This window comes from Perognathus longimembris, chromosome 1, assembly GCF_023159225.1.
Source record: "Perognathus longimembris pacificus isolate PPM17 chromosome 1, ASM2315922v1, whole genome shotgun sequence".
In the NCBI taxonomy this organism is placed as follows: domain Eukaryota; kingdom Metazoa; phylum Chordata; class Mammalia; order Rodentia; family Heteromyidae; genus Perognathus; species Perognathus longimembris.
The window spans coordinates 62,932,824-63,077,002 of record NC_063161.1 but is presented as its reverse complement, the minus strand read 5'-3'; positions in this window follow the sequence as shown (position 1 = coordinate 63,077,002).

The following is a 144,179-nucleotide window of genomic DNA, read 5'->3' as shown; positions in this document are numbered from 1 at the left end:
TGGAGCCAGCCCAGGCAGGATAGTCCGTGAAACTCTTATCTCCAATTAATCACCAAAAAGCTGGAAGTGGAGCTATGGTTCAAATGGTAGAACAACAGTCTTAAGTGAAAAAACTAAGCAATAGTGGCCAAGGTCCTGAGTTAAAGCCCCAGTACTGGGTAGGGAAAGATTAATACCTCACAATCCTTAGTCAGATAAGAATGAAGAGCTCAATGATGGTAAATATGGATTTATTTTGTCTCCCTGACTCCTCTGTCTTGGTTGGAAACAGCTACTTCTTAGATACTAGGTGACCAAAAGTCTGACACAGAAAAAGTGTTCTAAAAATTCCAACTCAGAGTTTAGGTCAAGATCTCCATAAGTAGACTGAGACCAGTGACACATACCTGCATGTGGAGGCAGAAATGGGAGGGACAGTGGCTCAAGACCACCCTCTGACAAAAAAAAATGAGCTTCTCTCTCCTGGAAATATAAAAGAAAGACAGGCACTGGTAGCTCATGCCCGCAATTCTAGCCACTCAGGAAACTGAGATGTGAAGATCACAGGTTGGAGCCAGTCTTGGCAAGAAAGTCCAAGAGACACCTATCGCCAATTAAACAGAGAGAAAAAAAAAGAAGGCCAGAAGTGGTGCTGTGGCTCTGGTGGTAAAGTGCTAGTCTTGAGCAACAGAAGCTCAGGGACAAGGCCCAAGTCCTGATTTCAAGCAGAGAATCTTATACACTAGTTTTTTAAACCAGTTTATTATACTTATATTTAAAACACTTAAATCTGTTACTATAGATCCTGTGAATTGAGACACAGGGAAAATGAATGAGAGAAATGAGAAGAGAATGAAATAGCAAGGGACAGTAAGCTTCTGGCTCCCTGGATCCCAGGAAAGTGGGGAAGAGTCACAGTAGACATTCACAAGTTTAATCTCATGCCCTAGACAGACTATACCTCATTCATTCTCTGTGATGATTCTCTAAAATATATGTTCAGAGAAAAAATAATTCATTAACCTTCTTTACTCCTTTGTACCAAGCCATGAGGAACTAACGATTTGGATATTTTTACAAGTAGCAACCAAGTCTGTCCTTATAAATGATAAGGATTACCTATTTTTAGATGTTTTCAAACATTTACTAAATGTTTTGGTTAAGAAAAGTGGGAATTGATAGCTCAGGGATAAGTGGTAATTCAAGTCATTTTTCAGGCATAGGAGTGTAGCATGTGTAGACATAAGGGAAATCAGAAATGGAAAGGTAAATAGGAAGACATTTCAGCTCTCATGCAGCCTATTTGCGCTCTCTCTCTCTTTTTTTGGGGGGGTGTCTTTTCATCCCTGGGGCTTGAATCCCTGGGCACTGTCCCTGAGCTTTTGTGCTCAAGGCTAGGGCTCTAGCACTTGAACCACAGCTCTACTCTCAGCTTTTTGGTGGCTAACTAGAGATAACAGTCTCATGGACTTTTGTACCTGAGGTGACTTCACACCAGGATTCTCAGATCTCAGCCTCCTGAATAGCTAGGATTACAGTTGTGAGCCACTGGCATCTGGCTTCCATCTCAGCTTTGACAGTAATAATTTGATCTATGAACAGACTCTACATTTCCCCACACTCCAAGAGAATTTCTGGCAGGTTCCTCTACCAGCAAATAGAGGAGCTTGATTGAGAGATATTTATCTGGGATATTGGCAGTGATTTAGCTGGGGGTATCTATCCATCTTCTGCTTTCTGTTATGTCTGTGGCTTCAAGCCTGTAAGATTTGATCAAGGTGAATGACATAATACACCTTTTAACAAACAAGTGACTCAAGGGTTAGAATATATGGAGAATTATCTTCTGCTCTCCCACCCTATCTGATAGATTATCCACAATGAATCACACACAATTCAGTATTATCTGTGCAAGTAATACAGTCTTTTGCAATTAAGAACTGGGTACTTTGCCACTTGACATCAATCTCTTCCTTTTGGGATGGCTCAGCTTCTCTGTAAGCAGTAGAATCTTGTCTCATGAAGACTGTTGCTGGCTTCTATCAAGACTGGAAGTAATTCCAAGGACTGGTGTCATTCAGAGAAAGAGGGAAATAAACAAACACTTCCCCACAGGAGAAACCTACTTATCCTTACAAGAAGAATCCTGCTTGTGTTTGTTGCAATGAACTTCACCAAAGACTGACTTGAATATTTTGTGAGTTGTCAGTTCTGCTGTGTCTTGAGTCTCACAATACATGTATCTCCTTGAAAATAAGTCTCATGGTATGACCTTTAAAATTACCCTGAATAGAAGATTGAATTATTTTAAATGTCAATCTCCATGTTAGTTGTAGTCTCATATTTAAGAAGGAATATGTACGACATACCTAAATGAAAAAAAAATGGTTTTACCAGGTGCCAGTGGGTCATGCCTGTAATCCTAGCCACTCAGGAGGCTGAGATCTAAGGATCACAGTTAAAAGCCAGCCTGGGCAGGAAAGTCTATGAGATTCTATTCTCCAATTAACTACTCAAAAGCTAGAAGTAGACCTGTGGTTCAAGTGGTAGAGCACTAACCTTGATCAATAAATCTCAGGGATAGCACCCAGGTCTTGAGTTCAAACCTAGGACTGGCACAAAAATAAATAAATAAATTTCTGGCATTTGTGTTTCTATAAAAAGTAATGAGTCAAAGTCTTGGGGCTGGGAATATGGCCTATTAGTAACATACTCGCCTCGTATACATGAAGCCCTGGGTTTGATTCCTCAGCACCACATATATAGAAAAGGCCGGAAGTGGCACTGTGGCTTGAGTGGCAGAGAGCTAGCCTTGAGAAAAAAGAAGCCAGGGACAGTGCTCAGGCTCTGAGTCCAAGGCCGAGGACTGGCAAAAGAGAGAGAGAGAGAGAGAGAGAGAGAGAGAGAGAGAGAGAGAGAGAGAGAGAGAGAGAGAGAGAGAGAGAGAGAGAGGCAAAGTCCTACTTAATGTTTCCAGCAAATAGCAATGGCAGCCAGTTTTGACAGACTATAATTTATATAAGCAGTGAAGTAATAAGAGATAAGAAAAGAGAAGTGTCAAGAAGGTTAAATTACATGGAACTGTGAAAGATAAAGAAATATGCTTTTATTCTAGCAATGCAAGCTCTTAAATGATTTTATTTTTTACTAGATTTTGAAGTCAATCTTTTGCATTGTCATTCTGCTTGCTTGCTCATGGCTGGTGCTCTATCATTTTAGCTACACCTCCAGCTCAGATTTTGTTCTCGTGAATTGGAGATGGAATCTTGAGTTCTTTTCTGTCTGGGTTGGCTTTGAACCTAAGTCCACCAGCTCTTAGCCCCTGAATAGTTAGTATTACAGGCATGAGCCACTGGTGGCTGGCTAAGGGGTTTTACTCATAGAAGTAAATTATTTGATTTGTGTTTAGAAATTATTTACTAGCTAGAGTGTTAAGTATACATAGTAAGGAGAGACAAATGCTTATACGGAGGCTAGTCATGGGGCTATTGCAATAATCTAGGCAAGAGGTGCTGGGAAATCTAATGATTCCTTGCTAATTTTCTACTAGAGACAATGAGAATAAGAGATGTCAGATATATACCCAAGGTCCTTAGAACAAACACCCAGAAGTGGATACAGTTTGCTACCTGTGTGCCTAAATTCAGCATACCACAGATTGAAAGACTATGTACCAAACATAGACTATTTCACTACCATCTAGAGATCATGTAAAGAAGGTGTGTGGTCTATATGTATGTCAGGGATGTGAGCCTTCCTGGATTTATGGTATCTACAGGAAGTCTTAGAACTAGTCCTTCAAGGATACCCAAGGGTGCTCTGAGATGGGAAAGACATCACTCATCTGAGATGGAATGGAGAAGTACCAGGCAGTACCAGGCAGTTTGGGAAGAGTTAAATGTATGCTGCCCAAATGTCCAGGTGAAAAAGAAAAGGTCAGGATTCTGACAGTCAGGAGAGAGATGGTGGAGATGTAAATTTGGGAGGAAGGGCATCAGTATATAGTTTTTAGAAGACACATGAGTTAGCACGCAGGTGCTGGTGGCTCAGGAGGCTAAGATCTGAAGACTGCAATTCAAAGCCAGCCAGAGCAGGAAAGTCCATGAGTCCATTGTCTCCAAATAGTCAGAAAAAATCCAGAAGTGGAGATATGGTATACACCAGTGCTCAGGCCCTGAGCCAAGCCCTAGTACCAGTGCCCACACACATGTGTTCACACACACATTAAAAAAAAATATGAGAGTCATTTATATTTCTAAGTATCAACAAAGAAGTCCTTACTTTGTTAATTAGAAAAGTACAGAGATGCAGTTTGTGTTGGCCGTATGTGGCTATACAAACTAAAGTTTAAATCATGGAGTGGGGGTGATACTATCAAGATAAACTTACTTATAACTTGACATCTTGAAACTCCTTTTTGCAATGACTAAAAGGTAATAAAATAAATAAATAACAAAAGGATATAAAACTTAACTAAAATAGTATGGCATTTTAATTCCTGTGTTGGAATTGTCACTTTTTTGTCAAGTACTCAAGTGACATTTGTTCCTTGGCCACTGGACCAGAGAGTTCAGTAAGGGAACATTTTCTTCATATCCAAGATAACAGATTGGGAACTCTGTGTGTGTGTGCGCGCACATACATGTGCATGCGTGTGTGTGTGTGTGTGTGTGTGTGTGAATCCTGGGATTTGAACTCAGGTCCCAAGACCAGTTCCTAAGATTTTTTTTGGATCAAGTCCACCACTCTATCACACTTGAGCCACAATGCCAATTCCATCTGTTGAAATTAACTGAAGATGAGAGTTTCACAGACTCGCCTTTCCCAGCTGGATTAAAACTGCATTCCTTTGATCTTAGTCTCCTGAGTAGATAAGATTATAAATGTGAGCCACCAGCTCTCAGCAAGCATTGGGTGGCTCTTATAAAAGCTGAGAAAATGAGAAGACAGCTAAAAAGGAGTCAGTATATGATCCTCAAGCTAAATTAAAGAGTGTACCAGAAATAATGAAGCAATGGAGTGCTGATTGGTCATGTGGAAGAAAATTGAAGAAGATCATCGGAGTAATTAATCACAAAGTCACTGGAAGTTTCTGTGTCTCCTGGGAGCAAAAAGCAAATGAAAGGGGTTTTAAAAAAAGAATGGAAGAAAGAAAACAGGTGTGTGTGTGTGAATATCAGCTATTTTGGGGGATTTTTTTTTATTTTACTGGAAAAGAGAAAAGAGGATTATAGTTATTAATAGAATATGGAATAGTAAGAATGTTTTTCTTATAAGTGAGGATTAAGCACATTAATATGTGAATTGTGACAGATTATGTCTAGAATGAAGGAGAAAAATCTGATGGCATGGAAGAAGAAGAGAAAGAGAGGTAAAGGATTAAGTGTATAACCCCAGCAATGTTTGTGAGTAGGCGGAAGTGGCCACTAGCATGTGGTGAATTGGATAAAACACATACAAAATCAGAGGACATGATGCCAATAAAAGTTAAAATGGAGCAGGTGCTGGGGGCTCAGACCTGTAAGCCTAGATGCTCAGGAGCTGAGATCTGAGATTTGAAGCCAGCCAGGGCAGGAAAATTCATGAGTTTCTTATCTCTACTTTAGCAGCAGAAAGTTGGAAGTAGAGCTGTGGCTCAAGTGGTAGTGCATCCACCTTGAGCACAAAAGACAAGCAAGAGTATGAGGACTTGAGTTCAAGCCTCACTACTGGGAAAGAAAGGAAGGAGGAAGGCAGGGAAGGAGAATAGAAAGAAAGAGAGAGAAGGAAGGAAGGAAGGAAGGAAGGAAGGAAGGAAGGAAGGAAGGAAGGAAGGAAGGAAGGAAGGAAAGGGAAGAGAGAAGAAGAGAGAACAGAAAGTAGGAAGCTGAGAAAGAAAATGAAATGAACAATGGTGGGACTTCTCTGATTGTTTTTATTTTCTCAGAAAAACAGGATGCAGGTCACCAGTGTAGAATAAAGACAGGGAGGGGAAATGTTGGTTTCAGAAAGATGATGTCAGGAAGAATGTAGGAGGAGAGTAAGCAGGTGGAGGTAAACTGATTGCTGGGGACCAATGTACCAGGTAGATTTCATTCCAGACACACACAGCTGCCTTTTGGAGAAAGTATAATTTAGCCAGCAAGGGGGTGAGATTGTACAATAAGGGGAATGTTGCATTAGTAGGTTGTGAATTGTAGGCTGTGTTTCACACAGCAAGTGAGAACAGAGGCTAAGATCAAGACAGTGATGATGGAGTGATTCCATGGTCAACTCAGGGCCTGGGTGCTGGCCCTCAGCGTTTTGACTCAAGGCTAATGCTCTCCCTTCTTTTTGAAGGCTGGATGGTACTTCCTTGTGGATATGTATTAAGTTTCTTGGTTCATAGCTGCCTGGGGAGGCTGAGAATTAGTAGCCAGTGGAGTTCTTGAGTTATGAAACGTAGGTCAGAAGCTTAAACCACTGACTGCAGTGACTGTGCTTATAGGCCATGGCACACTCCGGAGTTGGACTGTGGAAAGCTGAGGTCTGGTGGCAATTAGCATCACTAGGGGCAAAGATGATCAAGGTACTAACGAGCCAGGGTTCTGGGAGAGTTATTTTGGAACATAATCCTTGTAGCCCCCAAAAGGACAGAAATCCTAAGGAGAAGATGAATGATTGGGAAGGCAATATTTAAAATTGATCAGGCTTAACCATCTCATTTATTAAATGTTCTCTCTCTCTCTCTCTCTCTCTCTCTCTCTCTCTCTCTCTCTCTCTCTCCCTCTCTCTCTCTCCCTCCCTCCCTCCCTTCCTCCTACCCTACCTCCCACCCCTCCCCACTTCTCTCCAGTCCTGGGTTTAAACTCTGGGCCTGGGCACAGTCCCTGAGTTCCTTTAGCTCAAAGGTAGTACTCTACCACTTGAGCCACCACTCCACTTCTGGCTTTTTCTGTGGTTAATTGGAGTTAAAAGAGTCTCATGGAGTTTCCTGCTCAGGCTGGCTTTAATTACCATCCTCAGATCTCAGCCTCCCAAGTAGATAGGATTATAGGCGTGAGCCACCTGGCTCTAGTAAATGTTTCTTGAGTGCTTTCAATAGAGTACCCTTGTAGATCCTTTAATATAAAGCATGACAAATAACCCATTTATATTATTGTATTTATACTATTATGATTTGTGATAATTATAGTCATATTCATATTATTATATAGGATAATAAAAATATGATTTATTCCCAAATGAAGTTTTTAACCTGAAAAGAATAAAGTGATATTGAAAGAAAGAAATTAAATCTCAATTGTTTTATTTTCATCACTGCTTGAGAGATCGGAATGGATCCTTGATGAGCTGGTTAATTTATCTGCAAGAAGTTCCTATTATTCTACATGAATAATCGGCCTTTCATGTTTTGTTTTGAATTTTATTATAGTAATCCTAATAATCTAAGGATGTGCCTTTGAGACTTGATAATTGTGTGTGTGTGTGTGTGTGTGTGTGTGTGTATGTGCATGCGTGCACACACATGCATGTGCTAGTTCTGGGACTGGAACACAGGGCCTGGGTGCTGTCCTTAAGGTTTTTGCTCAAGGCTGGCACTCTACCACTCTAGCCACACCTCTACTTTGGGCTTTTTGGTGATTAATTGGAGACATAAAAGTCCCATGGAATTTTCTGGTGGAGCTGGCTTTGAATCATGATTCTTAGATCTTAGCTCCTAAGTATGCTAGATTATAGATGTGAGCCCCTAGCACCTGGCTAGGATATTTTGACATATGTATACATTGTGAAAATATTAAATCTAGGGAGTTAACCTATCTATCACTTAAAATACTTGCCCTTTTCTGTTGTGACAAAAGGATTGATCTTCTGTAGCATATATCTAAATGCCCAATATAATGATATAGTCACTGCTTTATACGACAGATTTCTAGAATTTACTAACATCTAAGAACTGTACTCTTTGGCCCACATTTCCTCAGTCCACCATCATCTCTAGCCTTGAGCTTCATATCTTGGAAACCACCTTTCATCCATGTTTCTGTAAGTTCAACTTTCATTTACATTGCACACTTGGGACTCTGCTTTCCTCATGTGTGCCTTGCTTGTTTGGCTGGGCCTGCTGTCCTGGTTCATCTTTATCGTAACAGGTGACAGGGGCTTCGCTTCTGTCTCTGCAGTGGGATGGTATGTCTTTGCTCATGTCTGCTGATGTGCATTTAGGTAGAGTCTCTCTTTGCTATTGTGAGAATAGCTACAATAAACAAAACTAGAGATCTCTATAATGTAAGATTCTCATTTCTGTATTATTGGTGATTGCTTTGAGTAACTAACTCAGATAAAAGCACATGGGTCTGAAGATTTGTTCTGCCTAGAGTGCATGGTAAAGGCCTGTTCTCATCCTAAATAGTTACCTTAAATTTAAGTAAGGTCCATGGATTTAGAAATCTTTCAGTGAGGTAACTAGGGAGATGAGCTTGTTATACAGCTTGCTCTGCATCCACTTCAACTGGCAATGAGAGAGCAAGGATGGGAGGAAGAGGAGTCAAGAGGCCAATTTTTGCCAGGCATGGTTACACATATCCATAATCCTAGCACTTGAGAAACTTAGGCAGGAATAGTTGAAGTTAGATGCCATCTTGGGCTGCAAAATGAAACCCTACCTCCAAACAAATTGAAATTAAAAATCCAGTTTTTTTCTCTCCATTAAGGAACTGGTTACAGTGGTAGTAAGATGGTACTCAGTATAAACATTTCAGCTTTACTTCATCTGTTCTTGTTAACTTAGTACAAGTTACACATAAATATATCCCAGGAATAAAAATATTTTTTGTTTTGTTTGAAGTTAAGTACACTAATGCAAAATACTGTCTCTTTGGAGTCCTTCCCTTGAGCATTTCATGTTCCTGGAGGAGGAGTTTCTTCCCTAAGCTGCAACTGGCAAAGCTTGGGAGACAGAGGATTCATGCATCTAATATCACCTGGGTGTTTATCTTTAGACTTAAGGAATGGTCAGAGTAATTTACAACCAACACTGGATATTTAAATCTACTAAAAGGCAGAATTTAAAGAAATCAAGGAATTATTTCAATCATATAAGCTCTTTCTTATCATGCAGAGAGGTAAATGAACATCTATCTATCATCTTTCTACCTACCATCTACTTATTCTTCCTTGAACCATTTATCTACCTATCATTATCATTTATCTCTAACATCTATCTTCTATGTATTTTATTTTTTAATTTTAAACATTTCTTTTAAGTAGTTGTATAAAAGGATTTTCATTCAACATAGCAATTTACAATCAATGAACATCTACTTGAACCACATATTTTCTTCCTGTTTCATGGTCTTTTGCATAATATGTATCTCTGTAGGTTGGTCTCCATGTAAATTGCTGCCTTAAGGCTACAAAAATACCTCATTGACAGTTGAGATATGCACAATAAGTTTTCCTTTGCCACGATCAGCCAGTGGAGTGATGTTTTATTTTTTACCTTATGTTTTCTTTGAAAGCTGCAAATATGATCAGCACAGCTGGCCAGTGAGGTGAATGGGGGATGCTGCCACACTTATTTCTCCCTATATCTTGCAGCTTATGCATTATTTTAGGAAAAAAAGCAGAAGGAAAGCAAATCAATCCCTAATGTGGGTGTGCGTGGACCAATCCTGGGGCTTGAGCCCAGGGCCTGGGTACTATGTCTGAAGCTTCTTATTGCTCAAGGCTAGCACTCTACTACACAAGCCACAGCTCCACTCCTAGTTTTTTGGTGGTTAATTGGAGATGAGTTTCAAGGACTTTCCTAACTGGGCTGTCTTTGAACTGTGATTCTCAGATCTCAGCCTCCTAACTAGCTAGGATTATAGGTGTGAACCCCTGGCTTTTGGCTAATATGAATTTTTGAGAGTGTGGGATTTAAGCCACAGTCCTTGACTTTATAGAGATTGGAAGACATGAATGGATGACTGACATTACCACCCATAGGAAGTTTTTGTGTGGGTTTCTAGTAGGTTTCTGTTCTCACATGTAGCTGCTGTGGTTTCTCTGCAGTCTGTGGGTATTTCTCAAAGCTTCAGTAGAAATTTGCACACTCTGGGTGGGTGAGACAGCACGGCTGCAGTCTGCTGAGGTGGGTACTTTCCTTCTCCCATTAATCCCACCTAGTAATACTCTGAGTAAATAGGCTTTCATAAAGGAAGAGCTTATAAAAAAGAACTGATTCCTCAGTATTGGGAAGAGGTTCCAAGAAACATTTTCTATACATTTCCATCATTGTGTGGATATTGCAAACTATACTTACATAGATCAAGTTGGCAATGGTCAGTCACTTCATAGCCTCTCTGTGCAACTAAGAGATACAACACAATGTATATGTCACTGTACATCATTCACCTTAAGTTTTTCTTTCTTCCTTTCTATCTAGCTAACTTTATCACTGGCTTGCTTGCTTCCCTCTTTCTTTTGTTATTTCTTTTTTCCTTCTTTCATTTCTTTCCTTTATTTCCTTCCATCCTTCCCTCCTTCCTTATCCTTCTTTTCCTTTTTTCTTCCTTCTTTCCTTCCTTCCTTCCTTCCTTCCTTCCTTCCTTCCTTCCTTCCTTCCTTTCTTTCTTTCTTTCTTTCTTTCTTTCTTTCTTTCTTTCTTTCTTTCTTTCTTTCTTTCTTTCTTTCTTTCTTTCTTTCTTTCCTTCTGTCTTTCTCTCCCCCTCCCTCCCTTCCTTTCTTTCTAGCTAGCTCACTTGCTTGCTTGCTTTCCTCTTTCTTTTGTCCTTCCTTCATTTCCTTCATTTTCTTCTTTTCCTCCCTTTCTTCTTTCTGTCCTTCCTACAAATGGAAGAAGTATGCTACAGTAATGATAAGCAGTACATGTTAAATATATAAAACAGCATAGTAATTGTTTTATTTGTTGTGTGCAGAATTATCTAGCTATACTCTTACACAAAGACCAAGAATATGTGTCACACTGCAACATTAAAGAGATAAAAATGCCACTGATTTTTTTCCGCCTTAATTATTATCTTAAAGGAAGATTAACCAAAACCTCATCGTGTAACATATATGGCTAAATTATCAAAATGGTTTCTTTCTGTGTGTGTGTGTGCACATGTGCATATGCATGCATGCACAACAGTTCTGCTGTGCCTGAGCTTCTTTGCTCTAGGCTGGGATCCTATCACTTTGAGCCACATGTCTACTTCCAGCCCTTTGGTGGTTAACTGGAGTTAAGAATTTCATGGACTTTCCTGCCGAGGGTGGCTTGAGCCTCAATCCTCAGATCTCAGCCTCTTGAGTAGCTAGGATTACAGGTGTGAGCCAACAGTGCCAGGCTCTCAAAATGGTTTCTTTTCTCCTTCTACTTTTGCAAGCAGAAGGGATACAGCAGGCAAGTCTCAGAAAAAATATGGAGTGTCCCTGAGCGTCCTTTATGTGTGTGTGTGTGTGTGTGTGTGTGTGTGTGTGTGTGTGTGTGTGTGTGTACAGGCTTGGAATTAGTTAAGGTTTTTGGTTGGGCCCTTAGGCCCCAATGACACACTTATTCTAAAGAATTATATGTATCTTTTGGAGTCCAAGGAGGGACAGGGAGCTCTAATTGAATAAGGAACTGGAATAAGAAATTAAAAAAAAAAGACAATTACTAGAACTGTATATTTCATCAGGGCTTATCTTTTCAAGTCTGTGTTATCTCTTCTCCTGTAGGCTGCCTTGCTCTGCTTTTCCAGCTACTCTGCAGAAACAGCCTGCCAATGGTGGCAGTTGGAGGGTGGTAATTAATCACACTTCTACCCCCCTCAATGGGGAACCAATTTTAGAGATACAGGAATGAGATAGATGAAGATTAAAAAAGAATATCAGCTGTGTTCCTGGGGAGAGTGGATTAGAGAATGTGGGTTGGATTTAAGGCAACATTGAATTTCTACTACTTCCTCTCCAGAATTAAACCTTCTCACCACCTGCAGGGAAAACCTTCCCAGGAAGCCTAAATAACCAAGAAAAAGGCACAGTAGGCAGACCCTGGGGAGAAGAGCTGCATAGACATGAGTCTTAACTTGGTTCAATAGAAAAGCAAAGAACAACAAAAGCCAGAGACTCTCTAGCCTGTCCAATAAACAATTATGAGTCATGCAGAGAGAAACATGACAGCAAAATGGCAGGCATTTCTTCTCAAAGCAATTGTTTGGTTTAACTCTTTAAAAGTTGAGTGAGGCAGGCATCATCGGTTCAGTTTGTATGAGAGAGCTTTGATTAATGATCATTGGAAGTAGATGTATTGGACAGGACAAATATTTACAGAAACTCTATTAGACTTGTGGAGAAGATCTCTTCTTGGTAGATAGCTTAAAAATCTGCACATGAGCCAGGAAGCAGTGCATTTTTTAGCTACTCAAGAGGCTGAGATCTGAAGATTGTAGTTCAAAGTCAGCACATAAAGTCCATGAGACTCTCACTTTCATCTTGAACTAACCACCAAAAAGTCAGAAGTAGAGCTGTGGCTCAAGTGGTAGAGCACTAGCTTTGAACAAAACACACATACACACACACACACACACACACACACACACACACAGCACCCAGGCCCTGAGTTCAAGCCCCAGAACCAACACAAAAATAAACAAATAAATAAATAAATTTGTAAATGACTAAAGCACTTCTTTGGTATTTTCTGATGTACAGAATTACTAATGTATACTTTAGTCACTAATTTTAATTTAATGTAGAATTCCATTACTAATTAGAATTACTAATGTATAAATTTCTAACATCCAGAATAGCAATAAGAAGAATCTGAATATTTCCAGGTTTACTAGTAATTTATAAATTTTTCTAGTTGCTTTATTACTCTCTACATATTTCTCTTTCATTTAGAACATCATTTTTGTCTGACTCAAGAGTAAAATGGAGAGATTATGAATCTTTATTTAGATCAGTATTTTGTTCCTATGAAAAATAGCATACAACAACAAAATAGTTATCAAGTGCAATAAATTTAACATCAATATGATGCTATTATTTAATTTGGAGTACATACTGAAATTTTTTTTTGTCTCAACAATTTTTTTAATGGCAGTTCTTTTCACCAGAATACAAATCAGGATTACACAACACATTCAGCTTTCAAATCTTGTAGAACAGTTACTCAATCTTTCTTTGTCATTCATTTTTATTGCTGTTGTCATCTTTGTTTTCTGTGCCTGTGGTGGGCCTAGAACTCAGAGCTTTGCACTCTCCCTTAGCTTTTCACTCAAGGCTGGTACTCTACCACTTGAGCCATGCCTTTATTCTTGGTACTGTGCTAGTGAATTGAATCTAAGAGTCTCTTGGAGTTTTCTGCCTGGGCTGGCTTTGAATGTAGATCCTCAGATTTCAGCTTCCTGAATAGCTAGGATTGCAGGCATGAGCCACCAACACCCAGATTCTTTGTCATTCTCGATCTTGCATTTTGGTATACAGGCAATTATTTATTGAGTGCCTTCTTTTAGTATTTGATAAAGGGATAGACTCATACTAACACTGAAGGACCATTGCATTATTTACTCTATCTGTACTTACATAAAATACAATTGTGAACATAAAATTTTCAATTGAATTTACTTGTCTACCTTTTTTAGGACACACTATATATATGGTAAAATGTACAATCTTCTGTGCCTATTTGGTATTTAATTTTTTTGCCAGTCCTAGAGCTTGAACTCAGGGCCTGAGCACTGTCCCTGGCTTCTTTTCTGCTCAAGGCTAGTGGCTTTACCAACTTGAGCCACAGCACCATTTCTGGCCTCTTTTATATATGTGGTGCTGAGGAATTGAACCCAGGGCTTCATGTATTTGAGGCAAGCACTTTACCACTAGGCCATATTCCCAGCCCCTATTTGGTACATTTTGACAAATAAGTGTACATTTGTAACACATACCTTGTCAGGACATAATATTTTCTTTACATTAAAGTATTTTCTTACTTTGTTTTCTGATTTTTTTCTCAAACATTAATTTGCAGAGGTGAAATTATGTTTCATAGTATTTGTGTTTGGTTTCTTTTCATTCTACATGTCTACAAATTTCAAATGTGATTGTATAGTAGGACTATCAGAATTCATTTTTTAGAGCACTGTATTTTCCATTTACATTGCATTTTCAAAATACATCCAATAGTTAAAATAAAACACAGTATTTTAATCAATGGACCACATAGTGACCTCATAGGTTATAATAGCTCTGAAAAGTTCCTGTTGCCTAATGAATGGATAGGTGGCCAAGAGGCAAAAAGAAAACCAATCTAAGAAGACATAGAAAAAAAAAACACAAGAAAATTCACAGTGAAAAATTTATTGCAGAAGTACTTGAAGAACATAACAAGCTTTTTTTTAAGTTTAAAAGCCTGAATGACCCCCTAACACAAAAATAAATATTTTTGTTAGTAGACAAGAGGCTGAGAGAATCCCAGTTTGAAGCCAGCTCAGCAAGAAATTCTTTGAGATTCTTATTTCCAATTAACCACCCAAAAGCCAGAAGTGGAACCATGGCTCAATTGGTCAAGCAAGCACCAACTCTAAGTAAAAAAAACTAGAGGATAGTGCCCAGGCTCTGACTTCAAGCCCCATTACAAACAGATACACACACACACACACACACACACACACACACACACACACTTATGTGTGCACAAACTGAACCAAAGTTCCATAGTAGATTTCAAAACCAGCTAGAGTCTAAATTTGAACTTATTTCAACCTTGCATAACACACTACTTTCTCTTTATTTTGCTGTATTTTTTACCTCTTGAATATAACTTATAAACCTTATAAATCAACTTTTACTTTGGATCAAAACCAAGTAACAGGAAATACATTGATTCCATTAAAAAGTACAGCAAACCATTTCAAAAGTCTAAAAATCTAGGAAACAAGGTTGTCCAACATATACCATTTAAACAATATTCACCAAGAAAGAAGAGAAATCCCTGAGGATGAGCCATTTTCTTTCTGGAACTTTACTTCTAGAGCTATCGCTAGCTGTAGTGCCAATTAGTAACACCTAAGGAAATAATTGAATGTCCTAAGTTGATGAGCTACAGTTGTGTGTCCAGGAATATCCCCACATGACACAGTACTCCAAAGGGAAGAGGTTCATAGAATGGGAGCTTGAGCTGTAAAGGTCACCTTTCAAATCTTCTCAGATCAGTATGAGCCAGGGAAGAACTTCCCAAGCTTAGAGAAATAATAGTCTAGAAGGACTGTACTCCAGGGGCCTCAGGCTCACATGTGCAATCCTAGTTACTCAGGATGCTGAAATCTGAGGATCATGGTTTGAAGCCAGCCAGAGCAGGGAAGTCCGTAAGACGCTTATCCCCAGGCTTCCCTTTTGAAATGATCATAACTACCTTTCTTCTTTCTGAATCAACTGAGGTTATGTTTTGAAAATAGTGACTCTATCAGAAAGCTTTCCGAATATTAGCTGAGTTAACTTTGCAAGTTGCCCAACTGGCTTGGATACTTAGCAAGTGGTGCTCATACCTCGGGTGCTCATACCTTGTATGGCAGGAGAATATTTTTAAGTAAAATATTTGTGTAGAAGAATTGGAAAGCAAATTACAATTTTAAGAAAATATCTATTGAGGTTTTCTTTTTGATGTAGATAAAATTAGAAGCAAATACCAACAGTTCACATGCCCCAAGGAAAGCTTGTCCTCACCTCCATATTCCTTTTTGTAGTGATATTGGAAGAGTCAGAAAAAGTGAAAGAAATAAAACCCCCACAAATGCTAATTCCTAAATTGAACAGGATACTGAAATGCCTTTCATCATACTTTTATTAACTTAGGTTTTCCTGACACCCATCTGGGGCCATGCCAGAATCCTTTAAGACAGCCGTTGTAAATATTAAAGACAGAAAAGAACATTTTAGATACAAATGGGATTTTGCAGGTATTTTTTTTCTTTTTCTTTTCTTTTTTCTTTCTTTCTTTCTTTCTTTCTTTTTTTTTTTTTTTTTTTACAAATTTTTGAATCAGAATAGTACATGAGAGTGAATACTGAATAAATCTGAGTGCATGCCCAGATGTTGTTTAGCAGAAAGGAAAAATGAACATCTCTGTGTGTGTGTGTGTGTGTGTGTGTGTGTGTATGCGCACACGTGCACACACGTGTCAGTACTGGGGATTAAACTCAGAACTCAGGACCTGGCGCTGCTCAAGAACTTTTTCACTCAAAGCTGTTTCTCTACCAAATGAGCTACAGTTCCATTTCTGGCTTTTAGGTGGTCAATTGGGTAAGAATCTCAGACTTTCCTGCCTGGGCTGGCTTTGAACGGTGACCTTCAGCTCTCAGCCTCCTGAGTAGCTAGGATTACAAGTGTGAGCCACCAGCCTCTGGCTCATAATGCAGAACTTGGATCACATTGCACACTTTGGAAATGCCTTCTTTGGTTACACAGGCAGAATTGGAACAGCCTTGGGCTTGAATCCAGTTAGGAAGAATGTTCCTTGTCAGTTGGAATGATATTTCCCTTAAGAATTTCTTTCATGCCTTAGAAAGTGGAACCACACTGAGTAAGCAACACTCTTCCATCCTATTAGCAGAAGCAGAAGTCAGCTTTGCACTTTTTATCCCACGGAATCTGTTTTACTATCATCATTTTTTAAAGGGTTGAATTTTGCTAGAATTTATAATATGAACAGAGCAATATGCTAATACATACTTTGGCCAATATGAATAAAACCTTTTCTTAGGGCTAGGAATATGGCCTAGTACTTTCCCTGCATGCATGAATTCCTGAGTTCCATTTCTTAGCACCATATAAACAGAAAAAAGCCAGAAGTGGCGCTGTGGCTCAAGTGTAGAATGCTAGCTATAAGCAAAAAGAAGCCAGTGACAGTGCTCAGGGCCTGATTCAAAGCCCCAGGACTGGCAAAAAAAAAGCCCTATTCTTAGCAAGATGCTAGTAGCCCACACCTATAATCCTATCCTCTCAGAAGGCTACAATCTGAGGATTTCGGTTTGAAGCCAGTTCAGTCAGGAAAGATTCTTATTCCCAATTAATCAGCAAAAAGCCAGAAATGGAGTTGTGGCTCAAGTGGTATAGCACCATACTCAAGCAAAAAATGCTTAGGGACAGGGTTGAGGCCCTGAGTTCAAGTCCTAGAACCCAAACCAATAAAACCAGACAACAACATATTCTTGAAGACACTGTTTGCATACACTTCAAAAGTGGATGCTGGCCCAGGCTGGGCACAGTGACCCAAGTCTGGAATCCTAGCTATTTGGGAGGCAGGGGTTGGGAGGATTATAGTTGGAGGCCAGCAGAGGTATAAAAACTTCATAAGACTCCATATCAACAATCAGTGATTGGGTACAAGATGTACACCTGTCATCCCAGCTACAGATGAAGCACCATGACTGGATACAGTGGCTCATACACATTATCTCCGGGACTTGCAGAAGCACCAGTATGAGTCCCCATCAGCTTGAGAACAACCAGGGCAAAATAGGGACTGGAGCTGTGGCTTATGTAGTAAAGTATCCATGTAGCAAGTTCAAGGCCATGAACTCACATCCCACAAGCAGAAAAAAGGTCTCTTGGAGTTGTGAAGTGAGATGGGCCATGTCCATCATAGGCCTGCTTAAACACCGAGCCACAGAGCTGAATTCTAACCCTGCCACCATTCCTTGTGGCTGTGCACCTTTGTGTCTGCCTCTGTGAGATACTCTTTACCTCTCATGTCTCCAGTGCTTAGCATATGTAAAGGCTGAGTTAACATTTTAATTCATCTCAAACAAAAATAAGTGTATCGCTATTTTATGAAGTAATTTCCAAAGTGTGTACTGGGTTTGAAGAAAGTCAAACTTACCAAGATCTAATGTGCCTTCTTGCTATTTAAGCAATTATTATTGTGAGAAAACAAGTAAGACAACAAGTATTAAAGAATGTCTCATTATTTATGTATTTATTTGGTAGTACTGGGATCTTTGCTTCCTAAGGAATGGCTCTACCCTTTGAGCAATGCCCAGAGTCAATTTTTTTCTCTTTCACTTATTTTTCATATATCATTCTGTGACTTTTTGCTTGGGGGCCTGCCTCTCATGATGATGTTCCTATCTATACCTCCTGTGTATCTGGGATTATAAGTATGCCACATCACTCCTGGCTTGGTGTTGAGATACAGTCTACCTAACTTTTCCCAAGCTAGCTGCCAAATGTAGTCCTTCAGATCTCTGCCTCCTTGAACAGCTGTGATTATAGGAGTGATCCACGATGCCTGTCAGTACTTTTGAAGTACATTGGGGGAAAAAAGGAAAATACATTTTTCTCTGTTTTGTGATTATTTAAACTAAGTTTCTTCTCTAACTATCACGATATTTTCACTGGTCAAATAAAATCAAAGAGAAACTGAAAAGTGAAATCTAAGAGCTTAACTGGAAATATTTAAGAAAATTTAAATGTGTCTCACTAGTATTCAAAACATGAGAGATTTTTCATGAAAAGGAACTGTTTCCATTATTTAAAAGGCAAATCAAACCCTAGTTGCATTGTCTAGAATTGAAAATTTTAAAGAAACAGAGTAGAGAGCCATGTAAAATCTCATATGGCAAAACTTCAGTATATCTTGAAAAACAACATTCTTGCCCTTGACAATGTCAAACATCTTGTTATTAGTGTTGTATTAGTAGCATGTCACATTTATGTTGTGTCTACTAGTTGATGATTCCTACTCTATGCCTTTAGCATGTTTGATTCCTTGGTTTTGAGACAGGATCTCACTATATAGCTCAGGCTGACCTGAAGCTCACTCAAGAGCTCAGGCTGGTCCCAAAAGTTTCAAGCCAGTTTGGCTTCCACATGTATGATTTCAACTCTGGGCCACACTGTCCTGTTCCTCAGTGTTCTCAAGACTTGAACCTGTTACAAAGTGAAGTAAGTCATGCTCAGAGAGACAAATGGCACATGCTTTTTCTTGTGTGGAAGTTAAATCTAAAAGAACAGACATACACGATGTGTCTATGTGGATATGCACACAAACTGATTAAAGGATGGTACACTCAGGGGACCAGGCCAATGGTATAACTCCTGTGAACAACTAAGAATCATTCAACAAAGTGAATATCAGAAAGTTGAAACATGCTTTGTCATGGGGGGGGGGGAATACAAGGTAAGGGAGGACAAACAAATGGACATTATAGTCAATGCACATTATGTAAAAATTGAACTGCATAACTTGAGGGAGGAATGGGATGGGTAAGATGAGGGGAGGCCAATGGAAGGGGTGACATTGTACTCATAATCTGACTGGTAAATAAGTAAGTAAACTCATGCTTCCTACTCAATCACCACCTCCTTTCCCTGCAGTCCACTCCTTCAGCATGCCCTCCCTGGTGACTTGTTTCAGATCATGGAGGTATTTCTCTCATAGCTTCTCCACCCACTTCACTCAAAAAAGAACCAAGCACCCAGAGAAACATCCCTATCTCTGAGAGCTGAACATGGATGGGACCCAGTTCCTGGGGCTGACAAAGAGCAATGTAATTGTCTATAGAAGTATGCAGTCATCTGTTGGTTTAGTGAAGTGGTAGTGGGAGATCAATTCTAATCCAAATCCTCCCTGTAGAGAAAAAGTTGCAGCTGCTTCTCAGGGCATTGGCTTCTGTCTCTCCAGTCTCCCAGCCAGAAGGGGAATTGACATCCTGATCTTCTGTGGGCCCTGAAGAACAAGGATGGTGGTGTCAGCAAGCACAAAATTTAAGAAGCACATAGAATCTCTGATTGCTGATTGGGAAGATCCTTCTCCTCAGATAAGGATAGTCAAACAAATCTAAGAGTCATAGATGTCTTACCTGATGCACAGAAAACAGCACAGAGTTAAAAAAGAATTCTATTCCAAATAAAGGAAACTGACCCTTACTGAAATAGAGATAACTGATTTCTATGAGAAAGAATTTTCACATAATTCTCTCATTCCTAATTATGTTTACTAAGTGGTTTGTATAGGTTGGAAAAGCATTTCATAAACCAAAAGTTTCAATAGAGATAAAAAAAAATACTTAAGCTTGAAAGACCCTCAGAGACCCGCACCCAAGGACACAAACACGGACCACTGGATGCAAGACGCAAGAGGATACAAGGTCCAAGGGTCAGTATTAATAATTGGATGACGAGGGGGCCCATGATGGTTGACAATAAGGTAGTAAGCCAGGGTGATCTGTTAAACCAGTTCTCGAACCACCCTTGCTGGGACTCAAAATCCCCCTTTTTTTTTTTTTGAGCAAGTCTTTCTCTAAGTTTATCCATAGTTTCCCTGACTATTCCGGTTTGATCTGCATAAAAGTAACATTCTTCTTTTAGTGCGGCGCACAACCCCCCCTCCTGCAAAAAGAGTAGATCTAACCCCCTTCTATTTTGTAAAACTACTTCGGATAGGGATGTCAAGGATTTTTTTAAGGCAGTTCCATTTTGGATCCTGGTGGGAGTCGATTGAGTCCTCTCGATGGGCGGCTTTTACATGAGAAGCGTGGATCCAGGCGGCGATCCCATCTACCTTTAGTGCGGTGGGGGTGGTCAGTAGGACGGTGTGAGGTCCTTTCCAACGTGGTTCCAGGTTCCCTTGTCGGTGGCACTTTACTCAGTTCGTAGCGGGTGTGGCTCAGAAGGAGGTCCAGTCTTATAAAGGGCCTTTTAGTTTGGGCCAGATCACTTGGTGGGCCTGTTATAGGGCTCTGAGGGGGGATAAAGGCTCATAACAAATTTGATTGTAAGTTAGGAATTATGGGAGGGGATCCCAAATCTGATCCTAAGGCTACACATGAACAAATCCAGGCTTTACCTACAAAACCATCTCAGCAAGGGAATCAAGCAGTTAATGGTACATGAGATCTTTCTGGTTAACATTTAGATGACATCACACAAGTCCCTTACCCCTGCAGATGCAGGTACAGATAGTTTTACACCAAAGCCCTAATTCTGACCCTATTTACCTATTTATATTATAGCCAATTTGATTACATGCCAACTTTCTGGTTTATCTCAACTACATCTAGGCAATTTACTGTGACTCTACCCTCAGGCTGTTGGGGAAAACAAAGGTGGGGCAAGGGTCAGCCTGATGGGGACTGCTGCTCCTAAAAAGCCAGACCAGAGCCAACTATTATGAGTTACTATTTTAGAGTGGATTTCTCCTGATTCCAGTGCCTTTAAGTGCCTAAGTTTGGCCAGTGGCATCTGTAAGATCCACCCTCAGGAGGGCTCCATGAAGATGCCCCCAGACAGTTTAAATCTCTGTCCAGGTACCTTGGTATCTGGCACACCTGATGGTAGTTACCTCCCTTTCTTTTGAGGTCATACCCTAATTCATCTGGACACATTTTAATACTCCCACTCCAGGCATTGCCTGGAAGTGACTCTCCAGCCTGTCATACATGCTTTGATTTTAGCAGCAGGCCAGTCTGTTTGGAAATTTCTTACAATATCCAATTTTCTTAATAGAGCTAGTTAACTCCAGTCAACTCAAGGATGTCCCCCAAAAATTTTAGTTTCCACAGATCCAAAGTACTTTCCAGCAGAAATTAGCTGCTTTTGATAAGAGTCCCATTTGTTTTACCAAGATAGGGCTACACAGGGTGAAGATGTAGATTCTTTATAGATGACTGTCAGACTGTCCTTGATAGCTTAACCTAAGTTAACCTAAGGCCTAACTTTAGTCAAATTTCCTTGTATTTTTCTAATTCCTTCTTAAGCACACTAGCTTTTGTAGGCTGAATGTCAAGACAGCTTTAGGCAATTAATGGCCCTTGGGTCATTTCGCCAGGGCAATAAGTTTAAATCAGATATTTAAAACCAACATAGAAGGTTTGGCCTGTAACCATTTTTCACAAGTGCATCTTCTGTACACTGTTACCTCTGTTTTCCATGCCCCTAGTTTTATCCTGTCTTATTTTCCCAAAAACAACTTTGGTCCCTTGGTCCTAAAAGGGGGGCTGATGGGCGAAGATCATCCATCTTCTGTAACTTCTTCAGGCTGACTCAGGGGCATTGGCCTTACCTAGCCAGGGACCTATAACCTTAGTCTACTTTACCAAGGGGCTGCAGGGTCAGATGTCCAGTAGGAGCTGTACTCCAAACTGGAAATTACATTCAAAATTTAACTTTAACTTAAATATACAGACTTTTCGGGGCTACATCAGTATAGCCTTTTAAGATTTTAGTTTGCAAAAGCATTTTCCTGACTGGCTGGGGAAACGGATCTCTGATAACCTAACAATGCCTAAATTACCTTTGTAGGCCTCAGGTAGGTCTCGATAAAGACATAGTCTCAGGTTCACAAGCTTCCTTTCCTGAACAGATATGCCAACTCAGAATTTTCACTGCCAGTTAGGGCTTTGAGCAGATGCAGGGGGTTGGGATTTTAAACTATTCCCCATTTGACAGTCTTAGCTTTACTACCCACTACCACAGATGACTGGCAAGTTCCTGTCCAGTTACAAAGTAGATAGACATAGGCAATAAAAGGCATGCTTACGAACTATTCTTCTAGGACCTCCCGGCTCTGATTAACTTTTGAAAGGCCAAACAGCAATGACTCTAGGATCTGACACCCTCTCTGCCATCCAAGCAGTGGCTTACTGCCTTTGGATGCACAATCACTCTGTCCCAGGAGTAACTTTTCCATGCTGGTATAAATGCACCTTTGGCATTTCTCTTGGTCCGTCACTGGACTTGGACTCAGGGCCTGAGTGCTGTCCCTCAGCTCTCCAGCTCAAGTCTAGCACCCTACCACTTTGAGCCTCAAAGCAACTCATGACTATTCCCAGCACTTCTGCTGGTCAGCTGGACACGAAGACTCCCACAGGGACCTTTTTCTGCCCGGACTGGCTTCGAACAGCAGATTTCAGATCAATGAGTCTTACAAGAGGCCACTTTACTCCAATTAGAAGCAACAAGGTGGTCCACACAGAAATAGTTTTTAAGCATACTCTTACCTGGAGCTTATTAAGGGCCAGTGTTAGATCTTGACAAACTTGTAGGGATCATCTGTCCTTCTCTGTGGGCCTGCTGGAAATGGTTACAAAAAAAAAAACTACAGAGAAACAGGAATGGCAATGAAACATTTTGGTAGCCATAATTTTCCTTTTCTCACTTTGCAATAATCATTTAGGACAATTTTACTTCCAGATTTCTTATCTAGAAATGCATTCTTGATTTGCAAGGCCTTTTACTAACCTCTGTTTAACACTAACACTTTAGCGCTTATCTGCATTGGAAAAACTCTGAAGCTTAGAGGCATTCTGAAACCATTACTGCCCTTTGCCTTTGGGCTGCCCGTTTTAAAAGAGCCTTTTTTCTTTTCTTTTTTTAGTCCCAGTTACCACATGGCATGAAGACCTTTGGACTAAAATGACAATTTTTTTCTGAATGCAAGAATTACAATTACAAAATTAGAAATACTTATCCATTCAGCTTTCCAATAAAGTAGTGAGAAATATTAGCCCATTTTGCCATTTCTTCCTACATACAGAGAGTTAATGAGAGTTTACTTCTATACTTGCCTCATTATATGTAACTTAAGATAGTTACGAGTCTTACTATTACATCACATAAAATTTAGTACCTGAATCATTAAACTGATATCCAAAACAATTGTAACAAAAGTTAAAACAGTCACCAAAATTACAAACACATGAAATCCAGTCTCAGCATCTTTGCTTTTTCAACACATCCGAATTACAAAAATAGCACAGGAATCAAATTACATCAGATAAATATACTTTTTAACCATTTAAAAAACTTTTCTAATTCTTAGTACCTCAAGGGGCAGTCCTACCATACAGCCTATCGTCATCCTACCCCTCAGAGCTTGATGAACTGTCTTGGTGCCGGCTTGTCCTCTTCCACCATGAAAGGACACCCCCTTTTGTCTGTCCCACCACGTGGATTCCCTCCAGGGCCTGTGCCACCACGTGGGCTGGCTAAGCTGCACTGTTGCCAGACCACCCCTCACTCCTGTGGATAGGCACACAGGCTCAACTGACTGAGAAACCCAAGCAATTTTTTTTAACAGTGATAAACCTTTGCATTAAAATTTCTGACACTTAACCTTAATTTCTTTTTTAATTAATGAAGCATTTTCTTTAACTATAGTTCCTCTTTAAAACAATGCAATAATTTTTTAAAGCATTTGGTAACGCCCAAACTTAATGACCATTTGAATTTAAACTTAAACTCACTCAATTTTACATCATGCTAACAGTCTTGTACATGTTCACACTCACACATGTACACATACACACACACATATATTTAAAAAGATCTTAAAGCGCGCAAAATAGACATCGGCCGTGCATTTTTTAGTGGCAGGAGGTATTTTTGCCAATCTTACTCCTGCAACACCCAAATTTTAAGACAAGCTTTTAACAAATGATTTTAGCATTCTCCAGCCTCATTTTCCAGGATTTGATAATTTTAGCAAAACATTTTAGCACACCAAATAATTTTCTGCTGAAGAAGGCTGGGTGGGTGTCACCCAGAGTTCTTTTTGCGGACACTCACACTCTGATTGTGAGCTGTCGCCTGTATATCTTTCAAATGAGCTAAACATAAATCCAAGGGGGTAGAGGGAATCTGTCCCATTTTAGACTCCAAGTAAAACAAATAACAGACAGCTACAACACAAAACAGACCGGTCAAAAGACGCGCTGCGTGGCGTTGGCGACAAACCGAAAGTACAGATTCAAACGGTCGGAGGAAGACAGGGGCTGTCCACTCGGCGAACAAATGGGCATATCCCTCAGATACGCCTGGAGCCCCGAAAAATCGGGCTCCCCAAATCCCTGGGACGTCTCCCAGGGTGGCAGGGGAGAAGTCTGAGTCTGTCAACTCCTTCTCAAGCTGCCCAGATACAGAGCTATTACGCGTAATAGTACGGACGCCGCGCAAATTTCAAACAGACACAGACAGGAAACAGACAAAACGACAAACGACAGATAATGGCCGGCTGGCTTACCTCCCGGTGGGACCGGTGGTCCTTGGGTTGGGGCTCTCGGTGGATCTCGGTGGGACCTCCAAATGAAAGACACTCAGAGACCCGCACCCAAGGACACAAACACGGACCACTGGATGCAAGACACAAGAGGGTTTTTTTTTTTTGTTTTTTTTGGCCAGTCCTGGGCCTTGGACTCAGGGCCTGAGCACTGTCCCTGGCTTCTTCCCGCTCAAGGCTAGCACTCTGCCACTTGAGCCACAGGGCCGCTTCTGGCCGTTTTCTGTATATGTGGTGCTGGGGAATCAAACCTAGGGCCTCTTGTATCCGAGGCAGGCACTCTTGCCACTAGGCTATATCCCCAGCCCCGCAAGAGGGTTTTATTCAGGCATGCCCGGGCTCCCAGGTACACGTGACCTCGAGATCCGCAAGGTTCGGGTCAGTGGCTGAGAGCCCTGAGCTGTTTTGGGGATGACTTTTTATAGAACCTTACAGTCCATTACAACAGAGCCCGCGCTTTTTCAGCCAGTAAATTCAAAGTATTACAACTAGGTCTGCACGCAGGCAGCCAGTCCCTTTAAAACAAATCATACATTTTAGCCAATCATCCCTTAGCAGGGAGTGTGCTGAGTTGCTTTTCTTCGGCCCTTGGTATGAGGGATTGACCCTTATCGGAGTCAGCACATGTTGTTTGTTCAGACCAGGATGTCCAGCTGCGGGGGCCGGTTCAGCAGAATGCGAGCTTATTGATTAGCTTGTGAGGTTACTACTTAGTTACCAAGGGGAGAGGGTAGGGTAAGTGATAATATCATTTTCTTAGCAAAGCATATTTGTACAGAAGCCAAAAACTGCTTGGTTAGACACAAAATTCCGCTCCCTAACAAGCTGAAGACCACAGAAATCATAGAACTGAAGACTACAATAACTGGGCTGGTGTTTATAATAGAGGGATTTAACAGCAGATGAGATAAAACAGAGGAGATAGATAATCAAATTTGATGACCTATCATTGAAATCCTACAATGAGAGGAGCAAGAAGAAAAGAGAATGAAAAAGACTAATGACACAGCCTAAGGAACTTATGAGACAGCATCAATTGGGCAAATAAATAATGACTAGGGGAGGAATACTGGGGGAAGAAATCAACAGCCAGACTCAGAAAACCAAAGAACACCAAATAAAAGGAATCCAAAGGGATCCAACCCAAGAGTCATTATAATCAAATTGTTAACTTTTAAAAACAAAGAATTTTGCAGGGCACCAGTGGCTCATGCCTGTAATCCTAGCTAATCAGGAGGCTGAGATTTGAGGATTGTGGTTCAAAGCCAGACTGGGCAGGAAAGTCCATAAGAAAAAAAGTCCAAAAAGAAAAAAGAAAGAAAGAAAGAGAGGGAGGGAGGGAGGGAGGGAAGGAGGGAGGAAGGAAGAAGGAAGGAAAGGGAAGGGAAGAGGGAGGGAGGGAGGGAGGGAGGGAGGGAGGGAGGGAAGGAGGGAAGGAGGAAGGAAGGAAGGAAGGAAGAAAGAAGAAAGAAAGAAAGAAAGAAAGAAAGAAAGAAAGAAAGAAAGAAGAAAGAAAGAAAGAAAGAAAGAAAGAGAAAGAGAAAGAGAGAAACAAAGAAAGAAAAACAGAAGTGGAGCTGTAGCTCTAGTGGTAGAGTAGTAGCCTTGAGCAAAAGAGCTCAAGGACAGCATCCAAGCCCTGAGTTCAAGCCTCACAATAGACAAAAATAAAAATTGAGAGTAGCAAAAGTGATATGCTATGTAGAAGTAATTTTTCTTCATATGACTACCCATGGATTTTTTTTTCTTCAGCAGAAACCTTACTAGGCAAATGGGTTGATACATCCAAAGTACTCAAATAAACAATAACAAAAACACTCTCACTATGAAGTCGAAATGGACCCTGAGCTAGTGTGGCTCTGTTTGGGTTCAGCTTTGGCCTTGAGAGGGAAGGGCAATGGAGAGCGCTCCCGAGAAGCCACCCTTCCCCCAGCCCTGGGGGAATGTGCAAGCAGGCCACAATTCTCTGGGTCTGGAACCAGCCCCCCAACTTTCTCGCCAGCCCATGTGCTCCCCATTCCCTGGGGTGGTGCTAAGCAAGTGACGTTAGCTCATGAGGGGGTCCTATGACAAGCTCGCCAGCCTATCGCCAGCTCTCTGGTTGATCACCCCTTCTCTCGTCGCCCCCTGCTATATCAACTGCTAGCCACTCCCTTATCAAATCAGATTTGCTTTTGAAGCGTCTCCGAGATCCACGTATACCTGGCTTTCTTCACGGGTAAGGAGGGAGATAAAGCGATCTCGTATGGCCGCGTGCACCTGAGGTCTTTCCTGAGCCCCCTACTCCACTCTGGCCTTACCTGCAGGTCGGGTGACCAGGGGAGAGGGTGAGAAAGGGAGCAATTAGAGAAGAGTAGAGCCTGACCCCCCCCCCCCCCCCCCCGCGCCAGGGGAGGTGACCCAAGCCCGGCATGGCTCCATCTTCGACTTAGAGCCTCCACTTTAGCTGTTTCCCACTCAGGAAAACACCCAGCCCTACATTCTGATAGAAGCCAGGTTCCTGTAATGTAAAGGGCCTCTGGCGCCTATATCTTGGGGGTGGGGTGGGGGAGTGGAAGGGGGACGACCCAAATGCAAACCCTTCCTGTTTTTAAAGAATAGGCTGAGGGGGAACAAAGGTCAAGCAGAAGCAGAAAAAGATGTTATTCTGCTCAACCACCTGCATAGTAGTTTTGACCCAACCTGCAATTCTGTTGGTCTCCCAATGCACACCAACTTAGAGTAGAAGGATAGGTTAGTTTAAACAGCTACCATATGGTAACTTGTGACCTCATTGACTGCCTGTGTGTGACCAGGTATGACTATGTAGTTTTCTAAATGTGCTTTAATCCCATTGGCCACCTGTGAGTGGCTAGGCCTGAGAATATGACTTTTACTATAAAAGCCAGCCTGTAAGATCAGGCGGGGTTTGGTGGGCTTGCTGGGCCTGCTCGCTGACCCAGTGGGCTTTTTCCCACTACAAAAGAAAGACAAACACTTTCTCAAACAAAAAGAGAAGGATGAAGGACTTATCAACGCTAGAATTACCTTCTGAAATATACCAAATAGTAGTTCATTTTATTATCTGTGTGTGTGCGCGCGCGTGCGAGCGCGTGTGCACACCACAAGTCTGGGGGCTTGAACTCAGAGCCTGAGCATTGGCCTAGAGTATTTTGCTCATGGCTAGCACAACACTGCTAAGTTCACAGCTCCCTTTTGGCTTTCATGATTAATCAGAGATAAGAATCTCACAGACTTTCCTCCTCTGTGCTGGCTTTGTACTGCAATCTTCATATCTCAGTCTCCTGGGTAGCTAGGATAACAGCTGTGTGAGCCACAGGTGCCCTGCTTATTATTAATATCTGTAAGCTGTTGTACAAAGGGGTTTCAATTCAGTATATCAGTTTATGAACACAATGTCACCCCTTCTATTATTCTTCCCCATCTTTTCCACCCCTACCCATCCCTTCAAGTTACCAGGTTTCCATTTTCACATATGTGCTTTGGGCAATCTGATTGTATTTGCCCACTTTCCTTACTCAATTCAACAGCAGTTCTTTAAGTTGAAATGGTAGTTTCCAAGAGAACAACACAGAACTATAACAAAGAATGAAGTTATTGGTAAACTTAACTATAGAGATATAAAAACAGGGCTCGGAATATAGCCTAGTGGCAAGAGTACTTGCCTCGTATATATGAAGCCCTGGGTTCAATACCCCAGCACCACATATATAGAAAACAGCCAGAAGTGGCGCTGTGGCTCAAGTGGTAGAGTGCTAGCCTTGAGCAAAAAAGAAGCCAGGAACAGTGCTCAGGCCCTGAGTCCAAGCCCCAGGACTGGCAAAAAAAAAAAAGAAAAAAGAAAAAATAGAGATATAAAACAATGCTGGATTACTATCATGATGGCAGAAAAAAATTATTTAATTCTAGTATAAAACAAGAGAAAAACACTGTATTAATGGATATATGATATTAATAAATTGTGACATCAGAAGCCCACAATATGAGTAGGAAGTCAAAACAGAGTTCTTGTACATACAAGAAGTTACAATTTATCCATTTAAAGGAGCTTAAAAAAGACAAATGTTGGTGGCTCATGCCTGTCATCCTAGCTATTTTGGAGCCTGAGATCTGAAAATGCCAGTCTGAAATCAGCCCAGGCAGGAAAGTCTGTAAGACTCGCCCAATTAAACAGCAAAAAGCTGGAAGCAGAATTGTGGCAGAAGGCTAGCCTTGGGAAAAGAAGCTGAGGGGCAGTGCTCAGACCCTGATTTCAAGCCCCAGGACCCACCAGTGTGCACACATGTGCACATGTGTGCCCCCTCCCACAATATCCTAAAACAAGAATACTGTAATATATTTTATATAAATTCCTTGGTAAGCACAAAGAAAATGCCTAAAGAAATTACAGAAAGGACCAGAGAAAGGGATAAAAGTCTATCGAAGAGAAACCAAATATGAACCGAAGACAGCAACAAAGAAAAAGAGACAAAAAAATTAGAAGACAAATAGAAAAAAAATACAATAGTACACTTTTCCTTACCAATAATTCTTTCATGTGCAAATGAACTAAATTCCCTCCAAAATATAGAGATTAGATTGATGCATTGAAACTGTTAGGTTTATTATGCCTTCAGGCAGGAAAGTTTGTTACCAAACTGCTGGGCCAGGGCAAGATGATGCATGACCCACCCCCTCCCACCTTATAGCTGCAAGGGCAGGGGGGTGTGGCCAGGTCAATTAGGATGTGACCTCAGGGAAGGGGGAGGTAACTGTCTCCAGGTATGCAGATTACCCAGGTAACTGGGTGAAGACTTAAACACATGGGGGTCATCTGCATGGAGCCCTCCCTGGGCAGACCTTACAGAAACATCATATTCAACTATATTATGCCTATAAAAGCAAAAACAAACAAACAAAAAACAAAAAAACCCAGCTCATGTTAGTGTCAAGGATCCTTGAAGGATGAAAATGAAAGGAATGGGAAAAAGTTTTCCATGTGACAGAGAACTAAAGAAAGAAGTGTGGCTCTCCAGTAAAGTACACAGGACTTCAAAAAATCATAACATAATAATAAATGTAGATATAAAAATTGTAAGTATGCATGCATTTGGCACCAGAGCACCTAAAAATAGGTACATATAAACAAGTCGTAAGAGAAATGAACAAATAGTACTACAGTAATAGTGGGAAATTTCATTAGTCTAATTTCAATAACACTATAAGCCAAATGGACTATCCTGAATTTTTCACCCAACAGAAGAGTATGTATGCTATCAGGCACACAACATTCTTCAGGAGTAATTGTATGATAGATCACAAAAAGGTCTTTAGAAAATAAGAACTTCAATATTAATTGTTTCCAGTACATTCTGACCAAAATGAATCCAGTGTGTCAAAGGTGACACCAAAAGGAAATTTTAAAAATAGTGTGAGACAGAAATGTGAGTGAAAATACAACTGACCAAATGTATGGAGTACTTCCCAAACCAATAGTAAGAGAGAAGCTTCAAGCAATAAATGCTTGTGTGAGCAAGAAACTACTTAGCTATGTCTCATAAGACTGATAAAGACAACAACAACAAACAAACAACTAAAGTCAAAGTTAGCATGAGTAAGGAGCACATAAAAATCAGAGCATCTAGAATTCCAAATAGAAAAAAACCTGTAGAAGGTATCAATACAATTAAGAGCTGTTTCTGGACCAAAACAAAGATGGTAATAGCGATAGTGAACAAAAAATATAATAAAACCAGAGAAGACTCAAATAACTCTGAAATTAACAGTAGACATTATAACAGATGCCTTAGAAATAAAACATCGTAAGAGATTGTTTAAAAAAAAAACAGTTATATACTGACAAATTGGTTAGATAACCTAGAGGGGGAAAGAGAGACTCACAGAAAAGTATAATCTACCAGGATAATGAAGAAATAAATAGAAATTCCCAATGGAATAGTTTTGTTGTGTAATGCCCAGATTTCAAGGCCCCCAAAGACAACCATCAGAGTCCAGAGTCAAAGCCAAACTGCAAGGGTCATTTATTATGAGTTCGAACCCGGTCCTCCCGCACACTCATTGCCAGTGACGCTGAGAGGCCCTGAGCACAATTCCAGCACAGCTTTTATAGACAAGTACAGTGAAGTTGGGGAAGACCCCTGGTTACAAGTACATGATTGGTTGACATTTGCCCTAGTTTACTGGTCGCCTCAGGATTGGCCTGGGTTTTCCCGCCGAACGCATGGGCCAGACGGCCTTAACTTTGGGGTACAGATTCGGGTGGGCCTCCAGGAGTGGTCACGTAGCCACAATCCTGGAGCCAGATGGTTCTTGTCTCTTGTGCCCAGATCTGGGCTGGGGTCTGAGACCGGGCACTTAGTCATGTCCAACCTTGAGTGGGCTCCGGTCGCGGACAATTAATCATGTCCCGGGCCAGATGGCCATTATATTTAGTGCCCAGATTTGAGTAGTACAGAGTTCACGTGGGGGGGGGGGGGGCGGGGAGTGTGGTTACAGAGTAGCTATAGGAAGACTGCTGGTATTTTTCCACTTCCCCATGGGTTAGCAAGCGAAGGTGCAGAAGCAAAATAGCTGTTAGGGGCATAATGGTCACAATTTTATTCTCTACGCTCTTCAGTTGTTTTTTTTTTTTTTAAGTTAGAAATAGTAATGATGGTAGGTACCTGTGTCTCAGGCCTATAATCCCAACTACTCAGGAGGCTGACATCTGAGGTTCATAGTTTAAAGCCAGTCTAGGCAGGAAAGTCTGTGAGATTCTTTCTCCAATTAACCACCAAAAAAAAAAGCTGAAAGTAGAGCTGTGGCTCAAATGGTAGAGTTATAGCCTTGAGCAAAAAGAGCTCAGAAATAGCGCCCAGGCCCTGAGTTCAAGCCCCAAGACACTAAATAGATAAAGAGAGAGAGAGAGAGAGACAGACAGACAGACAGGCAGACAGACAGACAGGCAGACAGATGGTAGTAATGAAAATCGGCAACAAAAGAAAAAAACATAGAACCAGACTTCTTCATGGCTGAGCTCTCAAACAGTTTCTAAAGAGTTAATGCTAATCTTTCTTAAACTCTTCCAAAAACCAGAAGCTATAATATTTTCTGACTCACACTTTACAAGGGCGATACCACCTTGATAACACAGCCTGACAGAGATGCCCACAATAAAAGGTAAGTGCAGGTCAGTATCTTTTATGGACATTAATTCAAAATTTCCTCCATAAAATACCTGCAAACCAAATTCAACACACCTAAAGAAATATGCATGACCAAGTGTGATTTATCTCTGGGAGGTGGTGTTGCTTTAATGTATGCAAGTCAAGCACTGCTGATGCACTCTGACAGGATACACGATTAAAAGCAACATGATCATTGTAACCCAAGCAGGAAAGGGATTTCAAGAATTTTCCACATTCATTAATGTGAAACTCCCAACAAATAGCATAGAAGAAAATCCCCTTCCTGAAGTAAATTATATTGATGAAAACCCCACAGATAGCACCATAACCATTGTCCCACAGGCGAAACTTACCCTGCAACATCCAATAGGAGCTCATGGCCAGATGGGAGAGCAGTCCAAGTTCAGGGAGGAAGCCTCTGTCTGGCCCTTGGGCTCTAAGTTCTTCATGTGACAGAAAAGAATTTGAGGACACATAGAAAAAAGACCAAAAAAGCTTACTAATGCAGCAAAGAAAGATAGGATAAGCCAGGTGCCAGTAGCTCATGCCTATAATGCTAGCTATTCAGGAGGCTGAGATCTGAGAATCACAGTTTGATGCCAGCCCAGACAGGAATGTCTGTGAGAGTCTTGTCTCCAATTAACCACTAAAAAGCTGGAGGTGGAGCTGTGGCTCAAGGGGTAGAGCTCTAGGCTTGAATAAAAATGCTCAGAGACATTGCCCAGGCCTTTGTTGAGGGAACTCAGACTGACTCCATCTCAGATTAGTTACAGAGAGCAGAAGCTGACTCTATCTTCACTAAGATCTCCCCCACCCCTGAGCCTCAGGGTTGGGAGGTCCCCTTCACTGTGGTAAGATTGTATAAACTGCTTGACCAGCTGCATTTTGGAATGTTCAAGGTTAAACCTGTGCCCTTCTATTAAGGAGCAGCCTTACCCCCATCCCCATGAGTAAGTGTATCAGTCTGCGTCCTGTGGGGACCTGCAAAATGTGCGTGCCAATTCTAACTAAAATGATAGGTTGGTTCAAACATTTACTATGAGGCAGACTGTAACTCCATTGGCCACCTGTTTGTGACCTAGCATGCTCTGTAAGTGTTGTCTTGACCATGTGGTATTTGCCTTTATAACCTCAACCTGAGCAAGGCTCATGGTTGTGGTTTCAGCTCCTGAGTCTGGGCTACGACCCTGGTCAGTTCACTTTTTATTTCCCCAATAAATCCATCTTTTTCATCTTTTTGCTTGAGACTGTCTCTGAACAGTTGACTCTTGGAGGAATGGGGAATCCCCTCCCTCGAACCACGTAACACCTTGAGTTCAAGCCCCATGAAGGAAGGAAGGAAGGAAGGAAGGAAGGAAGGAAGGAAGGAAGGAAGGAAGGGAGGGAGGGAGGGGGGAGGGAGGAAGGGAGGGAGGAAGGAAAGAAGGAAGGAAAGAAAGAAAGAAAGAAAGAAAGAAAGAAAGAAAGAAAGAAAGAAAGAAAAAGGAAAGAAGGAAAGAAGGAAGGAAGGTAGGTCCCAGGAGGTTGGAGAGTTGGCTCAAATTCACCTTAAATGTTCCCCTTTGTTCACGTACCTGGTATGTTTACTCATTCTTACTATTACATTACTTTGTTTTGTTTTGTTGGTCATTATGGGAACTGGTAAATGCAAAGGCTTGAGGTCTGCCTGAGAGAATTGGAAGGCCATTCTCAGACACTCAGAAGGCTGAGCATAGCAAGACCCATTGCTCTCAGCATTACAATGGCCACAGTTTCCACCCTAGTTATAATCCATTCAACTTCTAGCTTCAGAGGACCTTGGAGCTGGCAGGTGGCCTATACAAATTGGTTGTTTACTTGTCACCTTTACCTCCTGTTTAATAAAAGTCACAAGGGAAGTCACAAGTCCTTGGGTTGTTCCCTCCATTCTGGTACCCTTATCTCTTTGAAGTAGCAGCCTTGTTTTCTACAGTACTCTCCTGTCTGATAATGAATAAAAGCCCTGCTCACCGGACCCTCAGCCTCTCGTTTGCTGGAGTGAGGCAGCAGGAGCCCTGGTATCCTGAAACCAATTTCAAAGTCTGGTCTCCATCATTGCTTTGCTCCTGGCCTCAGTGGGACAAGGCCCCCATGGCAGTTTGCAACAGGATGGGGTTGAACTCAGGACCTGGGCACTGTCCCTGAGTTCTTTTGCTCAAGCCTAGTGCTCTTCACTGAGCCCCAGCACCACTTCCAGTTTTCTGGTGGTAAATTGGAGAAAAGAGTGGCAGACTTCTTTGCCTGGGGTGGCTTCAAACCACAATCCTCAGATCACAGCCTCCTGAATAGCTAGGATTGCAGGTGAGAGCTGCCCGTATTTGGCAAGTGCAGCTCTTTGTTGATTAATTGGAGATGCAGTGCACAGCTGGGGTGATTCTTACTGTCATCTTGGTGATATAAAGTTCTTTAAAGTCTTCTCTAAAACATTTCATTGTCAATTATCTCTCATACATTCATTATTACTCATTTGTCAAAATCACTCCAGATTTTAGGAACCAAATAAGTAGCATTTTAAACACAGAACTAATTTAAAAAATCTTAGATTCTGATGTTTCTACAAAGCTGTTGAAATCCTACCAAAGCTCACCTTGAGAGAAGCGTTTACTCTTTTTCTTCAGTGAATATAAAATTCCTGGTGGCACAATGCTGCACAATGGTCATTTTAGTAGAGAAAAATACATTCTGAAAATATCAATTTCTGAAAGGAACTGAAGAAAAAATAGTATAGGAGTTGTACAAGAAAAATAAAATTTTATAACACTTTCAATCTATCTTGCCTACAGTAGCATGAGGGAAAAAAATGGGAGAGACAAACCTGACACTCCTCAGCCCACTTTCCCTGCAGAAACGAAGTATTAGTCACCTAATTATTTTTCTTTTTTCCTTCCTTCCTTCCTTCCTTCTTTCCTTCCTTCCTTCCTTCCTTCCTTCCTTCCTTCCTTCCTTCCTTCCTTCCTTCCTTCTATTCTTCCTGTCTTTCTTTCTTTCCTTCTTTCTCTTTCCTTCCATCTTTCTTTTCAGTCTCTTTCTTTCTTTGTGTCAGCTATGAGGCTTGAACTCAGGGCTTGGGTTAGTACTCAAAGCTGTTGCTCTACCATTTGAGCCACCACTTCTGTTTTTCTGTTGCCTAATGGGAGATAAGACTCTCATGGACTTTTTTTTTCCTGGGCTGGCTTTGAACCTTTATCCTTAGACTTCAGCCTTCTGAGTAGCTAAGATTACAGGTGTGAGCCACCATTGTCCAACTGTTCATCTAATGGTACAGCAAATATGGATTTAAGAATTAATATAAAAATATGCTGATCCAAAAGCCCCAGACAGGCAAAGATAATGTCAAAACAAGAGGCTAGGGATACAGCTCAGTGGTAGAGACAAAGCCCTGGGTTCACTCCCAAGCACTACCAAAAAAAGTAAATAAATTTAGGCAAAGATAATGTCAAAACAAAAGCTCCAGAAACTTAGATGGACCTATGGAATTGTATCCCATTTGTACAACATTTTGAAGTCCAAAAATATATAACAAATATAACAATATGTATTACTATTTAATCATATAATATAAAAAATAGAAAGAAATACAACTTTTCTGGCAACAGCTATTATCTCCTTTCTTAATTTGCCTAATAAAAAACAGCATTTGCCATCCCATGCCCCTGTCAGCTTATTCCATGGGAAACAAAGCTTTTCCTGTGACATTTCTCTGGGAAGGAGGGGAAGTAGCTGGGAGCTGATGCCCAGAAAGCCAATCTGCTCTCCTTGCTTCAGTGACAGAGGTGAGAACCCGTCTGCAAGCTAGGAGGAACTAAAGATGAATGCCTGCACCCTCAGGCAGGGACCTGTCCTAGGAGAGCAGAGCTGTGTGCGCAGGGCCTGTGGCAGTCTTCTCAGGGAAATTCGGCAAGACTTTCCAGGAGGGAAACTGTCATCTTGGAGTACATAAAGTGACTCATGTCCTGAATTCATTACTCTCAGTGAAAAAGGACAGAAAAGGAAGGAGAAAGCATAGATTATTGTCATGCATATTGTTAACAAGGAAAGTTATATAGGAAAAATAATATACTGAATAAAATAATATAGTGAGAGAATAAGGGAGGTAAATTATTTAAAAACTTTTCTCACCAAACATAGACTAGCAAGGTCAGGTAGGACTCTATAGGGAAAGCATGTTAGTTGTTCTTCACCATTGTGACAAAATATGGGGGAGAAACAGCTTAAAGAGAAGTTCACTCTGGCTCTCAAGGTTTGCAGTTTTGGGGTACAATTGCTTTACTCCATGTTTCTTTCTCTTTTTTTTTCTTCCTTCTTTCTTTCTTTCCTTCCTTCTCTCTTTCCTTATGTCCTTCCTTTCTTCTCTCTTTCTTTCCTTCCTTTCCTTCCTTTCTTCCTTTCTTTCTTTGTCTCTTTGTTTCTTGCTTTCTTGCTTGCTTTTTGCTAGTTAATGGAGATACAAAGTCCTATGGTCTTTCTTGCCCATGGTGCCTTCAAACTGTGATCCTCAGATCTCAGCCTCTGAGTAGCTAGGATATCAAGGTGTGAGCCATGACACTTGGCATCTAATAATAATTTAATATCAATAATCTGAGAAAAAAACTCAATGTAAAGTATATCAAATCTCTTGAAAATAAGGATTTTGTTACTACTAACCATGAAGATAAGACAACACCATTTGGAAATTTGCCCTAAAATCTTATTTTAGGGAAAAAATATTGCTCTTTATTTATTTAAGTAAGTCCTGAATGCTCCTACTGATCTAGCTCCAAGTCACCACTTCTAGCTTCTGGATATTCATTTTATAAGTGCAAGCTGTTAAAAGCAGTCACACCATCAGCATCCTCCCCTGCATATATCATATTTTAGTCAAGAAATTTGTGTATATATTTGCATGACCCTGTATATATTTTCATTTACATCTATAATTTAGATCTAACTTCCACAAGCAGGAGAAAACATGGATCTGCTATATCTCTGAGTCTGACTTACTTCACTTCACTTAATTTTTAATTTCTATGCAAATGACATAATATTTTTCTACTGATGGATGAGTAAATTTCCCATAGATACCACATTTTCTTGATCCACTTATCCATTGAGGGGCATCTGGACTATTTGCATAACTTGGCTATGGCGAATAGTGCAGCAGTGAATATGGATGTGCCAGTGTCTTTACTGTATCCTGACTTGTAATATTCTGGGTACATGCCCAAGAGTGGTATGGCTGGACCATAGGATAGTCCTAGGTTTAATATTTTGAACAATCTCCAAACTACCTCCTATAGTGCTTGCACTAGTTTACATTCCCACCAACAGTGTAATAGGGTTCCTTTCCCCCCACATTCCACCAATATTCTTGTTCATGCTCTTATTGGGGTGAGATAGAATATCAGTATTGTTTGATTTACATATTTTTTTTGGTCAGTTATGGAGCATGAACTTGGGACCTGAACTCAGGTGCTGTCACTGAGCTCTTTTTGCTCAAGGCTAGCACTTTGAGCCAGAGAACCACTTCTGGTTTTCTGGTGGTTAACTGTAGGTGAGAGTCTCAAGGACTTTGCTGCCCAGGGTTGGCTTTCAACCTTGATCCTCAGATATCAGCCTTCTGAGTCCTAGGATTACTGGCATGATCACTAGTGCCTGGCTGTGAAACACTCTTTAATTCAGCTTTGTGCTGGATGCTTCCTTTTTAATAATTTTAACCTTAAGGCCACAAAGATACTAATTCCTTGTTGATAACTTACAGCTTTGATTCATACCTTCAGATCCATGATCCACAACAACTTTCTTCCTTATGTATGATGAAAAGTAAAGCCAAAATTGTTCTTTGGACAAGTCACTGAGTAGTAAGGTGGTCTTATTGTTGTTGGGAAAATGGAGAAGAATGGAAAGGGAATAGGCCAAACTCAATCATCAACAGGCAAGGACCATTTATTGAGGGCCAGCGAGGGGCACAGACCTTTCTGCAGGACTGGAGGTTGTACAGAGGGGGTGAATTTGGGCCAGGCTTAAATGGTATCTGAGCAAGGAAGTAGAGGTTATTGAAAGTGCCACTAGATCTAGCAAGCTGGGGCTTTTCCATTTGGCCCACAAAGTGTTGCTTATAGCTGAGCCTAGATGAGATGTCCTGCCTGCATATCAAAGCAGGTTTGCATATTGAGGTCCCTACCTGGTGTCTATATGGGCCTTAGGCAATAGGGTAGGGTCAATCCTTCAATTGTGGTTGTGGCAATGAGTTTATAACTACCTACCTTATGTCTCATATTTTCTCCTACATCTTTGCATACATAATTTCTATGTAGGCAGGTAGAGGCTACTTGGCAAAAACAAAAGCATTATAATAATAATTACAGGATGGTGGTGGGTCACCCTTACAATCCTAGCTTCTCAGAATCTAGAATCATAGAACCTAGAATCACAGTTCAAAGCCAACTCAGGCAGAATAGTCCAAGAAGTTCTTATCTCCAGTTAATCTGCAAAAAGCCAGAAGAGAAGTGTGGCTCAAGTGTTAGAGCACCATCTTTGAGTCAAAGCCAAGGGATGGTGCTCAGACCCTGAGTTCAAGCCACACTTCTGGTACCAAAAAAGGAAAAGACAATTGGTTGGCATTTAGTTAACAAGTGAGAATACACAGCATTTGTGAATTTGAGAGCCATCAATTGTCTGTCCTCTTTGGGCCTGCTAAGGAAAAAAAAAACCCTATAGCATTATGGATAGATCAACATTTCATTCCTATCCTTTGCCTTCTACTGAACTTTAAAATACTTATCAGTGCAGAGAGCATGACACACTCACAGGTTTAGTTTTCTGTGCATGCTAAATGACACAGCAGCTCTCTTGTCAGCTATTGCTTGGCTGTCTCCAGGAGTATTTGTTTTCTGTTGCTTAGCAACACTTTTTTTTCTTTCTTTCTTTTTTTTTTTTTCCTGCAGTGGCCGGGAGTTAGTGACTGGCCTGTGGTGGAGATTGACCTGAATAGAAACACCTCTTTGAACCACCACCACAACAAAAGGCACTCTTTATTTTGGGTTCTTTATTTGGTTCCAGATCTACCACATGGCTCTTACTAGTAACGAGAAGAAGATACAAATAAATCATCTTCTTTCACTTGTTTTTGTTGTGCTGGGGCTTGAACTAAGGGCCTGGATGCCAGCCTTTATTTGTTTTTCACTCAAGGCTGGTGCCCTACCACTTGAGCTACACCTCCACTACTGGCTTTCTGCTGGTTAATTGGAGATAAGAGGCGCATCAACTGGCCTGCCTGGGCTGGCTTTGAATCATGATTGTCAGATCTCATCTTCCTAAGTAGCTAGGATTCCAAGTGTACACTACTGGTGCTTGGCTTTCTTTCATTTTTGATGATATATTTTATATCTATTGATACAGGTTATTTTCCCCCAGTATGACATGCAAGCAAATTTTATATGAAGAATATCTCTGTGGCTTTCCTCAGAATGATTTGCATACATAAGGTGATTGTATTATATATATGGAAACAGTTATGTTTTTTTGAGAAATCCTCTCATTACAACCAAAATACTGTGAAAGATTACAAGGGCTAGTGCCAGTGGCTCATATTTATAATCCTAGCTACTCAGGAGGCTGAGATCTAGAACTGCTGTTCAAAGCCAGCCTGAGCTAAAAGTCCATGAGGCTATCTCCAATCACACACACACACACACACACACACACACACACACACATGATTTGCATACAAAAGTGATGTATTATATATATATATATTTATATGAACAGTTTGACTTTATTGGAGAAATCCTGTCAGAACAATTAAAATACTATGAAAGAGCCTCTTAAAAGATTGCAAGGTTTTGAGTTCACAAGCCTGAACAATTAAACAGACTACTTAAGTGCAGTGACATATCATAACAATTCAGAAAGATGTGTTGCTGTGCACTCTGCTGCATTCTCTGTGGACATTCTTCACAGCCCAGAGTTGGTTCCTTGTTGGCTTGCCTTCTATTAAAGATGCTAAAAATATCAGATAAGCACCTTCCTTGCATTTACTCCACCAGGATAAGAGAATGTGACTCAGTCCTGACCACAGGGATCCAAGAGGAAAGTCTGACTCAGCCTTTGGAAGAGAATTGCTGCAATAAAAACAAAAACAAAAACAGAGTTCAGCATGGGTGGCTCACACTTGGAATCCTCAAATCAGAGGATCATGGTGCAAAGCCAGCACAGGCAGGAAAGTCTGTGAGACTCTTATTTCCAATTAACACCAAAAGGCAGGAAGTGGAGCTGTGGATCAAGTGGTAGAGTGATAGCCTTAAGCAAAAGAAGCTCAAGGACATGCCCAGGCCCAGAGTCCCAGGACTGACACAAAACACAGGCACACACAAGAAGAACATATTCTTTGCCCTTAGACATTGTCACCCCATGCTCTGCCAGGGATTGTGGAAACTGTCTTGCACCATTCATGTGATGATTGTCAATGAACACTAAAATGCACAAGGGACTCTGAGTAAGAGCTCAGCCTGGGGCAGGGTGTGAAGAGCAGAGAGTCCCCAGTCTAGGTAGGACTGCAGCGCAGGAGGAGAGCCCTGGAAGTGATTTTCTGGGATTGCTACGATATGATTCTGGCATTTTCATTTCTGTTTGTTGTTGATCTGCGTGATCTTTGCTCATGGACACTTGTGAAATCCCAGAAGAAGGCCTGGGACTGCTGCTCTTATGAATGTGGCAGCTTTACAGAGACTTACAGTAGGGGGCGGGGAGAGGAAGAGAAAGGGAGAGGCACACAGGGAGAGAGAAGAGAGAAGACAGAGAGAGGAGAGGAAGGAGCCCAGGAAGACAAGAAGAACTGAGAAGGTCTTGTGTTTTAACCCTTTCTGTGGATTAAATCTACTTGATGGACATGAAACTGTAAAACTATTAGATAAAAAACACAGTAGCAAGGAAGGCTCTTTGACATTTGGATAGGTAATACTTTTTCTTTTTTGTATATGATCCTTAAAGCACAGAGAGCTAAAGCAAAAATAGACAAACTTACACACACTAAAATGCTTATATATGCTGGGAGCGGGTGGCTCACACTCGTAATCCTAACTATTTAGGAGATGGAAGGAAGCCTGAGGATCATGGATCTAAGCCCTCCTAGTGGCATTTTGCCTCAAATTTTCTCTTCATTCTGCTTGAGACTGTACACAGAAGTTTCTCTTAAGGAATTAGCATTACCATTGCTTAGAATAAAGGATTCAGATACCATTCTAGTTCTCTAATCTCATCATGTTTTTTATATCTCAAATTAGTACATATTAATTATTTTGTTGGCACAAAATTTCCTTAAATTTATATTGCAGTTTGGGTTAAATTGGTCTTTCACTGCCCAAAGCTTCTGAAGGGATTCTGCTCTGTCATCAATGTTATATCATTTTTATTTTATTTATTTTTTGTGCCAATCTTTGGGCTTGATCTGTAGGACTGGATGCTGCCCTTGAGCTTTTAGGCTCAAGGTTAGTGCTCTAACACTTTAAGCCATAGCTCCCCCCCCCCCCCCTTTCCGGTTTTCTGGTGGTTAATTGCAGATAAGAGTCTCAGAGACTTTCCTTCTCCAGGCTGGCTTTAAACCACCATCCTCAAATCTCAGCCTCTTGAGTAGCTAGAATTACAGGTGTGAGCCATTGGTGCCCAGCTTAAAACTGATAGTCTTTTAACACTCACATGGATACTATTTTCTTTCAGTGACCTCATTCAACAGATATTTTGACTCTCTTCTAGTCTTAGAGTGAAGTCAAATTTGTTCATGTATTTCTGGCTCACTAATTAATAGCATTACTAGGTCCTGCAAAAAAATCTAAGTCATATACATTCTCCAAATTTGTTATTTTCTACAAAAACATGTAATATAGAAATGTATAACATGATTTCTACAGAAAGATAGATGCAATATTTTGTATATTTTACATTTTATATAATTTCATAATATATTTTTGTAGACAAAATAAATATATTTGTTTAAAAATATACATGTTTTTCTACAAACAAGATAAATAGGCAAAAGCATCTAAGTCATATACATTTTCCCAACTGGAATTGCTTGTAGAATAGTCTTATGTTTTTATTTTAACATGCAGAATGTATGATATGGGGGAAAAAGAATATATGAGAAGGATTGGCTTTTGCTAGAGGGGAGGATAGAAAGGGAAAGGGGAGGGGAAGAGGGGAGACAAGAGTAGAGGAGGCAGAAGGAGATGCTCTCTGAAGCAGATTAAGGAGAAGCCTAGCTCCTGGCAAGGCAATCGGTGATCTAAAGGCCTTCAAGTGATGGGGTGCGCTGGGAGCCAGGCCCACTCGGGCTAGTCCGCAAAGCTCACAGGTGGCATCCAGTGTGGGACAGGAGTCTTGGGGCAGGGAGGCTCTCTGAAGCCGGGGCGGGGGGTACTGAAGGGCTCAAGTAGAGGCTGTACAGAAGGGCCCGGCGAGCGTGGCTCTGTCTCCAGCCTCTGCCCTTGTTCTGGGAGCTGAGAGGTTTGTTCACCTGGCTCCATTTCGTGTTGGCCTAGGCCAGGCTGAGGGGGTGGAGAGTTGTCCACCGCTGCATACCTTCAAGAGAATGGGCGTGAGCTAAGTTTCCACAGGCAGCATCTGCACATAGAACCGTGTCCTTGGAAGATGTGCAGTTTCCACCAGGAAGTATGTTCTGCTTGCAGGTAGGGGGTTAGCTGTGACTTACTGATTTCTACTTTAAAATTCTCTTACACATAGAGAACACATTTTTCTGTATCATTTCAATTCTTCAAGACTGAGATTTATTTTATTATTTATTTATTTTATAGTATGTTCTATCCGTAATTTGATCATTTTATAAGCACATGTAGGGATTTGGATATCTATGTTACATATTAACTTCCAACATACTGTGTTTTCATACAGAGTTTGTACTATGAATAAGTACTATTCTTTGAAATTTCTAAAACCTGTCTCATGACTTACTTCAAGATCACATTTTGTTATGTAATACACAATCTTTCACTAGCTATTTGTGTGTGTGTGTGTGTGTGTGTGTGTGTGTGTGTGTGTGCGTGCGTGCCAGTGCTGGAGCCTGTACACTCAGGGCCTGGAACAAGTCACTTAGGTTTTTCTGCTCAAGCCTAGCCCTCTACCACTTGAGCCCTAGCTTCGTTTCTGGCTTTTCTTTTTATAAATTGTAGGTGAGAATCTCACACACTTTCCTGCCTGGGCTGGCTTTAAACAGTGATCCTCAGATCTCAGCCTCCTGTGTAGCTAGGATTGCAGACATGAGCTACCAACACTTGGCTTTAACCACCTAATTTTATATACTGAAATATATCACATTTTAAATTGCATTGTTCAAAGATTTTATATATTAATGGATTTTTGTTTACTCAACTTATTGATAATTGAGATCAACATATTGAAAATCTACTGTAAGATAATGGATTTGTCTCTATGTTTATTGTTTATTATATTTGTGTATCATATTTTACTCTATATATTTGGATATTATTTCATTAGCAATATGTCTGCATATGTATTAGATACCTACTGTTATAGAAACACAATCTTTATCATTCTAAAATAAGAAACTTTGAATTTAATTTTTAAAATTTATTTATTTATTTTGGCTGCCAATGATTGAGCTATTCATTTATTTATTTATTGTCAAAGTGATGTACAGAGGGGTTACAGTTTCATATGTAAGGCAGTGAGTACATTTCTTATCAAATTTATTACCTCTTCCCTCATTTTTCTCCCACCTTTCTCCCTCCCCAGATCCCTTCCCCCACCCCCAAGTTGTACAGTTGGTTTACAGCATATAATTTTGTAACTATTGCCATTTCATTGGTTGTCCTTTTACACTTCTTTGTAGTACTGAGTTTGTGTTTTTTGAACTGAGAGCTATGTGCTTACTAGTCACCAACCTTACATCTTAAGTCATATCTGCAGCCCATTTTTACTTTTAGTTTTACTTTTCAGGTAGAATCTCACTTTTGTTCAGGGTCAGTCTCAGACCATGAACTTCCTACCTTCATCTCCTGCATTGCCTGGCTTGAATTTATGATGATGAGAAATCAATATATATCCAATAGAAAGTTTTGTCTTTGCCACACTAGAGGAGGTGTAATGTTGGCCTGTACTTCCGTAGCAGCAAGTAGTAATTCCCAAGTAGTTACATGAGCCCTCACTGAAGCAATGTTGATTCATGCTGTCCTGTTGCTGAACAGGTGTATGGAACTCATTGTTTGGCTTAGGATCATTCAGCTTACCATGGGCCTATCAGAATGTAAACCCACAGTCAGTTGAGGAACTACCTTTGTTACTGAGTGTGTTTTCACTACAGAGCCAACAAACAAAAAAATCAAATTTAATTTTTTTAAATAGTTTATTTCCATTCAGATCACTGAATAAATTTGTGCATTTAATGTATCTCATCTTTATCAGCAAATACACTTCTGCAGTCTGTGTATATCTTATGGGTTTATAAAAATGTACTATTTTTAGTACACTTGATCTACAAATCTAATTAAAAAATTAAAACTGTCCAGGCACTAGTGGCTTATGCTTGTAATTCCAGCTACTCAGGCGACTGAGCTCTGAAGATTGTGACTGGAAGCCAGCCTAATCAGAAAAACCTATAAGAACATTCTGGGACCAGAATGTTTTGATGGCCTGCAATGTTTGTGTTTTTATTGCTGGTGTTGTTAGCAGGACTGGAGGTCTAACCTGGGGCCTCATGCATGCTAGGCCAGTGCTAGAATGAAACCCCTAGCCCAGGACTACAGAGTCTTGAAACATAAATTGAATTGTCTTATTAGGTAAAGCCAATATTTTTAAGATATACAACCTGTGCTTGATAGCTTATAAACTACACAGTATAGACAACTAGATTAAATACTTAAATCAGTATGACTGATGCCATTTGGAGGTAACAGTATGTTTCTCTAGAGGTATAATATTAAGAGGTAGAAGAGTAGTGAAGAAGAGCAAAGCAGAAACTTTATTGAAAGTGGGAAGTAAATTATAGAAGAATTCCAGAATTGGGAAGATATCCCAGGCCTTTTAGAGGGCAGTTATTATTATATATTATTATTATATGAAATATATACAATATTATTATATAGCGGGTTCCTCCCATAGCTCCTCCCCAGGGCTTCATGTTGATTGCTTGGTGGCTTGTGCATGTACCATTGAGCTCTTTCTATTGGTTGAATAGGAACCCAGGGAATTATGGGAAAAAGAAGCACCATTTTGAGTAGGAATGCAAGGCACTATGGGAACAAGAAGTGCCAAGAAGGAGCACATGTTATCTGCAGTATATTATTGTGAGACTCTCTGGAGCCAAGCTGTAAGATCTGAAAGGGATTAAGAGATTGGAATGCCATCCCTGTTAGCATTTCCCTAGCCTCAGGTCCTCAGCTCCTCCCACTAGCCCCCAGATCCGCCCATACCTAATGAGCCACTCCTACTCACTACCTAATTACTTGCCCTTTACCCCCTGAAAGAGAAGATAAGGTGCAGACACCATGGTGCTCCCTCTCCCGTGGGAGATATGGCCCCACTAATAAACCTCCTTATGAACCTTCTTCTCCTGTCTGTGATTATCTCCACATGGTCCTCTGGGATGGCCGATACCTATGCTTTCAGTCTCTAACTCTCAGAATGCTCGGAGTTGCCCTGGAGCAATCAAGCAGTCTAGGCAATGCTGAGGTTCTAGTTTCTACCCTAAGTGAGCTGTCTGGGGTAAGATGAGAGTCAGTGCTAAGGTTGGTATGTTTATTGCTTCCCCTGCAATGTTTATTGCTTCTTTCCCTTCATAAGATAAGGAAGTCAATTACCACTTGTATGCAAACTATGTCTCCTGTTAATGGTTGTAACCCTAGCCTTTGCATATACCTATAGTCCCCTCTGCCTACACTAAACTCAATAAACAAGCTTGCTAGTGGGATGTAGGGATAGCTGGAGAATCCCTTCAGGTCCCCTGGTACTCTAAATCTCAGGTTTTTTGCCATGGTCTCCCATTGTTTTATTGTCCCCGGTTGCATCGGGTAATGACATTATATTCACTATTTTTTATCCCTGTCTACCTAGTAGTTCCTTTTTCTTTCCCTCCTGCTACTATTTGCAAGATGAATTGGAAGAGTATTATAAAATTTTATTTTTTCTTGTGCAACCCCTTTATATCTTTTTAAAATATCCTTTGGAAAGAAATACATTCAGGATGTAATTTTCCCCTCCTGGGAGGCATTGCACAACCTGGAATTTTATATTTATGAAGAAAAAGTATAAAATGCTTCTCTATAGACAGCTTTGATATGGCTTTTATAGCTTATAGAAACATCAGAGATTTTTCTAAGTGAGTTCTGTGTTTAAAAGGCCACTTGCTCAGTTCCATTATCTAGAATTATTTAGATAAATCAGCAATAATAAATGCTATATGGGATTATTTGATGCTGGACAATGAGTGTTCTGGTGATGACTCAAAAGAACTTTATGTCATTAATATGATAGAAACCATCATCCCTTCAGCCAAAATTGTATCACATAAAAGGTAGAAAGTTAAAGAAACTTGACTAAAAATATTGGGCATTCATAATTCACTTGAAATGTACTGGTTGGGTCATGAAGATAAATTATATATGATGTTAAGTTTAGAAGAGCCTGAAGATGTTGAAAGCAGAAAAAGATCCTAGCTAGGCATTCAGAGCAGAGTTCTTGCACATGTGGGCCCCTGAGCATCACATCATGCCCATTGCCTCTGGGAGATTTGCATACCAACAGTGGGATGCTTGGGCCCCAGAGATGTATTCAGGAAGAGACATCCAGGTTGTGCATGGAGGCATGCAGGTTGTGTGGAGCTTCTGATTGGCTCTGGGGACTGCTATGGCCACAGGCTGTCCAATGATCTTGAGAGTCATGTAGCTCTCTCCTAGAGGTATCTTACCCAACCCCTGCAAAATACACCCCAGGTGCTTCCCTTTTTGGGATACCCTCCTGTCTAGGAAGAGCTCTGATTACTTTTTGTTCAACAAATCGTGGCCATTTTACTTCTTCCATTGTCTGTGGACTCGAGATTCGAGAGACAAAGGATCTGATACACATGTTGCAGAATTTTGGTACTTGTACTATGATAATGTAATAATGTTATGAAGCCAGGTTGACATGAAATATATGGAAATATACTACCATTACAGGCATCAGATAATGCATTCATCAGCAAGCAAAGTAACACAATTACTCCCTCAGTATGGAGTCCTTGCTGAGAATTACACTGATGGGAAAGAAGTAACAACACTGGAAGGATGCTTTTAAACTGTTAGGTTTTTAAAGTAGGTAGCCGGTAAAAGAGAACGCCACGCGGTATTCAGGCAGGAGAGAAAAGTTTATTCTACTGACCTGCTCCCAAGCTCAAGGTGCACGAGGTAGGCAAGAGAGCGAACCACCCCGGGGGGGATGCCTTATGTAGGGCAGGGATGGGGAGGTGTGGCCAGGATGTAACTTCAGGGAAGGAGGAGGTAACTGCCTCCAGGTCTGCTGGTTACCTAGGTAACTGGGTGGAGACTTAATGGGTGGGGGCATCTGCATGTAGCCCTCAGGGAGAGGACCTTACATAAACCAGCCATTATTCTAGAGTGGCTATCATTGGACAATCCTGTTGTCATCGTCTTAGCTGTGACTAATGATGATGATGGTGTTTAATCACCATTAACATCCATCATCCTGGGCCCTGAGATTCTCAACTAGATATATTAAACATTCATCACTTATATACAGTCACATTGCCTAACATAAACCTGTGCATATTTATTAATAATTTAAGTGAATTATGATCTTTGTGCAGTCATTTATTCTACTGAGTGTTTGATTATAAAATATTTCCAGTTGCCACATTGAGTATTAAGCAATATTTAGTTTATGTATACATATCTTTGGAAGGGAACAGTACTTGCCTTATGCTCTCACTTGGCTTTATTACTCAAGGCTGGCTCTCTGCTACTTTAGCCACATCTCTACTTCTGGCTTTTTGCTGGCTCATTTGGGATATGACTGTCACAGATTTGTCTGCACAGGCAAGCTCCAAACCTCAGTTCTCAGATCTTAACCTCCTCAAAAGCTAGGATTATAGGCATTGTAATAGGGATCTGGCCAGCAAAAGAGGGCAGAAGCTGACTCCATCTCCACTATTTCCCCAGCCCCATCTGCTCAGAGGCCCAGGAAGATTCCCTCTCCTTCTAAACAATAGTCCCACCACCCCTTCCCCCTACTCCCCATGCCAATTCTTGATGGCCCATGCCTGGATTTCTACAGGAAGGGAAGCCCCATTCCCAGGGAATGGGAGTTTCTGAATCCCAAGAGACAGGGGCTGGCACATGGCCTATAGGTTACTGAACCTGTCTGTCAAGTGCTTGGAACTGGAGCTTCCTATGACCCTGCCCTCTGACCTGACCCTATTCAGGGTCAGGCCAGCTCAGGCGCCATTACACCATGCCACATGTTCCAGAGTCTTGTGTCTCTTGTCCCCATGGCATCCCAATTTAGCTCTCCATTGGAGCTGAATTGGTTTGTTAGTACTTGGAAATGCTCTGGAAGTAAGTCTCTGTGCCACTGTCCTGTTTTGTGTTATATGTTTTTCTGAAACCTGGGACCGGTCCATCTGGAACTTCCCCAATAAATCCATCTTTTTACTTGAGACTGTCTCTGAGTGGTGGACTCTTGGAGGGATAGGCGATTCCCTCCGGCCCATACCCCTCCCCCTTGGACACCATTACAGCATGAGCCACTAGCTCTCAGCTACATACTATTTTTTTTGGTTAGTCTTGGGGCTTGAACTCAGGACCTGAGCACTGGCCCTGGTTTCTTTTTGCTCAAAGCTAGCACTCTACCACTTAGCCACAGTGCTACTTCCAACTTTTTTCTATATATGTGGTGCTGAGGAATCAAACCCAGGGCTTCATGTATATGAGGCAAGCACTCTAACCACTAGGCCATATTCTCAGCCCCTATACTTTTTTTAAGCTTAAAAAATATCAGTTACAAAACACAATATGTCACATTTTGGATAAAGATGTTATAGCTTTGTAACTTATGGCTTCTAACCTCAATCCTGAATAGCTAGGATTAGAGGCATGAGCCACTGGTGCCTCGCTAAAATCCCAAGTTTATTAAACAAAATGAAAAACATCTAAAACAATAATTTCAAACATAAACAAATGATTGTATCTATCAATTTCTGATTGAGTTTTATTATGTTGTTTCACTAAAAAACCACTACAATAAAAATGAGTGTAATAATATGTCAACGATTAAAATTTTATAAAATTTTAATAGATATCCCAAGTAATTTAAAATCACAACATGAATTAAGAGTCAATTGAGTCAATATTCTTCTCTCTCTAGTTTATTTTTTTATTATTGGCACACTTTATTCTTAGACTCCTCCTGGAAATATTTTAATCATCCAGAATTTTGATTGTAAACATTCCATTCCCACAGGGAAGGATCACTGAAGGTCTTTTTATGGGAAGTCGGCTGGAAAAATCATGTGTTCTTACATAGAAGGCTGAATTGTCTCCAGAAAAACCAAAGGGTCTCAGGTGATAAAATGGCTCCAAAACCTTGCTTGTGGGTTGAAAAGTCATGTGACTGTGATGTCACTAGATCTCATTACACTAAAAATAAGATCATTCCTCAGAATCTTTCAAAATTGTGTGTGTGTGTGTGTGTGTGTGTGTGTGTGTGTGTGTGTGCGCTGATACTAGGGATTGATCTCACTTGGCTTTCTTGTTCAAGGCTGGCGATCCACCATTTGAACCAAACCTCCAATTCTGGCTTTTTGTAGTTAATTGGAAATAAGAGTCTCATGAACTTTTCTGCCCAGGCTGACTTTGAACTGTGATCCTCAAATCTCAGCATTCTGATCAAGGGTCAAAGCCAGTCCAAACAGAACAATTTTCAAGATTCCACCACCAGTTAACTAGCAAAAAGCCTAGCTGGATTGTGGCCAAGTAGTAGCACACAAATAATCCAAGCAAGGGTGAGACCACACCTCCAAAATCATAAAGTATTTGTCTTTGCCTCTATTGTTACTGACCAAGAGCTCAAGGGGCCATTTGGACCCTTAGAAAGGTCAAAGAGACATCAGGTGTTCCATCTCCAAAGCTGATTAAGAACTCACAGGAATGAGTTTAGCAATATAAATAAGTTACAGTCAAGGTTATGTGTGGATTCTAACAGTTTTTCCTTTTTTGTGTGTGTTTTGTGTGTTTGTGTGTTTTGTGTGTTTTGTGTGTTTTTCCTCATTTTTGTGTGCTGGCACTGGGGCTTGAACCCAGTGACCAGCAACTGTCCCTTAGCTTTTTTTGCTTAAGGCTGGCCTTCTACCACTTGAGTCACAGCTCCTCTTCTGGCTTTTAATAAGAGCCTCATAGGGGGCTGGGGATATGGCCTAGTGGCAAGAGTGCTTGCCTCCTATACATGAGGCCCTGGGTTCGATTCCCCAGCACCACATATACAGAAAATGGCCAGAAGGGGCGCTGTGGCTCAAGTGGCAGAGTGCTAGCCTTGAGCAAAAAGAAGCCAGGGACAGTGCTCAGGCCCTGAGTTCAAGCCCCAGGACTGGCGAAAAAAAAAAAAAAAAAAAAAGAGCCTCATAGACTTTCCTGCCCAGGCTGGTTTCAAACCTTGATCCTTAGCTCTCAGCCTCCTGAGTGCTAGTATTATAGGCTTGAGCTACTGGTGCCTGGCCTAATTCATTTTTTGGTAATCTGATACTTACACCCACATTTTTAAAATAGCAAATTTAAAATATCATTTATTGTTCCTTCTCTTTTGCTTCTTCATTTTTTTCCTGGAATTGAGCATTTATCTATTTTTTGTATTTCCAAAAATAGTACCCATTTACTCCCTGTTTTCTTTCAATATTTCCTTTTTCTTTTCTTCTTCTTTTTAAATCTGACACTGTGACTCAAACTTTTTACCTGACGCTTTTGCTCATTGGCTGGCACTCTATCATCTGAGCCATGCTTCCAACCCTGAGCTCTAAAGATACAGGGATTACTTGGGAAATTTTGTTGCTTTATCTCTTTTTATGATTGTGGGAATAACGTGATATTTCCATACATGAATACAATGCATTTTGACCATGTTCACCTGCTGTGATACTCTTATTCCCTTCCTATCTTTCCCTTCCTTTATTTATTTTTACTGTTTTAATGAAATCTATTCTTCTGTTTTCCCACATGCGTATAATGTCATTGGTTCATATTTACCCCCTTCTATCGGTCTCTCCCTCCCTTTCCACTTGGTCCCTTTAATAAATGTTACATCCTTTGCATTTGTCATATTTTCATAAATATATGGCACACATTTTACAAGTATAAGTACATAATTTTATAGACATAATAAATACATAAAGACACATAAAGTCTGTATATTATAGGTATATATTTGGCCCATATTCTGCATAGAAGAGAAAAAAGGTTATTTATTTATCTGAGTTGACTAATCTTTCTTCTAATTTGATAATCTCCAGTTCATCCATTTTCCGGGGGGTGGGGGGGAAGGTGATTTCATCTTTCTTTATGGTTGTCTCATATCCCATTGCGCTTATATTCTCCCTCCGTTGCTTGGCAGTTGTGAATCGCCATAGAATATTGTGTGCACATGTGCCCAGGAGAGGTATAACAGGATTGTATGGTAAGTTTGTTGTTGTCTTTGTAGGGAAGCTCCACACTGACATCCATAGTGGTTCATTAGCTTACATTCCTGCTAATGGTGGATTAGGCTTCCTCCCAAATCCTTTCCTAATGGAATCTCATTATAGTTTCGATTATATTTTCTTTATGGCTGAGGGTGTCAAATATTTGTCATGTATTTATCGGTGATATGGGCTGGGAATATGGCCTACTGGCAAGAGTACTCCCCTTATATTTATCAGTGATTTACACCTCTTCTGAGAATTGTCGTTCAGTTCTCATTTGCCCATTTATTAGTTGGATTATTGGTAGGCTTGGTATTTAATTATTTGAGTTCTTAATATATTCAAGATGTTTATTTTTTGTCAGCTGAGTATATGGAAAAAAATAAGTCTTTCGTTCTGGCAGTTGTCTCTTCATTCCAGTTATGTTCCTTTGATCTACAGAAGTGTTGTAATTTTAGGCAATCCCATTTGCCAATTCTTGCTCTTATTTCCTAAGCAACTAGAGTCCTACAAAGCAAGTCATTCCTATGTCCAGATCTTAAAGGGTTTTTCTCTATGAGTTTAAATTGTTCAGGTCTTACATTAAGGTTTTATAATCTATTTTAAATTGGTCTATGTTAAAGGATCTACTTTTAATTTTCTACGTGTTGACATGCAGTTTTCCTAATATTAGGAAAATACTCGTGTGTGGGGGGGAGAAGGGTGATTTATCTTGGTTCTAGAATAGATGGAAGTAGTGTGTGGGCTTAGTTCTGTATCTTCTATTCTATGCTTTTGGTCTATGTGTCTGTTTTTGTTACAAAGGCTTTGTAGTAATTTGAAGTCTGATATTGTGATATCTCTATCACTTCTCATTTTATTCAGGATTGCTTTTGCTATTTAAGGTCTTTTGCGCATTTATATACATCTTAGGAGTAATTTTTCTGTTGCTGGAAAATGTCATTGGAATTTTGATGGCAATTGCCTTGAATCTGCAGATGGCTTTTGGTGGCATAGCCATTTTCATATTAGTTCTGCTTATTAGATACGTCAACCTGAGAGGTCAATCCATCTTCGAGTGTCTTTTTCTTTATTTTTTTCAGTGATTTATACTCTTCCTTATAAAAATCTCTCACCTGTTTAGCTATGTTTTTGAGGCTACAAGGAGTAGAGCTATTTTCCTGATTTCATTCCCAATGTGTTTGTTACTGGTATATGTAATAACAAATTTGTTTTGAAAGTTGATTTTTGTATCTTGCTACAATGCTGTAAGTCTTGATCAAATTTAACAGTTTTGGTGGAATTTTTAGGGTATTAAGTATGAAATCGTCTCATCTGCAAGTCAAGGTAATGTGACTTCTTACTTTCTTATTTGCATCCCTTTTATATCTCTCTTTTGCCTCAGTGGTCTGAATAAGAATAGAAACACCATATAGAAATGTAATTGGAATGGACAGCTTGTTCTTAATTTTAGAGTGTTCCTAGTTTCTTTCTTCCTTCCTCTTTTTCTTCTTTACTCTCTTTCTTCTTTTTCCTTCCTTCTTTTATTTATTGTTACTTTACTTTTTTATTTATTTTTATTTTTTAAAATTTATTTGTTTATTAATTGAACACAAATTTTTTGACAAGGTGTTGTGCAAAAATGGTACAGTTACATAGTAGGGCAGTGTGTACATTTCTTGTGATATCTTACATCCTGTTTTTCTATCTCTTCTCTAGGTCCGGTAGACATATATACAATATACAATGTATCAAGAACATATACCGTAGCCACGTGGCCACACCCAAGAAAGTTCGCCTAGGGCTTTAAATGTAATGTCGATATTAGACCCTATGTTGACAGTAGTCTTATATGAACGTACATACATAGCTTTTGAGCTATTGTATTCCCCTGAGAGGTCAATTTTTGACCGTTATATGTTGAGTAATTGTTTGGTTTTAGTTACATACTGTTGGGTCACTACCCCAATCCTGTGGGGAATACTATTTGACAAGCAGTTTTTGGTTTCACAGACTTGGTCTCTACTGTCTCTCCGTCTCCCTTTGTTAACAGTCATATATCAGGGAGATCATGCCCCTTTGTTTTTTGTGTTCTAGGCTTATCTCGCTCAACATTATTTGTTCGAGTTCTGACCATTTCCCTGCGAATAACAATATTTCACCATTCCTAATCGCTATGTAGTATTCCATTGTGTATAAGTACCATATTTTTTGGATCCATTCGTCTGTGGAGGGGCATCTGGGTTGTTTCCATATTTTGGCTATTGTGAATTGTGCCGCGATAAACATGGAAGTACAAATGTCTTTTTGATATCTTGGGTTTTGCTGTTTAGGATAGATGCCTAGGAGTGGTATGGCTGGGTCATCGGGTAGGTCTATATTGAGCTTTTTGAGAAACCTCCATACTGTTCTCCAAAGTGGTTGTATTAATTTGCACTCCCACCAACAATGGAGAAGGGTTCCTCTTTCCCCGCACCCCTCCAGCATTTGTTGTTGCCTGAGTTCAGAGTATAGGCCATTCTAAATGGGGTGAGGTGGTATCTCAGGGTTGTTTTTATTTGCATCTCCTTTACTACCAGGGATGTTGAACATTTCCTCATGTGTTTCTTTGACATTTTTACATCTTCTCTTGTGAAGTCTCTCTTTAGCTCCTTTGCCCATTTAATAATAGGTTTATTGGGATTGGAGGGGCTTTAGTTTTTTGAGTTCTCTGTAGATGACCGATATCAGGCCTTTGTCTGTTGCTGTGCTGGTAAATATCCTTTCCCATATCGTTGGCTGTCTTTCTATTATGGTGGCTATGTCCTTAGCTGTGCAGAAACTTTTTAGTTTGTAGTAGTCCCATTTGTCGAGTCTTCCCCTATTTGTTGTGCCCCTGGGACTCTATTCAGGAAGTTCCTTCCTGTGCCTATAAGTTCTAGCATCTTTCCTACTCTGTCCTTCAGTAGTTTCAAGGATTCAGGTCTGATATTAAGGTCCTTGATCCATTTTGAGTTGATCTTGGTGCATGGTGATAGACTTGGGTCTACTTTGAGTTTTCTGCATATGGCTGCCCAGTTCTCCCAGCAACAGTAGTTGAAAAGGCTATGTTTATTCCATTGTATGTCTTTAGCTCCTTTGTCGAATATCAGTTGGCTGTAAGAGTGCGGTTTTATTTCTGGGTCTTCAATTCGAATCCATTGGTCTTCTGATCTGTTTTTATACCAATATCATACTGTTTTTGTTATGATGGCCTTGTAGTAGAGCTTGAAGTCTGGTATTGTGATACCTCCTGCACTGCTTTTTTTTGCCTAGAATTGCTTTGGCTATTCTAGGTTTTTTGCTGTTCCATATGAATTTATGGATTGGTTTCTCTATTTCAGTGAAGAATGTGGCTGGGATTTTGATAGGTATTGCATTGAATTTGTATAACAATTTGGGCAATATGGCCATTTTCACTATATTGATTCTGCCTACCCATGAGCATGGGAGGTCTTTCCATCTCCTTGTGTCTTCTTTGATTTCCCTTATTAGATTTTTATAGTTCCCATTAAATAGGTCCATTACGTCCTTGGTTAAGTTGATCCCTAGGTACTTTATTCTTTTTTTGGCTACTGTAAATGGAATTGTTTCCATAATTTCATTTGTTTGTATATTGCTGGTGTACAGAAAAGCTGCTGACTTTCGTGGATTGATTTTGTATCCTGCTACTTTGCCAAATTGGATTATTAGGTGTAGGAGTTTGGGTACTGAGTTTTTTGGGTCCTTCAGATATAAGATCATGTCGTCTGCGAATAGGGATAACTTGATTTCTTCCTTGCCGATGTGGATCCCTTTGATGTCCTCCTCTTGCCTTATTGCTATGGCTAGGGATTCCAGCACTATGTTGAACAGAAGTGGGGAGAGTGGGCACCCTTGTCTTGTTCCTGAGTTTAGGGGGAATGATTTAAGTTTCTCTCCATTTAATATGATATTAGCAGTTGGTCTGTTGTATATGGCTTTTATTGTTTTGAAGAATGTTCCATCTATTCCTGTTCTCTCCAAAGCTTTTAATAGGTATGGATGTTGTATTTTGTCAAAGTCTTTTTGGGCATCAACTGAGATAACAATGTAATTCTTAATTTTAGATCTGTTTATGTGGTGAATTACGTTGATTGATTTACGGATGTTGAACCATCCTTGTGACTGTGGGATGAAGCCTTCTTAGTCATGATGTATGATTTTCTTGATCAGTTTCTGGATCCTGTTAGCTAATATTTTATTGAGGAGCTTTGCTTCTGTGTTCATTACTGATACTGGTCTGTAGTTCTCTTTTTTTGTTGGGTCTTTGCCTGGTTTGGGAATGAGTATGATATTAGCTTCGTAGAATGAGTTTGGGATTTCTCCCTCTGTTTCTATTTTGTGGAAGAGTTTGAGGAGTATTGGTATTAGCTCCTCACTAAAGGTTTTATAGAATTCATTGGTGAATCCATCTGGGCCTAGGCTCTTCTTTGGTGGGAGGCTCTTGATTACCCCCTGTATCTCACTGTAAGTTATTGATTTATTGATTTATTTCTTCTTGATTCAGTTTGGGCAATTTGTACTTCTCTAAGAATTGATCCATTTCTGTAAAATTATTGTTTTTTGCTGAGTAGAGGTTTTGGAAATAGCTCCTTATGATTGTTTGAATATCATGTGTACTTGTAATTTTTCCAGTGGAGTCCTTGATTTTACGTATATGAGTCTCTTCTCTTCTTTTTTTTTTATAAGTCTTGCAAGGGGTCTGTCAATTTTGTTTATTTTCTCAAAGAACCAGCTTTTAGTCTTATTTATTTGTTGAATGGTCTTTCTATTTTCAATCAGATTTATCTCTTCTTTATTCTTTGTGATCTCTCCCCTCCTAGTCGTTTTAGATTCTGTCATTTCTTGTTTCTCCAGTTGTTTTAATTTCATCGTGACGTTATTGACCTGCTCTGCTTGCATTCTTTTAATGTGAGTGCTGAGGGCAATGATCTTGCCCCTCAGTATTACCTTAGCTGTGTCCCATAGGTTTCTTTGTGATGTGTTTTCATTGTCATTGTGGCTTATGAATTCGTTGATTTCATCTTTAATTTGGTCTGTGGCCAAAGTGTTGGATAGCAGTGTGGGGTTTAGCCTCCAAGAGTGTGTATAGCCTCTGTGGTATCCTTTGTTGTTGAGGGTTACCTTTAATCCACTGTGATCAGATATAATAAATGGGATGACGTCAATACTTTTGTATTTGCTGAGGTTCTTTTTATGGGCTATGACGTGGTTTATTTTGGAATATGATCCATGGGCTGCTGAAAAGAAGGTGTATTGGGTCTCTGTAGGGTGGAAGGTTCTATATAGGTCTGTCAGATCCATTTGGGAAATGGTGTTACTTAGGTCCTCAGCTCCCTTGCTAATCCTCTGGGTGTTGGATCTGTCTCTTGGAGAGAGAGGGGTATTAAAGTCACCCACTATGATTGTGTTTGCGTCTATCTTGTTCTGTAATTCTGTGAGAATTTGCTTGACATATGTAGGGCCTCTTTTGTTCGGTGAGTATACATTTATCACCATGATGTCTTGATTCTGGATTTTTCCTAGTATTAATATGTAGTGTCCTTCTTTGTCTTTTTGAGTTGATTTTAATGAGAAGTCCAGCTTGCTGAGATCAGGCTGGCTACAACTGCTGTTTTGGTGGGTGCATTTGCTTGGTAGATCTTGCTCCATCCTTTCATTCGAAGCCTATTTTTGTCCCTTACTGTAAGGTGGGTCTCTTGTAGACAGCAGATGTCAACTTTTTGTTTGCGAATCCATTCTGCCAGTCTGCTCCTGTTTATCGGGGAGTTTAAACCATTTATATTTAAAGAGATCAAGGATAAGGGTGTTTTTTTCTCCTTCCATTTTCTTATTGGGCTGTTTTTTCCTATTTTTTTTCTTCTTGTCTTTAGTGAGCTGTTCTTTCTGTTGGACTTTGGCTATTGTAGTTTATTTTTTATTCTGTCTGTGTGTCTTTTATGTTCTCTGTTGGGTGGGGCTCCCCTCTTAGAATTCGCTGTAGGTCTGGTTTTTTATTCACATACTCCTTTAGCTCCTCTTTGGTGTGGAAAGATCTGGTTTTCCCTTCGAATGTGAACTCCAATTTCGCTGGATATTTGATCCGAGGTTGCAAATTGTTAGTCTGAAGTACTTGGATGGTGTTCTTCCACTCACTTCGTGCTTGGTAAGTTTGTGTGGATAAGTCAGCTGTTATTCGAATCCTTCCCATTGTAGAAAGTTTCTTTCTTCGCTTTGGCTGAATTCAGAATTTGCTCTTTAATCTTGAGGTCTGTAGTCTTGAATATTATGTGCCTTGGGGTGGCTTTTCTGGGGTCTGGCCTGCCAGGTGTCCTATAGGCTTCGGTTACCTGGATGGTGTCCCCTGTGAGATTGGGGAAGTTTTCAGCAATAACTTTATTGAGAACATGTTTAAGCCCTCTGCTCTGGTATTCGGCTCCTTCTTCTATTCCAATTATGCGCAGATTATATCTCTTGTTTTTGTCCATTAGTTCCTGGATTAGTCTGCCCTGAAGCTTCACCTTTTCTTGTAGTGTGTCCATTTTCTGGTTGTTGTTGGCTGCTTCATCGTCCAGGTGAGAGATTCTGGATTCCATATGGTCCACTCTTTGTGTTATGGTTTCAATTGCGGAGTTTATGGATGTCAGAGAGCTATTTATGGTTGTCAGATCAGCTTTGATCGTGGAAATTTCTTCCTTTAAAGAGTTGTATTTTAAATCTATTTTTTCATGCATTTCAATTCTCAGGATGTTTAGATTTTCTTTAAAGGAGGCTTGCATTGTATTCATTTTTGCTTCCATTTCATTAAAGGAGGCTTGCATTGTATCCATTTTTGCTTCCATTTCTTTCTTGGCTTCCTGGGTGCCCTTCAAGATTTCCGCTCTAAGCTCCTGGAATTGTTTTCTGATTTCATTTCTGACGCTTTCAATCATTCCTGTTAACATGGCCTCATTTGCTTTTTTAATCTCCATCTCCTCTTCAGTCGTGCTGCTTTTTGGAGCTGGCGAGTTGGCTTGTCCTTTGATGAACTGTGTTATGTTTCTTTGTGATTTGCGCATCTGGAGATCTGTGGATAGCTTCTCAGGTTTGGTTTGTAGCTCTGCCCTCCCTCCTGTGTAGGCGTGTTTACGGCAGCAGGTGCTGCTGCTGTGGCCCCGCCCTCCAATGCAGGGTACGCCTACCAGAGCAGGCACTGTCGCTGGGGGCCCTGCCCTCCTGTGCACTGTTCTCCCGCTACAACAGGCTCTGGCGCTGTGGCCCTGTCCACTTTAGTGGGGTACCCCTCCCAGAGCGAGCCTCGGGTTGTTGGGTTGTGTTTCTGCCCTCCCGTTAGGGGGGGTATGTGTGGGGCCCAGTGGGATCGACTGTCCGGGTGTGGGTTAGCACCCTCAGACCTCGTCTCTGCTGCAAGGGGGGTCGTGATCAAGCCCAGGTGTCCCTGCTGTGCTGGTATTGCCCACCAGCGCCTGTGATTTTAGTTGTAAGAGTCCACGAGGTCCAGTCCCTTTGGGTGGGGCTTGCACTGCTGGCCGTCCCCCGGCCCCTGTTGGGAAGGGGGTGGGGCCGGTTCTGCCAGTTCAGGAACCTGTGGGGCCTTGGGGCTGCTCTGCCCTTCCCCTGCTAAACTGACTTCCCAGCACCTGATGGGAGCTTCCCGCCTGATTTGGGGGTTCTTTGTTCCCTCAAGGTGGGGAGGGGGAGGGAGGGAGATCTAGCTTCTTTGTCGGGCTTGGGTCTCTGATAGCTGGTCTCCCGTTGGGTGAGGGAGTAATGGGGGACTCACTGATGCTGGATTGTGTGTGTGTCCCGCGCAGCCAATGGTCCTTCAGGGGTTGGCGAAGTGTGGTGGCTTCCCCGGTTCCCTCCTTCTGCCACCCTGGGTTCCCCTGTCCGAACCCGGTGTGGACCCGAACTTCTTGTTGCTGCCGGTGTGTGTCTTAGTCCGCACCCTCCCTAGTGACCGTGGGGTCTCCCGCTATCTGAATTCTGTGCTCCTGGCAGCCTGTCTGCCAATCACCGGGTTCTCCTTTCCCAGCCTGGCCCTGTTTGGGCCAGGGTCAGCTGGCGGGGGTAGGGTGCCCCGGAGATTCTCCGGCTCCATGTAGGTTTTTGGCTCTTCCTTTTTGCTCCTTTTTGTTTTCCTGCATTTCTCCACTGCTTCTGGCTGCTGGTTTTGCTGGGTTCTTGATGGGGTGTTGGGTGTTGGAGTTCCCAGCTTGCTTTTCAGTTGGGGCGAGTTAGGGTGCCTCCCTACTCTGTCGGCACCATATTTTCCCTTCGAATGTTGTGATCTATAATCCTAACTATTCAGGAAGCTGAGATCTGGAGGATGATAGTTTGAAGATAGTCCGCCTTGAATGGAGCGCAGATCCCCTACTTTACTTTTAAAAATCATTTTAAGTAGTGTAACAAGGAGGTTTCAATTCAAACAGTCATTTGTGTTTTGTGGTTTTTTTTTTTTTTAATTTAAAAGATGCCTTCTGACAAGCAGGTGTGAGTAGGCTTTACAGTAGCTCTAAATTGAAAGTGAAATTTTTCTGTATTTTGTTTATTTATTTAATTTTTTGGTTAACTGTAAGTAGTTGTACAAGGGAGTTCCTAATTAACATATCAGATCATGCGCACACTGTACCTTGACCAATGTCACTGCTCTGGCCACTTGCCCCATCTCTCCTGACGCTACTCATCCCCTCAACTTACCTGGTTCCATAGAGAATGATATTTTTTCAAACAAAGCCTAGGCTTTCTGAATATATTCTATGCATTAGTGTAATTAAAGGTTGGTGCCAGTGGCTCATCCCTGTAATCCTAGCTACTCAGGAGGCCGAGATCTGAGGATCTTGGTTTGAAACTAACCAGGACAGCAAAGTCCTTGAGACTCTTATTGCCAATTAAACAGTAAAAAGCTAGAAGTAGAGCTGTGACTCGAGATAGAGGACTAACCATGAGTACAAAAGCTCAGGAACAGCACCCAGGCCCTGAGTTCAAGCCCCAGGATTGGCACAAATATACATTAGTGCAATTAACATTTCACTCAGAACTTTGTTTTTAGAGACTTTTACTGTCTAGTAGGGTCATGGTTAGATGTTCAGTTTGAAGCAAAGCATAAGCTTTGTACACTTGTACTCTGCTCCCTCTGTGTTTGTCTCTGTCTCTCATGCATCTTTCCTATTGTCTTTTTTTTTTTTTTGGCCAGTCCTGGGCCTTGGACTCAGGGCCTGAGCACTGTCCCTGGCTTCCTTTTGCTCAAGGCTAGCACTCTGCCACTTGAGCCACAGCGCCACTTCTGGCCGTTTTCTGTATATGTGGTGCTGGGGAATCGAACCCAGGGCCTCATGTATACGAGGCAAGCTCTCTTGCCACTAGGCCATATCCCCAGCCCCATCTTTCCTATTTTCATTCAGAGCCATTAGGACAAACCTTGAATAAATACCCTATGTCTTATTAAGGCAATGACAGGGAGGTGGGGGTGGGGGAGCTTTTGGTTGAGGTCAGTCCCATGTGGTAGCTTTGAAAGTTCATGGGAATTAGCATTCAGTGATATTTGTGTCAGCTGTGACTGCCCATAGCATCATTACAGGGGACTGGTAATGCAGATGGCTCTGCATAGCTTCATTAAATGCCATGTTGTCTTCTAATGGAAGTGACATTTCATTACTTCCCAGACATCAAAGGTATCCTGGCACTTATTTCCAGTTCTACTTTAGGCACACTGATATTTGTGGCAAATGTGATAACTCCAAAAAGAAAGGGTCTACGAAATAAAGGTGATTGATAGGGACATTAAAGTTACGTGATGGGCTTATCAAGCCCAATAAAAATGATCCATGAGTGTATAATTATCAGTGAACTTTTCTGTGCTACTGACAGAGCTGAGGGCACATCACTCTGGCATCCAGAACTACACATCCTGTCTTACATTAATTATCTCAGTGATCAGCAAGTGAATAGTCTTTCATGTGATGTTTTGGGCTTCCTTTGGTACTTTTCAAAAATCTCTTAGACAATCTAGTGGCACTGACAAAAACTACTCATTTGTAAAATAGGATTTTCAGATGAAGTGTGGTGGCTCATACCTGCAAGCCCAGCTATTTGGGAGGTAGAAATCAGGAGGATTTCAGGTTGAGGTCAGCCTGGGGGAAAATGTTAGAAGGACCTTTTCTCAACAAATGAGCCAGTCATGGTGGCACATGTGTGTGATCCTATCTATACAGAAGGATGATGCTGCAGGTGGGCCAAAGAGTAGGAAAATACACGAGTCTCTACCTGAAAAATAATGAAGGCAAGTTCTGGGGTGTGATTCACATGGCAGAATGTCTAGCTAGCAAATTCAAATGCCAGCAATGCAAATTAATTAATTAACTGATGAATTCAAAACTGAATTTTGAAAAGAGAAATTTGAAGCCACATGAAAACACATGTTTTTCCTGGAAAAGGCATGCACAAATAAGCTGATATGTGAAAGAAAAACTTAAGGATTCTGTTCAATAGGGTTAGAGACAAATATTTTCACAATTACACATCCTAAAGGAATTCACTTAGATCATTACTTTTATTTGTGGGGTGTTTTTAGTGCTAAGGTTTGAATGCAGGGCCTCTTGTTCTTGCTTGGCTTTTCCACTTAAGGGTGGCACTCTGCCATTTGAGCCATATCTCTAGTTTTGATTTGGTGATAGTCTAAGAGACTTTTCTGTATGTACTGGATTCCAACCAGTAACCTCACTCAGATACCAACTTCCTGAGTAGCTAGGATTATAGGTGTGAGCCACCAGTGCCTGACCAATTTGGTCATTTCTAATTCTAATAAACAATGAGAAACCTATCATAGAAACAGGGAAAGTTTGAGTGGTACTTTTCCCTAGTAAGCACCCATAATCACCATGAGCACTTATTGAGAAGAATACCAGGGATCATAAACTGACTTTTGAGTATACAAATTATAAACTCCAATAAAACAGATCCTTTAAACCATTTGAAATAAAGGCTAGAATTGCACTACAGGTATTCAACCTTAAAAAAAATGCCTAAAAATGTCTAGCAGCCATTTTGTAGCCAAAATTAAGGGGAAAAAAGAAAATTTGAAAAATGTTTTTTTTAAAATTTCACTTCATGAGAGGCTGACAACATGGAAGAAATAATTCAGCTGAAAGGCAAGATTAAAAGAAATTATCAGGAAGTGTAGTGATCTCAAACTTACTAAATAGAGGAATGTAAGAGAGAGAAAGAGGAGAAATGGCAAAGCAATACCTCTTCTCTTTTTCTACACAGCTAGGAAAACTTCTCTGCATGGATGGAATGGGCCTCTCAGAAAATAAAAACCCTGCCATAATATGCAGCCGGGCAGTGGTGGCTCACACCTGCAGTCCCAGCTACTCAGGAGACTGAGGTCTGAGATCAAGGTTCAGAGCCAGCCTAAGCAGGAAAGTCTGTGTCATTCTTATTTCCAATTAACCACTAAAAAGTCAGAAGTAGAATTGTGGCTCACATGTTAAAGCACCAGCCTTGAGCAAAGAAGCCACGTAAGATCAGGAGGCCCTGGGTTCAAGTCTCAGTATAAATACATACATATGTGTATATACACAAACATATATGTATACGTATACATACATATGTATATATCAATCCTTGCACCAGCTATAATAGGTAATGCAGCCAATTAGAATTATTGTGTCCATTTCACATTTCACATATGTTTGACGACATCACTGCATACAACATACTGCTTTGGACCGTGTGTAATCTTGAAGTAGATATACACAATATAATAATGTGTGTGTGTGTGTCTGTCTGTCTGTCTGTCTGAGACAGAGAGAGAGAGAGAGAGAGAGAGAGAAAACTGGCCATGAATTCAAGCACCAGGACTGGCATCAAAACAAAGAACAAAACAACAACAAAAACCCTAGTCCTTGTTCCTGTAGGAGCCATCATCTGTCTTCCATACCCCCAGAGAACACAATCCAATGAAGCAAAGATTCCATTGCCTCTGTGATCAAACTGCTGATTCTGCACAAATGTGAGGGCAGGGGAAGAATGATGTCAAAGAAGTTAGGATAAGGCATTTCAGGCTGGATTGCAAGCTGAGAGCATGTGGAACAACCATGGATGGAATGATTAGTCAAGAATTTGAGGGTCTGATGACAAAGACTTGCTAAAGTTTAAATCTAGAAGAAAGAAACAAAGTCCAGTAAATTGGTTATGAAAAGCAAGGTTGAAAATCATTATTAAAACTCTTACAATGAAGCCCGGTGCTGGTGGCTTACACCTGTAATCCTAGCTACTTAGGAGGCAGAGATCTGAGGATCATAATTCTAAGCCAGCTCAGGCAGGAAAGTCTGTGAGACTCTTATCTCCAGTTAACCACCAGAAGCAAGAAGTAGAGCTGTGGCTCAATTGGTGGAGTGCTAAGCTTGAGCACAAAAGCTCAGGGACAGTGCCCAGATTCTTAGTTCAAGTCCCAGGACAAAAAACAACCAAAAAATCTCTTATAATGGGGAGTCAGCTCAGGTCTGCCCTTGCTTGGGGTCAAAGGTCTCCAGATGGTTTCTTTGGGTTGTTCAGCAGCTAATGTTGCTAAGGGTATGGTCATCAGGCCCACTGGCAGCCTGGTGTCACCTGACATGCCCATGCTGTGCAGACGACTTTGTTTCAATTTAACAAGTGTGCATTGCACATCTATGTGCACTGCTGCACTATTCACACTGCCAAGTCATAGATATAGCTGGATGCCTTTCAGTGGATGAATGGAACATGAAAATGTTGTACATAAATAGAGAGATAAGAGAGAGAAGTAGAGATATGATGGACAGATAGATGATAGACACAGGCAATAAAATTTTACTCATCCATTAGAATAAGTAAATAAATACCCACACAAAATGGAATTTTACTTATTCATCAGAAAGAATGTTATTAGGCAATTTGCAGAGAAATGAATGGACCTGGAAAAATTATGTAATGAAGTTAAGTTAGGTCCAGAGGGGAAAAAAGGATATATGTTTTCCCTCATATGTGGAAGTTATATCCAAAGTGTATATCTATCTATCTATCTATCGATATATAGTTATCTATCTATATCTATCTATCTATATATATGAGACCACATATATAGGGCCATGTGCTTATACACACAAGCTGTTGATGAAAGCATAGTGTGCACAGGGGAGAATACCAGTGGTAGAACACCATTAAACAACTAACTTACAGTTTAACAAGATGAATGCCAGGAAACTGGACCTTGAGGTGTCAGAGGAAGTGGGGAGCTAAGAGAAGGGAGTGCTAGAAAAGCAAAGACAAGAAGGGTAGGAGAATACAGTCATTGTACTCAATGAGCCTATGTGAACATGGAAGCAGGGAACTTGAAGGGAGAGGAGGGAGAGATGGGGGAGAATGGTGGGAGCGGTGACATGGATCAAGAGGCATTGTACTGACAAATGGACAGGTTGAACTGAAATCTCTTTGTTTAACTACTTAGAGATGATTTTAAAAAAAACAGTAAAAAGATGCTTTGTTTATTTCTAGATTTTTTTTTTTTGCCAGTCCTGGGGCTTGAACTCAGGGCCTGAGCACTGTCCCTGGCTTTTTTGTGCTTAAGGCTAGCACTCTACCACTTGAGTCACAGTGCAGCTTCCAACTTCTTCTGTTTACGTGTTGCTGAGGAATCAAACCCAGGGCTTCATGTATACAAGGCAAGCACTCTACCACTAGGCCATATACCCAGCCCCAATTTCTAGAATTTTCCATCTGCTATTTTAGGCTTTAGTTAATTGCAAGTAAATAAAACCACAGAAAATTAAACTATAAAGGAAGGGATAATATATTATTAATGAAATTCAATACTGATAACAATTGTATTACAGTAGCATAACACCCATGAGAAAGAACCATATTTAACATACTAAGGATAGCATATATAATATAGTTTTAGAAGTCTTTAGCTAGTGTGTATATGTGTGTGTGTGTGTGTGTGTGTGGTACACATGTTTTTAATTGAAAATATTCATATTTTTATTGATGTTTTCTTTTATAAATATTCATGGAGTTCCGTGTGATATTGTAATACAAGCCTACAGTGTTCACTTATGAAATTCAGACCCCTTTATTCACTCTCTCACCAGCCTACACCCCTCAAACCTCTAGTAATTGCTATTCTGCATTCAAGCTTTTAGTATTTATTTAACTTACATATATGAGAGAAAAATATCATAGTTTTCTTTCTGTGTATGGATTATGTTAAGTAAAGCATTATTTTACTTAAAATAATGTCTTTTACTCATATCTATTTTGCTGAAAATGAAAAGAGTTCATTCTTCTTTATGGCTGAGTAATATTCCATTGTAAATATTTATAGAGTTTCCTTACTCATGCATTCATTGATGGGTATCTAGTTTGATTCCATTTGGCAGTTATTGTGAATATTGCTCACAACAAACGTGGAAATGCTGAAATCTCCTTGGTATTTTGATTTCTTTCCTTTACCTATCTATCAGGACTGAGTTTTTTGGGTCCTTCAGATATAAGATCATGTCATCTGTGAATAGGGATAGCTTGATTTCTTCCTTGCTGATCCCTTTGATGTCCTCCTCTTGCCTTATTTCTATGGCTAAGGATTCCAGCACTATGTTGAAAAGAAGTGGGGAGAGTGGGCATCCTTGTTTTGTTCCTGAGTTTAGGGGGAATTATGTTAGTTTCTCCCCATTTAATACGATATTAGCAGTTGGTCTGTTGTATATGGCTTTTATTGTTTTGAGGAATGTTCCATCTATTGCTGTTCTCTCCAGAGCTTTTAACAAGTATGCATGTTGTATTTTGTCAAAGGCTTTTTGGGCATCGACTGAGATAACGTGATTCTTGATTTTAGTTCTATTTATGTGGTGAATTACATTGATTGATTTACGGATGTTGAACCATCCTTGTGACTATGGGATGAAGCCTATTTGGTCATGATGTATATTTTTCTTGATCAGTTTCTAGATCCTGTTAGCTAATTTTTTATTGAGGAGCTTTGCGTCTGTGTTCATTAGTGATACTGGTCTGTAGTTCTCTTTTTTTGTTGGATCTTTGCCTGGTTTGGGGATGAGAATAAAATTAGCTTCATAGAATGAGTTTGGGATTTCTCCCTCTGTTTCTATTTCGTGGAAGAGTTTGAAGAGTATTAGTATTAGCTCCTCACTAAAGGTTTTGTAGAATTCGTTGGTGAATCCATCTGGGCCTGGGCTTTTCTTTGTTGGGAGGCTCATGATTACCCCCTGTATCTCGCTGTAAGTTATTGGTTTGTTTAGTTGATTTATTTCCTCTTGGTTCAGTTTGGGCAGTTTGTACTTCTCTAAGAATTGATCCATTTCTGTAAAATTACGGTTTTTCAGTGAGTAGAGGTTCTGGAAATAGTTCTTTATGATTGTTTGAATATCGTGTGTATTTGTTGTAATTTTTCCAGTGGAGATCCTGATTTTACATATGTGAATCTCTTCTTTTTTTTTAAGTCTTGCAAGGGGTCTATCAATTTTATTTATTTTCTCAAAGAACCAGCTTTTAGTCTTATTTATTTGTTGAATGGTTTTTCTATTTTCAATCAGATTTATCTCTTCTTTAATCTTTGTGCTCTCTCTCCTCCTAGTCATTTTACATTCGATCATTTCTTGTTTCTCCAGTTGTTTTAGTTTCATCGTGAGGTTATTCACCTGCTCTGCTTTCATTCTTTTAATGTGAGTGCTGAGGGCAATGATCTTGGCTCTCAGTACTGCCTTAGCTGTATCCTATAGGTTTCTTTGTGATGTATTTTCATTGTCGTTGTGGCTTGTGAATTCATTAATTTCATCCTTAATTTGGTCTATGGCCCAAGTATTAGATAACAGTGATGGGTTTAGCCTCCAAGAATATGCACAGCCTCTGTGGTATCCTTTGTTATTGAGGGTTACCTTTACTCCACTGTGGTCAGATATAATAAATGGGATGATGTCAATACTTTTGTATTTGATGAGGTTCTTTGTGTGGGCTATGACATGGTCTATTTTGGAGTATGATCCATGTGCTGCTGAGAAGAAGGTGTATTGGGTCTCTGTAGGTTGAAAGTCTCTGTACAGTTCTATCAGATCCATTTGTGATATGGTGTTACTTAGGTCCTCAGCTCCCTTGCTAATCCTCTTGGTGTTGGATCTGTCTCTTGGAGACAGTGGGGTATGAAAGTCACCCACTATGATTGTGTTTGGGTCTATCTTCTTCTGTAGTTCAGTGAGAATTTGGGTGACATATGTAGGGCCTCTTTTGTTCAGTGAGTATACATTTATCACCGTGATGCCTTGATTCTGTTTTTTTTCCTTGTATTAAAATGTAGTGTCCTTCTTTGTCTTTTAGAGTTAATTTTAGTGAGAAGTCCAGCTTGTCTGAGATCAGGATGGCTACTCCTGCCGTTTTGGTAAGTGTGTTTGCATGGAAGATCTTGCTCCATCCTTTCATTCAGAGCCTGTTTTTGTCCCTTGCTGTAAGATGGGTCTCTTGAAGAGCACAGATGGCAACTTTTTGTTTGCAGATCCACTCTGTCAGTCTGCTCCTCTTTATCGGTGAGTTTATACCATTTATATTCAAAGAGATCAAGGATAAGAGTGTTTTTTCCCCTTCCATTTTCCTGTTCAGCTGTTTTTTCTCTCCTTTTTTTTCTTGTCTTTAATGAGCTGCTCTTTCTGTTGGGCTCTGCCTATTGTAGTTTCTTTCTGTTTCTGTGTGTTCTGTATGATTTCTGTTGGGTGGGGTTACCCTCTTAGAATTCTCTGTAAGGCTGGTTTTTTATTCAGATACTCCCTTAGATCCTCTTTGCTATGGAAAGATCTGTTTTTTTCCTTCGAATGTGAATTGTAGTTTCACTGCATATCTTATTCTGGGTTGGCAATTGTTGGCCTGTAGGACTTGGATTTTGTTCTTCCACGCTCTTCGTGCATGGTAGGTTTGTGTGGAGAGGTCTGCTGTTATTCAGATCCTTTTCCCATCGTAATAAATCTCTTTCTTTGCTTTGGCTGAATTCAAAATTTGTTCTTTATTCTTGAGATCTGCAGTCTTGATTATTATGTGCCTGGGTGAGGATTTTCTAGGGTCTGGTCTGCCAGGAGTCCTATAGACTTCGGTTACCTGGGTGAGGTCCCTTGTGAGATTGGGGAAGTTTTCTGCAATAACTCTATTGAAAATATGTTGAAGCCCTCTGCTCTGGTATTTGGCTCCTTCTTCTATTCCAATTATGCGCAGATTATATCTCGTCTTTGTCCACTAGCTCCTGGATTAGTCTGCCCTGGAGTTTTACTGCTTCTTGGAGTGTGGTAATTTTCTGGTCCTTATCGGCGCATCATTGTCCAACAGCGAGATTCGGGTTTCAATATGATCTATTCTTTGTGATGTGGTTTCAAGTGTGGAGTTTATGGATGTCACGGAGCTATTTCTGGTTGCCAGATCAGCTCTGATCGTGGAAATTTCTTCCTTTAAAAAGTTGTATTTTAAATCTATTTTTTCATGTATTTCACTTCTCAGGATGTTAAGGTCTTCTTTAACGGAAGTTTGCATTGTATCCATTTTTTCTTCCATTTCTTTCTTGATTTCCTGAAGGTCCTTCAAGACTTCCATTCTAAACTCCTGGATTTATTTTCTGAATTTGTTCCTGAGGCTTTCCATCATTTCTGCTATCATAGCCTCAGTTGTTTTTTTTATTCTCCAACTCCTCTTCAGTCGTACTGCTTTTTGGAGCAGGTGAGTTGGCTTGTCCTTTCATGAAATTTGTAATATTTCTTTGTGATTTGCGCATATGGAGATCTGTAGGTGGCGTCCTTGGGTTGACTTTGTGCTGGTTCTTACTGGTCCGTGAATGGAGACTTGTTTGTGTCCTGGCTCTGGGTTTGAGTTTGGCTGTTGAAACTTACTGCCCAATGGGTGAGCGTGACCATCTCAGTTGTTTCTAGGGTGGTCACCCTCACTGCACTTGGGGGTGGGTAGGTTCTGTGTCTTTCTCTGCAGGACAGTGTCCTGCCACTGTGTTGTGCTGACCCTAGCATGCCCCTGGTGGGGGTTTGCAGGTCACTGATTCAGCATGGCATGGAGACTTTTCTCTTCTTTGGTTCTTTTTCCCACTTGGTACTGTGGTCAGAGGAGCTCACCTCTCAGATTGCGATTTGCTGCTGAAAGGTGCCTCACCCACCTGTATGGATTGCTCCTGTTGGAGCAGGTGTTGCTGTTGAGGGGCAGTCCACCCACCTGTTCTGAGTGCACCTATCAGAGTGGGTGCTGTCGCTGGGGGACTCTGCCCACCTGTGTGGAGTGCACCTATCAGAGTGGGTGTTGTAGTTTGCCCGCTTGTGCACTCCCGTGGGTGGTTGGGCAGGAGATCCTCCTGATGGAGGGCTAGCACACTGTCCCACTCTGGCCCTACGGGGGGGCACGTGCACGTGCACTCTAGTGCTTCCTTTGGGGATGTGCTGCCTGAGTTGTTGGAAGGTGCTTGTGCCCTCTCACGAGTCTGCTGTGGGGGGCGGTATGCGTGGACCCCAGTAGGTTCAAGTGTCCGGGCGCAGGTTGGTGCCCACAGACTGTCTGTGCCTCCACTGTGAGGAGTATGTGTGTTTGGGCCCAGGTGTCCCTGCTGGGGTGGTATTACACACCAGCAAGCCTGTGACTGTTGTTCAAAAAGTCCGTGAGGACCAGGCGCCTCAGGTGGGGCTTCCAATGCCTACCAGTCTCTGGGCCCCTGCTGAGGAGGGGGTGGGGCTGGTGTGGCCAGATTTAGGCTCCTCCGCTGGGGCTTTGGGGGATGCCTGACTAAGGTGTTTCCCGGTCCCCTTGTTGGGCACTGCTCCACCTCTGCTAGCTCCTGTGTCCTCCCAAAGGCTGTGGGGTCCTAGAGCCACAAGATATGGGTCTCCTTTGTTCCCTTGGGGTAGGGAAGGGGAGGGAGGGAGCTCTAGCTTCTTTGTAGGGTTTGGGTCTCTGCTAGAGCTTGTCTCCCATGGGTGGGGGGGATAATGGGGAACTTACTGGTCCTGGATTGTGTGTGTGTCCCGCGCTGCTGTGGGCTTTTTGGGGCTGGGGTGCTGGGGTGTGGCAATCGGTCATTTGGTGGTGGCGGTCCAGGCTCTCCCCATCTGTGCCACCTGGTTCCCCTGCTGTTTATGTCTGTTCCCGGCCACTTAGTCCTGTGGTGCTGTCTGTCTCGGTTGGTCTGCGCTCTGTCTGGGGTCCATGGAGCTCCTGCTGTCTGGACTCTGCACTCCTGGCATGACTTTTCAGCTGTTGGTTTGACGGTGCCAGGTCCCCTTTCCCAGCCTGGCCCTGTTCGGGCCGAGGTCAGCGGGTGGGTGGGGGTGTACCCCAGAGATTTTCCGGCTTCGTGCAGGTTATAGGCTCTTCTTTTTTTGTTGGTTTTTTTTTTTCATTTCCTGTGTTTCTCTGTTGCTTCTGGTTGTTGGGTTTGCTGGATTCTTGATGGGGTGTTGGGTGCTGGAGGTCCCAGCTCACTATTCAGTTGGAGCGAGTTGGGATGCCTCCCTATTGTGATGGCACCATCTTTCCTCCCCCATGAGCCCTCTTTTTAATACTGCTATATCTGCATCTATCTTTTCTGACGGCTTTCAATCATAAGTATTTTCAGGAAGCAGGGGCAAATTTTATTGGGCACTTGGCTGATCTTTTATTTCTTTGTTTGTTTATTTTTCTGTTGTGGCTTTTATTTATTTATTTATTGAGATTTATTTCTAAAGTGTGTTTTATTATTACTATATAGCTATACAAAGGAGTTTCAAGTCAATGTGTCTGTCTTGTCATTCTCCCCCATCTCTCCCAAGCCCACCCCTCCCCTCAAGTGACCTGCTTCCATTGTCACTCCTGTATATTGAGTATAATGACTGTATTTGCTCAGCCTTCCTTTCTCCATTCATCTGTCTCCCCCCCCCCCCCCCCCCCGCCCATCACCTCTCTACCAACCAAACCTGTTTCAGCTTCCTGGAATTCATTTTGTTAGAGTGTAAGTTGTTCAAAGGAGTTACAACATTGAAACTCTCCCCTGCATCCAGCATACTTTAGTTAATATATTTGTGTATGCATGTATGTATGTGACTTTGTATATGTTTTCTCACACACACACACACACACACACACACACACATATATATATATATATATATAAAATTTAATCTAAGTCCCACATATGGAGAAACATGCAACTTCTGTCTCTCTGGGCTTGACTTACTTCACTAAATAGATGTTTTTCTAAGTACTCCCATTTCTCTATGAAAGATGTAATATCATTCTTCATGATGAGTGAGAAAATTTCCATTATATGTAGATCACATGTTTTGGATCCATTTGTCAATTGAAGGGAATCTGGGCTGTTTCCACAACTAGGCTATGATGAACAGAATCTTGTTTTCTTTAATCAAGAGAAAGCTACTTTAAAAGTCACTACACAACATAGTCTATACCTAGAATTATTCGAATCTTCTCACTCACTCGGAGATGAGCTCTTCTCCCTGGCTATTTCCAAGACCTTCCTTTGCACATTGCAAGGCATTTTTACAGCTCCAACATGCATGTATGTATAAAGGGTTCATTTCTGTCTTTGCATCCAGGTTTGCACATTTCTCCTTTGTTAATTAGATACTCTCCTCTGTAGGTCAGGGGTTGTTTGACTGTTATTTAAGACCATGAATTTGCAACTAATAGCCTGATCTGTCATGACTTCTTTTTTCATTAAATAAATATATTCTAAACACTTACTCTAAAATTGGCAAAAGTCAGGAAATCTCAGACCAAAGGGACCCAAATGGGTAAAAATATAAGGTGTTTTATTTTTCTATGAAAAGAGAATGTCAGTGTGCTCACACTTGTAATCCTAGCTATGTAGGCAGCTGAGATCTGAGATCCATGGTTCAAAGCAAGCCCAGGAAAAATAGTAAGACTCTTATCTTCAACTCACCACCAAAAAGTCAAAAATGAAGCTGTGAATCAAGTGGTAGATCCAGTGTACAACCACAGCTCAGGAACAAAGCCCACCAAAAAGTAAAAAATCAAGCTGTTAATCAAGTGGTAGATCCAAGTGTACAACCACAGCTCAGGAACAAAGCCCAGGCACTTCGTTCAAGCCCCTGCAGCAGCAGGAGAGAGAGAGAGAGAGACAGAGAGAGAGAGAGAGAGAGAGAAGAGAGATACTTCATTTCACTTGAGTTCTAAAAGTCTGAAATGGTGAATTCTTGGAAAATATCATTTTAATTTGTCTCTGAAGAATTCTGTTTAAGTCAAATATTCAAATGGCTATTTACAAAGCATTAATCTAAAAAAAATCTCATAGGAGATAAATATTTTCTAATATTTATTAATATTAGACTAATATTTATTTAAATATTGATGTGTAAAATAGGTATCAAAGACTATGCATGACACACATATCACACATATTTATTATAAAGCTAGTAGTTAAAAGAAACCTTTAAAAATTAATAGCTTGAGGGGCTGGGAATATGGCCTACTGGTAAAGTGCTCGCTTCATATACATGAAGGCCTGGGTTCGATTCCTCAGCACCACATATATAGAAAAAGCCAGAAGTGGTGCTGTGGCTCAAGTGGTAGAGTGTTAGCCTTGAGCAAAAAGAAGCCAGGGACAGTGCTCAGGCCCTGAGTTCAAGCCCCAGGACTGGCAGAACAAAAGCAAAAGAAAATTAATAGCTTGAATATCACACTTTCTTGAATATTCTTTCTTGTCACTTAACAGAACCTTTTCTATGTTAGGCAAAATCTGTGTGTTGTGTATGCGTGTATGTTGCACGTGTGTACATGTGTGTGTGCATGCGCATGTATGTGCACATGTGTGTGTCCATATTGACATTTGAAACTCAGGGCCTGAGCACTGTCCCTTCACTTTTCACTCAGAGCTGGCACTCTAACACTTAAGCAAATGAGTCATAACTCCACTGCCATTTTTTTTTCTGGTTAATTGAAGATAAGAGTCTCAGCTGGTTTCAAACCTTCAGCCTCAGATTTCATTCTTCTGAGCAGCGAGGATTGCAAGAATGAGCCACTGGCATCTAGCTGGTAAGCATAATCTTGATATTTATTTTATTCTCTTTCTAAATGACAGGCTTGGTATGATCATATTATATATCTTTAAATTTTGTATTTTTCTGTGCTGACTTGCAAGATGTGTGTGACTTTCTGTTATCTGTTTTTACTTGTAATCTGTGTCTAAGATTTATTGAAAAGGGAAAAGCTCAGCTAAAGCAATTCCAATTAGAATTATTCCACATATTTTAAAGGTTGGAATACTCACCTGTTAAGTGCATCAGTTAGAAAACAGTAGTTTCAGCCGGGCCTCAATGACTGTGCTTTGTTTTTCTTTGAACCGTGATTCTCAGATCTCAGCCCCTTGAGTGGCTGGGATGACAGGCCTGAGCCACTGGTGTCAAGTGTCATGTGCATATTTCATAGCTGTGTTGGTTGCCAGGCCCATGCCACAGGCAAGACTCAGTTCACCAACAGGATCTTGTCACAGACACTGCTGCTTCCTGGGTTTCTACACAATGACCACCACCAACTGGATATTTCAAAGCAACAATCAGAAACAATACATTTATGATCTTAAGTTCATATGTACAGTGTACTATATGTCATGTATATACTATATGATAATGTAACATCTGGTATATTATGATATATATCACATAATATATAGTACATATAGTATGCTATAACATATCGAACAGTTATATCATTTGCATAATATACTATAATTATTGTAATTATAATAAAATTTTAGTATAATTACATTGTTTTAATATAGTATACTAAAATATATGTGACATTACACTATATATTATGCACGTATATAAACTTTTTCCTTCTATTACTGTAGTTTGAACTCAGAGCCTCACACCTACTCCAGCTTTGCTTTCTTGGCTGGTGTTCCAGGACTTGAGTCTCTCTTTTTGCTGGTTATTTTGGAGATGGAGCCGCACATTTTTCTTCTTGGCTGGTGTTGAATCTCCATCCTTTGGACCTCAGCCTCCTGAGTAGCTAAACTTTGCAAGCAGGAACCTCCAATGTGAGGCTTGTATCATCATGCACTTTTAATCCTGAAGAGAAGTTGTTAGTAAATCTCATACAGCACAAATAATCAGGAAAGCCTAAAACTTCAAAGGTGTAAGAGAGAGCTGTTTAACCATATATTTTAAAGGATGATAATAACTCTTAAATTAACAATGTTTGCTATTGAACTGGGCACCAGCGGCTCACAGCTGTTATCCCCACTACTCAGGAGGCTGTGATTTAAGGCTGGAGAGGTGTGGATCTTCTTGTATACAAGGGTCTTAGAAAAAACCACCATGGCTATTGAGGACAGATTCTAGTATGTTTTAGGTGAGTTCTGAGATTTCCAAAAAGAACCCCTATATGAGATGAGCTTAATGATGATGAAGATGATGATGATGATGATGATGATGATGATGACGTAGTGTATAAAAATTTGAATGTGTAAAAGTTGAATTGTGTGCTATAGTATGTAGTTGATTTAAGGCAGTTTATGAGCACAGCGCATCTCGATCAATGTCACCCCTTTCATTGTTCTCCCTTGTTTTCCCTCCTTTCCATCCCACTGCCAAGTTACATAGTTCAGCTTTTAAAAAGTGAACATTGAATCTTGAAGAGGCAGGGTCTTCAGAGAGGTCTCTAGGTCATTGGGGTGAAATCGTTAGGTCATTGGAGGGTGCTGCAAGGAAGTGGGGAAACTAATCAGGAATTGAAACCTCTGTGAGACAAAATTATAAGTTGGTTAATTATCTCTGGTCTTTGTTAAACTTATGGAAACCTGAAGAATACATGAGGCAAAAGTACCCAAGAGGAATAGTATCCAACTGAGATCCCTTCTGTGAAGTCATTTCCATGGAAGTGTTTATTGGTCCCCAACAGCCTCTCCACAGTCTGGACTGTGGTTGTAGCTATCCTGGGCAATTCCATTTCCAATGAATCTCCATGGAATCCCGCTAGAGCAGACTTGATTCATCTGTGCCCATTCTATTTCCTTTTGGAGAAGGAAATGCAGTGAACCTAATGATCATTTACCACCTAATTTCAGTGAGTGTCTTGTATGCCAGTATAAAGAAGATGCTGCCTTTGAGAACTTAACCTGTACGATCATTTTATTAAGATTTATTTTGATGGGATTCCTGGCTCACAGATGGTGCTCTACTACTTAAGCCATGTCTCTAGCCTGATATTTTGCTTGTCAATTGGAACTAGGGTCTATTGGGCTTTTCTGCCTAAGCTGGCTTTGAACTAGGCTCCACCAGCTCTCAACCTCCTGAAAAGCTAGAATTCCTATAAGCATGAAACTGTAATTATGTGCTTTAAACATTCATTAACACAGAGTGCTTTTCCTTTTGTTTGTAAGCACCAAAGAACACTGCAAAAAATAAAGAAAAGCAATTCTGTATGGACCCATGAACTTTCTGATTATTAGAATTTTCTGCAAGAATTAAATAATAACCAACTGAAGAAGATTAGTTTTAATGGGAAGTGCTGAAAGAAATTCTGGAGCACCATATTTTTTCCAGGTTATGTCAAGCCTATATTCAGGCTAAAGTCTGGCTATAGCATTAGGAAACTTAAATAAGACAGGAAGAGATGCAGGAAAGTATGCTAAGGTTTTTCAATTTGTTGCAGAAATTATTTCCTTTGAGATAGTCTTATCTCCAAATTTGTCAGAATTAAGAAAATTTCCTATATTATTTCAGCAGAGACCTAGCTATATCCTGTAAGGTTTACTGTAATTAGAAGCGATATTGATCACAAAAGATGGAAAGAACCTATTACTTGTTTGTCGGTGTGCTCTGGAGAATCTATCACTTAGAAAAACTAATAAAAACTATGATACAGATGGAAAAATGATAGAAACAAATTGCCAACATTATGTACTGTCTTTTTTGGAGTAATTTGTAAAGAAAACTCTTTCCCAATTGGTCATGATCTGCACTTTTGAGGCAAGTCTCAGCTATTGACCTTTTTGAACTGAGAAGAGACTCCAGTTCTTAAAACCAAGCCATTGTAGACTCAAGGAAAGTATTTTATAATTACACACACTGGAAGAGAGGGAAGAGAGCTAATTGGAGCTAAAATATAAGGTATAATGTTCTTTTCCTGGAGTCTTTCCAATTGCCTCCCTGTGAATCTTTAACTTCCTTCACTGGGAAATGGTTATTTAAAAAATTCTGATGTAGACATAGCTCAAAATGATTGAGTATTCAGCTTCTCATTAATAAAATGAGCTTTATAAAATAATACACATAGCTAGCTAGCACAAAAAATGTACAGACTGTAGGTCACAAATCATTTAGTAACACTATTAAGGATTAAAATATTAAAATTGAGGTGTCCATACAACTTTAAACAACAGAAAAATAGATATTTTCTTTGATGTCATTATCCAATCAAAACCTTTTTTCAGTTCTGAAAAAAAGTTACTTTGTGTCTGAGCACAATGGCTCACACCTGTATTCCTAGCTACTTAGGAGGCTGAGATCTGAGCATCTCAGTTGGAAGCCAGCCCAGGCAGGAAAGGCTGTGAGACTCTCGTTTCCAATTAACTACCAAAAACCTGGAGGTGGAGGCATGGCTAAAGTAAAGTGGCAGAGCACTACCCTTGGGCAAAAAAGCCCAGGGACAGAACCAAGGATCTGAGTTCAAGCCCCAGGACCAGCACAAAGACAAAAAATGAACAGGCAAAAGTTACATTGTTGGCTTCCTGGCCCCTCCTTTCTCTTATTGTGCTTCAACTGTCTTGCCCATCTCATACAATTTATTATTAAATGGTAAATATCTTATGCTCTTTTCCATGTAGCAAAGACTTGTATTAGAGTCTCATAAGATAGCATTATTGTTTGTTAGTAAGGATGCAATTTATTTGAGTGTACAAGCCTGATTTAAATTTGATTCATCTCCAACTGGTTAATGGCTGGGGAAAAAATCAGATATTGAGTATGAGTTGAATTGCTATTTCCATAGCAATTGAGAAAATTTGATTGAAGAGCAATGGCTTGCAAAGTGAGCCTGTTTGAATCTAAGGAAGAAGTGAAGGGGCTCTAATTAGCAGAAGACTGGCAGAATTGATGGGGAAAGGGTCACCAGATCAAGAAACAGCCCTTGGCCCAGTGCCCAGCCCTCCCTCCATCAGAAGTTGCCATTGGCCAGTTAACTGGGAAACAGTAAAAGGAAAAAAGAAGGAAATACAGTTTGGAAATACTGTTTAGAAATACTGTTTAAACACTCAATTATTTTTGTTTTACTATCTTGTTTCATATTATTACTTATCAATAATAGTTTTCGTACAAATGATATACCTTTCAGATATAATTTACATGCAGTAAAATTCTCTCTTAAAAATAGTATAGCCAGGAAGTGGTGTTGTGGATTACAGTGGCAGAGTGCTAGCCTTGAGCAAAAAAGCTCAGGGACAGCACCCAGGCCCTGAGTTCAAGCCCCACAACTGACAGAAACAAACAAACAAACAAAAATAGTATAGCCAGTATTGGTAGCTCATGCCTGTAATCCTAGCTATTCAGTTTCTCAGGGGGCTGATATCTTTCCTGCCCTGAATGGTTTGTCTGTGTGACTCTTTTTTTCCAACTAACCACTAAGAAGATGAAAGTGGTAGAACACTATCCTTGAGCAGAAAAAACTCATGGACAGTGATCAGGCCCCAAGTTCAAGTCCCAACACTGTCACACATGTGCACGCACGTGCATACACACACACACACACACACACACACACACAGAGAGAAAATTGACAGGTAATTAACAGCACTTATTTAAAGAGTAGCTAGGACTACAGGCATGAGCCTCCAGCACAGGCGATGTTCTGTTTCTTGGCAATTTCCTAGCTGTCCTTGTCTACATTCTCCTCTCTGCTAGCACCCAGCTGTCATTTCATGTCACTACATTTTGCGTTGTTAGAACGGTCTGTCAACATGGCCACATAGCATATATTATTTTTGGTCTGACTTCTTGTTGTCAGTATAATTGTTTTGAGTTTGATGTGGACAATTGCAATCTAATTTCAGAGTCACATCCCATCATATACACACTTGATCATTTCTTGATTTATTCATTTATTGGTGACTGTGTTTTGTAGGGCTGCTTTTTTTTTTTAATTTTTTTTTTTTTTTTTTTTTTTTGGCCAGTCCTGGGCCTTGGACTCAGTGCCTGTCCCTGGCTTCTTTGTAGGGCTGCTTTGAACATTCACAATGTGTTACATGCTTTGTTCATTTGTTTTCTCTTGATGTTGGTACAAGGGCTTGAACTCTGGGCCTGGGAACTGTCCTTGAGCTTTTTGATCAAGGCTGAAACTATCTCTTGAACAACACAGCTCCACTTCCACCTTTTTAGTGGTTAAATGGAGATAGGAGACTCAAAGACATTTCTTCCCAGGCTGGCTTGGAACCGTAATCCTCAGATTTAGCCCCTGACTAGCTAGAATGATAGGCGCAAGCAACCAGCACCTGGTTTAACTCCCTCTCACTTTAAATTATATTCCTATAATTGAGTTTTGTAATTTTCAGTATATCATCGACCCACATACTTTTATCAGATAAATGAATAGGAAACACCTTTTGTGGTATATGACTTATCTTTACATATTTTAACAGCATGCATTAACTAGCAAAAGTTTTTAGTTTTCAATGAGGTCCAACTTACCATTTTTTTATGAATATAAAATGTTACATTAGCCTATAAATACTATTCCCCCTACTTAAAAACAAAACTGTAACAGCTTTGATTCAGTTAAAATAGCCTGTGATGCCGATAAATATATCTACTAAATATCAGAAACTAGGAAAATAGAAGTTCATGATGGCATTATAAGTAAGACATGTATTATCAGAGATCTATGCTCACAACATAAATTCAGGGACCCAAGATAAAAAGGAGTTCTTCTAAATAGTGGGGAGGAATTATGAAGAACTGAGTCTTTTTCATTCATAAATAACACATGCCACTTATATTCATTTTGTTTAAATGAAAGCACAACATAGAGAAATCTTATTAAGGCATTCATTCTTCAATTCCTCTTTATTTTTTATTGTCACGTAAGAATTATAAATACGGGCTGGGGATATAGCCTAGTGGCAAGAGTGCCTGCCTCGGATACACGAGGCCCTAGGTTCGATTCCCCAGCACCACATATACAGAAAACGGCCAGAAGCGGCCCTGTGGCTCAAGTGGCAGAGTGATAGCTTTGAGCAAAAAAGAAGCCAGGGACAGTGCTCAGGCCCTGAGTCCAAGGCCCATGACTGGCCAAAACAACAAAAAAAAAAAGAATTATAAATACTATAGCTGTGCACTTGTTGTACATGTTTATAATCCTAGCTACTCAGGAATCTGAGATCTGAGGATCACAGTTCAAAGCCAGTCCAGGCAGGAATGTCCTTGAGCCTCTCATCTACAATTAACTTCCAAAAAAAAAAAGCCTGAAGTGGAGCTGTGACTGAGTTGATAGAGTGCTAGCCTTGAACACAAATGCAAGGGACAGTGTCCAGGCCCTGACTTTAGGCCCCAGGAGAGGCATACACACACACACACACACACACACACACACACACACACACACACTACAAAAATATAAGATGATTAAATCAAGGTATTTAGAAAACCCATCACTTAAACTTTTGTAACTTCTTTTTTTTTTTTTTTTTTTTTTGGCCAGTCCTGGGCCTTGGACTCAGGGCCTGAGCACTGTCCCTGGCTTCTTCCCGCTCAAGGCTAGCACTCTGCCACTTGAGCCACAGCGTCGCTTCTGGCCGTTTTCTGCATATGTGGTGCTGGGGAATCGAACCTAGGGCCTCGCGTATCCGAGGCAGGCACTCTTGCCACTAGGTTATATCCCCAGCCCCTGTAACTTCTTTTTAAAAAAATAATTACTTATTTATTGGCAAAGTCATGTACAGAGTGGTTACAGTTTTATACGAAAGGCAGTGGGTACATTTATTGTACAATTTGTTACCTCCTCCCTCATTTCCCCCCTTCCCCTCCCCCCATGAGTTGTTTAGTTGGTTTACACCAAATGTTTTTGTAAGTATTGCTTTTGGAGTCGTTTGTCTTTTTATCCTTTGTCTCTCGATTTTGATATTCCTTTCCCTTCCCTAGTTCTAATACCAGTATATACAGTATACACTCAGATTAGACACAGTGATAGCGTGGGGACAACCACAAGAAGGGGATACAAGAGGATCATCAACAAGATGCTACAGTTCCACATAGCATGTTGAAAGAAATTACAACAGTGATATAACACTCGCTTCCATAACATGGATTTCATTTTACTAAGCACCATCTTATGTGTTCATAAGGGCATAGGTATTGGGCTCTTGTGATCCTCTGCTGTGACTAGCCTAAACCTGTGCTAATTGTTCCCTGTGAAGGAAACCATAGAATCCATGTTTCTTTGTGTCTGGCTCACTTCACTTGGTATAATTTTTTCCAAGTCCTTCAATTTCCTTACAAGTGGGGCAATGTCATTCTTTCTGATAGAGGCATAAAATTCCTTTGTGTATATGTAACACATTTTCCTGATCCATTCGTCTACTGAGGGGCATCTGGGTTGGTTCCATATTTTAGCTATGACAAATTGTACTGCAATGAACATTGTTGTGCTGGTGGTTTTAGTATGTTCTTGTTTGTAATCTTTTGGGTAGATGACCAAAAGTGGGGCTGCTGGGTCATAGGGGAGCTCTATGTTTAGCCTTCTGAGGAATCTCCATACCACTTTCCACAGTGGCTGAACAAGTTTACATTCCTACCAACAATGAAGTAGGGTTCCCTTTCGGCCATATCCCCTCCAACATTTGTTATTGTTAGTTTTCCTGATAATGGACATTCTTACTGGGTGAGGTGGAATCTCAGTGTTGTTTTGATTTGCAATTCTTTATGGCCAGTGATCTAGAGCACTTTTTCATGTGTCTCTTGGCCATTCGCATTTCCTCTTCATAGAAGTTTCTTTTTAAACCTTTAGCCCACTTGTTGAGTGGGCTGTTGGTTCTTTAAGGTTTTGTTTTGGAGGAATTTAATTTTTTTGAGTTCTGTGTATATTTAGATATGAGGCCTTTGTCCATTGTATGGATGGTAAAGATCTTCTCCCAATCTGTGGACTTTTTGTTTATCTTGCAAGCTATGTCCTTTGCCCTGCAGAAGCTCTGCAGCTTGATACAGTACCATTTGTCCAACCTTTCTTTGATTTGTTGCATTTCTGGGCCTTTGTAAGGAAGTTTCATCCTGTGCCAAGGAGCCCAAGTGTTTCTTCTACTCCTTCTTGTAGTGTTTTCAGGGTATCTGTTTTTACTTCGAGGTTTTTGATCCATTTGGAATTGATTTTGGTGCAGGGTGATATATAAGGATCTAGTTTTAATTTTTTTACAGGTGTTGAATGAGCACCATTTGTTAAAGAGGCTATCTTTCTTCCATCCTATTTTTTTTTAGTTCCTTTATCAAAGATTAAGTAGCCATAGTTCTGCGGGTTCATTTCTGAGTCTTCAGTTCTGTTCCATGGGTCCTCAGGCCTGTTCTTCTGCTAGTACAGTACCAAGCTGTTTATTATTATTATTATTATTATTATTATTATTATTATTATTTTAGCTTTGTAATACAGCTTGAAGTTTGGTATTGTAATTCCTCTAGCACTGTTCTTTCTACTTAGGATTGTTTTTGCTATTTGGGGTCTTTTATTGTTCCATATGAATTTCTGGATTGCTTCCTCTATTTCATTAAAAAATCGTGTTGGGATACTAATGGGTATTAAATTGAATTTGTAGATAGCCTTTGGCAATATTGCCATTTTGACAATATTAACCCTCCGAATCCAGGAACATGGAAGGTTTTTCCATTTCCTTAGTTCTGTCTTAATTTCATTTTTCATGTTTTAAAGTTTTCATCATAGAGGTCTTTCACTTCTTTAGTTAAGGTTATTCCTAGGTATTTTATGTTTTTTGAGGCTATTGCAAAAGGAGTTGCTTTCCAGATTTCGGCCTCTGCCTTTGGGTTGTTGGCATATAGAAAAGCCATTGTTTTTCTTAAAATTAAATTTTATTGTCAAGGTGTTGTGCAAAAGGGGTACAGTTACATAATGAGGTAGTGAGTACATTTCTTGTGATGTCTGTTACACCCTCATTTTTCTTGCCCTTCCCTAGTTCAGGTAGGCATATATACAATATCCAGTATACCAAAATCATATACAGTAACCACGTAGGGTATGCCAAAAGAAGTTCACCTAGAACATTAAACTTAACGACAACAATAGAATCCTCCTGTGTCCTTCTCTTGGAGTTGTTTTTGCTTATCATTGTCTTATATAATCATGTGTACAGAGCTGTTGAGCTATTGTGATCCACTGATAGGTCTATCCTAGACCTTTTTATGTTTGCTTAGTAGTTGTTTGGTTTTAGATACATAATATAAAGTCGCTGACCCAAACATATGGAAATACCATTTGAAAAGAAGTTCGTTATTTTGCTGACCTGGTCTCTACTATCCTCCCTCCACTAACAGTCATATATCAAGAAGACCATGCCCCTTTGTTCTCTGTGTTCTAGGCTTGTCTCACTCAACATTATTTGTTCAAGCTCTGATCATTTCCCTGCGAATACCAATATTCTATCATTTCTAATAACTATGTAGTATTCACATTTTTTGAATCCATTCATCTGTAGTGGGGCACCTGGGTTGTTTCCATATTTTGGCTATTGTGAACTGTTCAGTGATAAACATGGATATGCAGATGTTGTTATGATATCCTGAGTCCTGTTGTTCAGGATAGATGCCTAGTAGTGGAATGGCTGAGTCATAGGGTATGTCTATGCTGAGCTTTTTGAGGATCCTCTATACTGTTCTCCAAAGTGGTTGTACTAATTTGCACTCCTACCAACATTGGAGAAGGGTTCCTCTTTCCCTGCATCCCCTCCAGCATTTGTTGTTGCCTGAGTTCAGAGTATAGGCCATTCTAACTGGAGTGAGATGGTATCCCAGGGTTGTTTTTGTTTGCATTTCCTTTACTGGCAGGAATGTTGAACATTTGCTCATATGTTTCTTTGCCATTTTTTATCTCTTCTCTTGTGAAGTCTCTCTTTAGCTCCTTTGCCCAATTAAGAATTGGTTTACTGGATTTGGAGGGGGTTAGTTTTTTAAGTTCTCTGCAAATGACAGATATTAAGCCTTTTTCTGTTGCTGTGCTGGTGAAGATCCTTTCCCATATTTTTGGCTGTCTTTCTAGTTTAGTGAGAAAAGCCATTGATTTTTGAGGGTTTATTTTCTATCCTGCTACTTTGCCAAAGTTTTGGATCAGCTCAAGTCGTTTGGGAGTAGTGTCTATGGGGTTCTTTAGATACAGAATCATGTCATCTGCAGAGAGAGAGAGCTTGATTTCATCTTTTCCTATTTGGATCCCCTTTATGTCTTTCTCTTGCCTTATTGTTCTGGCTAGGAATTCTAGTACTATGTTGAAGAGGAGAAGAGAGAATGGATAGCCTTGTCTTGCTCCTGATTTTAGAGGAAATGACTTTAGCTTTTCTCCATTAAGAGTAATGTTCACGGTGGGTTTGGTGTAGACAGCCTTAATTATATTTAGGAATGTGCCCTGGAATCCTAGTTTCTCCAAAGCTTTTATCATAAATGGGTGCCAGATTTTATCAAATGCCTTTTCCACATATAGCGAAATAATCATGTGATTCTTGACCTTGCTCCAGTTGATGTGGTGGATTACATTGATTGACTTGCATACACTGGACCAGCTCTGCATACCAGGAATCAATCCAGTTTGTTCATAGTGTATGATTTTTTTGATGACCTGTTGAAGTCGATTGGCCAGAATTTTGGTGAGAATTTTTGCATCAATGTTCATCAGGGAAATCAGTCTATAGTTCTTTTTTCTTAATGAGTCCCTGCCTGATTTTTGAATAAGGGTTATACTGGCATCATAGAATGTGTTTGGTAGTGAACTCTCTCTTTCAGTTTCATTGAAGAGTTTGAGAAATATTGGTGTGAGTTCTGTTTTGAAGGCCTTATAGAATTCTGCTGTGGATCCATCTGGACCTGGGCTTTTCTTGGATGGGAGATCTCTTATTGCCATTTCTATTTCAATCCTGGATATGGGTCTGTTTAGAAGGTTTAAAACTTCATGGTTAAGTTTGGGCATATCAGTTTTTGGTAAGAAATTGTCCATTTCTTCCAGGTTCTCGAATTTGTTGGCATAAAGATTTGCAAAATAGTCCCTTATTGTGTTCTGAATTTTGCTTTTTTTCTGTGGTGATGTTATTTGCTTCATCTCTGATCTTGTTTATTTGGGTGTGCTGTCTTGTGTTTTGGTCAGGTTTGCTAGGGGTTTGTCTATTTTGTTAATTTTTTCAAAGAACCAACTCTTTGTTTTGTTGATTCTCTTGATTTTTTTTACTCTAAGTCATTTAATTCTGATTTTATTTAAATTATTTGTTTCCATCTATTGGCTTGGGATTTGGCTTGTTGTTCTCTTTCAAGGAGCTTAAAGTGCTTCCTTAAGTTGTTGAATTGATGTTTCTTCAGTTTGTTTATGTAGGCACTCAGAGATATAAATTTTCCTCTGAGTACTGCCTTTGCTGTGTCCCAAAGGAGCTGCTACTTTGTGTGCTCATCTTGGTTGAATTCCATAAACATTTGCATTTCTGTCTTAATTTCTTCAATGACCCACTGATGGTTCAGCAATGTGTTGTTTAGTCTCCATGTTCTGTGGTGGTTGTTTGAGTTGAGCTCTGATTTTATTCCATTGTGGTCTGAGAGAATGCAGGGAATGATTTTGATACTTCTGAATTTGTACAGATTTTCTTGTGCCCTAAAATGTGATTTTGGAGAATGTTCCATGTGCTGCTGAAAAGAATGTGTATTCTGGTGTAGCTGGATGGAATATTCTATAGATGTCGGTTAAGTGTAGTTGGTCTATACAGTTGTTTAATTCTGAGGTTTCTTTGTTCAGTTTTTGGCTTGTTGATCTGTCCAGAGGTGACAGTGGAGTGTTAAAGTCTCCAACTATCAATGTGTTTGAATCTATGAGTGTTTTTAGGGTCAGTAGTGTTTGTTTAATGACGTTGGGTGCTCCTGTATTTAGTGTGTAGATATTTAGCATGGTTGTATCCTCCTGTAGGAGAGATCCCTTTATTAGTATGTAGTAACCTTCTTTGTCTCTTCTTACCATTTTTAATTTGAAGTAGATTTTATCTGATACTAGGATTGCAACGCCAGCTTGCTTATGGGGGCTGTTTGCTTGGTAGATTTTATTCCAGCCTTTCACTTTTAGAAAATGTTTGCTTTTGCTGGATAGATGTGTCTCTTGGAGGCAGCAGAAAAAATGGATCTTGTGTATCTAATGCCTAACGTATGAAACTATAACCTCTCTGTACATCAGTTTGGTAATAAAAATTTGAAGAAGAAAAAAAAAGAAAAATGGATCTTGATTCTTGATCCAACTTATGAGCCTATGTCATTTGAATGGAGAATTAAGTCCATTAATGTTGAGAGTTAGAATTGAGAGATGATTGTTTGTTCCTTTCATTATAGCTATCTTTTTAAAGACTGTGTCTTCCCAATTCTTGATCTAATATTCCAGTTTTCTATTTAGGGTTCATTTCTCTGTCTGTATTGTGATCTTGATTATTTGTCATGTGTAGTACATCCTTGAGGATTTTATGTAAAGCTGGTTTGGTGGAGGTATATTGTTTCTGTTCGTAACTTCTTTATAGTGAGATATTTTAAAAATACTTTCTTCTAGTTACTTTGAAATGTATTTTTATTTATTCATGTATATGTGGGAATATATATATATATATATATATATATAAACATGTACATATATGCATTGCATATTGCTGATAGTTCATACCTCTAATCCTAGCTATTCAAGAGACTGAGATTTGAGGATCATGGTTCAAAGTCAGCTTTCAGAGAAAAACCTATGAAAATCTTATCTCCAATTAATCAAAAAAACCAAAACAACAACAACAAAAAAACAGAAGATGCATGACTTAAGTGATGGAACACCAACCTTGAGCAAAAAAACCCAAAGAAGCAAAGGTGCAAAACCCCAGCAGCACACACATAAATACGATAAAGGAACATAATGTGTTGCCCTTAACTGTAACACTTTACCATGGAATACAACCCAGCAGAATACAACCCAGAACATATGCTTTCTCTGTAGCTCACTGCACATGGTGGCTCTTTCTCACCTTCCTGGCAAAGCTACTCTCCCTGCCCTCTGCTGCATTATTCGACTTGATTTCTAGAAGGAAACCACTGCTTTATTACATTCCCCATGCTGGAATTTCTCTTCAAATTATTTGAATCTTTGGCCTTTCACTCGTCAGTTTTTAAGAGAATCTATAGGTCCAGTACTCAACGTAATGAATAGTGGGTGCTAAGACCAGGCAGACAGGCCTTGGGATAAGAGACTCCTCTAGCATGCCCCCCGGGTGCCCAGACAAGGGGCCAGAGAGAAGGATGCAGAGAACCCATAAAAAGAGGTTAATTGAAAATAAGAGGTTAATAATCATAGTTTAGGCAAACTTTAATCCTGATATTAAGCTATACTTCATGGGAGAAGGCTGTCTGCTATCTCTGTGCAGATTTGGGAACTTGTTGAGAGAAGAAAGCTTTATCTCCCATGCAGATGAAAGAATAAACTAGGTGTTACATTTGGCCTGAGTGAGGGAACAAGTTTTACTGAAATAAATACATTGTAACCTAAATTATAAATGCAAAGGTAGAAAGATATAGATAGATGGTAGATGGATAGACAGACCATTCTTTTTTTATTTTTTTTAAGTTTTTATTATAAAACTGATGTACATAGAGGTTACAGTTTCATACGTTAGGCATTGGATACATTTCTTGTACAGTTTGTTACCTTGTCCCTCATACCCCCCTCCCTCCCCCCCTTTCCCTTCCCCCACCCCGGAGGTGTACAGTTCACTTACACCAAACAGTTTTGCAAGTATTTCTTTTGTAGTTGTTTCTCTTTTTTTACCCTGCGTCTCTCAAATTTGGTATTCCCTTTGAATTTCCTACTTCCAATACCCATAAACACTGTTTCCAATATACTCAGATAAGATTACAGCAATAGTGTAGGTACAACCACAGGAAGGTGATACAAGAACATCATCAATAATAGAAGCTACAGGGCTGGGGATATAGCCTAGCGGCAAGAGTGCCTGCCTCGGATACACGAGGCCCTAGGTTCGATTCCCCAGCACCACATATACAGAAAACGGCCAGAAGCGGCGCTGTGGCTCAAGTGGCAGAGTACTAGCCTTGAGCGGGAAGAAGCCAGGGACAGTGCTCAGGCCCTGAGTCCAAGGCCCAGGACTGGCAAAAAAAAAAAAAATAATAATAATAGAAGCTACAGATAAACATAGGACGTTGAAAGTAGTTACAACTGTGATATAACAATTGTTTCCACAACATGGAGTTCATTTCTCTTAGCATCATCTTATGTGTTCATAAGGGTATAGCTGTTGGGCCTTGTGATGCTCTGTTATGAATTGCCTAAACCTGTACTAATTATTCCCAATAAGGGAGACCATAGAGTCCATGTTTCTTTGGGTCTGGCTCACTTCACTTAGTATAATTTTTTCCAAGTCCTTCCATTTCCTTACAAATGGGGCAATGTCATTCTTTCTGATAGAGGCATAAAATTCCATTGTGTATATGTACCACATTTTCCTGATCCATTCGTCTACTGAGGGGCATCTGGGTTGGTTCGAGATTCTCGCTATGACAAATTGTGCTGCGATGAACATTGTTGTGCTGGTGGCATTACTGTGATTTTGTTTGTGAGACAGACCATTCTTTTAGAGAAACTATAGCTAGTCATTTAATTGTTTTCTGATGTTTAGCTACTTTCATTTACTCTAGATATTACCTTCTTGTCTCATCTTATATTGCCATAAATTAGCATTTCTTCTTCTAGGACTTTATATAACTTAGTCATTCAGCATGAATTATTATTTTACATCTGGTTGCTTTTGTGCCATGTTTCCTCTTTGTCCCCTTCTTTAATATTCCATTTTAATTCATTTTATTTTAACATTTTAGGCGTACAGCTTTATATTGTTTTTATAGTAGATTGTTGTACAGATTCTTACTACTGACTAAGTATATTTTCTATCATGGTACAACAGACACATGTAAGAAAGTTATAGCTATATCATTTATCTCTTTCCTATATTTTCTTTGATTTTCATATCTACTGTATCTGCACATATCATAACCACTGAATTTAGTGTTACAATGCTTTCTTTAGGCAAGCATAGAAGATCCCTGTGGTTCAAGGGTACCACTCTTGAGTATTTTTCCAAATGATTACAAGTCAGGAGACATTAAAGACACCCTCATGTCCATGTTCACTGCTGTGTTATTCACCACAGCCAAGGTAGGTAGGGAACCCAGAGGCCCTTCCTTCAATGGACAAATGAACCAAGAAACTTGTACAATTAAATTTTATTCATCTGTCAGGAAGAATAATGGTATGTTATTTTTAGGGTAATTAAGAACCTAGAAAAATGCTATGTTAATTGAAGTAAGTCAGGCTCAGCAAGAGAAAGGGCACTTGTTTTCTCTCTCATTTGGAAGTTAGATATACAGTATAAGAACAGATGAACAGAGATGAGAGTGAAGTGTATATACACAGAAGCACACGGACTGAAGTGTAGTGTACACAGGGGAGGATTCCAACACCATGACTCCTTTCTACAACCAACTTAGAGTTTCACAAAATGAGTGCCAGGAACTCAAGGGGGAGAGGAATGGAGACAGGAGCGTAGGAGAATGCAGTCATCATATTCAATGTGCAGAGGTGAACATGGAACCTGGGAACCTGAGGGCAGAGGTGGGCTTGGGAAAGATGGGGAGAAGTGTGGAAGGGGCGATACAGGTCATAGGTACTCATAAACTGATGTGCTGAATGGAAACTCCTTTGTACAATGACTTAAAGACAACACTAAAAATGATGGTTTGTATGGAGTGAAAAAAAGTGATGTGAGAAATAGGAAATGGAAACCATCAGCGACAGTAGGATTTTGCCCAATAAAGATTAGGGTACTTTACTAGGTGCCAGTGGCTCACAACTGAAATCCTAGCGACTCAAGAGGCTGAGGTTCAAAACCAGCCCAGGCAGGAAGGTGGATAAGGTTCTTATCTCTGATTAAACTGCAAAAAGTTGGAAGTGAAACTCAAGTGGTAGAGCTTCAGCTGTAAAAGAAAAAAGGGCTCAGAGACAGTGACCAGGCTCTGGATTCAAGCCCCAGGACTAGGGGGGGAAAAGCTTAAGATACCTACTCAATGCTGTCTGTATATTAAATGAAGTATTGCCTTTGGGGACACAACAAACATTTATTACTCAGTGAGGAGTCTTTTTTTTTTTTTTACAGAAAACTCTGGCACAGGCATTTAGGCCTTTCTGTGTCTTGATTATGATTAATTCATGTTGAAAAGGACAAACATCAAGTTGTAAACACAATATACACTTTTTAAGCAGGGCACAATTGTAGAAGCACCCTAAAACCTACACAACATACCTTGTACTCAAATGTGTAAATTTGTTCCTTCCAATGTGCTACCTGTGAACACAGTGAACCCATCAGTCCTTTGCCTTGCCTGCCTTCCTTCCTTCCTTCTTTCCTTCCTTCCTTCCTTCCTTCCTTCCTTCTCTCTTTCTTTCACTCCCTCTCTCTTTCTTTCTTTCTCTCCCTTGGTTTCTTTCTCTCTCTTTCTTTCTTTCTCTCATGTTTTCCCTCCCTTCCTCCCTCCCTTCCTTCCTTCTTTCCTTTCTTCCTTCCTTCCTTTCTTGTGTCAGTACCAGAGCTTGAGCTCAGGGCCTGGGCACTGTCCTTGAGCTTTTTTTGCTCAAACCTAGTGCTCTACCACAGTGCCACTCCTAGCTTTTTTGGTGGTTCATTGGAGAAAAGAACTTCACAAGCTTTTCTTCCCAGGCTGGCTTAGAACTGTGATCCTCATGTCAGCCTCCTGGGTAGCTGGTATGACGGGCATGAGCCTCCAGTGCCCATCTCATCTAGCCCTTCCCAGATAGTAAGGCCTTTGGAAGAAAGTAAGACCCAGAACTTCTAATTAGTAAAATTTCAAGCCCATGCTCTTAAAATTCAAATGGAACTAAAGAAGATTCAGATTTTTAAAAATTCTGGTTTTCCTTAAAAACCTTGTAAGCCTCATAACTAAGGAAAAGGAGCAGTCACTAATTAAGTAAAACTTGTATCTTTTGCTTGGTCTTCAATACTGCAGACAAATTATAAAAATTATATTGGGCTGGGCACCAGTGGATCATGCCTGTAATCCTAACTACTCAGGAGGCCGAGATCTGAGGATCGCAGTTCTAAGCCAGCCTATACAGGACAGTCCATGAGACTCCTATCTCCACTTAACCAACAGTAAACTGGAAGTGGTGCTATGGCTGAAAGTGGTAGAGCACTAACCTTGAGCAAAAGAGCTCAGGGACAGAACCCAGACCGAGTCCAAGACCCAGGACCAACAGCAGCAACAACAAAAATATATTGGTAACTATCAGTCTTAGAAGTGCCTGCATGTCCACTTTAGAGTATGACTCAAAACATTATTCTAGTTATTCTAATTCCTATACCTAGACTAAACTCAGGGTGCTAGTGGCTCATGCCTATAATCATACCTACTTAGGAGGCTGAGGCCTGGAAGATTGTGATGTAAAGCCAGTAGAGGTAGAAAACTCTGAGAGACTCCATCTCCAAAATAACCAGCAAAAAGCCAGGCTAGAGATATGAATCAAATATTAGAGTGCCAACACAACCAGCAAAGCAACTCCAAGCCCTGAGTTCAAACCATGTTTCCAGCAATCAGTAATAGATAAATGCATAAATAAAAAAAATAAATTTAAAAATATCTGTAAGAAGCTGAGGGTCAGTGGCTCCCATCTGTAATTCTAAGTACTCAGGAAGCTGAGATCTGAGGATTGTAGTTTGAAGCCAGCCAGAGTAGGAAAGTGTGTGAGACTCCTATTTCCAATTAAAACTATTAAAAAGCCTGAAGTACGGGTGTTCCTCAAGTGGTAGAGTGCTAACCTTGAACAACAACAACAACAACAAAAAGCCTGGGGACAGCACCCAATCTCTGAGTTAAACCCTACCATGGCACAGATCTAAATTAGCTATAAAGCCCAGAATAATATGTATTTAGTATCTGTGGCTATGCCCATTGTTTTTCTTAGATCTGTCAGACCAAAATGCTATGAGTTGCTCCTCAAGAGAAACTTATATGTTTTCTCTCATGAAGAGCAAAATCACAGAAATGACCACATTGAATTGTCACTTATCTTCTTAGGAGCTCATAGTCAAGTTTTCAAATAGAACTTAGCAATTAAGGACTGTGTTGGTCTTGGTTTACTAACTGCTCTATCCAGGATTCATATGTGTATAAACTTCTTTGCAAAGAGGTGAAGATGGATGCATTAATTCATTGGCTTTGATCTCATTGCAGTGAGCAATTTGTTAGCTTTAATTTCTCCATGAGCACTATTTCCCTCCTCTGCTCCAGCTTGCCCATTCTTCCTCACCATCTGCCCTTTGAGTTTGCACAGATTGTTCGCCTCATCCTCTATTCTGCTAGAGACAGGAATTGGAAACAAAATCTCCCTCAATATGATCATTTTACCTTTGAAATTTTCTGTAGCTTTGCTCAATGTTTTAGTTTACAAGACTCAACCACCACATTTTTTTATTTAGCCAGTCTAGGGCTTGAACTCCAGGGCCTCAAACTCAAAACTGGTGTTTTCCCACTCAGTCTGCACTTCCCTCCCGCCCCCCAGCTTTTCATTGGTTAATTAAAGATGGAAACTCTCAGATGTTTCTGACTCAACTGATTTTGACCATGATCCTTCAGATCTCAAACATCTAAGTAGCTAGGATTATAGTTGGGGTTGAATCAGGGAAATTTCTTTGGTAAAATGTCTCTTCAGCTATTTTAGCTATCTTTTTCAATTATTCTGTTTTTTATGTTAAGAGATTTTTTTTAAATTATCTGTCAGTAGGTATACAAAGAGGTTTCAAGCCAACATGTTATTTATAAATACAGTGCATTTTGATCAATGTCATCATCATTACCATCTTTCATTATCATCCCTCATCTTTCTCTCTTTTCACCAAGTATCTATTATCATTATTTACAAATCATAGTTGTGTGTATTTATGGAGTATAATGTGATGTTTTAATAAATGCATACAAATTAACACAATTAAATCAAGCTAATCAATACATCATTCACCACGCTTACCTATATAATTTTTATGGCTGATCATCTGGAATTTATATCCTTGGTTACTTTGAGATATATATATATATATATATATATATATATATATATATATATATATATATATATATATATATAATTATAGACCATAGTCACACTGTTGCACAAACAAGACCCATTTCTATTTAAAATGTTGCAACCTTCAATGATTAACTCTTCGTTTCCTCCGTCTTTACACCCAACCTCTAGTGACCATAATTCTTCAGTTCACATTTATTCCTGAGCTTCAATTTATTAGAATCCACATTTAAGCTAGGTCATGAAGTACTGACATTTCTGAGCCTTGTTTGTTAGTTGTGTGTGTATTTTAATTTATGTGTTTCACATGTATATGACCATTGTAATAACATTGAATATGACATATACTTTACAAATGTTTTTTCCTATTTTAGTTTGTAGGAGAATCTTTGAAACTGTGCATGTTCAAAACTGCAATGCAGTGGCTGGGAATATGGCCTAGTGGCAAGAGTGCTTGCCTCATATACATGAAGCCCTGGGTTCAATTCCTCAACACCACATATATAGAAAACGGCCAGAAGTGGCACTGTGGCTCAAGTGGCAGAGTGCTAGCCTTGAGCAAAAAGAAGCCAAGAATAGTGCCCAGGCTCTGAGTTCAAGGCCCAGGATTGGCAAACACACACATGCACATGCACACGTGCACACACACACACACACACACACACACACACACACACACACACTTCCAGCTTTAATGCAGATGGACACTGGTGGTTCACATCTATAATCCCAGCTATTTAGGAGAATAATATCTGAGGACTGAGGTTCAAATTAAGCCCAAGCATGAAAGTCTGAGTAGCACTATGGCTCAAGTAGTAGAGTACTAGCCTTGAGCTGAGGAGCTAAGGGGCAGCACCCAGGCCCAGAGAGCTAAAGCCCCACAACCAACCAAAAAAAAAAAATAATGTGAAACTTTTTTCCCAATTAACAACCAAAAGCAGAAGTAGGACTGTGGTTCAAGTGGTAGAGTACTAGCCTTGAGTGGAAAAGCTAAATGACAGTGGGCAAGCCCTGCGTTAAAACTCCAGTACCAGAAAAAGAAGGAAAGAAAGAAGAAAGAGAGAAAGGAAGAAAGAAAAGGGGGGCAAGAAGGGAAGGAGGGAGAGAGGGAGGGAGAAAGGTAGAAAGAAAAGAAAAAAGAAAGACTGAAAGGAAGAAAAAAGGAAGGGGAAAGAGGGGTGCAAGTAAGCAACAGAGGATGTAAACATGCTCAAAGTTCACTGAAAGACAGTTGTGCAATTATGATAATGAAACTTGCTTATATTATTGATGTATGTTAATTAAAGATAAAATATTTGGGGTTTGAACTTACAGTCTGGGTGATTGCTGTCTCTTAGGATGTTCACTTAAGTCCAGCACTTAACTGCTTGAGCCACAGCTCTACTTCCAGCTTCTTACTTTTTATTTGGAACTAAGAGTCACACCGGAACTTCCAGGAAGACAGCAGAGGAGCAGCAGAGCCCTAGCTGAGCTCCCTCCAATATCGCAGTTTTCCCATCCCAGAGAAACTTTTACTCCTAGAAAGGCAGCCCAAGTAAGTTATAACAGTACAGGGATTCTGGCCAGGAAGGAAAAATCAACTTTGCTGGCCAGAAAACACAGATTTGAGCTCCAGGCGGCAACCTGCCACCACACCAGTGCTGGCACCTGCACAGCACCCTGCACTCCGTGCACCTAAACCACACCAGCTGTGAGCAGGGAGAAATCCTCCAGACAGCAGCAGACACACGCAGATCGCAGGCTGAGCATGGATGGGCTGAAATCGCAGAGAAAGCGTGAGTACCCCACGAAAAACATTCTCACTCACACCCACAGAGCAGCTCCCTGAAGGTAGCCCTTCCCCCACCGCCAGAGCAAAGTGCCAGCTTTGACACTGGCATAGGGCCAGACCAGACTGGAACTAAAATGGGCCTGGGGAAAGCGAGGACAAAGCGGCCATCTTTGAAAAGGGCAAAATGGACCAATCAGTGAGAGCCAGCTACGCCCAAGAGAATGTCCCCTGCCCTGGCTGGAGGCTTGTTCTGGCCTGCGGCTCACACACTCAGGTGAACTTAGCCAGAGGTGCCGGCCTTACCCGCCTGAATTTCTAAATTAAAACCGAAAGCTGTGAGCAGCTACCGGCCGCACAGAGCAACCAGACAGGAGACCAAAGAGGAAGCCCAATTCCCAGCCTGAAATGGAGCTGAATTCCATACCAGCTCCAACCAGGAGGCTGCCCTGCCCAAGAGGGAGAAACCTCCCCCAGGCAAGCAACTTTCAGCCAGGTAAACAAGGCCAGAGGTGCCCCGCCTTGCTGAGCCCACAGCCTATTCAAAGCCAGGCAAAAAGGCAGCGGCCCCACAGCAGACAGGAGGAGCCACAATTCCCAAGTCTGCTCACGTGCCCCATCTACAGTGGATACCCAAGGCCTACCTGCTAGCTGTGTTAACCAAAGAGCCCCAGGATTTCACTAACAGGGGAGGGGGTCAGAACAGATCCACCCTCTGCAAACTGAAAGCAAGTCAAATCAGCCAAGCAGCAAAATAGACTGCAGACCATCGCAAGGAAACCAGAGACTGGAGAAAGCACACCCAATCAAGGAAGACTCTTTCTTTTTTTTTTTTCAAAACATTTTTTAAACTTTTTTATTTTTCTTCATTTCTGAAACATCATTGGTTTTTTGGTTCTCCATTTATACCTGTTTGTTTTATCAAGTTGTTGGGTGTTTCTTTTGGTTGTTCATTTTACTGTTTTTTTTTCTTTTTTTTTAAATAACTTTTCTCTGTTTTGTGAATTTGTCTTCCACTATTTTTCTTTATTTCTCTCTTCACATTCTTTTTCTTTAAAAATTTACTTCATAATAACACCTCTACTCTTTTCTACTAACACTCCATTGACTATCATTTTAACCTTGTTCTTTCTACTGATTCTACTCTTCTCCATATTTCCACATCACTGAAACTAAAGCAAATCATGACCCCCTCCATACACTTTATTCTCTTTACTATATCTAACTTACCTCCTGACTTACTTCCAGGGCCTCCAGATTCCATTGATCCCTGGTGATTGGATAGAGGGTATCTTTACTCAAAGGGAGTGAATCAAAGGGGTTCAAAGACAAAGCCGTACAGTCAAAAAAGAAATTAACATAAGAATAAAAATTGCTCAAAGGGGTGTAACAGTAAATAAATAAATACTGAATACAGGGCTCAGGAGTGGTTGTTATATCAAAATTGTATTCTTTAGGAACACCAAATCTAACTTTATATACAGGTACACAAGATATCTGTATATAATTGTGAACTTCTAAGATGTACAGAACAGTGCTTGGTAAGGTTTGCTTTGGGTCTTAAACGGTGCTCACAAGTGCATGTAGATTGGCATTCCCAATTCAAATGGGGAGAAGAAACACAAGAAAGATGGCAAACAATGAAGGATCATCTCCCACTCAAAACAAGCAGGAAGCAGAGCAGTCAATCAAAGACATAGAAGAGAACCCTCAAAATGCTCTACAAAGTCTACTGATAAACATGATAAATGAAAAGTTTGAATCTCTTCAGTCAACTATTCTAGAGTGTGAGGAGGCAAAACAAAAATTAATGGAGAATTTCATGGCCTCCACAAATAGAAAGATAATTGAACTTCAAGAGTCAAACAAAAAGATAGTTACCCAGCTAAAAGATTTGAAAGACAGCACTCAAAACCAAATTAATGAAGTAAATGAAGTAAAGAGGTCCATGCAGGACCTAACAGATAAGTATAACAAGGACATGGAGATCATCAGGAAAGTCCAGTCAGAAGGAAAAGAGATTCGAAATCAAGTAGCTAGCCTACAGTCCCTACTAACTGAAGTAGAGGATCGAATCTCAGGAGCTGAAGATTCCCTAGAATCTATGGGGAAAGATAAAAAAAAATCAATATGAAACCAATCCAATAGACAAAACAGATCACTTCAGGAGCTCCAAGACACAATCAGGAAGCCCAATTTAAGGATAATAGGTATTGAGGAAAACCTGGAGAAGGAAGTTAATGGAATTGGCAACCTATTTAACAGAATATTAGCCGAGAACTTCCCAAATATCCAGAAGGATAGGCCTATACAGATACAAGAAGCATTTAGAACCCCAAATCGACCAGACCAGAAAAGGACATCCCACTGACACATTGTGATCAAAACAGGATCAGTAGAGTCCAAGGAGAGAATCCTTAAAGCTGTTAGGGAGAAGAAAACAATCACATATAAAGGAAAAGCAATCAGGGGCTGGGAATATGGCCTAGTGGTAAAGTGCTTGCCTCCTGTACTTGAAGCCCTGGGCTTGATTCCTCAGCACCACATATATAGAAAAAGCCAGAAGTGGCACTCTGGTTCAAGTGACAGAGGGCTAGCCTTGAGCAAAAAGAAGCCAGGGACAGTGCTCAGGCCTTGAGTTCAAGCCCCAGGAATGGCAACAAAAAACCAAACAAAAAAAGAAATGTAGGGCTAGAAATGTGGCTTAGTGGTAGAGCGCTTGCTTAGCATACATAAAGCCCTGTGTTCTATTCCTTAGTACTACGTAAGCAGAAAAAGCTGGAAGTGGCACTGTGGTTCAAGCGGTAGAGTGCTAGCCATGTGCAATAGAAACTCAGGGACACCGCCTAGGCTCTGGGTTCAAACTACAGGACTAGCAAACAAACAAACAAACCGATGCAACAGCAATACTTACAAAACTATATGCTGTAAACCAACTGAACAACTCATCAGGGGAGGGAAATGGGGCAGGTGGAAAGGAGGGAAATGAAGGAGGAAGTAACAAGTTGGATAAGAAATGTACGCACTGCCATACAGATGAAACTGTAACCCCTCTGTACATCACTTTGATAATAAATAAATAAATTTAAAAATAGAGAAAAAGATAATCATTACTTATTAAAAAAAAGAAAAAGTAAAAGCAATCAGAATTACCACAGACTTCTCAGCAGAGACCATGAAAGGAGAGCCTGGAATGAGGTATGCCAAACCCTAAATAAAAATAACTACCAACCAAGAATATTGTACCCAGCTAAACTCTCATTCATAGCCAAAGGTCAAATAAGAGTCTTCCGCAGTAAGGAAAAACTGAAACAATATGTCTCCACCAAACCAGCTTTACAGAAAATCCTTAAAGATGTACTATACAGGGAAAATAATCAAGATCCCAATGCAGACAGAGAAATGAACCCTAAATAGTAAACCAGAATATCAGATCAATAAATGGGAAGACACAGCCTTTAACAATATAGGGATAATGAAAGGAACAAATGATCAGCTCTCAATCCTTACTCTCAACATTAAATGTTTTAATTCGCCAATCAAACAACATAGGCTCAAATGTTGGATCAAAAATCAAGATCCATCTTTCTGCTGCCTCCAAGAGACACATCTATCCAGCAAAATAAACGTCTTCTAAAAGTGAAAGGCTGGAATCAAATTTTTCAAGCACATGGTCCCCATAAGCAGGCCAGAGTTGCAATCCTAGTATCAGACAAAATGACTTTAAATGAAAAAAGGTAAGAAGAAACAAAGAAGGTTACTACATACTAGTAAGGGGATCTCTTCTACAAGAAGTTATAACCATCCTAAATATCTACACACCAAATACAGGAGCACCCAACTTCATCAAACAAACAGTAGTGACTCTAAAAACAATCATTGACCCAAACACATTGATAGTTGGGGACTTTAACACTCCACTATCACCTCTGGACAGATCAACACGTGAAAAACTGAACAAAGAAACAACAGAACTAAATAATTGTGTAGACCAAATAGACTTAATCGACATCTACAGAATATTCCTTCCAGCAACACCAGAATACACATTCTGTTCAGCAGCACATGGAACATTCTCCAAAACAGATCACATCTTAGGGCACAAAGAAAATCTCTACAAATTCAAAAGTATCAAATCCATTCCTGGCATTCTCTCAGACCACAATGGAATAAAATTAGAGCTCAACTCAAGCAGCCACCACAGAAAATCCTACAATTGATGGAGACTAAACAACAAACTGCTGAACCATCAGTGGGTCATTGAAGAAATTAAAACAGAAATTCAAATGTTTATGGAATTCAACCAAGATGAGGACACAAAGTACCAGCTCCTTTGGGACACAGCAAAGGCAGTACTCAGAGGAAAATTTTTATCTCTGAATGCATACACCAACAAACTGGAGAAACAGCAACTCAGTAATTTAAGGAAGTACTTTAATTTCCTTGAAAGATAACAACAAGCCAAACCCCAAGTCAATAGACAGAAGCAAATAATTAAAATCAAATTATAATTAAATCAATTAGAGATGAAAAAACACATCAGAAGAATCAACAACAACAAAAAGAGTTGGTTCTTTGAAAAAAATCAACAAGATAGACAGACCCCTAGCAGGACTGACCAGAAAATGAAGGCAGCATACCCAAATAAACAAGATAAGAGATGAAACAGGTAACATCACCACAGAAACAATGAAAGTTCAGAACATAATAAGGGACTATTTTGCAAATGTTTATGCCAACAAATTCGAGAACTTGGAAGAAATGGATGATTTCTGAGAAAAAATTCATATCCCCAAACTCAACCATGAAGATTTAAACCTTCTAAACAGACCCATATCCAGTATTGAAATAGAAGCGGCAATAAGTGATCTCCCATCCAAGAAAAACCCAGGTCCAGACGGATTCACTGCAGAATTCTACAAGGCCTTGAAAACAGAACTCACTCCAATATTTCTCAAACTCTGCAATGAAACTGAAAGAGAACGTTCACTACCAGACACATTCTATGAAGCTGTATAACCCACATCCCAAAACCAGGCAGGGACTCTTCAGTTAAAGAGGACTATGTACCGATTTCCCTGATGAACATAGATGCAAAAATTCTCAACAAAATTCTGGCCAATCGACTTCAACAGGTCATCAAAAAAATCATACACCACTATCTAGCTGGATTCATCCCAGGGATGCAAAGTTGGTTCAATACACTCAAGTCAATTAATGTAATCCACCACATCAACCGGAGCAAGGTAAAGAACCACATGGTTATATCACTCGATGCAGAAAAAGCATTCTATAAAATCTAGCACCCATTCCTGCTAAAAGCCCTGGAAAAACTGGGATTCCAGGGAACAATCCTGAATATAATCAAGGCAGTCTATGACAAATCAACAGCAAGCATAATTCTAAATGGTGAAAAACTAAAGCCATTCCCTCTAAAATCAGGAGAAAGACAGGGATGTCCGCTCTCTCCCCTGCTCTTTAACATAGTACTAGAATTCCTAGCCAAAGCAATTAGGCAAGAAGAAAATATAAAGGGGATCCAAATAGGAAAAGATGCAGTTAAACTTTCTCTCTTTGCAGATGACATGATCCTATACCTAAAGAACCCCATTGACTCTACTCTCAAGCTACTAGAGCTGATTAGAAACTTTGGCAAAGTTGCAGGATATAAAATAAACCCTCAAAAATCAATGGCCTTTCTATATGCTAATGACCCATATGCTGAGGCTGAAATCAGGAAAGAAACTCCTTTTGCCATAGCCCCCAAAAACGTAAAATACCTAGGAATAACCTTAACCAAAGAAGTGAAAGACCTCTTTGATGAGAACTTTAAAAACATGAAAAACGAAATTAAGGCAGAACTAAGGAAATGGAAAAAAATCTCCCATGCTCCTGGATTGGGAGGATTAATATAATCAAAATGGCAATATTGCCAAAGGCTAGCTACAACAAATTCAATGCAATACCCATTAATATCCCAACACCATTTTTAATGAAATATAGGAAGCAATCCAGCAATTTATATGGAACAATAAAACACCCAGAATAAAAAAAAATTCTAAGCAGAAAGAACAGTGCAGGAGGAATTACAATACCCAACTTCAAGCTGTATTATAAATCTATAGTAATAAAAACAGCTTGGTATTGGCACTGGAACAGCCCTGAAGACCAATGGAACAGAATTGAAGACCCAGAAATGAACCCACAGAACTAAGCCTACTTAATCTTTGATAATGGATCTAAAACAATAGTTTGGAAGAAAGATCGCCTCTTTAACAAATGGTGGGGCAAAACTGGTTCAACACATGCAACAAACTAAAACTAGATCCTTATATATCACTCTGCACCAAAATCAATTCCAAATGGATTAAAGACCTTGAAATCAAAACAGACAACCTGAAAACACTAAAGGAAGGAGTAGGAGAAACACTTGGGCTCCTTGGCGCAGGATGGAACTTCTTTAACAAGACCCAGAACAGCTACAAATCAAAGAAATTTTGGACAAATGGGACTGTATCAAACTGCAGAGCTTCTGCAGGGCAAAGGACATAGCTCACAAGATAAACAGAAAGCCCACAGATTGGGAGAAGATCTTTACCGGCCATTCAACGGACAAAGGCCTCATATCTAAAATATATGCAGAACTAAAAAAATTAAATTCCTCCAAAACAAAACTACAAAGAACCAATAGCCCCCTCATCAAGTGGGCTAAAGACTTAAAAAGAGACTTCTCTGTTGAGGAAATCAGAATGGCCAAGAGACATATGAAAAAGTGCTCTACATTACTGGCCATAAAAGAAATGCAAATGAAAACAACATTGAGATTCCATCTCACCCCAGTAAGAATGTCCTATATCAAGAAAACTAACAATAACAATTGTTGGAGGGGATGTGGCCAAAAGGGAACCCTACTTCATTGTTGGTGGGAATGTAAACTGAGTCAGCCACTCTGGCAAGCAGTATGGAAATTCCTCAGAAGGCTAAAGATAGAACTCCCCTATGACCCAGCAGTCCCACTTTTGGGTATGTATCTAAAATACCACAAACAAAATCACACTAATGCCACCAGCACAACAATTTATCATAGCTAAAATCTGGAACCAACCCAGTAGACGAATGGATCAGGAAAATGTGGTACATATACACAATGGAATTTTATGCCTCTATCAGAAAGAATGACATTGCCCCATTTGTGAGGAAATGGAAGGACTTGGAAAAAGTTATACTAAGTGAAGTGAGCCAAAGAAACATGGACTCTATGGTCTTCCTTATTGGAAATAATTAGCACAGGTTTAGGCAAGTCACAGCGGAGGATCACAAGAACCCAATAGCTATACCCTTATGAACACATAAGATGATGCTAAGTGAAATGAACTCTATGTTATGGAAACGATTGTTATATCACAGTTGTAACTACTTTCAACGTGCCATGTGTAACTGTAGCTTCTATTATTGATGATATTCTTGTATCACCTTCCTGTGCTTGTACCTACACTATCTCTTTATCTTATCTGAGTATATTGGAAATCATGTATACTGGTATTAGAACTTAGAAATTGAAAGGGAATACCAAAATTGAGAGACACAGGGTAAAAAAAGGCAAAACAACTACAAAAGCAATACTTGCAAAACTGTTTGGTATAAATGAACTGAACAACTCATGGGGAGGGGGGGAGAAAGAGAAAGGGAGAGGGCAAGGGGGAATGAGGGACGAGGTAACAAACAGTACAAGAAATGTATCCAATGCCCAATGTATAAAACTGTAACCTCCCTGTAGTTCAGTTTGATAATAAATACTTTAAAAAAAGAAAAAAAAATAAAGTGTGAAAACAACAACAAAAAAAGATTCACACCGGCTTTTCTGCCCAGGTTAACTTTGAACTGCTATCTTCAAATCTCAACTTTCTGAGTAGCTGAATAGCAGACATGAGCCACCAGTGCCCAGTTTAAAATCAAATTTTAGATAAATCAATTTGAACCATTTTTCATCTCTGTCCAAATACATAAGTGAATAAATCTTACTGTGGGGCATAGTATAATATACATGGTATTGGATCTGTGTAATCAATGTTAAGTGGTCATTAGTTAGGAAATAGAATGGATTGTATGGATTTAAAAGCATGTTAGACCATGGACTCAAATATTGCCTGGCTTTTCACTTGGAGTTTTTAGTAGGCCGCCATGCTAAAGGGCTTTCTATATGATTAATGTGGTCACAAGGACAGGCCAGTTTGAGCTACTTTTTACTCCTCTGTGCTTACTTAATCTTTAAAAGCATTCAATATAAATGATGTAATTTATGTCTGTGGAAGTTAATTTTAATCTCAACTCAGAGGAATGTTCACTCAATGTGAATACATAGTATATTTCTGAAGCAGTAATTTGCACTTCAAATGTAGTCATCTAGATCAATAATTCAAATGTTTATTATAAGGCATATGAGGGATAAATTTTATTAGTAGGAAGAAGTGTCAAATACAGTTTGGAAGCAAAACTGAACAAGATCTATTTTCTTTGCATGAATAAGGCCTACAACACAGGGTGCACTTCCAGAGCCTTCCTCTCTTCACTCCTTCCCTTCTCTCCTTTCTCTCCCTTCTTCCAGCAGCTAAGAATTGAGCAGATTTGCTTTTAGCAACTTGTTTCTGTCATCATGGCCTGTCTCATCTTGGGGCCCATGAGGAACTTAACCCTAAGACTTTGGACTGAAACTCCAGGTACAGTGAGCTCAAATAGATCTTTCATCCTTCAAGTTGAATTAACCAACCAGGCACTGATGCCCCATTCCCATAATCCTAGCTACTCAGGAGGTTGAGATCTGTGAATCACAGTTCAAAGCTGGATTGGACATAAAATCTGTAAGGCTCTTGTCTCCAATTAAGTGGTGAAAGGCCATAAGTGGTAGAACACTAGGCTTGAGCAAAATAGCTATGAGTTCAAGCCCCAGTACTGTCATAGGAGAGAGGAAGGAAGGAAGGGAGGAAGAGAGGAAGGGAGGAAGGGAGGAAGGAAGAGAGGAAGGGAGGAAGGAAGAAAGGAAGGGAGGGAATGAGGGAGGGAGGAAGGAAGAGAGGAAGGGAGGAAGGAAGAAAGGGAGGGAAGGAGGGAGGGAGGGAGGGAGGGAGGGAGGGAGGGAGGGAGGGGAGAAAGGAAGAAAGAAAACTGACTTTGTGTCCATAATTCAATCTGATATAAACTGTGAACCTAGCAATTCAATTTCAAAGCATCTGAATCTGACACTAAAATACAACTTATCCTATGGCATCGAGAAGCAAATCCTCACTTCTGATTTCTCAAAGAGAAGAATTTTATTTTATGAAACAACGTTAATGCATAGTATTTTATGTAAGAATCACATAAATATTTTCTCTAATACCAGGGCTTCATATCAGGGCCTTGAATTCAGGGCCTAACACTCAACTTTGTTGCTTATGGCTGGTGCTCTACCACATGATCCATGACACCTACCTGGCCTTTTGCTGGTTATTTTGGAGATGGAGTCTTGTAGTCTATTCTGCCAATGTTGGACTTGAATCAAGATCCTATGGCTCTCAACCTCTTGAGTAGTGGGGATTACAGGGCAAGCCACTGGCAGCTAACAAGCACATGATTTTCCAATAGTTACTGATCAACCAAATTAGAAATATTCCCCCTTTTTCTACCAGATTTACAAACACAAAACTTCCCATTGGATATAACCAACTCAATGACTTAGAAAATGAGTTGAGTTGCACAAGATGAATACAATTCGGTTTTGAATCTTTTAATCCTTCAAAAAGTTTCCTTGTGCTATTTCCACTCCTAACCAAAGGCCAAAGTGTCATATGCCTGTCTCTATAAATTTGCTGTTCATAACATTTGTAAAAATTATCACGAGTCTTGTAGTCTTTTGCAATTTGTTTCTTCTGTTGAACAAGCTTCAACATAGATGGGTAGTTTGTTGTTGTTTTTTCTAGTAAATTCTACTTTATTGTGTGGATATAGCACATTTTGCCTGATGGGCATTTGTTTTGTTTTTGGTTTGTGTCTGTGTGTCTATGCTGGTGCTTGAACTCAGGACCTAGGTGCTGTCCTTGAGCTCTTTTGCAAATCTGGTACTCTACCACTTAAGCTACAGCACCACTTCCAGCTTTTTTAGTGGACAGTGGAGATAAGAATCTCAAGGATTTTTCTGCTTGGGTTGGCTTTGAACTGAGATCCTCCTGAGTAGCTGGGATTACAGGTCTGAGCCACCACCACTTGCTTTTGATGAACATTATTGTTGTCTAGGTGTGAGGATATTAAAAGATGACTCCTATATACATGCTTATGGAGAACATGTTTTCAGTTTTGTCTTATAGATTGCTAGGAATGGAATGGGACACTTATGTTCATATTTGAAAGAATCTCCAAAACAGTCATTTGAATATAGCTGTTTTGGAGGAAATGTAGTAGCATCTCTTTGCAATCTTAGTTTGCATTTCTGTAATGATGGTCTTGAGAGGCTGTTTGATTTGTTTTCCACCATTCAAATATGCTTGTGTGTGTGTGTGTGTGTGTGTGTGTGTGTGTGTGCATGCACACGTTTTAACTGAAGTTTGATCCTGGGGCCTTGTGTTTACTTGTCTTGCATACTTGGTTGGCTCTTAGAATAGCATTTTTTATTGATTATATTTTGGTATTGGAATTGAGAGGACTTTTCTGCCAGGACAGACTTCAAATCTCAGTTCTCTGCATATCAGCTTTCTGGGTATAGGATTACTGATGCAAACCACTGAGGCTCAGATCTCACATATTTTCTTCAGCCAATGCTTCCCGACTGTTGCCGGCTTATCTTCTGTCATATTCTAAATGCACTCCATTTATCAGAGACATAGTTTTCAGATCATTTCTGCAATATGGGTCTTAATTTTTGAATTTTCAGAAAGTTATCTTTTGAACTCCATTAAAAAATTTGATGAACCCAATTTACTTTTTCTTTGATGAATCATATTTTGATGTTTTATCTCAGAACTTCATAAACACCATATATTTCCTCATTACTTGTGAGTTGCTTAACCTAATCACAGAACACTTACACATGCCTAAGAAAATGATCCATAAAAGAAAAAACTTCATTGCACCTCCATAAAATAGAACACTATGAAAGACCCTACAATTGTGTGTTTGCAATTTTACAGAAGAAATGCACTTACAAGCCTGGTGCTGGTGGCTCATGCCTGTAATCCTAGCTTCAGAGGGCTGTAATCTGAGGATCACAGTCCCAAGCCAATCTAGACAGCAAAGTCCATGAGACTCTTATCTCCAGTGAACTGGTAAAAAGCAGAAGTGGAGGTGTGGTTCAATGGGTAGAGTACCAGCCTTGAGTGAAAAAGCCAAGTGACTCCAAGGCCTAGTACTGGCAAGTGTGTATGTGTACGCACACACTCATACACACACACACACACACACACACACACACACAATGAGTTGACTAGATTTCAAATCAAACTCTCTAAAATCAGAGACTGGATCTAGTAGGAGGCTTTCTTATGAGCACACAGCAATCAGGACAAAGCCTGCACTTTAGGCACAGCTGGGTCTTCCTGTGCCACCTCTGTCTTCATGGGTGTACTTTCCATCCCATGGTGGTACAGCAATCACCAAGGGCCATCCTAGGCTTTCCTCACTGCGTGACATGTACTAGAAAATGAAATCTTTCCATCTTACAAAACTCTACACTGTAGGTTTAGGGTTTATTTACTTTGAGTAATCCTTTAACCAAAGACATCTTATGAAAGGAATTCAATAGATAAGGTCTCTTCCTCCTACTAAATACCATTAAGCCACTTAATCAGAAGTCCATTTTACAAAATTAGCCTGGGTCATCTGCCTAATTCTATTTCCTGACTTGTTTTTCCCTTGGGAACACTCTACCAAATAAAGTCAGTAAGTTAATCACTGCCCAGTTGCCTTTAACTACTTCTAGCCAGGATGGAAGCAGAAAAGAAAAAGAAGTGATGGAATTAAAAATGTAGAATGAACAAAGACATTCTATAAATTAGAATTTCTAGAAACTCTGGAAATTCTATAAAGTAGTATTGAGAAAATAGTGTGTGGCTGTGCTCTTAACAAAAAGTACAAGTCCTAAGTAGGATCTCTCTCTCTCTCTCTCCCTCCCTCCCTCCCTCCCTCTCCCTCTATTTTGGCTTTACTGGGGTAGGAATAAGAGACTCACTCTTTCTAGGCAGATGCCCAAACCCTTGGTCCATGTCCCAGGCCTTTCTTTTGGTTTAGTTTGCTATTGACAGTGGGAGTTTGGGTAAAATTGTAAGAAATAAAAAAAAAAAACTCCTACTAGTTACTTCTCAAGAAAATGTGGCTCAAGTGCGAGCCTTGAGAAAAAAAGCCAAGTAAGACTGTGAGGCCCTGAGTTCAAGACCCACTTTGGTTAAATAAATTAATATATAAAAGAGACAGATATACTGCAGAATAAAATCAGTACTAAAACTTTAGGCCAAAATGATTTAATCTCAGATTGATAGTTTTTTTTTAAAAAAAGAAGAGACAGAATAAATGAAAAATGTATATCATATTTTATAACTCTACTAAAAAATGAAAATCAGTAAAGCATGGAAACAAGTTTTTCTAGCTAAATATATTTAAGCTTATAATGAAAAAGTTAAATAATATCAAAGTGAGCAGGACACCAGTGGCTCATACTTGTAATCCTAGCTACTTAGGAGGTTGAGATCTGAGAACCATGGTTTGAAGCCATGCTAGGCAGGAAAATTTATGAGACATTTATCTCCAATTAGCCATTAAATAAAACCAGAAGTGGAGCTGTGGCTCAAGTGGTAGAGTAGCAGCCTTGAGTGAAAAAAAAAACAGGGAAAGCCCTCAGACCCTGAGTTTGGGGCCTGGAGTGGCACTAAGGAAAAAAAAAAAGGAATGTTAAAGTGGAAGTTGAAGTTGTTAAGCTATTTCTAAACTGTTGAGATCTCTACGTGCACATTTTCTAGAAACAAAATCTGTTAACCTTTAGAAATCTGTTCCTCCTTGCAGCCAGGAAGTATTTACTAGACTCATCCATTAAACATTTAGTTAATCATTTTTCCAAGTTTAAATGGCCTGTGATTCCAAAGTAACACTTACTTTATGTAAGTATTTTATATATGATTCACCCAAAGTTTTCCAATATATATATTATATAGTACATAATATATTATACACCAATATATTATACATTGTATAATACTAATATTATGAATTCTAATATATATTAATATACAGTATATAATATTATGTAAATCTATATTATATATTTTATGTAATAACATAAAATGTGCTATATTATATACTATACACTATATAGTATATAAAACACAATATTATCTATATTATGTAATATTTCATATAATATATACTATATAAGATTATACATAACATTATGTTAGACATATATACATATATGTTATATATAACATTATGTAGTATATACCATATAATAATTCATACATAATATATAAATTATATGCATAATACATATGGCATAATATAATTATATTAATATTACATAATATATGTGAATACTATATTAATATGCTACATAATATGAATTCTAATATATGTACTGTGTACCACATATAAGAACATTTACTGGATGTGTATTGGGAGCCCTTGCCTTGCATGGATCTGAAGCACCCGAAGGTCCACATGTTCAGTGCTTGGTCTCCAGCCTGTGGTGCTATTGGGAACTTAGGAGAAGGATCTAGAAGGAAGAAATTATACTATTGGAGCCATGGCTCCATTGCTGTTTCTCTTTTTGCTTCTTGTGATGGAATAAGCTGTGTGAGCAGGCTGATTGCACATATGCTGCACCTGATACATTGTCTCACCACAGCCCCAGACCTGAGGGGTGGAGAAATCATAGGTCCAAACCTCTGCAAGACATAGTAAACCTTTTCCTTTGTTTTGTGTCAGTCCTGGGCTGGAAACTCAGCACCTTGCACTCTCCCCACTTTTTAGCTCATGGCTGGCACACTACCATTTGAGTCATACCTTCACTCTGGCTTTTTGCTGGTTAAGTGGAAATAAGAGTGCCAAAGATTTGTCCATCCATGGGGCTTTAAACCATGATCCTTAGATCTCAGTCTCCTGAATAGCTAAGACTACAAACATAAGCCACCAGTGAGCAAGGTCCACAAGGCCCATGCTCCCCCCAGGACCTTGCATATGGTAAAAGAAGGACAGAAATCACTTGGTTACAAGCCAGGAACCAGTGGCTCATGCTTGTGATCCCAGCTCCTTGGGAAGCTGAAATATGACAACCAAGTTTCAAAGCCAGCCCAGGCAGGAAAGTCTTTGACAATCTTATCTCCAATTAAGCAGCAGTGCCCAGGCCATGAGTTTTAGCTCCAGGATTAACACAAAACAAACAAACCAACAGAACCCCCACTTGATTAGAATTATATCATTCGCAGTAAAATAAATGGAATTGGAGATTAACATGTGATTCAAAATAAGCCAAACGCCCCAAGGCAAGTATTGTATATTTTTTTCTAGACTGTGGAAATAAGGGGGAAGGGAGATAATGTAAATGGACATGAAAATAAAAGGTACAGTATTAGGATTGTGGAAGGAGAAAGGGAGAGAGTATGGACAGAGACAGAACAGTAAGAGACAGAAAATATGACCAAAATACATTATCCACATGCGTGGAAATGTCATCATGAAATTCTTGTAAGCTAATAAAAGATGACGGTACAACAAAAAGCACTTGTCTACATAATTATGTATTTGTTTATTTCTATTGAAGTAAGTCCTATGAAGAGAAAATATGATTCTGTCAAATTACCTGATAAAGAACAAACTGAATTTATCACTTATTATAGCAAAGGAGAATGCACACCACAGAGCACATGGGGCCATTTCAGTCAGGATGCCTAATCCCATGGTGCTGGATTTCATTGGGTTTGTTTGGAAATGCCTAGGAGAGTGGGGGAAAGGAGAAAGGCCGGGAGGACAGGGGAAGGGGAAGAGAAGAAGATGGGAAGAAAGAAAAGGATAGAGATGGAGGGAGAAGAGGAAAGAGTTGAAGAGAAGAGGAAAGGAGAAGAGGGGAAGGGAGGAGAGGAGAGGAGAAGAGAAAAAATGAGATGAGGGGAGGGGCGAGATCTGAGAAAGAAGGAGTAAGATGGAAAAATAGGAAGAGAGGACAGGAGGGGAGAGGAGGGAAGGATAGAGAAGGGAGGGAAGGGGATCAGAGTGATGGGAGGGGAGGAGAGAGGAGGGGAAGGGAGAGAGAGGAGGGGATGGGGAGGATGAGGGAGACAATGTTCCTCATGATGGTGCATCTCAACACACTTCTCTAGGCAGGAGGGACAGGAAGGAGCCAGCACAGCAGCTGGTGACGACACGATGGGCCTTGGGGCCCTGGCCGCCATTCTGGGGGATGTTTGGTGCTGTGTGATCACACCGAGTGTTTTTGCACAGAGAAATACGATGAAGCAGTCTGGTTTGATGTGGCTTTACTCTTGGTGTGCTAGGAAACAGCCTACATCTGGAAACCAGTCACTGGGCCTACACCAGCCACATGCTGCCTAGGAGGGAAGCTCTGGGTTGGACAAAGATACATCCATAGAACACATCCATGATTGTTTAATACCATTTGACCCAGCAGCCTTCAGAAATGAAGGCTCAAGAACTCCAGGGAAAAATCAGTTTTGTTTTTGTACTAGTCATGTGGCTGAACTCAGAGCCTGGCCACTGTTCTTTGTGTTGTTGTGTTTTTTTTTCAATTTGTTTGATTTTGTTGTTTTGTTTTCTTTTGCTCAAGACTAGCGCTCTGCTCTACCACTTGAGTCACAGCTCCACTTCCAGCTTTTTGTGGTGATTGATTGGAGATAAGAATCTCATGAACATTCCTGCCCCTGCTGGCTTTGGACTTCGATCCTCAGGTCTCAGCCTCTTGAGTCCCTAGGATTACAAGGTGTGAGCCAACCATCTGGAAAATCCATCTTTAAGCTTATGTTCAATGAGTAATCAGCAGCCAACTAGAACTTAATTGGACAAAAGAGCATTACCTAATGGCAATATACTGAGAGAGGAATCCTGTTATTCAGTCTTCTAGAGTCTCTGTGTCCCATAGATAGGACCCTTTTGGAATGAGGGAGTTGGCCCAACATGGGTCAGCTCCTCAGAGAGAGGTGGACAAAGTTAAAGGCTGAAGTCAGACCTTCCTGGGTGTTATGATCTTGCTTTGGGAAGGAGGAATTCTAGCTTCTGTGACCTTCCTGGGTAGAATAAGTGAGAGCAGTAAGAATGAGGGAGGGAGGACAGAAAAGGATCCTAGAGTTTAAAGGATTCCCTTAAGCTAAAGTTGTTAGTATGCTGATTATCAGACCAGTTCCTGGGTGGGTTCCAGGGCAGTTTCTCTCAAGAAGAAAGCCAGATTTCATTAGGCTATGCTAACTCAATTAATGATAGGTCAAAAGTACCTATGCAGGCAGTTAAGCAGGCAAAATGAATGTTTTCATGGGAAAAGTTCTAGACTGAAGATTTAAATCTAAGAATTATTCTATACACATAATGGAAAGGGAGAGGCATTAAAAGTGAAAACAACCCAAGATTCCAAGAAACCTCAACATTTAAAGACTGGTGAAAGGAAGGGAAGATAGAAAAGAAACCAAGAGTTTGTAGATAAATTGGGAGTGCAATGAAAGGATTATTGTCATGAAAATCTAGTGGAAATTGCCCTGCCAGAACAGCCCAAAGCACTAAGTATCTTTAAAAGGTCAGCAACAGAGAAAAATACTAAAATATTATTCATTGCATTAGAATCACGGATGTCACAACTGACCTTAGCAAGAGACAAGATATTAGAATAATAGCAGTGGAGAGGAGACTGGAGTGCTGAGGAGGGGTGGGAAGGAAGAGAATATGAAAAGTAACAAACAAGAATAGCTGTAAAGAAAGAAGAAAGCTGGCTACTGGAGGCTCACACCTGTAATCCTAGCTACTGGGGAGGCTTTGAGCTGAGGATAACAGTTCGAAGCCAGCCTCAGCAGCAGAGTCCATGAGACTCTTCAGTTATCCAGCAAATCCTGTTTTTCACTAGGTATTATATCTGGCCTGTCACAGTCCTTACTTGAGATTTGTCTACTTCAGGCTTTCAGTTATTGCTGGGACTATAGTTATGCACTACCATTGTTCAGCTTTCCTCTGTAAAGTTGGATTCTTGCTGACTTTTCTACCTGATCTCGCCTGGAACAGATTTCTTCCAATCTCAGGCTCCCATGTGACTTAGGTGACAAACCTTGGATTTGAACTCAGGGCCTGTCTCTGAGCTTTCTTTCTTTCCTTCTTTCTCAATGCTAGCACTCTACAGCTTGAGCCACAGACTCACTTTCACCTATTTTGGTGGTTAATAGGAGATAAGAGTCTCAATAACTTTCTTGCCCAGGCTGGTTTTGAACCATGATCCTCAGATCCCAGCCTCCTGAGTAGCTAGAATGACAGGCCTCAGCCACTTGGAGCCTGACTTCTATTCGCTTTTGACACAAAATATTAGGAGCAGTTCTAGGATTATACTTTTTCTACTTTATTTACATATAACATTGCATTTTTTGTGTCTAACCTCAGATATACTGTTTCAGACCCTTTGTTTCCATTTCTACATCTTGTCAATAAGGCTAGAAAATGTTTATTTCTCCAGAAATCTATATATAGCTGTGGAGAAAACCTGGAAAAATATATTAAGTGAAATAAGTCAGGCTTAGAGAGACAAAGGATACATGTTTTCTTTCCTATGTGGAACTTAGATTTACATTATACATAAACACGTAATCTTACATAGGGTCATATACATATATACACATATAACTAAAGAGGAGTGTTGCAATGATGTAACTCCTTTGAACAACTAACTTGTAGTTTAACAAAAAAATTAAACTCCAGAGAGGAGGAACTTGTGTTTTGGGGAGGTAGTAGAAGTCAAGGGAAGGGGGGAGATGACAGGAGAGAGGAAGGGTGGGCGCATAGTCATCATACTCAATACGCACATGAAAATGGAAGCAGGCCAGGCGAGGGGATGGGTGGGGCTGGGAGAGTTGGGGAGAAGGATGGGAGAGGTGATGATCAAAATGCACAGTACTCACTGGTTGATATGTTGAATTCAAATTCTTTGTACAAATACTACCTACAATAAATAAATAAAATGTATCTGAAAGACAGAACGCCTTTAATTAAAAAGAAGAGAGAAACAGTGCTTTGGGGGAGAAGGAAAACCTAATGACTTTTGTGCATTATGTACATGTATTCTAATTCTCTTTAGCTATCAATTGATTATAAAATCATAGATTACAGAAGGACTTGTTATTTTCTTTGCATTCATGATTTGGCTTCTTTCACAGAAATGTTTACCACTGTATGTGGCCTCCATTTTTAATTAATTAATTGTGAACAAATTTATTATAGGACTGAAATTTTTTCCTTGCAAATACATGCACAGGGGTGCAAATGGGCCAGGCACTAGGGGCTCCAGGCTTAGTTTTCTTCTATAAAGCTTCATTCATTTGATAGATTGACCCATATGTGCAAAAGATTCTTTTAGCTGTTCTTTTTTCTTCAGTTAACTTTTCTCATTTCCATTCACCTTCCTGCTTTTACTTCCTCTTCCTGATCATTTTCTTTTACTTCCTCTCCTATCCAAAGCTTATGACCATCACTTCCTGTCTGAAGTTTATTTATTTATCTTTAATTTTTTATTATCTTTCAGTGAAACAAAGGAGTTTCAATTCCATATGCTAGTTTATGTTTCTTGATCAATGTCACCCCTCCCATCATAATAACTTTAACTGTCAGAGAGCTAGCCTTGAAATGCCTCTTTCTTTCAATGAAGTAGATATTAGCTGGAATATGTTAAAACATGCTCTCCCTGTTTTATTCTTGATTACTTATGTTTTTCTTTTAAGTTAGTGAAAGACAATTTTTGTCTCATAGCCAAATAACCTTAACTATGACAGGAATCAATTTGTCACACCTTCATTTTTATAATATGGACACACAAAGCTTCACTACTAGTTTAGTGAACAAAGAAATGGAATTGTTTCACTGGAGGTAGTAGAAGTCAAGGGGAGGGAGAGACAATGGGAGAGAGGAAGGGTGGGCTCATAGTCATCATACTCAATACACATATGAAAATGGAAGCAGGTCAAAATAATTAGATTCAAGATAGAGATACTTCTGGTATATTTGCTAAATTAAACAACAAATCAGAGGGTAAATAAAACCACATGGACACTACTTCTTTCTAAATGTCTACCTTTTAAAAATGATTTTCTAATTCTATTGATTAGAAATTTTTATTGATTCCACTGTTAGCCCCTCATACTTTTAGCCACTGCTCCTCCTCCTCATCCTCCTCCTCCTCGTCCTCCTCGTCCTCCTCGTCCTCCTCGTCCTCCTCATCCTCCTCGTCCTCCTCCTCCTCCGCCTCCTCCTCCTCCTCTTCCTCCTTCTTCTTCTTCCTCTTTTGTGGGAACCAGGTGAACAGTGTATTGTGTAATATGAAGGTCAGATCTGGCCAGCTCCATCATTGGCTGTTGAGGGATGTCAGATTGACTCCATCTCAGATTAGTTAGGAGAGGAGAAGCCGACTCCATCTTGACTAAGATCTCCCCTGCCCTATCCAGGGAAGTTCCCCTTTGCTGTGATAAGATTGTGAATGCTCAAGGTTAAACCTGTGCCCTCTCATGAGTAGGTATATCCACCTGCATCATGTGAGCCCCTCCAAATCCATGTGCCAAGTCTAACTAACATGATAGGTTGGTTCAACCAGTTACTATGAGGCAGATTGTGACTCCATTGGCCACCTGCATGTGACCTAGCAGAAGCCCAAAGCAGCTTGACCTAGGCAAAAGAAAGGAATGAGGAAGACCATTCAATTTAGGGGAAGTTGTAGAAAAAGAAAGATTTAAAACTAAGCCCAGTCACACCTAGAAGCAAGAACTAGAACCAAGAATTGTATTGCTTTGTTTACCAGAGTTTACTGGAATTGTACTGCTTTGATTGCTTTGTTTATCATAGTTTACTGGAATTATAATCACTAACAGCAATTCTGCTCCTGTATGTCTGCTTGCTTGCTTGGCCTAACATGCCAGACCATCTGTGTGTGGTAAATGTGATTCTTACCCCATGACCACCTGTGGAGTGGTACGTGTGATACTTGCCCTTAAAAGCCCAGCCCTATTTGGCCCTGGCACTGTTTGTCAGCGTCCCAGTGGTGGCAAGCAGATGCTATGCACAACTAAATAAAGACTCCTAGCCCAATTGCCTGAGTGCTGGTGACTATTGTGGTGAGCTTGAGGTCCACCTGGGTATCTGGTATGCAACATTTCCTCCTCCTCCTCCTCTTCCTCTTCCTTTTCCTTTTCCTCCTCCTCCTCTCCTTCCTGCTCCTGCTCCTCCTTCTTCTTGCATTTGTTACGAAGAAAATTGGCCTTTCAATTTTAATTTGTGTGTGTGTGTTGTGTGTGTGTGTGTGTGTGTGTGTGTGTGTTGGTTCTATAGGGCACGGTTCCTTAACGTTTGTGCTTAAGGCTAGCACTCTATCACCGAACCACAGCTCCACTTCTGACTTTTTTTGTAGTTACTTGGGGATAAGAGTCTCACAGACTTTCCTGCTCAGGCTGTCTTCCAACAGCAATCCTGAGATCTCAGCCTCCTGAGTAGCTAGGATGACAGGTGTGAGCCACAGGCTACTAGCTCAATTTTACTTCTTTCATAGTCTTTTCACCAGAAATTCCTCAGGACTAAGACCCCTTTATTCTTCTGGCATTCACAATATTTAACATAATAATATTTAACAGAATACCTGGGAGCATAGTGAATATTCAAGATAATTATGCTAAATGAATGATTTAGCAAATTTATGAGTTAACAAAGTTAAGATTAATGTCACATTAAGAAACACCAGTCACCTCCCTTGTAATAAATATAGACACTTCAGTTCAAAGAGAACCCTTTAAATAAACTCTTCAATGTTGCCAAATGTTTTTATAAGGCTTTGAGTGGTTCAGCTAGTGACAATTCTTTTTTTATTTTTGAATCGGCATACATTTGTAATTTGAAGGGGTTTTATTATGATATTTCCACATATGCACATAGTCATACTGAACAAATTCATTTCCTCCAATAAATTCCACAGCCCTGAAGAATTTTATATTCTGCAAGGCACTGATGACTCATACCTGTGTAACCGTAGCTAAGGAGGCTAAGAAAAATCGGAGGATAGAGGTTTGAAGCCCTATAAGGAAAGTCCATGAGACTCTTATCTCCAACTAACCACCAAAAAGCAGAAGGTAGACATGTGGCTCAAATGGTAGAGTGCTTGCCTTGAGCAAAAAGAAACTAAGGCATAGCACTTAGCCCTTGAGTTCAAGCCCCAGAACTGATACTTAAGAAAAAAAACAACAACTATCATATTCTATTTCAAATCCTCCATCTTTCTTAGTCCATGGATAGATTTCAGAGAGTCCTAACTATTTGCGTAAGTGAGTTCTCCCCACTGGGAGAAAATTAAGAAATTTTGTCAGGTTCTCAATAGGAAATATAATCCAAGAAATACTAGACTCTGTTGAGAAGAACAAAAATTTACAGCTGCTACATGGTAAAACCAATGTGATGTGCTTTCCAGTCACTGTAGCCAGGAGAATTCAGTGTGGTTCCAGTTGAAAGTGCGGAGTGAGGACCAGAGGCAGCCTGTACTGGGATGGGTCTCAGAGTCATGGGTTGGGCAAGAAGGCTGGAGTGGAGAGGACAAAGGGCTCATGGACACTGGAGAACTGCTCCCCATTATCTCCAGGGTCTTGAGGATGAAGGGCTCATGTGACACTGGAGAACTAGGCTCCTGTGACACTGGAGAACTGCTCCCCATCATCTCCAGGGTCTTGATATTTATTGAAGAGATTAACAGAGCTCATGCTAGATGAGTCCTCAAGGGGGCATATCCTGGGGCATGGTGTGAGGTAGGAGTGGGGAGGTGCTTGCCCAGGACAGTTGCACCTCAATTTTTAGAGCATTACACAGTTCATGGGTCACTGGACTTTCTCTAGATGAGGCACTGTCCATGTGACTTCAATGCATTTTCCAGGTAGGGGACATGGGAGACTTCTTCAGGCTCTAAGGTCTTGCCATATCTTTCTCATCTTAGACCATCACACATAGGAAATGTTCTTTGCTTCATATTAAACCTTAGCATGCCTACTTTCACTCAGTTATTGAGTTACTGATCCCTGTAAGGGGTGTGTGTGTGTGTGTGTGTGTGTGTGTGTGTGTGTGTGTATTGGGACTTGAACTCAGGTCTTGAGTGCTATCCCTTAGCTTTCTCAGTCAAGACCTGTGCTCTATCACTTGAGCCCCACCTCTACTTCCAGCTGTGCATTGGTTAACTACAGGTCAGAATTTCAGACTTTCCTGCCCAGTCTGGCTTCAAACAGTGATCCTCAGATCTCAGTCACCTGAATGACAGGTGTGAGCCACCAGCTGGGTGGCACATAGCAGGGAAATGAAAACTTAAGAATTTTAAATAACACTTGTACTTCTTACAAGAATATTTCTATACTAACAATGATTAAATTTCCAAAACATTACAAACTTTTGGTTCTCACTTGAGTAACAGCCTTGACAAGAGCACTCTCTCAGTAAAGTTGTAATTTATTTCACTTAAATAACAGTGGCTAGTAAACAGCAGATACAACATTCAAGAGTAATTATTGTCACAAGGAGACTGTTAGGAGCTAGTGGAACCAGTTCTCATCAGAATTCACATACTTGCTTTTTTCGTTCTAATTCAAATTGCTTAAATGGAGGCCATAGATGGAAAGGAACCATTCTTCCCTACTGAGTTAGACAGGCAATAAATATTCCAGAGCCTGGTTCCTCATTTCCAAGTAATTCAGGTGCTCTGGTTTCTATAGTCAAGATGGGGGGGGGGGTGTTATAAAACAATTTTAATTAATAGGCTCACTGGATGATAAAATAAAAAGATATGTCTTATGAGGTAATAAAATATGTCCCAAATGTACAGATTGTAGTATGCCAATGTTTCTCTTTAGATAAAAAAAAAACTTATTTAAAAAACTGCATGTGTTCTTAATATCAAAATCTTGGCAAGCATACCTATGGGCTTTGAAACACCTACAATAATGGGGGGGGGAGAAAGAAAAGTTGCTGTGAATGTGTTTGTAGTTAAAGTTAAATTTAAATAAATGTTTGCCTTTGACTATTTCCCTTGGGGTTAAAACTGTTATTATGCTTTTGAAGTTTTTAAGTCACTGATTTATAAATCTGATCAGTATTTAAATTTCATAGAGCATTCTGAAAATTACAACAATCTGAAAAAAATAACAGTAACATTAAAGCAGTGTTTTTTTCTCTAAAAGTGTCTACCATTTTATAAGCCACCTGAAATTAAAAAGAAAAAGATAGAGAAAACATTCCCTTTGCTTTAGCTTACAGCATTTAAAGCATTAGAGTAAAGAGACAACCTATAAGACGTGCTTGCTAGGTCCTGTGAATTCCCCCAAAGCCCCTAGTTTTGCATCTGTGTCCTGTGTCCCCAGGTATTCTCCTCTGCAGTTTTCTTGCAATCACATTGGGATCTAAGAAAGAGAAGATTCACCAACAGCAACTTGTGTGGAAGACAAACTGCCCTTCAGACAGCCATGCCTTCTTCTTATCTTCCTCCCTCCCTCCCTCCCTCCCTCCCTCCCTCCCTCCCTCCCTCCCTCCCTCCCTCCTTCCTTCCCTTCCTCCCTCCCTCCCCCTTCCTCGCTTCCTTCCTTCCTTTCTCCCTCTCTCCCTTCCTTCCTCCCTCTCTCCCTCCCTTCTCTTTCCTTTCCTTTTTCTCTGATCTTTTGAACTCAGAAACTGTGCAGTGACCCTGAGCCTTTTTGGTCAAGGCTAGTGCTCTACCACTTGAGCCACAGCTTCACTTCCCACTCTTGTCTCACAGATTTTCTTGACCTGGTAGGCTTCAAACTGGGATCCTTGGGCCTGGGAATATGGCCTAGTGGCAAGAGTTCTTGCCTCAAACTGGGATCCTTCAATCTGTCTCCTGAGAAGCTAAAGTTACAGATATGAGCCACCAATGCCCAGCTCTTAGCATTTTCAATCTCTGATAAATGTACATATCCATATATATACACACATGCACACACAAATATTTATGGACACATCCACAGAGCATACTATATATGGACATATAGAGCAAGGCACAGGTACAGCCATAGATAGCTGCACACACACACACACACACACACACACACACACACGTATAATGCTGGATATACACATACACACACATATAAGATTCTGGATTCTCTTTTATGGCTCCTTTCCCCTTATAAATGATGAAAAACCTTTGTACTTCCATTCTGACAGTTGAATTAAACTCATTGGAAGGAGAACATTTTCATTTTGTTTCTGCCAGTTTTCTAGAAAAATATCAAAACAACAAGACAAGAACCATCAAGTCAGTATTTTACAGCCCTTTTGACCTCTGTTCCATGGGCAATTTCTTTGAAAACAACACAGAAATGAAAGAATGCAATAACCTTAGGTAACATGTAATGAAATCTGAATTTGTTTTGTCTGTTTATAATTGAGCTAAATTTTAACACACTGATATTTTCTTCCAATTCAACCTACTGTTTAAACCACTGAATCTGCAATAATTTCTGTTTTTCAGTATGCATGTCTTTTCAAAGACTACTGAAAATCAATAAGGATATCATCCTGTTGTTTCCAGAGATTGTAGAGTAATCTTTTAACTGCCTTTCCTAAAGCTATTTTAGGAAGTAAGGAAATTAAATGCTACCATAATATGTTTTCTAAATTGTCTACCTTCTGATCATTTCTTTTCTTTGCTACTCTGGCTAAGACAGCCAGTGCAGTGCTGTTTAAAAATAATTACCATTGCCGAGATAGAAAAATTGTAAAGGAAATTCTTATAATGTGTGTGTGTGTGTGTGTGTGTGTGTGTGTGTGTGTGTGTGTGTGTGCCAGTCCCAGGGCTTAAAGTAAAAAAACTCAGGGCCTGGGTGCTGTCCCTGAATGTTTTTGTTAAAGGCTAGCACTCAACTACTTCAGTCACAGCTCCACTTCTGGCTTTTGTTGTTGTTAATTGGAAATAAAAAGTCTCCTGGACTTTCCTGACTGGGCTGGCTTCAAACCTTAATCTTCACTTTTCAGCTTCCTGAATAGCTAGGATTACAGGCATGCGCCACTGTCATCCAGTTGAAATTAGAATCTTCCTAAGGAAGATCTACATCTAAGTGTATCCCAAAAGTTTTTATAATATACAAATAATAATTCCCTTTTTTTAAAAAAAAAAAAAAAAAAGGCCATTATCAGGTGCTGGTGGCTCATGCCTCTAATCCTAGCTTCTTAGGAGGCTAAGATTTGAGGAATGAGCCTTGAAGCCAGCCCAGGCAGCAAAGTTCCAGAGACTCATACCTCCAATTAGCCAATGAAAAGTCAGGTGTGGATCCAGTGGTAGAGTTCCGGTGTTGAGCAAAGAAGCCGTGTGAGTGGAGTTCAAGCCCACCCCATGCACACACAAATGAAGGTAATTAGTCTCTTTTTTTCCTCTTACTTATCTACCAAATCCATATGATCATTTCTCTACATCGAAAGAATTATTTCTCCAATTTCTCTACATTGAAAGTAAATTTCTCCAAAACAATAGCTAGCACTCACTCTTCTTAAAACTCAACCTGTGACTTTCTATCACCTACAGAGCTTGCAAGAGAAAGAAAATTACCAACTGCTTTCTTGGATTCAATTTTCTTGAGCCAATCAAAAGCAAAAGGGGAGGGAATTGGAGGCATGGTTCAGGTAGTAGAGCCTGAGCTGATGAACAAAAGCATCAGATGCCAAGTTCCAGTCCTGGTATCGAGAAGAAAAAAAGAGGTATAAAAAGTTCTGGTGAAATAATTTTTAAAAAAGAAAAGGAAAACCAAGAATATGTAAAGGACAGGGTTAAGTTGTAAAATAATTAAATAATTACTCCTCTTTGGGGTATGATTAATTAAATAATAATGATTAATTAAAAGGTTTTCTAACCATACCACAAAGTGAAGTGACAGATGTAGCCCCAGAAGAAAATTTAGTCTCTGATCTTCTTCCCTAGCTTGTCTCACTATCTTTGTTTGTTTCCTGAAGGAAATATAATTCTACAACCACGGGTTCAAGAAGAATCTACACAGACAGGCCTTGCTGGACCTCTTCGCTTCAGTCTATTGATTAGCTTTGGCCCTCTTCGCCTTATTGCACTCCACATGACTATCTGAAATTGCTGAATCTAAGTATAAAGTAGTCTACCCTGATTCTTTAGGCTTTTGTCTCCCATGTCAAAATTTCTATGGAGGGGAAATTTTCATGTGCCCCTACATTCCATTTATCTGAGGGGAAACCATCCACTATTTTCCTGATGGACTTCATACAAAGTAGAGTGAGAGTTCTTTCAAGTTCAAAGAGATTGGCTTATCTGCAAGGTCAGGACATACCTCATCTTCCCCCATTGAGCCCGCTCTCCCTGACTTCTTTCTCTCAGGGCCAAAGGGACTTAAAGTGGCTACTTTCATGGCCTCTCAGCTTCTTTCTGCACAAAACCACCCTGTTCCTACAGCACATCATCTTTCAGCCTTCTAGAAGTTTGCGTCTTTTAGTGATTCTCTTTATTCTTCTTGCTGTATTGTTACAAGTTCTCTTGTGAGGTCTCTCCTTCAAGGTGTATGTCTACAGTGGTAGTCAAGTGTATATGTGTGTGTGTGTGTGTGTATGTATGTGTGTGTGTGTGTGTGAGAGAGAGAGAGAGAAAGAGAGAAAAAGAATTGGTTTTCTTAGTTCCTTGTATCCCACACAGTATTCTTGTTCTGGAACTTTTTCACATTTATCATGGATAAATGGCCTAAATGTATTAATGGCTTCCAGTTTCAAAACCCTCAGCCAATCCTAGGTAATCCTAGCTAATCAAGAGGCTGAGATGAAAAGATTTAAAGCCAGCCCAAGCAGGCAAGTGTGTGAAATTTTTTTATCTCCAATTAACCAGCAAAAAGTTCTGGAAGTAGGTGTATGACTCAAGTGGTGTAGTGCCAGTCTTGAGTGAAAAAGCTAAGGGACAGCACCCAAACCCTGAGTTCAAGCCCCAGTACTAGCATGAAGAAAAGTTTCTTACCCATAATACACACTTCAACTTTAAACTTGTTCCATCCTTGTATTTGGTACTATTGGCTATTTCATAGAAACATAAATCAATATCTCAATTGTAAACTGTGAATAATATAAATGATATATAATATGTAAATATTTACATTGTCAGCATGTGTTTTAGATAAGTCAATACACTTGAGATCATGATCAACATGTAATCTTAAAGTGTAGGTCAAGATTACATAATTTTGTGAAACCCTACAATCAGCTAAGTTGCCTATTTACAATGGAGCATAGCTTTTTTTATCACTACTTAGCATAATTTAGAAACAATTTTGCTTTCTCTTATTAGCTATGAAACTATATGTGCGTAAGAAATATGTCTCCCTTGATCTTCACTGAGTAATTCTAACATACTTCAAACACTTGAAAATAGCCTTCAAAGGTATAATAAATTTGTGAAAATGCTAAACAACCTGACTTCACCATTTGCTAAAAACTAAAAATAAAAAGTTCATGACTGAATTCGGATCTTCCTGAAGAAAAAAGAAAACAGAATATATCATATATTATATTATTTGTTGTATGTTATATAATATTATATGATATTCAGTATGAAGTAGATTATAGGCAATAGTATAATACATTATACATTATATCACATTATATTGTATACAATAAGCAAAATACAATGTGATATATGATGGTTATGCAATGATTATTGCATATACACAAGCTACATGTTGTATATCTGATGAACAGTATAGATTATATAGGATGGGATATATATTATAGATGCATTATATTATATGTATTATATAACATAAAATTATATGAGAAGATTTATTAGATTGACTTCGATGATCAGAGACTGGAAAACCCCTGATGACCTCTGTGACATAGAGAAACAGGAAATTCAGTAGCTGCCCCAAGGATGCAGCCCACTCTGAGGCCACAGCTGGAATCACTGCTGCATGTTTGCATGAAACATTGGAGAGACTAGCTGGGGCTGGGGCTTGCACTTGTAATCCTAGCCACTCAAGAGGCTGAGATCTGAGAATCAAGGTTTAAAGCCAGATTGGGCAAGAAAGCCTGTGACACTCTTATCTCCAATTAACTACCAAAAACCGTAAGTGGAGATATGGCTCAAAGTGGTGGAGTGCTAGCCTTGATTGAAAAACTCAGCACCCAGGCCCTGAGTTTAAGCCCCAGGATCAACTCACACACGGACACAAAATGGAAGAATGTGAAGTCTCATGTCAGGATGACAACCAGAGTAAAAAAATAAGCACCAACAGAAAAAAGACACACATTCAAGTGTCCACACTTCTCCCTCTTTCCACATTTTTTGTTCTATCCAGCCTCCATCTTAGGCCTATTGATGGTCGACCTTCCTTCAATGTTTCTCACTTTGTTCACTGACTCTCTCTCTCTCATTCTCTCTCTCTCTCTCTCTCTCTCTCCTCCACCTCCTCCCTCTTTCCCTTCCCTGGAAGCTCTCACAGACACACCTAGAAGTGTGCCTTATCAACTTTCTAGGCACCCTTAACTCAACCAAGTCAACAACCAACTAGATTAAACATTACAACTTGATTTGCCACCCAAATGCATCTCCTTAACTACCTGTGAATCTGAGGGTTGATTTTGCATTGCAATTCAGTCAACTGTACAATGAGCCTCTGCCTTGGTGGGCAGCAATTTCGTTCTCATGGCTACAAGAGAGAAAGTTCTCCCTTAAGGCACACTTAGTAGCTTTTAGGTTATTTATGTACATCTGGTGCTGGGAATTTGGATCTCAGAGCTCATTCTTTTCTTTATTACATTGTCCATGAGTAGTAGAAACAACCAGCCACCATAATTTTATTCCTTAATTTTCCAAAAGTGTTTGAAAATATCTATGTACAGTAACTACATTATTTGCCTCGTGCACTCAAACAGAGGGTGAGTGAGAACTATCTAATCCATTGGATATCTATATGTATATGCAGTTCATACCATGAATATCAGTGCTATGCCATTAGAAGAAGAGTCCTTGGTAATTTTAGCTTTGATCAAATTAGAGAGTCAGTACCAGAAACCAATTAAGGATATTCATCCCTAAAATAATTGTCCACTAGACCCTCTTGATATCCAAATCTCTATCGGTCAGGATTCTCCAGAGGAATAGAGCAAATATAATATACATAATTACGAGAAGCATTAATTAGATTGGCTTGCACAATCAGAAACCCAGTGGTCCCACAGCAGCCACCTGCAAGCCGAAGAACTAGGGGAAATGGCAGCTTTTCAGAATATGACAGAAAGCTGTGAGGCAATCCCAGCCCAAGGCACAAGGCAGTCAGGCTCCCTGGAGACACTGGGGCCAGACCTGTGTCCCAAAGCTAACAACCCCCATCCAGAGTCCACAGGAAACAGGGACAGCGCCCCCATCCAGAGTCCACAGGAAATAGGGACAGTGCTGGAAACCAGCAGGCAAGAAGGACTGAGCACCTGCACCATGAGCACCCCTAGCTCCCACTTTCAGGCTCTACCAGAGCCCTGCGCTTGGTGTTAGTCAATTACTGAGCTACCCACCAGCTTCTCTTGAAACACCCCCACAGGCACACCCAGAATTAAGCTTCACCAATCTTTTAAACCAAGTAAGTAATCATGCACATTGAAATAACAGTGAGATTGACAGCCAAGACTAATCGATTATATTATGATTTGAAGTTGATTGGTCTTAGTTGTCGACATCACTGTCATTTGAGTGACATACAATTATATGTAATGATATACTCATGTGATTATATATTATATTCGATTTGTTCTATCATATGTCTTTGATATGTATACCATATGTAATATATATTATACATACATGTGTATATATTATTTTTCTTTCATTTATATTTCTGACCAGAATTTTTGGAGAATTCCGAAAATAGAAACAGAAAAGAGACACAACACATATCAGAAACTCCCCTCCATAAGGTTATCAGCAGAAAAGTTACATACCTGTAATTCCATTATTTCAGAGGTTCAAACAGGATGGTTAGAAGCTGAGCACTGGTGGCTCACACCTGTAATCCTTGCTACTCAGGGGCTGAGATCTGAGGATTTCAGTTTAAAGACATCCTGAGTGGGAAAGTCTGAGAGACACTTATCTCCAACTAGCCACCAGAAAACCAGAAGTGGCACTGTGGCTCAAGTAGTGGAACACTAATCTTGAGCTGAAGAGCTTAGGGACAATGCCCAGACCCTGAATTCAAGCTTCAGGACTGGTAGCATTCTTGCTAATAAGTAGAAAGTCAACATCCATCCACTTTGATGTAAGGTATTATCTCCCTATGCGTTATTACAAGATTTCTTAATTTTGTGTCCATTTTTAATTTTTTAATGCATCCTCTAACTACAAATACTTATTTGAACTAGTTTGTAATATCTAGTGTCTCCTTCATTAACTAAGAGGTTAAATATCAAATACATATAAAAAATAAGTACACATAGTTTTATTTGTCAATTATATCTCCTAGAAGCTGGAAAGTAAATGCAGTTATTTTTTTGGTTGTTTATTGTGTTGTCCTGTAGCTTGAACTAAAGGCCTTGGATGCTGTCCCATAGATTTTTCACTCTCCCACTTGAGCCACAGCTGCACTTACAGGTTTTTTTGGCTGTAATTAGAGATATGAGTCTCTTGGATTTTTTGTTCATGGCTGGCTTTGAACCACCTTACTCAGATCTCAGCCTCTTGAGTATGTAGGAATATAGGCATGGCCCACCAGCACCTGACATAAATTTCATTTTTATAAACTGGCATATGTAAAAATTACCTCAACTAGAAATAAAAATGTGTACAGGAAACACCTGAACTTTATCATTTTACTTGGGAAAATAAACCTCCAAAGTGTAGATTTCATGAAATTCTGTGTGCATTAATTTTTAAGCCAGTTATTCAAATTTCTTCTACAGAAAATATTGTAACTAAGCAACACAGAGGTCTAAGCTGATGCAGTTGATTCAAAAGGAAAATAAACAAATGTGAAAAATATTTATAATTGCAAACACATTAATGTCATTTAAAATATTAAAGCTGCTTAGTGGCACAACAAAATTACCATGGCATGATCTCAATTTGGTTACATTGTATATATGCATATATACATACAAATTTATATTTATATATACATATGTATACTTGTGTATATAATGTATACTGCACACAAATATTCAAAATCTAACTGAAGCTGGTCATTGGTAGCTCACTTGTAATCCTGGCTACTTAAGAGGATGAAATCTGAGGATCATCGTCTGAAGCCAAGTCAGGCAGGAAAATTGGTGAGAGTCTTATCTTCATTGAACTACTCAGAAAAAGCCAAAAGTGGCACTGTGGTTCAAGTGGTAGAGCACTAGCCATGAGCAAGGAAGTTCAGGGTCAGCACTAAGGCCCTGAATTTAAGCCCCAGGAGTGGCACAAAAGAAAAAGAAAGCAATCTAATTGGGACAATTTATCAATTAGTTACTAACAGCAATTTTATAGTAAACATTTCACATCTGTGAAATCTTCCTTTGGCAGTCTTTGAAGATGCAATTACTATGATGTGAAGAGAAGAGGGGGAAAAAAACTCACCATTGGGCTGAGAATGTGGCCTAGTGGTAGAGTGCTCATCTAGCATGCATGAAGCCCTGGGTTTGATTTCTCAGCACCACATATACAGAAAAAAAAATCTCACCATAATCTTTTATCTTTCCTTTTATGTGAGTGGTAAATCTAAATTTTTTAGATATTAGAAATATTTATATAGGATATCATTATATATTATTGATAATTTTCTTATTATTCTTCCCTCCCAAATTTCCTAGGATAATTTCCTGTTTGGTAGCAATTGTCACATAAACTACTTTTTGGTTTGTATTAAGAACACTTTGTAAATAGCTATTAAATATATGCAGCATAAGAACATAAGTAAATCAATTGATCTCATACTGTGTTTATACATGTCTTTTTTAAAAATGGGTACAATTGGAGAGATGTTTCTTCAAAAGTTGAAGATCCAAATATCTTGTTCTTTGTTGTTCATTTTCTTTCTCATTATTTTTGTGCCAGTAGTCAATCTTGAACTCAAGGACTTATACTCTAGCTTATCTTTTTCTCTCAAGGCTGGTGATCTGCTAATTGAGCTATAGCTGTGCTCTGGCTTTTTGCTGGTTAATTGGAAATGAGTCTGAACTGAATTTGATCTGTGAGCCTCAAATCTCAGCCTCCTGAGTAGCTAGGATTACAGTTGTGAGCCATCAGTGCTTGCTCCCAAAGAATTCTTTTCATGACATTTCTTTTGGGGTTATCTCTGGTTGTGAAACAAAATTTGCATTGGCACTTGTCATTCATATCTGTTTCTTTCATGTTAAGCTATCAAAACAAAAACGCCAGTTTCGTTTTTGTAGAAGTCATGAGATTTGAATTATCCATTCTGCAGCTGGTGTTGAACTGCATCTACAGAACGGAGAGGCCATATTAAGTCTTGGTTGGTTTTATACACACCTGACATGTTCAAAGACAGTGATCACTGTTCCATAATGAAAGACACCCTTGGATGCTACATGAACACATTTTCATATTCCATTAGTGTAAATTAAACTTTACCACTGAATACAACAAACCCACAAGAATACTAAGACAATAGTAATTGCTTTTTTTTTTTGTGCTGGGCACTGGTACTTCATGCCCTGCAACACTAACTACTCAGGAGGCTGAGATTTGAGGATTATGGTTCAAGGCCAGCCTGGGTAGAACAAGTATATGAGACTCTTATCAAATTAACCAGTAAAAAGCCAGAACAAAGGTATGGCAGAGTACCAGCCTTGAACAAAACAGCTAAGTGAGAGCCCAGAGTTCAAGCCCCAGTAGCTTAAATAAACAACAATAAATAGAATTATTTATTCTTCCATTTATTATTTTTTCCAACTCTGAGAAGTGTTAAATAGAAAATAGTCCTGTTCTCTAAGATGTCTAAAAGAATGTCTATAGTTACTATATTTTGTTTCTTCCCAAGCTCAGACTTAAAATCGCTGCTACTGGGGAGTCTAAGATCTGGAGGATTGAAGTTCAAAACCACCTGAGGCAAAAAACATTCATGAAATTCCATTGTCAAAATAACCAGCTAAAAACAAGTAAAGCACCTACACAGCAAGTGTGAAACCCTGTCCAGAATTATTTTAGAACACTGATCAGTAATCTTGCTTTGTAGAGGAGAAAATTTATGGTGCTCTGATCATGTAGCTTGCTTGCTGTCATGATGATGGTGGGAAGCACCCACACAGAAACGAAAGTGAATTTCCTTTACAGTCCATAGAGCTTCTTCTCTACTGATGTAATGTTAGAAAGTCTTGGAAGCAGGAAACTTCTGTATCATAGCTGTAATCATAAAGCAGATCAGTAGGAATCACAGGGAAAGAATGCCCCAAAATGTATCTTTTAATGGCACCAATGAAAGGATATGTCCAGCCATCTCAGGGGACCATGTGTAGATAATCACAGACAGGAGAAGAAGGTTCATAAGGAGGTTCATTAATGGGGCCATAGTTCACAAGGGAGAGGGAGCTACATCATGTCTGTACCTTATCCAGGTGGCAGCTTCTCTCTCTGAAGGTAAAGGAGAAGTAGGTAGGTAGTGAGTAGGAGTGGTTCATTAGGTATGGGTGGATCTGTGGGCTAGTGGGAGGAGCTGAGGACCTGAGGCTAGGGAAATGCTAACAACCAAAATCTAACTAAAGGATAGAAAATTATCAGACTTTTCCATTGAAACATCAATATCTACTCTTCTTGAAATGGGAAGGCTGGGTCTAGCTGATGCCATCTTGGCCATATGGTGGATTAGGTTTAACTAGCACCATCTTGTCTTCCTGGTGGAGGAAAGTGAAGTCATACCTCCCAGGTGATGGGCATGCCTGAATTCCTAGAGGCAGGGTCCTGGACTCTTGAATTTCCCGTGGCCTTGCCCCCTGCCCCTGACTCTACTCAGACCAGCACAGGCACCATTAAGCTATGCCTCCTGTCTCCTGGTTCTCCTCTGGTCACCAGGCATACCAGATCAGCTCCCCATTAGGGTTGATCTGGTTTGTTGGTATTGCTTTTCTGCTCTTTCTTTCCCCTCCTGCTTTCATGGCTCAGTTTTCTGACAGTGTTAAGTGTAGTCAAGGGGCTGCAGGTCTTTGTGACAGGCATCCATCTGCAGTCACTGGCTCTCCAATAAAAACTTCCAATTTGACCTCTCAAAATATGACTTCTCTGTTTCTCATGACTGAGATACCTTATGATACCCCATCACCTACACACACACGCACACACACACACACACACACACACACACACACACATATTTATATATATTTGCCAGTCCTGGGGCTTGAACTCAGGGCCTGGGCACTGTCGCTGAGCTTCATTTTTCAAGTCTAGTACTCTACCACCTGAGCCACAGCACCAATTCTGGCTTTTTTTGTTTATGTGGTACTGAGGAATTGAACCCAGGGCTTCATACATGCTAGGCAAGCATTCTACCACTAAGCCACATTCTTGGCCCCTTATTATATATTTTAAAAGTAAAAACATTCAATATAGTTGGATATAGTTCAATATAAGCCAACTAGTTTGGACTTGAGAAAACTTTAAACCAATTGTATTAAATTAACCCTAGCTACTCAGAAGGCTGAGATCTGAGGGTCACAGTTTGAATCCAGCCCTGGCAGGAAAATCTGAGACTTACTTCTATCAAAAGCCAGAAGTGGAGGTGTGACTCAAGTGGTAGAGTGCCAGTCTTGAGCATAAAAGCTAAGGGACAATGTTAAGAAACTGAGTCATGTGGGTATTCGAATAAAGAAAGAGCAGAAAATGAACTCCACAGACCAGATCAACTTTAATGGAAAGGTGAAGAGAGAAGCCATGGTGACTTGAGGAGATTTGGGAGACACAGTTGAGGCACAAAGGGGGGCAGAAGTGGAGGGACTTAAGTAGGGTGGTGGGTAGGGACCGGTGTAGGGAACTTTGGAGCTGAGCTGTGAGACCAGGAAAGGGTTAAGAGGTTGGAAGGCTGCTTCCTCAGCACTCAGAAGGCTGAGAACTGGATCCTGGAAAGGGCAAAACATGCAAGGGAAGTCAAATGTGTGTTATAACTAACTGGACCCAATGGTGTCTAAGTCACGGTTGACAGGACCCTATGACCCTTGAGACCATGGGAATAGGATGAATTCGTTAAGCCATGGCTTCTCACTACTCCCCAGCTATAGGGAGTTATTATTATGCACACAAACTGTGTTTTATGGTAATGATTATAACTGCAAGAAAGATTGATACCTTGTTTTCTGCATATGTCTATAGTAACCTTCCCTGTACTTAACCGAATAAATAAACTTGCTTATGGGAGTTCGGGTTCAGATCCCCCAGCACCCCACTCTTCTATCCTCTGTCTCATTTCTCATTTCTTCAGCTCTGGTATCCTGTCTAGTTGTCTCTGGTTGCAGTTAGCAACAGATGGGTCACAGGCAGCTGGAGAAGCCCATCTGGCTCTGGGAACCTGTTGTCTGGGCAAGAGCCCCACCCCCACCCCTTCTGCTTCAAGACCCTCAGCCCTCTCATGGGGGCAGGGGAGTGGAATTTCATATTTAGATTAAGATTCTGGGCTGGAGAATTTCAAGGAGTGGGCCAAGCCGTGAGGGAATATTGAGTTATGAGAACAGAGATTTCCCATCAGACAGTGCCTAGGTCCTGAGTTTAACCTGTAGGCACAGTGCCAAAAGAGAGAGGGAGAGACACAGAGTGAGAGAGAGAGAGAGAGAGAGAGAGAGAGAGAGGTGTTGAGTTGATGAAAAGCCTAATAATATCAAAAAAGAAAAACAACAATAAAAACCAAACAGCACAAAGTAAACCATTTGTACCTTCTTTTGACTTCATAGAAAATCCTGGAAGAGCTGGAGACACTGTATCAAGAGGCCTGTGGTTCCCCACACATTCTGACTTTAAACAATCACCAGAGCCTACCTCTAAATTTTCAGTCCTGGAACGTTTCCCAAGACTGGCTCCCCTCCACCCCTCCACCGCCACTGCTGTTGCAGCTCAGGTTCTGTCCAACCACTTCTGGACTTCTTAGCAACCTCCTTTTGTCTCTCTGGCATCGATCATCTCCTTTTTCAACCTGTTCCCCGCAAAACTGGCATCTTTATATTATGAAATGAGAGTTCTGATCTGTTGTTGTCATAATGAGATTTTTTTTTTTTTGTGGCACAGCTGCTTAGCTTGAAGGACACAAATTGAAATTGTGAATAGGGTGTACAAGACACTTCCCAATTTGAAATCTTAGCCCTGAACTTACCCACCATCATCATTATGTATATTCCTAGATGAGGATAGAAACAAAATTGATTTTTGTCCTTCCTTTCACCCTTCCATTTTGCATAGTTCTTGAGACATGAGTTATCTTCCATCATCATCTGATAATTATGTATGTATTAATATCAAAGCTTATAGCTTTTAAATTGATATAGAAGTGATGATCAGTACACATGTAAAGATAAACATTGCATAAATTGTGAATTAGTGTTTCTAAAACTGTTCATAGAGATACCATAGCAAAAATAAGACAATAATAATAGAATGTGCTAGTGTGTAAAACAATTGTGTGTGTGTGTGCTTGCCAGTACAGGGGCTTAAATGCAAGGCCTTGCACACTCTCTTGGCTTTTTCTCTCAAGGTGCTCTACCCCTTGAGCCATATTTACACTTCTGGCTATTTGGTGGCTACCTGGAGATAAAGAATCTCACATACTTTTCTGTCCAAGCTAGCTTTGAACTGTAGTCCCCAGATCTCATCCTTGTGAGTAGCTAGGAATAGATGTAATAGCCACAGTGCCCAGCTCAGCATTCTGAATGTTTAACTGATTTTGGATTGAGCATGTAACTTCCTTGTATCTCATTAGTGTGTGCCAGTCTTGGAATTTGAACTCAGGGCCTTGGTGCTATCCCTGAGCTTTATTTTGCTCAAGGCCAGCACTTTACTTCTTGAGCTACAGCTTTATTTCTGTTTTTTTTTTCCTTTTTCTTGGAGGGGCGGTTATTATGTTTATCTGAAGAAATAAGACTCCCTGCCCTGTATAATTCTTAGGTTAGTATTAGGTGCACATGAATAAATCTATATTAAAGTGTTTGGCTAAAAGCTTCTGTGAATTATCATGTTGAATTTTCTAATTTAAATATTGATTAATTCAAGGTTTAAACTATACTGTAGGATCATTATCTTCTAAACACAGAAATCTTGAAGGCTTCAGAAATTATATTTAGCATTGAATGACATACTTGAGGGCTTAGATAGAAACACATGTTACAAAACATATTGATTAAGTATCAGGACCATTATTTGAAGGAGTAAAAATATTTCCACTTCTCTGTTTGTACAGAAAAGTTTAACAAGAAATGCTTTCTTATTTTATTGGCTCCATAAACTTCCATAAACTAAAAAAAAGCTTCTTTTGTAATTCAATCATATTGCATTCAAACCTTTTACATTTATTCTAAATATATTTAATTAATCTCTTTCATGGTAGTTATAATGATTAACTACAAAGGCCTGATGTTGATTTGATGACTATTTGTTAGAGATTCAAAGGTTTCTGTAGAGAAGGTAAAGTATAAAATATTTTTAGATAAGTCCAATGTATACATCCTCATAGGTTTTGTCATTCAGCTGATGATCAAAATCACCTTCAATTAATCTTTTCCCTTTTATCTACCTCCTCGTTTACATATAAGTTTATATTAATCAAGCCAACTCAATTGATCATCAGGAAACTTTGTCTCTATGTGGGATAATCAATAAGCTTCTTTGCAGGGGAATTGATTCCTCACTCCCTTCAGCATTCAATGACTCAGACTGAGAATTCTGTTCATTTAAAGATAGAAGTTTAAAAAAGTGCCACTGGAAGAATCTGAGATAAAACTATGAATGCTATATTTCTTGAGTTCCCAAAGGAGCACATGTCTCCAGCAGTGAAAGAGAGATGTGTAAAGCTGGTGACATTTCCCTCTCAGTGTTGTCCAGAGAGACCTGGGAGTGGGGCATATGTCTTCCTCACTCCCTGTGGCATGTGTCAAGACCCAAGACCCAACAGGCAGGCAGACTTGTTAGAAAGAAAAGACTAAGGTCTACAGTTCTAGCCAGAACTGTAACTATTATAGATGTCAGCCACTGCCACTGAATTAGAGGGGATTCTAGGATGGGACAGAGTTAGACCCTGCTGGTGGTTTGAAAGAAAGAAAGAATGTAGAAAGATCTCTTAAATTTTTTTTTAATGCAATAGCCCATATTTACTCCTTGAAGGATATTGAAATGCTATAGATTTGATATTTGACGTTTGAATAAACTTCAAGTAATGCAGATATACTATGTAAATTTAATATCCAGATATATATCCAATAAATTGGTTACTTTGTAATTCATCCCTTCGTGTTTGATGAATGCCTGTAAGATGGGAGAGGCAAATAGCTCTTTCAAAGCACCGAGTGTGATAGTTCCATGCCAGCAAACCCAACTTAAAAGGCTGAGGTGGGAGGATCAGGAGTTCAAGGTCAGCCTGGGCTAAAACTGAAACTAGATTTTGTACCTCTCATCATCTCCTTTATGCTTGGAAGAAACTAGACTTTTGTATCCCGTGAACTCCTTTATGCTTGCTCATCTTCATTCTGTCTGTTTACCCTCTAATCATTAGTATAATCTATTCTAGGTCTGCCCAGACTCACTCATTTTTAGATGGCCCCTCTCTTAGGACCAATGAGAAAGTAGAGTGTTGAAATACTAGGAAATTAAATATCCTCAACATTCTTCTCATAATAGTTCTGAGCATGCTCACATTGTTAGGCGAGCGTCCACTCTCTCACCAGCAGGACAAGTCCCAAAATTTGGATATGTCCCATTCTTTGGTCTTTAAACATCACCTAGTTTATTAATAACTCATCCTCTAATGTTATATATATTCATGATGTATATAGTCAGGTCCAGCTGCCTTAGAAAAGTGAGAACCTCAGGACATTCTGTCTGGTTCTTCTGCTGTCCTTTATATTTGCCATCATTCCAGGGAGCTGGGCTCTCGGAATTGCTATGTTCTGTTACCAGCTACATTGTTCTCTGCTGTGTTTTTTTTTTCTGAGTTTTCTTTTTGCATCAAGTTTCTACTTTAAAGAAAAGTGCTATTTTGACATCTTATTTTATTTAATTGTGCTGTTTTAGAACTTGGTCAGATACAAGGTCATAGTATATTGGGCCTTTTTAAAAAACTTACGTTGTAAAAGCCTTTCCTTGAAAGATGTTAGATTAGAATTAACTGTGACATGCAAAAGCTACATATTTTATTATCCTTTTTAAATGAAATAACAAGATGAGGAAAATCAATACAAAAAGAAAGCAGATCTGTGTTTGCCCTGGGTTTGGAGCTTGACTCTAAGTAGATACTAAAGAACTTTTCAGATTAATGGAAATCTTTTAAGGCTAGCTTCCCGTAAAGGGTATATAACTATAAATTCACTAAAATAAATGAAAACAGGTAAATGTTATGAAATGCATTACAATACCTCAATAAAACTGTAAAAATGAATAGTCAGAAATAGACATTAGGAAGGACAGGTAAACCAAGTTTGTCCATTATTTTCCATACATTGATAGTTGCTAAAGTTGATTGGTGAACAGATGGGTTCATTATGCTAAAATAAATGTATTTAAAATGATATTTCATAGGTATGAAATTGTACATATGAAATTATACATATAGAGAGAAATATTCATTTTTATTTTCATAAGTTTAAAAGAAAAGAACACCTGGGCTCTGGTGGCTCACGCCTGTAATTCCAAACAGTCAGAAGACTGAGATCTGAGGATTATGACTCAATACCACCTGAGCAGGAAAGTACATGAATCTCTTATCTCCAATGAATCACCAAAAAATTGGAAGTGGTGCCATAGCTCAAGTAATAGAATATCAGCCTTTGGTACAAAAGCTAAGGGATAGCACCCTGGCCATGACTTCAAGTCTCAGTACCACCACCATTTCCTCAGTACCACTCTCCTTCCAGCTTTTTGGTGGCTAATTGGAGATCAGAGTCTCATGGATGTTGCTACCTGGGCTGGCTTCAAACCACAGTTCTCAGATGTCAAGTCTCCCGAAGGTCTAGGACAACAGTGTAAACCACCAGTGCCCAGCTTCAGCCCTTGATGTTAGGTGTGTGTGGCTAAGACATTTTGTGATTATTCGCAGATACACCACTGGTATTTGGGTTCTTAGGTGCCATTGGACTACGGATTCATGAATTTAGTATTTAATATTTGTGTGCTTGCTTTTGCATTTCAAAATGCAGAAAACATAGGCAAAATTACCATAAATAACAAGATTGTCAGCAGAGTAAAGGTACTTAATATAGATCATAGATATTTTGCCCACAAATGTGCTTTATAAAGATTTGATATTAAGGGAAACTTTCAAGTAATTTTCTATTTCTCTCCTCATTATTCCTGATGGCTTATTACTGTCCACTTTAATCAAATTTCAGTACTTTTCTATTTCTGTCTCACCAATTGACCCCTCCTCTCTCCCACATGTCCTCAGTACCTGGTTTGGCTTATATTCTTTTGTGTATGTGTGTGCCAGTCCTGGGGCTTGTATTCAGGATCTAGCATTGTCCCTGAGCATTTTTTTGCTCAAAGCTAGTGCTCTACCATTTCAGCAGCAGCTCCATTCTGGCTTTTTGGTGGCTAACTGGAAATAAGAGTCTCATGTACTAGAACCATGATACTCAGATCTCTGGCTTCTGAGTAGCTAGGATTAGCTAGGCATGAGGCATTGGTGCTTGGCTCTGCATGTGTTTCATGAGTGACATGTATTTGAAAGTCTGAATGATGAAGCTGGACCGAGTCATCCCAGTAGCTTTACACAGCTTTTGAGCATGAGTTCAGATTTGATTTCTCATTCCTAGCTCTCAGTGAGGCTCTCATCACCCACTAGCTATTTCAGAAACTCTTTACCCACTCAACTATCTCCAGGGATGTTAATGTGTGCATTTCCACAGCTACTGCTTTCCAGGGTGATTCAATATATTTTTTAAATGTGTGTGCACTGGTCCTGAGGCTTGAACTAGGTCCTGGGCACTGTCCCAGTGCTGAAGGCTAGCATTCTACTGCTTGAACCACAGCTCTACTTCCAGCCTTTTTGGTAGCTAATTGGAGATAATTGTCTTAGAACTGTTCCTGCCCAGGCTGACATTGAACAGCAATCCTCAGCTCTCAGACCCCAGAATAGCTAGAATTTCAGGTGTGAGACACCAGCACGAGCCCAATAATCTCCTTTCTGTTTTATTTGTGTTTATCTAGTTCAAAGATATTTAGAGATGTTTGTTTCTAAAAATAAAACACAGCAGCTTTTCTTTAATACTAGCTTATATGAAACAATGCAAAGAAATAGTGCCTAAATATTTAGATAATATAAAGGATATAAGACAAATAGACATGTTTCTTCTTCGGATTTCAAGCTTTATTCACCAGAGACAACAACTAAATGGTTCATTTATACAATTGCAAAAAGTTAAGCATATTCTATAATATATTTCATGATGGATTTTAAAACAATTTTGTTTCAGACCATTCAGACCAACACATTCTTTTGGATAGGTGCACCTATTATACAGAAGTGATATTGAGTTTTTAAAGCAATTGTCATATGAACTCCTTCCTTTCCATCCTACTTTCTTTTTCCTTCCTTCCTTTCTTCCTTCCTTCCTTCCTTCTTTCCTTCCTTCCTTCCTTCCTTCTTTACTTCCTTCCTTCCTTCCTCTGTCTCTCCCCTTCCCTCCTCCTCTTCCTTGTTTCTTCTCTATTTGATACTCCCTCTCCTAGACACGCCTTTCTTTGCTCCTTTTCTTTTTTCACTATTATATAAAATAACATTGCAATAAGAAATAGGTCTGAATGTATCTTAGGAAAAATTATAAATAATGGAATTGACAAATAAAGGACTTATACATTCATTTCACTTTCCTACTTGTACTGGGGCTCTCACTTGGCTTTGCTGTTCGAAGTTGGCACCTACCACTTGAGCTACAGCTCCACTTCTGACATTTTGCTGTTCAATGTTGGCACCCTACCACTTGAGCTACAGCTCCACTTCTGACATTTTGCTGGTTAATTGGAGGTAAGTGTGCCTTTGACTTTTCTTCTCTGGATGGCTTCCAACTGTGATCCTCAGATGTCAGTCTCCTGAGTAGCTAGGACTATACACCGGAACCACTAGTGCCTAATCTGTACCTTTCATGAATTCTGTATCATCTATTATGGTTTAGATGTCAAATATCCCCCTAAAACTCTGTGTTGCTAGCTTAGTCTTCAATTGATGGTGCTGTTGGGAGGTGGTAGAAAGTCTAGGAGTTGGGGTATAGTTAGAGCTCAATGGGGCCATATCAGAACAATGGCACCCAGCTAGTTCCCATGGAAGCTTCTATATCCATGAGATAAAGTAAACCTTTTTCCTCTTTAAGTTGCTTTTTTCAGGTGTTTTGTCACTACAATGAAAAAGCAACTAACATATACTCTAAGACAAAAACTGTCCTCCAGAAGTGATATATATATATATTTATTATACTATCATTAGTCATGCATGAGTCTATTTCTCTCCAACTCCTAAATGTTATGAAACATGACATTTAAATCTCCCATTCAAATTTAATGATGCATTCATTGAAGATTTTAGGCATTTTATTTTCCTTTCAGAAACCATTAGTTTCTTTCTCAATGTAGTGCTTTTTAAAAAATGGTTTTAATTAAGGAAGTTATACAAGAACTTGTAGTGCTGTCTTGACTGGAAAGATTCATGGCAAATGAGACCTTCCTCTGAGAACTATTAGAAGAGCCAGCTAAGTTCCAGAGCTCTTATTTAGAGTCATGGATAGCTATGGAGACAACGAGAGCTGGAAAGGCAGACTGCAGAGATTGAGAAAACCCAAAAAGAAGAAGGGACTTGTCTACTGCTTTCATCCCCTGGGACATTTGTCCAGAGTTAGCACCCAGGGAATTTATGCACTATGTGTGCTAAGAGAACAGAACAGCTTGCTTAGGAAACTTCAGGCAGAGGATTCATGGTCCTCTCAGGATATATGACAATTCTGGACCAGCATAGGATGACAAAAAAAAATGTAACAGAAAACTCTAAAAAATAGAGCAAATAGTCAACAGTCTCTTCTTATCATTACTGAGGCCTCCTATGAATGGGCCAGTGCACACAGTATGAGATGTGGACTGGTGTTCTGAGGGGCCAGGGATAGATTGGGGTTGAGCTGAGCAGCTATGTATAGGAATGACAAGTAGTGGTGGTAGTGGTGGTGGTGGTGTGTGTATGTGTTTGTTTAGTTTTCACAAGGATCAATGGTTTTGATGATAGGAAAACTGAATGCCTTTAAAATGTCAATCTTTCTGACCTCTGTTCTCTCTCTCTCTCTCTCTCTCTCTCTCTCTCTCTCTCTCTCTCTCTCTCTCTCTCTCTCTCTCTGTGTGTGTGTGTGTGTGTAATTTCCCTTTATTTATTTATTTATTGGTACTACCACTGGAGTTTGAACTTAGTGCCTACCATTCTCACTTAAGTTTTTTTGCTCAAGGTTGGTGCTTTACCACTTGAGCCACAGCTCCCCTTCTGGCTTGTTGGTGGTTAATTAGGGATAAGAATCTCCCAGACCTTTCAAAGCCCAGGCTAGCTTTGAGCTGTGGTCCTCTTGTGCAGCCTCCAAAGTAGCCAGGATTACAGGTATGAGCCACTGGCACCTGGCTGAATTGTTTTTATTTTTAATTTTATATTGATATATATCCAAAAAAGGTGAAAAACGTAAAATGATTACTTTTCAATCCACAGGACTTGAGCAGGTTGATATCTATGTGCACAAAACTGAGTCTAGGAGTTAGAGGCATGGCTCAGTTAGTAGAACACTAGCCAATGAGTGAAAGAGTCAGGTACTGGGTTCAAGGCCCAGTTTCAGACCAAAAAGAAAAAAAGACAAAGAAATGGAGTCTAGCTTCCTATCCTGCACCATGAACAAAATCTAATTCAAAATGAGTCATGTGCCAGATGCTGGTGGCTCATGCCTGTAATCCTAACTACTCAGGAGGATGAGATCTATGGATCATGGTTCAAAGCCAGCTAGGGTAGGAAACTTTTATCTCCAAATAATGGCCAGAATATCGTAAGTGATGCTGTGGTTCAACACATGATCTAAGGATCATGGTTCAAAGCCAGCTAAAGTAGGAGACTTTTATCTCCAAATAATGGCCAGAATATCATAAGTGAAGCTGTGGTTCAACGCAGTATAGTGCTAACTTTGAGTAAAAATGCTCAGGGCCAGGACCCAGGCCCTGAGTTCAAGCTCCAGGACTGAGAGAAAAAAAAAGTATTTTATAGACACAACCTAACCTTGTGTAACTCAGGGCAAAAAGAACAAATGGAAACTCAAAGTCAGTAGAAGGAAATAAATAAGGAAGAAGGAAATAAATAAGAGATTGAATGAAATAGAGACTTACAAAATGTAAGTTCATCTTCAGGCATCATCAGGGGACAGATAGTGGCTTCAGGTTAAATAGGGAGAACTGGGGCCTGGGAATGAGAAAGGAATGCAGAGTTAAAGGTCTCCAGTCACAAGTGTGGCCTGGGGGACCTACAGCTCAGTCATTGTCCTTAGAGGCTTTTAGAAGAATAGGTTTAGAGACAGGTGATCTCTGGAGTTTTTCCTATCTTTCAAAGTGATAAGAAAGTACTATGGTTTGAGAAACAGATTGCCTTCCAGATGCTGAACTGTTAATCAGGCCTTTCTAGAAGTTCAAGGTGATTGCAAAGGGGCTGCAACAGAGAATAGCTGGGATCAAAGGGCACAGATGCCAAGTGAGTTAATTCACAAACCCAGCAAAAAGCATCTTTTAAGTTGTCTTTTGCATAACTATCTGCCAACAAACTGGAAAACCTCAAAGAAATAAATTCATTTCTGGACACATATAACTTACCAAAATTAAAACATGAAGAGACAGAATACTTGAACACACCTAAAATAAGCTACAAGATTATGTCAGCAATAAGAAATTTCTCAACAACAACAATGACCAAAAAAATCAGGACCAGATGGCTTCACTGCTGAATTCTGTAAAATTATTTAAAGGAGAAATAATAACCAATCTACAAGTATACTAACATAATTGTTCTTTTGTTTGTTTTTGTGCTGATCTTGGGGCCTAAACTGGGGTCTGGGTACTATCTTGGAGCTCCAGCCACACTTCCGGCTTTCTGGTGGTTAATTAGACACAAGAGTCTCTGCAATTTTCCTATCCAGACTAGCTTAGGAACTGTGATCCTCAAATCTCAGCCTTTGGAGTAGCTAAAATTACACGTGAGCCACCATCACTGAGTTATGACTGGTATAGTCTTAGTTCTTTAGCTATGTAAATCTCCTTTCTATGCCCTTCACCATGTATCTGTACTCAGATTAAAGGGATGACTGTATCTGACAGGAGGTACTTTTGGGGTTTGGGTGTGGGGATCCAAAATTTCAGTTGCCAGTATACAAAACAACAGTAACATTTTCACATACTAATAAATGCAAAAATATATCAATAATGAATTTGTGCTAGTACTGGGGCTTGAACTCAGGGTTAGGGCCTTATTCTTTAGCTTTTTGTCCTCAAGGTTGGTACTTTACTGCTAGAGCCAGTGTTCCACTTCTGACTTTTTGGTAGTTAAAGATAAAGAGTCTCATGCACTTTTCTGTCCAGGCTGGCTTTGAACTGTGATCCTCAGATCCCAGACTCATGAATAACTATGATTACAGATCTGAACCACCAGCACCCAGCTATATTGAAAAAGAAATTTAAAATTCTCTATCTACCAAAAAATCCCAAAATCCCAAACCCAAATACCTTGGAATATGTTAACCAAGGAAGTGAAAGTTGTCTACAGCAAAAATTAGAAACTATAGTTCAATTAAATGACTGAGGATAATACAAATATAAAGATACTACACTGTTTTCTACCCAAATCAGTTGCTTCATACATACATCCTATTTATGCAAATTTTTAAGTTCGGCTAGAATATATTTTATTCAACAGAATGTTTATTTTTATGGGATTTATAGTGGTTCTCTTTTGGCACTACTAAGAGTGTATGTGTGTGTGTGTGTGTGTGTGTGTGTGCGTGTGTGTGTGATAGTTTGGGGGCATAAACTCAGGGCTTGGGTACTGTCAGCTATTTTGCTCAAGGGTAGTGCTCTAACACTAGAGCCACACCTCCATCTTGGCATTTGATGGTCCATTGGAGATAAGAGTCTCACAGACATTCCTGCCTGGGCTGGCTTTGAACCATCATCCTCAGATCTTAGCTTCCTGGGTAGCTAAGATTATGGTCATGAGCCACCTGTACTCAGCACTATTACAGTTTTAACTAAGGACCTTGCACTTGCTGAGTAAGTATTCTGCATCCTGATACCTCTTGCCAACCTTTGTTTGCCTTATTTTCTTTATAGAGTTTTTCCTTTCTGCCTAGGACCTGCCTCTGACTGCAGTCTTCCTTCCTACAGCCTCCTATGTGTCTGGGATAGCACATGCATGTCACCATTCCCAGCTTAGTTATGAAGATGGATTCTGACTTACTTTTCACTTAGACTGGCTTCTAGCTGTGTGATCTTCCTGATCTTGGCTGCCTCAATAGCTGAGGCAGCTGATTGCTGATATGCATAACCATACTTGGCCAGATTCATCATAGTCTTGTCTTTGATTTCTTGGTGAATGTTATAAGTACCTTTTATATTTTTATTTGTAATATTCTTTCTTGGCACTCTTCTTTTGCCACATGGTTTGTAGTGTTTTGTGTTGCTTTGTGTTTCTTTTCTTTTGGAAATGATTGGCTATCTCCAGGGCTTTATAAAATTGTATAATTTTCATTTTTATGGATTGTCCATTATAGATAAGGAGAATAACACTAACATACTTCTCAAGTTTTCTACATTTCACAGGCTTGTGTTACTTTTCTTGTAAGCTCTATACTAGCAAGAGTAGCAGATACTCAACCTTGATCATTTTTCCAATCATTTCTCCTTCAGTTTAGATTTCAACCAACTGTGTTCACCCCAGCCTTTTATCACAACTTCTCTATTCATGTATTTGTCAGTAGGATTTCATCAGTGGGTGGCCTTTCAAGAAGGAGCTACAGCTATTCTTGTCCTTTCCTATTGCAAAATAGCATGTATCAACGTTTTAAGATGCCTATTTACAAGAGAACATGTAGGGTAAAAGCAGTCACCATATTGGGTTCAATGATTACAACCCATTTTCCAAATTCAATGTTGCACTGTTGTGTGGTCGTTTATTTACTTAGAGTGACAAGAAGGTTTCTGGGTTATAATAAAGATTTTTGTCTTTCAGGTTCTTCTGTGAGATATGGCTGTCTTCCTATACAAGATTGGCAGAGAGTTTTCTGAAAGACATCTAATCAGGTCTTCCCCATCATTTCCTGTCCTCGCAGGCCACAGTCACACTCTTGCACTCCCAGTGGTGGTATGAGCATATGGGAATCCTTTGTGTTAGACTTTGATGCTTTTGTGTCCTCACAATTGTCCATCTAGATTGTATATGTGTGTGCTAGTATTGACTTGAACTCAGGGCTTTGCACTATCAGTTTTTCTGCTAAAGGCTGGCACTCTACCACTTTAGCCATAGCTTCACTTTTGGTTTTTGTGTGGAAAATTGGAAATCTTTTCTGTCAGGTTGCCTTTGAACTGTGAAACTCAAAACTCAGTCTACTGAGTAGCTAGGATTATACATGTGAGCCACCAGTGCCCAGATTACATTTCTATTTTTGGTATTGTAGTTATTACCTAAGTTCATTGAGAATTTGGTTGTATATGTAGATTGTCTTTTCTTTTTTCTTGTTTTGTAGTAGAAAGTTGATTTCAGAAGGCAGGAGGAGAGAAATTCAATTTGCCATTTTTATCTGGAAGTCTCCAGATTGCTTCTTCATCTTCTTTTTATTTCAGAATGATTCTTAACTGAGTCATATGAGGAAAAGATAAGTTTCTTGGGAACAATTTAATCACGTACTTTATATAAACTAGTAACTGAATTTTCTTCAGAGTTAAGTTAAACATTATAATTAATTGAAAGCACAACATACCAATTTCAGTTTCTCTGTGATAACTTGAGCCTTTTCACATAATATAAGTAGTGTTTAGCCTAAGAAAACAAGGTCTACCCCACAGCTCAGCTGTCCTCATTCCCCTCTATCTGCCAACTTTCCACCTCTGTTTTAGAGGAGGCAGAGCTCCTGTCCTTTCATCAAACTACTGTCTGATCCAATGAGAAGTGGAGAAGGCTTGAGGAAGACAGAGAGCTCTGAGTGTTGCCCAGGAGCCCATTTCACCCCGGCTCAGGCTCAGTGAGACTGCACTTCTCAGCTGCACCTGGTTGCTGGCAGGGACAGCATCAGCCAGTGGCTGCCAGACTTCAAGCTTTCCCCAGTGAGTGCAGATCTATGATATGAACTCTGCCAGTTTTGAAATGTTGGCTCAACCATAATTTTGAAACATGTACAAAACAAAGCACATTTGTAGACCAAAGACTTGGCTCAAATGGGGATTTGTGTCCATTTCTTTCACAGTGTTTCTGCCAGGATTTGTACTTCTTTTTCGTGTGTGTGTGTGTGTGTGTGTGTGTGTCTGTGTGTCTGTGTATACACATATATACATATATGTGTAGGTGCTTCTTTTGCAAGCCCATATATATGAGTGTAGGTATGTATTCACACATATATGTACATATCTATGCATATATATGTATGTATTCATAGAAGCCATATTATATATTACACACACACACACACACACACACACACACTTATTCACTGTACATACCTGGCTTAGGCTCAGGGCCTGGTCACCTACTTCACATCTCATTCCCTCTTTTGTAGCTGTGCAATAATTTTGCCTCCAAATATTCAGAGATCTTATATCATACCCTC